Below are 105,568 nucleotides of genomic sequence, written 5' to 3'. Positions count from 1 at the left end.
TTACGCTTGTAAAAGATGTCAATCGTGCACAATTACAAGAAAAATGGGACAGAAATTAAATAAAACTAAGAGTATTGGGGCGCTCTAAAGGTAAAACAAACGATAAAACTAGTAAAAAAATTACTTCTGGTAAAAATATGTAGTCTTATTAAGCATTATTATGCGAAAAATAATGGAAATGATAAAAAAGCAAAAAGAAAAAAGGTGCGGGGAGTTCCCCGTGTACTGTACAGAGAGCTTTGTGTACGCTTTCACTGAGGATGCGTCGGATCCTCCGTTACAGTACGCAGACTACAGGAGTAGGCAAATGATATTCCTCCTCCGGGAAAATGAAGACATGTTGATGTAAAAAAAAAGATTTCCGGAGTTCACTAGTATATTGTTTTGTGGGTTTGGAGCATCATATATACAAGGTTCAGAAAAGCGAATCCAAGACAAAGGATAGTAAGAAGAGCTAACCTCAGTGAAATGTTTGCGAAGTTTCCAGACTCGATAAATTTGGGTTCAAAAGAAAACGACGACGGTGTCTTGAACAACTGGACCTTAGGTAAAACTGGTAACAGGTGGTCTGAAAACCGTAGTAACCGTAGCTTATGGATTAAACTTCTATTAGGTTTCGAGTGTGAAAAGTATTAACATCAACGGCAGTAAATCTCGAATTTGAAGTAGTACGGAAACATCAGGGAAACCGCTAAGTTCGGGTAAGGGCTCACTGCAACCAACGTGGCTCCACTCAACCATTCCTAGTTGTAAAAAAACGGCGTGGGAAATGACTTTCTTTCCTACGAGGTGAGTTGGAACGCACTATCCGGGTGAACGCACAGCGTACACAGGCGAGAATTTGTGATGAATGATGCCTCTTTAGGTACTACAGCCCAGCCTATTCAGGTAAAACCAATGGATAGGCTGCCGAGGGGACCAAAACGTGTACATAGAGGCGCGTTCTAACGTTTCTCGTAGGAACAAACACATTCCGTTCTTAACGACGATTACAGCAAATTGGGAAGCGCATTTCCCCAAAGTTCCCCGTAATCTACAATCCGAACTCCACGGATTCCCTGGGCTTTCTTTTTTTCCGTACTACGTTAATTTCGTGACACGCTGCCTTTCAAGGTAGGAAAGCGCCTCATATTTGTACTTTGCTTGACTCTGATCCCAGAAATCTGGACGCAGAGGTTCAGAAATCCAACCCACAGAAGCTGGACGTACGAGTTCCCCCACAATGTCCGCGCGTTTGCTTCTCGACCACTTCTCCCCTTTCCTGGGTGACACACGAGTACTGTAGTGGCAGGACAACACCAAAAACTTTCCTGTGAAAAAGAGCAAGTCACATTCGGCTCGCTTTTCAAACAAGGGACGAAGAAATCCAGCCCGCTACGGACTAACGGTACACCGAAACAAAAGCCATGTGCGAACTCGCAACGATCGTGAGCTGTGGTCCCGTATGGAAGTGGGATACGATCTCTTTGGTTTATCCCACTGTCATATTTTGTCCGGGCTCGTTTCCATTCCCTGCCTCTGGATTTGGCGTTGAGAAGTGCTTTCTGAAGATAGATATGAGCTCAGGTCCTTTTGGAGATCGCACTGAAGCGGAAGCTGCAAGCAGGGTGAGTGAAGTGAACGAACAATGCTTCCTTTTGTTTTTCCCATGTACGTATGTCTCTTTATTTCAGGAGCTGGAAAATTATTTATTTGAAGACGGTTTCGCCAATTCGCTCATCGAATTGCTGAAATTCCTCACTTCCATGCCACCAAATCTTCGTCCAGCACGGATCACTGAATTTCTGCTGAAGGTATGATTTATTCTTCTTGAGGCTGAATGGATATTAAGATGTTGTACGTTCCTTAAGTAAGCTGATAGTAATAATGAGTATACAGTATACATATACATGTGATGTGAGTGGCAGATTTATTTTTTAAAGTCTTTTCAGATTTATTTCATACTCTTTTTTTTGCTTAGTACTTCGATGGGCTAGTAGAAGGACCCGATGTTGAGATCGGTGAGGCCTCTTTCTGGGTAGTCTCAGTTCTAGAACATATATATATATATATATATATATATAACATTAAAACATTGCAAATTTTAAATTTGAGCGCAGTTTTTGTAAAACAAATGCTTGTATGAGCCACCAGAAGCAGTTTTAACTGAGTTCGACTTTTTTTGAGAACTTTCCACCGAATGATAAATGACATAATCGTTCTTAATTGCTTAATAACCCTGAGAATGACTCGACAATTAAAAAAATGAAAAGATCACACTGGTTTCCTCCAACTACTATTGTACCGTCTTTTAATGCAATATTAATGTCGAGTTTTCTTTTGTGTTTTCGGTTCTAGTGTTTCTTTCTTTTCATTTGCGCCCATACAAAAGCTACACAGGTCATGCTGCTTGAGGATACCAACTACATCTATTTCCCTTCGTTAAGATGACGAATACTGTACACATAGTTTTACGAGATGTTGGATTTTCAGTGTTTTTTTATGCCTGAGGAATTGTGAATAAATAAGCGTGATAAGAATGTCCTACCTATGATAATTAGTGACCGTACTGCGCAAATGACTTTAACGGTTCTGTTTTACACCTTTTATCTGCTTTATGAAATGCTCTAGAACCCCAAAAGAGATAATGATCGTAGTCGAGCCAATGTAAAGAGCTGTTATGATCGCAGCCAAATTAGTCTTCTTGAAACCAATCAGCTGTCTGTTTTCACTTTACGTAGGCAAGGTCAAAACGACTGGATGCATTCAAAAAATTTCCTGCTCGCTGGTAATCCACGGTTAACCTACGAATAATAATGTCATTATTTTTGATCACTTGCATGTGGTCAATTTGTATGTATATAAGATATTTTTGTAGGAGTTTGGTATTCTTGAACAGAACGGTAATGCTGATGCTATGCAAGATATTCTACATAAAGCGAGAACGGAGGTATGGTTTTACAGGATAACATTTTCTCTTCAAATTTACTTGTTTGACGAACTTGATAACTTCAGCTTGAGCAAGGTGTATTGGAGAATAGTAGGTTGAAAGTTCGTGTCCAAGAACTCTATGAAATGTGGCAGAAACACGATCAGACCGTAAACGCGGAAGGCGCGAATACGAAACATATTTGCAGTTACGATTCAGACGGTCGTGATTGTTTGTGAGATCTACTTTGTTCTTATTTGTTTTTTCTTCGAACATATGTACATAGTTTACGGTACATTTAATGGAAATATTACTTTAGTGTCAGCAATCTTCAGTAGGGTTTCTTTTCAATTATTTGACAGTTCTCCAAACGTTCAAAACTTCGATGGATTTGTTCTGTGTTTGTCTTTTTCGTCAATACTTTCGTACTTCTTTTTTGTTTATTCAAGAGCAGAAAACCCCTTTTTACTGCAACCATATAACATTTCTGCTTCTTAATCTCATCCTTTCGTGTGTAATCTTTCTCTTTTCTTTTTCGTAACATACAACATTTTTTGTTGTGTATATATTATGATCCTTTGCAACACAAATAAAACAGAAATATGGGAATGTTTAGGCTGAATTCAAATGTTACTCTGTTTCTTTGTGTCCATGCGGTGGTACCGTTTCCAGTTCTAAAAATCTCTAACTTCGTTTCAAGTTTCTCATCATAAATAAATGTAAGGCATACGCCATTTGTTTCTTGTGCAGTAGTTTTTGGATTTTTCCCCGAATATCACAAATTATTTTGGTGATTGAATTGAGAATAATTCTCCAGTGGCGGCAAAGATTATGTAAGCAGGCCGAGTTCATTGCTTCTCTTAATGTGATCTTTCGACATGGAAACTGAACAGCAGCCGAACGAGACTGATTGAGTTAGGTACCATGCGTTTGTGGTGGTGAGCAATTTTATGATATTTATGTTTTTTTTTTTAAATTTCTTTTTTAATTTTTGTAGAAACAGCGTAGCCATTAGCTTCGGTGCGAATAATTGAGCTCTGCCAATCCCTGTGCTTTTTCCTCTATTTGCCATGTGTCCTCCTACTGTTAGGGCTTCTAGGTCGGATCACGGATCGTTTAAGAAATAAAAATCACAAAGTATAAAGTCACTGGCGTATCAATCCACTTGGGATGCGCCAACGCGCTTTACTGGAATTCGTAATCGTTGAGGTTTTGGAACGCGTGCGGGCCTATACAATGACTTGCGGGGGCTAGCCGATGTGTCAAGTCAGTGTTTTTATCCTCTCAGAGAAGATTCTGATTCTGCCTTGAGTTGAGTCCGTTGGTTTGGGTCTTTGTGGCTGTACAATCGTTCGGAACCTGAAGTTTGTCGTATGTGTTCAGGAGCGGTTTTTAATCCCGAAACCATTTTTGAGATTGCTGTGTAGCACGATTGAATATTGCTCAAATTAAAATATAACTTTGTTTTTCTTGTGCGTCCAAGCCAAGTATCGTTGATTGTAACTGGTTCTGTTGAAGAAAACTATAGACGTCCTGGTAGATTGTTATGATAAATCCACCCAAAGTTAGTATTATATCAAATATGATGTAACTTGCAGCGACGAATTCTTCAATCCCATTTCTACAGATTCATCAGCTGTTTTTTTTTTTCTACAGACATCCATTCCATTTTATGTTTTTCACTCAGTGTTATTCTCTTAGGAATCTTGAGTTCTTGAAGTATCTTGAATTCAACTTCATCAGTTCAGTTTTCGACTAAGTTCTAGTGGAGGGACAACTATTGATGAATCCTTAATTTCCATGACTGCTACAACACTGCCAACATCGACGGTGATGTGTTTCACAGCTACTGATAAAACAACGGAATATCGTCGCCTTTTGCATCAAACATATTATCGATTACTTTTTTATTTCTGCAAATCCTTGAACCTTAATAAAAAGAGCAGGAAAGACGGAGTAGTAAGATATATAGTAAGATGTAGTAAGTATACAGTAAGATACATCAATTTATTATAATTGCATTTTTTCTTGATTTTCATCACGGTTCTCTTCTCCGATGGTGCCAAGATCCACTCCTTTGGTGTTGGGGAGAAATGCCAACGAAATAACAAATGCTGTTATTCCAATCGCTACGACAACCATATATGGAGCTGGTTGGTAGAACGTAGACAGGTATGCCATCTGAAAAATTCAGTTTTTTCTTGTTCACTCATGGTACTTGATTAAATACGTCTTTGCTTAGCCACTGAGTAGCAGTCAGAGAAGTCCGACTCTTAAAAAATCACTCCCCCTTGTTTTCCATGAACGAATTATGTAAAATGGCGTATAAGTGTCAGGCCCCCGCTTTTGTTCAAAGAATCAAGCGGAGAAGGAGAATCTCGTGCATGACATCATTTTCCTTCCGCCAGTTCCTAACCGTTAAAAACATCGAGCCTGAGAGCGGAGTTAAGCGGTGGGTTTATTGGAGAAAAACATACAAGGGGAAGAAAAGCACGTGGAATAAAAATTATTATCCTTTTTTGAATAATTTAGTTTGCCTTAGTAACCGTGATTCATTTATAGTGAAAATGTCTTGAGACATGGTGTGTTTGCATAGGCAATTGCGCTCGAAGTGGCACGGTAGAACTGTTGCTTATATCTGTAGTTCAATTGGAGCAAGCGAGAGTCCCACCTTCATTACAGCCACTTACGCAATTGCACTTCGCTTTCAGCCCGTTTCCACCCGACTGTGCGTTTGAGCAAAAGCCATAAAGTCTGGGAGAAGAGAGGGGTAAAAGCACGTGGTGTTCATCCGGAGAAGACTGGGAAGCACAACGGTGTGTCACCTATTAAATTTGTTATATACCACTCCTCGGACCTGTCATCCTAATCTGTACCACTTTTACTGCTTGAAGACATTGCATATCTGGAGTTTTCTTACTACCGAAACCCTGAAGTATTTATTACCCGTGATTTTTGAGCTCTAATTTCCTATTTTCCTGTACACACACCATCTGGGTTTTGTCGGAAAGTTTGAGTGAAAAATAGTCGGTAATTTTTTTGAAGGGCTGAATTGTTCTATTACTTCCTGGACAATCTATTATTTACCTGAGGCGCCACTAAGGCACCAATCCTTGCTGCAAGCGAACAAGTGCCCATACCGATCGTTCGAATGTACGTCGGGAAGCTTTCCACAGCGATTAGGTAACATGCATCCCATGTTAGTTCGATAAAAGACACACCGATAATATTGATGATTATAACTGAAATGACATTCTATTTTATCTGTAGGATATCAAAATTGAAAAGAACATACTTGCCCAATCTCTTGCGCTTTTCCCATCACAACTTGTGTCTGGCACAAAAATCTGTAGACACATAATCGTGGAGTAGCAAGCAATCACAAGTATCTATATAAATCTTGTTAAATTACTACTTCTGTGGTAATCTAGCGAACAGAAGAAGTTTTTTCTTCTGTAGTAGGAAAAAATAGTTTGTTTCAAATATTGGGATAAATTCACTCACTTGAGGAAGTTGGTGGAGCTTCCTCCTGTCAAATGATGTCCATTTAGTGTCAAGAATGAACACAAACTGAAATGATCGCTCAGACGCTAATCGCTTGAGGGGAATTTCTATTTAATTACAAAGTAATTACAGTGTGCTATTGAACTATTTTGACTCACAATTTTTGCGAATGCTGTGACAGCCGCGGAGGCTATTTGATTCACGTAGAAGTCACCAAGAAGATTCCCCGAATTCAAATCGCTTCCGAACGCTGACAAGCTAAGGTTCACTATTTTTTCTTCTTATTCTTGGAAGATAATTTTAAAAACCCTTCTTACCTTGTTGCGAACCAAAGACTGCAAAGTATGAACGTTTTTGTCGCCATCGTTCGGTTTTTCATCAGATCTTTCATAGTGTAAATCTTTTGAGAAGATGCCGTGTAAGTTTCAACAGCACGACTATCATCTTCTTTCCCACTTAGGTATTTAATCCTTGCTTTTGAGTTTTTGGCGTCAGCAAGCCGACCTTTGCTGAGGTACCTTAACTTCACTGGAATTCTTTTCCGATGTTCGTCCATTGAATTTCAATACAGTGAAACCTACCATTTAGGTGTTTCAGGTAGCAAAAAAGCGATTGCCAGTAGTGTTGGACTGGCTAGTAGTGACGTAGCGATTGCAGCGGATCGCCAATGATCACACAACATGCATACGACTGTAAATACTGCTCGAGCGTATCCCTGAATATAAAAAGGCTAGTCAAAACCTCGCTATATTCGAACTGAATTAGTTAGAAGAACGTTTAAAATTGGCAGAGGAAATTAATTGATGTGAAGTATCGACGAACATTTGAAAAATCTCTTAGCTGCTCACAGATTCTCTTGTTGAATTTTCGATTAGAATATCGTTTTGGTTATCTATTGCTTTCATCCTTTCTTTTGTCTCTCGCCTTTTTTTCTTTTTCTTGTTGTAACTTTGCTTCATCCTTTGCTTTTTGCCAATTCCATCTGCATCACTATGATTACAATTTTGATTCTACTGCTCATTTTGTCCACGAAATCCACTAAAATATGTAAACGTTTCGCGAAACTTGTCGTAGTCAACCCTTAGTCTGAAGGTGCTAAACCCTAGAGCCACAAAACCGGCGATAAATTTGGATTGAGAAGGTTCTATCAAAAGATGATGTTGTTCTGTTGAAGAATTACCGACATTCTTATCACTTTTCAAAATACGTTTCTAATAAAATAAATGAGATTTTTGGAATAATTTGGTGATTTCCAGTAGGAAATAGGGAAACACTTCGGCAACATTCTAACGTGAATCCATATCGATTCCGCCCTGGTTTACTTACCCAATTGAAAAAAGACCTCATAAATACGCGTTGTTCTGGTCGAATTAATTCCACAATGTAGGTATAGAAAACAACTAGTATACAGGCGATACTTGTACCGCAGACGAATCGTAGTGCAGCAAATACCTGCCAGGATGGTGCAAATCCTATAAAGTTGATGTTAGACTCCTTTCTCCTTAATTATTGATGACGAGAGAACTCACCACTGCTGATTCCAGCCACAATACCAACGAAAATCCCACAAAATGAAACAGGGCGTCGACCAAAATAATCGCCAAGGTGTCCATATGTTATGGCACCAAATAGAACGCCTAGAAATTGTATTGTTGATACCTGGAATTGAAATCTTTTCGAGTTTATCCGAGACTTTCTTTCTTCATTCCCTCAATAAAGCTGTTTCGGATTCACCAAGGTTGCGTAGTAGGCCTCGTCGCAGTACAAATCGAATTCCTCCACCATAGAATGAAAAGGTGGATCTTCTACCGTTATATTCGAGCAAGTTTTCAGCAATTCACATTGTTGTTCTGTTGAAAGATCACATAGGTGTTTAGTGAGGTTGACGTTGGTGTCAGCGCATTCACGTCGTGGCGTGTAGTTGTAGAATATCTGAACAGAAACATTCTAATTATAAGGAATTTTCTCTTTTCGATTTGATTTTGGCTGTTCTTGTAGATTTTCGTTTATACCTTTTTTCAAATTAATGTTTGCACGACTTTTTTCTCTTTTTTTTCCCTTTTTTTTCTGAAAGCATTCGCACGCCTTTGAGAATCACTGCCGAACTGTAAATTCACCCAATGGTGAACTTAAAGGCAGCATACCACGAATCTGAGGTGGTGCGGATTTCAGCTGGAGTATCCGTATAAGGGGTCGTAGATTAGTTCCGCTCATCTCTCCCTGCATTACTGCAAACAACCGCTTCCAGAATGCTGTTTTGTACGACGCCATCTATTGCAACGCTCCACCCCTTGCGCCGCCTCCGCTATGCGATTCGTCGAAAATCAATTCGGACTGCCCCGACAGGCAGTAAGGGACGCTACGCGTGCAAGGTTGGCGGCTGCAATAGAAGGCATCGTAAAAAACAACATCCAGAGGCCGGCTGCTTGCGGTGATTCAGGGAGAGATGAGTGGAACCTCCCCGGTCCCCATAATCCACGACCCCGTATGCGGATACTCCATTTGAAATCCGTACCTCCCCAGATTCGTGGTATGCTGCCTTTAACGGTTATGAAAATAAGAAGAGCTCATCAGTCAGGGACTTGCCTCCTCTAAAAGCAGAACATTTTGCTTTTAAAAATCAATTTCATGCTTACTTACATATTTGGTGGTTCCATTCATCTCTCCCTGTATCACTGTAAACAGACGGCTTTGGAATGCGGTTCCTTGCTACGTCCTCTATTCCAACGCGCCTCCTTTGCACCCTGCCCACGCTTGCGATTCGTCGAAGATCCATTCGGACGCCCCGATAGAGAATTCATTTCATTCCACGAATCGCATGCGGGGGTGCGAGGGTGGCGCGTTGCAGTAGAGGATGTCGTAAGGAACCGCATTCCAAAACTGTCTGTTTACAGTGATGCAGGGAGAGATGAGTGGAACCTCCCCTGTCCCCATAATCCACGACCCCGTTACGGATACTCCACCTGAAATCCGTACCACCCTAGATTCGTGGTGTGCTGCCTTTAAAGTTACTGTTTTTTTTTAGCACTGTTCTTTTTTACTGTAACTCCTTCTTTCATAGCCGGGTAAAATGTAGTTGGAGGGCCTGTCAGTGGGGGCCCTCAATCGAGGCTCTAAGGCCTAAACACAGTCTTAGAGAATCTATGACATGTAAACTAAAGTTACTAAGAGGAAAAAGTAGGTTAGAGCGCCGGAAAATAAGGGCGCGACAAAGTGCCCTCACCTACGTTTTCCCGTTCGTAGCCTAACGTTTCCTTTCATTTCTTTCCTTATTCAAAGGTCTCATTTCCGCGGATTTGTAGCGTTGCTGCGTCATATTCTGATTCAAAGCACTAGATTCCCCCTTAATCCGAAAAGCAATGGGCTATGGTAGCGGTTCTAACGGCGACTGAATTCATATAGCTGTGCTGCGTTGCGCACGTGGTTAGTGTGTTTTTGGACTGAAATCGGTTTTGTATTTCGATTGGTTCTATCCTTTAGACACTAAAACTACGAGGTTGCACTTTACGTGTCCAGTAAACTGATAAGCTGTTGGGAATATGTCTCAAACAAAATGCAATGCTTGGTTTTCCGGCACGATAGGGCGGCTGAACTAACAGAAGAAGGAAAAAGCGAGCAATTCGGGAAAATATGTGGTGGAAAATTGTATAAAAAGATAATCAACGAAAGTACTTGAGGGAAGAAAAAAATTAAGACTAAAAAGACTTGAACGAGAGACGTGGAAAAAGGGGACAATGAGAAACTATGATCACTCTTCTTTATGGGGAGCATGTTTGACACAAGCGAATAGAGCTGAGACCTACAATCCCCCCCCCCCCCCTGTAATTAGAGGTGTTTTTTTTACTACTTGCGACTGATCCATGCCCTTCAGAGCGCATTCTCTTATCGGTTTTGAGGAATTATTGGGTTAGGATCAGCTTGTAGTGAATTCGTTGCGCTCGATTGATGCAACACAAACGCAAGACGTACATATTTGTCGATATGTAATGCTGTTTCTTCTCCTTTTAATGCTGCTGTAACTACTAAAAATTACCGGAAAAATCTGTTGACAGCAATAGAACAGAGCAAATTGCCATAGAAGAAAACAGAAGCCGTGAAATCGATTGATATTCAACGGAGTTCCCATACTGGTCTGGATCTGTGGTCAGAGCCGTTATCTGAAAGAGAACGTTATCAACACCTGATTTCTAATCGAACAACTTCTGTTGTTCCTTGTGTGAGAAGGGCGCGACTGTACGAGGCTAAAGAATAGCACGAAAAGTGTGGCAATTACCTTCTAGTGCTGAATTTTTACTGAGATTTTCAGGAAATTTTGCGGAAATAAAGTGATATTTCGAGGTAGTGAAATTACAAGAAATTGGAAATGTATAACAAGGGGTTTTAGTCTCATATTTGCTAAATTCTTTACTTTAGTATGCCAAATTAGTGGCCCTTGGTAGAATAGCCTCAATGTTATCATTTGAGATATTTGAAGTGGAATTTTGTTGGAAATTATAATTAATCTCAAAATTCTGGAAGGTAGTTGGAATCGATGAGCAAAACTGATTGAAGACTGGAAACTAGATTGTTTGCCGCTAATTTTCTGATTTAATTGATATCCGAAAAGGGTGTGCACCAATCAATAATCAATGTCAGGGATAACTTTTAAATTACTCTTGTAATTAGAGGAGTTACAGGAATCTGGTTGGTTCAAGTTTATCTAGTATCGTTTCATGAAGTAAAAAGAGACTTTAAGGAAAAAATAAACAAGCAAACAGGCTTGCAAACTAGCTTCGCTATGTTTTTTTTCTTTTTCTGGATTAGCCTTTTAATAAAATATAACAGAAGTTATTTATTCCTTCTTTACATGCCAATCCAGTGTTTACGGAATGGAGTATAAAACGAACAAATAGCCTTAATAACACTATCAAAAAAATAGTGATGAGCAGCTAAATACGCTGGTGAACAGAGTAATTAGAGGTGAAAACACCTCTAATTACTTGTTTACTTAAAGGCATCACCGCACGAATCTGGTATGGTATGAATTTTCGTTGGAGTATACCTATATCAGGTCGTAGATTATGAGTCCAGGGGTGGTTCCGCTCGTCTCTCCTTGCGTCAGTGTAAACAGACGGCTTCGAAATGCGGTTCCATACGACGTCCTCTATTGCAACGCGCCACCGCTGCGCCCCGCCTCCGCCTGCGATTCGTCGAAGATCCATTCGGACGCTCCGATAGGCAATTCATCTCATTCGACGAATCGCAGGCGGGGGCGGGGCGCAAGGGCAGGCCCTTTTTACAGCTTTGTTAAATTTTAGCCAGGTTAGCGGAAATGGGTATCTTTTTTTGCACATAATTGAATCCAAGCCAGCTCTGTTAACGAAAAAATGTTGTCTCACTGAACAATTTAGGATATTAAAGGTAATCTTAAATGTAGAGTCACGTGTTATCGATTTTTTAAAAGAGAAGAAACTAGAGGTTTTCAGACTAGTGCAGCCTGCTCATTTCTCCCTAATTGTCGAAAAGAACGGCGAACGCCACTCTTGCACACGCGCCGCATCCACGAGCGAGCGGTCAAAAATTAATGAGGTCTCTTCATCTGCCCATTCAAGTAAAGTCAATGAATAGGTTGTTGAGGGGATCGGAACGTGTATATAGGGGCGCAATCTAACGGATTCTTGCGGAAACTAAAGTGGCTCAATTTCTGAGCAAAAATTAGAGAGATATGAGTTTATCCCGCAATCTATCGCAACCCCATCTCTAGTTTTTTTTTTTCGTGAGAACTCCCACACCACGTCAAATTCGTGGTATGTTGCCTTTAATCCTTGAGGGAATGGTGTCAAACAGCTCTATCGCACTACTTTTTACGATTTCGGTGTGGAATTGAAAAAAATATGGATCTTTTCGTCGTGCGTGTCTTAAATACAGTCATGACACATGAAAACAGAAAAAAAGGAAAAAAAATCAGGTGTTTTTAAAACAGATTAAATTTTATTATCAATTATTAATATTTATAGGGATTAGTAATTGGTGCCATTACTCTCTATCCACCTTATAAATATTGTTATAAACCGTAATGCTTCAGATATATCATGATCTAATTGCCATATAAGTTCTTAAAGCGAAATATTCTAGAAACAAGAAAAGAAACCTAGAAAAAGAAACAGGAAACAAGGAACGGAAAGAAAAAAAAACACTGAAAAAAAGAAAAAGAAGCATAGTACCCGTTAATGGTTTTTTTAAAATCAAAATAACCCCCTCTTTGCTCCTTGTCATTATCTTTTCTCCAATGGAAACAAGTTCTTTTGACTGATACCACTATATGGAAATGTTGGTTATTTCAGTGACGTTACAAAAAATGGTTCAATAGAAATCAGAGGAACAGGTTTCGATCCTTTATCCTCTTGTCAGTCGATTTTGTCATGCGCTGTCTCCTCCGTTTCAAGTTCTCCTCTGATACGATGTAAAAAAAAACTCGATTATTTACTCAATCCACCGAAGTGATAATTGAAAATTTAGAAAAAAAAACGTGCAAAGGAGACCAGCGTGTAGATCACCTCGTTTCGTGGCAACAGGTAGTGCGCGTGTGGAATTGATGGTACGGGGGGGGGGGGAATATTTTTTTACGGTATACGAGAATATCGCGAGGAATCATTGACTACTAAATGAGCTACCACATCTTCATATCGTCTTAATCTTATAAATAAATATATAATTTCTAGCTCCTTATAAATAATTTACAAGGAATTGTCATTAAATAGACCTGTGTATTTATGTAACTCCAATTTCTTTATTGATTCACACTCTATTCATGGATACGTTCATAGTTCATGGATACGGTAATAAAATGAATTGATCTACGCTCGCTCTTTCGATCCACAGCCATCAATCATTTACAATATTGTTTTAATTGACACTAAAACAGCAGATAAGTCGTTAAGCGCCATTAAAACAATCAGAGATACAGGGAACAGTGAACAGAGATCGTTACGGTAACAGATGGACAATGCGCTGAAAGGGAAATCACCATCACGGATTATTGCCATTATAATTGCACACGTTTACAGATATTGCGAACACAATAACAGGTAGAGGGCATCTATGAATTGTTTGGATTCAACGACTGTGATTATATCGGAATAATTGTGCGATCGTTACGGATTCGTTCTGCACATAGTTTCTGGAGATTTTTTTTCCTAATTTTTGAGAAGAGAACGAATATTTTCTTACGCTTTCTCGTAGTTTTTTTTCTCAACTATACTGCGCTTGAAGCTATTCAAAATAGCTACCGGTTCAAAATAATGTTTTTGTTTTTGTTGACATAATTTGTTTTTAAAAAAAGGATAAAGATAAAGTGCCAGGAACTAATCAATCCGCTTGGGATGTGCCGCCACGTTCACTTCAATCCAGAATCGTTTGAGGTTTACGGACATGTAACCAGCCTTGCGGTGGTTAGCCGATGTGTCAAGTCAGTGTTTTTATCCTCCCAGACAGGTCTGGCACCAATTTATCGACCCCGGAGGGATGAAGGGCTCGGTGAGCACTAGAGCGGATTCGAACGTTCGATCGATCGTGCAGGAAGCGGAACCTCTAGCCAACTGCGCTACTCCCGCCCTACAAATAATTTAATCGAGAAAAAATTCATTAAACAGGGACGGGTGTAGCGCCGTTGTTGACAGGTTTTGGTGTGGCTGCACGATCGATCGGTGGTTCGAATCCGCTCTAGTGCAAAACAAATATTTCATCCCTCGATAAATTGGTGCCAGACTTGTCTGGGAGGATAAAAACACTGATTTGGCACATTGGCCAGCCCCCGCAACTCATTGTAAGGCTGCACAAGCGCTCGTAAACCTTAAACGAAGCCCAACGTGAAGACGAACGCGTAGTCGGATTTCCTTAGGGATTGATCAACGCCGTGCACTTTGCCCTTTTTAATCGATTTTTTAATTGATTTGATTGCTCAGAATCCTTGATTATCCCTCATTTCAAAAATCAGAACGAAATGCTGTGAAGAATACCGCAAAGCTTGCTCAGCTTTGTTCCATTGAGTGCATAATTTCTTAGCAAAACTATTCCTGTCTGCCTGATATGATCCCTTCTTTTTACTGGATAGACCATAGAGTAAGTCTATTGGAAAGTACCTATTTAGTCTTTAACGGTCATCTCCTCTTAAAAAGTGAAGGCCTCGCTTTCTCTAGTCTTCAACCTTTAAGAAAAAGTGCTTTCAGAGTATAACGTACAAGTTTTTGCGAAAAGATTGCAACGTTTGGAAGTTCCTAGTTTTCTGGAAATTTAAGTATCACAAAAAAAACCCGAAATATATGAAAGGTTCTCAACTTAGGCACTTCCTTAAGGATAAATGTGAGTTTGGAGTACCGAGGTCAGTTATTAGCTGTCATTCTGTGAATGAAGCAATCGAAAACCATCCTCTTAGTGAATATTCTGGATAAAGTGTGGATAGAGTGTTCTACAGATACGTGGATGTGTTTATGTTTGGAGTTGTAGTTAGTGTTGAAAAAGCATCATAGATCGAAACACTAGAATATTCCCGAGACTAACATAGCAACGTCCAAAAGGTTTCATTGACGAGGATTTCAAATCCCATTGGCCCCTTCCTTTCTTTCCTAGCGTTTCCTCGTTTTCTTTTATAAGTAGGAGGTAAAGTCAAACTTTTGCTGCATTATTTATTGATTAATATGTTAATTGATTAATATTTATATAATTTTCTGCGAATATTCAATCCAATCGTAATTGTTTAATTGTCTATCCGGTTCTTCCCTTGCTTGATGTACCTTGATGTAAAAAAAAAGTGAAATAAAAAGGAATATGCTGGGAAAAGAGCAAGAAGATCATTGTAAAGTCCGGAAATTGAGGTGCTGAACAGAGAACATGAACATATCGCTTGAATAATGTAAGAAAAGTTTCTTTAAAAGTTAATGCGTGTGCTAATCGTGTTCTTTTTGTCTTAGGAACGAACTTTGAAACTTTTAATGTTTCAATAAGTTACTAATTTTAGTTTCATACGCTTAAAAATATCATCTAAGGTTAATCTTTAAGGTGGAAATTTTGAAAATTAGTTTATTCGTTGCGCATCAAGTCTTTCTGGAAGAAAAAAAAAAGATGCTGGAAAGATATCTGTAGAAGAACAATTGAACAGTAAGAATAAAATCGTATTCTTGATAATGATCTCGATAATACTTCCTCTTCCATAGAACATTCAAAAAAAAAAAATTCTCAGGAATGAGCCAATAGAATTGTAGTCTTGTTGTCACTGATCAGAACCTTTTGAGCTACTAACTCTAATGATTGCGTCTTCTCGTTATCTTATCTCGCACAACTAGAACACGTTTACGTCTGTGTTCTTTATGATCTTACCTGGTTTCTAGGCGTCATTATCCTCGATATCGGTTGTCCACTGTCCAATGGCGAATGTGTTCAACACTTTCAGCTTCAACAAATGGGCTGACTCGAAAAAAGAGGAAGAGATTGATAAGGAGAGCAAGAAACGAAGGACCGAGCAGGTTCATTTGTTGTCATTCCAGAGTTGTGTAATCTAAGGCAAAAATTTCATAAAGACACGAAAATGACGATGTTGGGATCTCCAGGGGCAAATATAAAAGGATAAAGGATAAAGTTTCTGGCGTTAGTCAATCTTGGGATTCTTGGGATTCGCCCCCACGTTCACTTCAATTCAGAATCGTTTGAGGTTTACGAACGTGTAACTGGCCCATACAATGACTTGCGGTGGCTAACCGATGTGTCAAGTCAGTGTTTTTACCCTCCCAGACAAGTCTGATACCAATTCATCTACCGCGGAGGGATGAGAGGCTTGGTGAGCACTAGGGCGGACTCGAACCTCCGATCGATCGTGCAGGAAGCGGAACCTCTAACCGCTACACTACACCCGCCCCAGGGGCAAATATAGAGCTCGGAATCTAGATTACAATTATGAACGTGGCTGCCCTCAATTCTTCTTAATCGTTCTGAAAAACGGCGTGGGAAAAGGCATTTGTTCCTACGAGATACGTGAAAACACGCCGCACTTGTGAGCGCGCCGCATCGGTCGAAAATCAATCTTCTTCTGTCTCTTCTGCAACCTATTCATGTAAAACCAATGAGACACCTGCTGAGGGAACCGGAGGGTGTACAAATATATGTTCGCGTTCTGAAGTAACTTGTAGGACCCAAAACAGTTTCCACGCCATCTTTCAAGGCGATTAGGGGGAATTGAGCGAGGTTACGGTTATCGTCGTAATCTGCACCTCGAACTCTATATTTGCTCGTAAAGACTCCAACATCGCCATTTTGGTGATACGTTGCCTTTGAAATAGTGGTAGAATCCGTCATGACCTTTTCATGGGTTTCTTTTTCAACGTTATACGCCATGTATCATGCTTTTTGCTTCAGGAATTTTACAAATGTTTAATTTTGACGCTTCCCCTTGCTTTTAGAAATAGTGGTCACTTTTAGGTTCCTAGGGTCTTAGTGCAGTTTTTTTTTTCTTAAAGCAAAGGTGTGAGATACTTCTAAAAGGTTCTAGAAAGAAAGGGATGCTATGATTTTAGGAAACAAAAAATCGCTATAGATTCCCTTTTACTTTTGCGAGGGTTGCTAGGTAGGTAAGTAAATCTAATAGAGATTTACGTATCCACAAAGTTGCTTCTCAGTCTGTAGCCGGTTTGAGGTAATGCACATCCGATTTTAGAGAAAGCACTTGGTGGGGGTTGTTGGTGACGGTTCCTTTTTGGGGAAGAATCTGAAATCCATACGGACATAGCGTTTCAAAAGGGATTTCAACAGTAATGCGCTCATACTGTATCAAATAATGTCTTCCTTTTTATACTAACAAAAGCGCTGTTGAAGCGGTATGGAGAGAATCACAAAAAGCATCTGCAAGGTTGAATTTTTCGTAAATTTTAACTTAGTTTTTAAGTTGATTTCATGTTTTTACATTTTTTAAAATTCCATTGATTTTTGAATGCGATTAAATTTCTCCATCTAGAACAAAGCAATAGGTTGAAGTTTGTCGGGGACTTTTGGTGTCTGCAGTACAGTCATTTTTGTAGCCTTTCTTTTCAAAACTCTAAATTTTTAAAATATTTTTATTGATGCCGCGCACCATTTTTGTAGATAAAACGACTAAAGGATCGCTTACGCAGAGAACGTGAACTTCGCGAAAATGGTGTTGGAAACGGTGATTTGGACCTGGAGGCTCTAATAGAGGCTTTGCAAAGAGGAGAGGAGATCAACGACGGTTCGTCGCCTTGTTCCAGAGTACTTCTTATCGTAGAACAAAAATAAAGTTAACTAGTACATCTGGGGACCACTTCTCGCAATGCAACAACTTAATTTTTTTTCTTGAGCTTCCAGATTTTCTCCATTCTTTGAAATTCACACCGTAACCAGTAGCGACAGTTATTTCATTTATTATAACGGAAATTAAGTATACTGCACTATATAGTTAACTACAGTTATATTTCAGCTGCCGTAGAGGAAGAGCAGCCGAGAACACATCATCCAACAAGCTATGGAGGTAGGTTTGCACTTTTTGTTTTTTTTTGTTCCCCGCGATCCAAATTCGGATATTAGAATTATCTAGTACATTTGTTCTAAAGTATTGTATTCTTCGATGAAATAAAAGTACAATGGCAAAATTATGTACCTCTTACATACCTGTACCTGTACCAGGAATTACAAATATACCCGGAAGCCACCAATACCAAGGTGTTAACGTTCCGTCTGTGGTTTTCTTGAACGTAGAGTCTAAACCTCAAACCAAACTTTTGGGTTGAAGTGGGCAGTAGAGAAAAATTATTCACTATCCGGGAAGACAGCAAAATCTCATACATCTTTGCGTTCGTAAGAAAAAGCTCCTAAGCTACCGTACACCTGACACGTAGCTGGCCATTGGGACAACTCCCTAAGTGAACCAATTGTCCTTTTCATCGTATGTACGCGTGCATGCACAGGATGTGGAATCTACATGAAACTGGCATTGCCGAGCGTCCGCTAGTTTCCGCGACCATCCATTTTAAAAGCTTTAAATTTGTTTAAGGGCGGGTGTAGCGCAGTCGGTTAGAGGTTCGCTGTAGCCGCACAGTTGATGGTTCAGAACCGCCGTAGTGCAAATCATGCCTTTTACCCTCCGAGGTCGATAAGTTATAGTTATTTTATAGTAAGTCGGTAGGTATCAGACTTGTCTGGGAGGAAAAAACACTGACTTGGCCCCCGCAAGTCATTGCATGGGCCAACACGCACTCCAAAAACCTCAGCGCTTACGAATCGCAGTGAAAACGCGTAGGCGCATCCCAAGCGGATTGATACGGCGGTAACTTTGTCCTTTCTAGTTTGTTTGAATGCTGAGATCCGCCGAGTTTCAGAAAAACCGGTAGGAATCCTATAGAGGAAGTCATCAATTATCGGAGTTAGCAAGTTTTCCCACCGGTTCCTAAGCGTCAGAGGCCATTTCCGTCAATTAGTTTTTTAAAATATGTCTAAGTCTATCATTCTCTGTTATCCTCAAACTTGTTAGCATTGCTGAGTTGTCTTTTTTAGTTCTCATTCTTTGTTGGAACCCTGAAAAGGATCCTGTTTAACTATATAATATGGATCTCTCAGTGTCCGGGCTTTCTTAAATGAACACCGAATTACAGTACTCGAATTACTAAATTATTAAAATTATTTTAAACGCATTTAAATTATTAAACGTTGAAAATATAGCGAAGGAAGCTTAGAATGTCATATCCGTCATCGATATTGCTCTGTGACGAGATTTTTGTTAGGGATATCGTGAATGAAGGCGGATGAATGAAAAGAAACACCGTGGGAGATAAAATTCCAACTTTTTCGATTCATTACTTAGGCTGAGCTGTTGAAGCTTACCATATTTTGAAAATTCAGAGAATTTATTTTTATATATCTGTTTTGTTGGTGATTCGAAAATGACTAGTTAGTTAATTCTGAGATTTTTGTTGTGTAGACATCAATTTTAGCTATGGACGATGAGGACATTCTGGAAGAAATTCGCATATTCCAGAAATATCATACAGAACCTTCAACAGCGCCGGCTCCAACTCAACCTGGTAAGAAAGTGCTTGAATTTTTTGCCTCTACAAGCCTCTCTGCCTTTTTCTTCTTGGTTGCTGTTTAAATATACCGATCCGGGATCCAAAAGCGTAAACATCAACGTATAACGGAATTTTCCTCATAGTTCAGTGAATAAGCGGTCAATCAATAATGAGGCTGTCAGTGCAGTTCTTGTTGTTTATGAGATTTATTTAGAAATTATTAAAACCCCAAGAAATAAGGGGAATCGTTTTGATTTTGCTGTTTTCCAATAAGAAATTTTGATCTCTAGAAATGATTTTTTCTGTCGAGAAAAGTGGACGAAAAGATTTGAAAATAATGTAATTTTTGCTGTTTCATGAAAGTTATAAGTAGTAAAAAAGGGTGGGTTCGTTGCTTGAAGCACCCAGTCTAATCCTTTGCCGGTAGGGTTTGATCTGTGCGATTTTCCCACGGACTCTTCATACTTTCTTTTTCAAATTTAGTTTTCACATGAATGAAAAATCAGAAACTTTCCTCTCATTCCAGAAATTCAATCATGGATTTACAATAGACGCCTAAACGAGGTGAGTACTTGACTTATTTTTATTTTCTTCACGTTTAGATGTTGGAATAGTGTTGTCTGCATTATGTACTAGATAAGTATAGTCGGATTAAAATGAGATGAAGCACGTGCGGTGCGGCGGAGCGTAGCGGTTAGAATCTGGGGGAGCAGTGGGACCTCTGCGACGTCATTCCTAGCTGTGGCTCGCGAAGGTCCCACCTCTATTCCACCGCTTCAAATGCAGACGCTTACGCAACTGCACTGTGCTTCGTGTCATTTGGCCCCGTACTGTAGTTACCATGTACTAGATAAAAAGCTCAAAATTAATATTTTATGTTCTTATTTCATTTCTACTTTTCTCTTTTCATCTTCCTTCCATGAAACATCGTTGTGATAACATAGATTGTCACTTCTTCTCTTTCAGGCATCTGTTAAGGATGATCAACGAGCAGGAACAGCAATGAACGACGCATCGTTCAAGTACAACCGCATTGTCACTAAGATGTCAAACTGAGGTACATCGTTTCATCTCCTTCCGTAACAAGCGAATTTTTAAAGGCATCACTCCACGAATCTGAGGTGGTGCAGATTTCAGGTGGAGTATTCGTATACGGGATGGGAGACTGTGGAGAGTGGGGTGATTCCGTCCATTTCTTCCTAATTGCCGTAAAAAACGGCCCGGAAGATACGGTTTCAGGCGTTCTGGCGCAGTATGTTCTACAGGGAGTTCGACTGGAGCGCGCCGGCCTTGTGCGGCGCCGCATCTTCCGGGCCGTTTTTACGGCAATCAGGAAGAAATGGACGGAATTACCCCCCTCTCCATACTCTCCCATCCCGTATACGAATACTCCACCTGAAATCTGCACCACCTCAAATTCGTGGGGTGATGCCTTTAATTAAAGTCAAAAAAAGTCACCGGCGTATCAATTCACTTGAGATTTACTAACGCGTTTTACTGTAATTCGTAGTAGTTGGGCTTTTGGAACGAGTGTTCGCCTATACAATGACTTAGGGAATGACAGCCGATGATCAAATCAGTGTTTTCTATTCTCCCAGACAGGTCTGGTACCAATTTATCAATCTCGGAGGGATGAAACGCTTGGTTTGCACTAGGGCGATTTCGAACCATCGACCGTGTGGCTACAACGGACCTCTAGCACACACCCGCACCAAAAATTTAATTAGCGGAAAAAACCCGACCAGATTCTGGGTGGAATTTGAATTTTGACATTTCTATTGCGCTAAGATCAATTGGGATCAGATTTCAAATCAGAGCAAATTTTAAAATGACTAGCTGTGAAACACTGGATGTGAGTTCGGGGCTTACCTACTTTTCAGAGGTTACATATACTTGCCGATTACCTACTTACAATCGGATACGCAGTACTAGTACTGCTTTCCTCAGCTCTCCATTTCTTCTCGTTGTTCTGCGTTGTAACAGCCTTGGAATGAAATATCCATATATTTGAGAATCAGAATGTGGGGAGAAGTTTGGAGATAGCATATTATTATTAGCTCACTAAGTTTTTTTTCATTTTGATCCAGTCGTTGCATTAAAATTTCAATGGAATTGCCACTCATTCTCCTTACTTCTAATCTATTTGAATAAATATCGTTAGAATTAATCTCCAAGTCCTCTCTTCTTGAACCCTCGGCATTTAGAAGTGTATTTATGTTTTCTTGTTATGCCAATGATTATGTTATCGTTAGAATTTGCATAGAAATAGAAAAACACTGAAAGCATTAAGCAGATACAGAAATTTTGCGCATCGGTGACTTTCAGCTTTATTTTCGTATCACGGAATTACAACTTGGTGATATGGTGTGTATTGGCGTCCTTTTAAATTAATGACTTTTACTTCTCTTCTTCATCTCCTCTTTAATTAACATTTTAACTGCATTCACACATTAAAACATGGATGTGTAAGTTTCTTTCTTCATAACTGTACTTTCTTTTTAGGTTCTTAATTCGAATTGGTCCAAAGATACTGGAAAGAGTGTTCCAAAAACTAACTATCACAAGCAAGGAGTCGGAATAAATAGAATAAGCGAATATATTCCCACATTGTAATGTGAATGTACATGTTTTGCAGCTTTATGTAATAAATATTCATATTGATGTTATTATTTCACGCTTTTTCTTTGCTAACATTTCATTTTCAATATCTACAGTATTTTCAAGCGTTTAACTGTCTCTGTTAGCTCAATTTGCATGTTCAGAGATACCGTTGTCCATTTATCGATTCATGGATGCGTTAAATGGGAATCGATTAGTTGATTCGCCCCTTTTGCATTTCTAAGCGCTTATGAGTACGACTTTGAGCAGTAGCTTATGAGTACGACTTTGCACGACTTGTCGATCGGAATTTACAGGGTGATTACAAATGATTCATGGGATTTTGACGAGACTTATAGCCTCAAATATATAATATCCACCTATTTGTAATACTAATAACTAGTAGAGAGGGCATACTTTAGTTTTATTTACAATATTGCAAGTTCCGTTTTGACTCACCAAATGGCAGTGAGATAACAATCTGCGACGAAAATGGCGACAAATCAACAGAAAGCATTTTGTGTCTTGAAATATGCGAAGACAGAATCCGTCACCACCATGCTGGGTGCATTTCGAAGACAGCACAACACACAGCCACCGACCCACCAAAGCATTCTGCGATAATATCGACACTTTGAGGAACCAGGCTGCCTATGTGAAGGAAAAAGCTCTGGGCGACCACCTGTCCCAGAGCGGCGCCTCTTACAGGCATCACCCCACGAATCTGACGTGGTACGGATTTCAAGTGGAGTATTCGTATACGGGATCGTAGATTATGGAGAGGTGGGTGATTCCGTCCATTTCTTCCTAACTGCAGTAAAAAAAAACGGCCCGGAAGATGCGGCGTGTGCACACGACTGGCGCGCTCCAATCGAACTCGTAAAAAGTAGCGCGCCGGAACGCTCGAAGCCGAATCTTCCGGGCCGTTGTTTTTTTACAGCAATTGGCAAGAAATGGACGGAATCACTCCCTCTCCTTAACCTACGCTCTCGTATACAAATACTCCTCCCGAAATCCGTACCACCTCAGATTCGTGGAGTGATGCCTTCAAGGTGCCCTCAAGGACCCCCGACCTTACAATTTTTGACTTTTTTCTTTGAGGATACGTGAAAGAAAATATGTTCGTACCATCTTTTCCCACAACATTGGATGAAACACGGAGGAAAAGTACATAGAAAATTTGTAATGATTTACAAAAAACTTGGAAATGTGTTCTTTCATACAATGTATCAATCACCATTTTTTTGCGAAATATTTTGTAAGATAAATTCATTAAAAATGTGATGAATCATTTGTAATCACTCTGTATTATAATATTTCGCCTAATTTCGTTACGTGTATCACATGTTGTTGATCCTGCAACGTAATAGGCGAGTAGTAATAATTTCTCTATTTCTTCATTTTCCATCCTACACTTGTTCAATGGCTCTGTCTTCTCATACACTTTTCTTAGTACACTTTCTCCTAGGAAGTGTCCGATGACAATGATTACACTCTCGCTTCCATCTTGCTATTTTAAGCATTTAATCCAGATGATAAGGCCTCTGAAACTGAAATACTGGTGCTGCTTATGGAGAAGTGTAGTGCTTGAAGACACCTCCTACTGTTTGTTCTCGCCCTTCAAAATATGGGAATATTCATAGTAATATTAAAAAATGGTGAATTATAGTACGGTCAGAACGATATGAAGCCGTGTACGCAATTGCGTACACGGCTTCATGGCTTCTCTCGAGGCGCATCGGTGGAGCGTAGCGGCCACGATCGTGGTGAAACCTTTGCTGGCACCATCCACCGCTGCAGTCTGCGACGGTCCCACATCGGTTCCAACTGCTGCCTTCATCGCGCCATTGCGAGCGGGTACGCAAATGCACCGCAACTGCACTCGTGATTAATGTCGTTTTGACTCGACTATATAGAGCGTGAAATCGTCAATTATATACATTTTCATTCATTTTTTCCATTTCATTTTTTATCTTTTCATTTTCACACGTTCAAGAATTTTGTCAATACCTTCTTTTGCGCATTTTTAAATTTGAGAACAAAACGGCCACACATTACTCTCACCCATCTCTTTAGCCTAGGCATTGTCCCACCTCGGTCCCAACTACCAGCCCCAGCACGCTTCGAGCCGCCTACGCAGCTGCGGCAACTTTCAGGTCCTATAAGATATTCTTAGCTGATTTTTTTTTTGTGACTTTGTGAATGCGCGGTCGACCTCGAAGAGCCGGAAGGGGATGATTTCGACAAGCCTGTCGATACCCGTCCATTTCACAGCGGTCGCATTTTCCGTCTGAGAGGACATATTGGTGTTGATATTGATGCTAGTTCATGATCACAGCGCCGTTATTGACAGTTAGAAGGAGTTACTTTTTGACGAGTACAGTATCCATTGATAGAACATATTCATTTTCCCAATAGAATAGTATGTAGTATAGAATATGTAGTACACACCTGTGAATCACGACTGATGTGCGTTATCGTAGGACAACTATTATAGAAGTTGCGAGTGATTCAGTGCGGTTTCGAGTATTTGGAACATTTGAGGACTGGCACATTGCCAACGCCGCCGCTTCGCAGCCGTGCACCGTGTCATTTCGTGATCGGTCTGTTCAAACATTTTCATTTACGGAACAATACCATTCGACAATAACAAAACAATGTATGCATAGGTGGTTCTTAATCACTCAAATGTGATTACCAGGGTCGCCCGGTCAAAACCCCACAGTCTCCGTGTTGTTTTACGTCGTGGATGGTATTTGTGAGACGTACAGTAAGACATTTTGTTAAATTTGCTCTCTGTGTCCAAGATTTCAGGAACGATGATAACAGGCTATGATAAGACCCGTTCTAAGTTGAAAAATCACAAAAAAAAGACTAAATACCGTCTAACTTCGTATAAAATTGCAAAAGTCACAACATGCTCGAAAAAAAAAACGCGTAACACATATGCAATTAAAAATTGAAACTTTTTGGCTGTACTTTGACAAAATGGCTGGCAAAAGGGCAGTGAATTAGGGCGTGGAATCAACCAGGTCATCTAGGGACCATTAAAAGCATAAAAAAACGCAGCCATAGCTGATTCACTTACCTTGCCCTGTCTTCTCACAGTCAACCATTCAAATAAATCATCACGAACCAATCAATATACCATTTCAACTTCTCATAAAGATCTTGTCGTATCATACTCTACGAACTCTTAGCCTACAAGGAAGAAAAACCTACTTTGGACAAAACGTAGTTGAAGGGGCGGCACTCAATCTGCTCCAATCGGACTTACTCCAACTGCAATTGGAGCGCAAAAAATCGTCCCCAGGGCACAAAGACCGTTCTTGATCGTCAAATCAAATGCGAAATGCGGGAAAGCCATCTTCTCACGCCATTTTCGGTATTGCTTTTTTCATTTTGATTAGTACATAATATAACTCATCTAATCAGTTCAAGGAAACCTGTTGTCATGGATCCTCGTCGATTAAGGTTTAGGTTTTAGGGAGCTATTCACGTTCAGTGATGAGCTGTCGATGATAGAAAGTGGGTGACTAGAGACTTAAAGGTTTTATCATCCTAATTGAACAGAACGAAACGGTGGTTCAGTGGAATGTATTTATTGTAAAGTAGGCAGAGAACGATGCAAGTAATATGAGCGGAGTAATGACGGAGCACAGCGTTGTCTGCCGCAATCTCGGACGGTACAAAACGTTATACCACGAGAATAACCATAACAGCGAACGGTACTTTATACCACGCCAGTTATCTGTCATCGGGATCGATGATGGATGAGATGAACTGTCTTCTCAAATGGAAAACCTTTTGAGAGTTCAGCACGGTTTTTTTTTTTCCTCCTTTCCTGTTCTAAGTACGCTTGGAGTCAGTTCGATTAGAGCAGTGTTGAGCGCCCCCCTCCCCACCCAATTATTTTTTTGCCCTTACGTTTTCTAAACTGGATTGTACAGAACTTCCGTCGTGTCCTCGTTGAAGGTTGAGGATGGGAGAGGGAAGAGGGGCGGGGGTTAATTCACTCCACACTTTAGTAGTTTAGCCTCTAAGAACAATGCTGCTCAGGTCTTTAGGGCACTGATCTTAATATCCTATCTAGCCCGCGCGGGCCCCACTTAGCAACCTTTGTCACCAGAGGATTAACCCCCTCCGCAGCCCTGAGGCACATTCCCCCCAACTTCGTGCCGCTGAGAACACCAGGGTTTCCGGACATTAAAAAAGAGAAATATAGTGTGAAAAAATCCCAAATTTCCTCGCTATTATTATTTCGAGTGAAATATTTCCAAATCACATCGCATATCTACCAGGAAACGACGAGGGAATGAATGGAAAGTGAGCGGATGCGGCGCGACACCGTCGCTGGGCTAAGTCGAAATTGGCGCGAAACGCAGCGCTGACGCATGTGCGGACGCCGTCTTTTTCATCGATTCATCGCTCTGCTGTTGCTCCAATTCGAATCTCATTTCTGATCTGTGGATTATCTTTGTTCAGAATTAGTGATCTCCATCTTCTCCTCATTAAATGTTGCTATTCTATCCCTTCTGGGACGTAATTCGAGGGTCTGCCGCGTCTAAACACCGGTCTCTAGTCCTCCTTTTATTATTTTCTTTTTTCCTTCATTGTTCTCTTTTCTTATTTCATTTCCTTCAAAGTATTATTAGTATTTCGTATTTCTCTATGTGTATTGTGAAGTTCCTCCTTAGCAATACTTTTCAGCACTTATCTTTTCGATTGTTTGCTTTTGATTTTGCCTAGGTTGCTTTTAAAAACTCATACGTTTGTTTCTCTTTTTCGGATATCATTTTCTTTTCTTTGTAAATCACATAAGTGTTTTTGACACTTCAGTTGTTTATTTCAGCATCTAATTAGACATTTAGTACCTACACGGAGGTTCTAAAATGTCTCGAACTGGGCACGCCAGGGAGGGTACGTTTTTCCTTGATTGCTCGGTTTTTTTTTCTCGCGTGAGAAATATCGTTCATTTATTATTCGGGTTTTTTCCTTGCAGAAGCTGAAGCTTATGCAAATGAACTAAATAGAAAGAGGATTCTTCAAACTGATAACGATCATGAGAACAACGAAAATGGATCTGATAAAATTGCATTTGGAGCCGCAGGACACTATGACACTGTAAGTTTGCTTGGCAATTTTTTAATTGTTTAGTTTGTAAATTATTCCTTCTATCCTGTTTTTATAACCTTTTCTTAGTCGTTTTTACTTTAAGCTACTTTGCAATGAACTGTTGAGAGCATTGAGTTCCAATAAGTCCAGCTCCTTTTTCTTTTTTTTATGTTTTGTTTTTCTGCTTTCAGGATGTATATGGAAGTGTTCGCGGTAATAGAAGTGGAAAATATCTCGATTCAATCAATACTGCAGAAGAAGATGACATAGATGAAGACACCATAGCGCCGATGCCCAAAAAAGCAGTTAATGCTCCAGCGAAGTTCATTCAAGAAGCGGCTCACACTGGTGGAGATGTACGTTTTAGCAGAATGATTAGTTCATTTTGAAACGAAAGAACTGACAAGGTGTTTTAATGGCTAAACGTTGTTATTTTCTTAAAAACCTTTTTTGATTAGGTGTTCTTTTGGTTGGAAGTGAGACTTTATTCAGCACTTACTTCTTCGCCTTTGCTCCTCATAACATACGAATGAGTCGTGAAGAAGTAATGGAAGTGAACTGGAGCAAATGCATAGATCATGAAATGAAAATGCGTGCATAGAAATAGACTTCAAAACATTCTGTTTTGTTAGTTAGCTTTTTTCCGTACCGGTTAATTCAGGAACCTGATCCGTTCGCAGAAACAAGAACGAAGACTATCATAGAACGCCAAGCTTCAAAGTATGCAGAACGTGCTCGACACAGAGCTATTTCTCCCGATAGAGTTGATGCTTTTAGTGAGTGCATTTTTTTCTCTATCTCATTGGTTCATCTCATCCATATTCCATTGTTTAGTTGATCAAACTCCTGACCAAAGGAATCGTGGATATGCGGAGATTATGAAGGAGCAGCAGTACAAAGAGGAAAAAGGGAAAGTGGGTGCTTATTTTGTTTCCTCCTGCTCATTTGTTCAAGTTCTTTAAAGAAGTGCTATGATTCTTTCTAAGGCTTTAATGAATGATTTAACGCAAGTGCATTCTTCCAATTAATGAGTTGTCGCATCATTGCATTAGTAAATCCTTGACCTAGTTGACGAGCATCGAATGAAATGAAATTATCAGTTTTTTTTTCGAGATTGATGCTGGGAAATAGAAAAAGGTCAAGGGAAAATCTTTCATTGTAAGTAAAGTTTTTTTTACTAAAGTAAAGTCTTCATGTAGTAAAGTTTTAGGCAAATTCTACTTGCATTTTTTTACAGAAATAGTAACCCTTCTCTCATTATAAGACTGGTCTTGAAACTTTGGTCTTCTTGCAGATATGTTTACTGTATCTGACTAGGTAAATTTTGTGTCAGAACACATCACGAATAAGGAATTTATGCTAATTGCAAATGTGCATTATGTGTAACCATAGGGAGACATGATTTATTATTGTTTCATTTTAGATGTGGAAGTGACTTCCTTTCTCATGATTGCCTAAAATCTGGGTAGAGAATTTGAATGAAATAGTCTTGCTGTTTTTTTTTAGGTCGAGAAAGAAATCGCTGATCGCATCAAATCCGGTGAACTGCAGTCTGTTGCCGCACCCGAGCGGAAGAAGGGTCGTTGGGATGAGACTCCCACTCATGAGGTTTTTTTTTTTGAAGCGTTATCCCTCTTCCTTATTATTTGCTTATAAATTTTGCTATAGGTCCTCGGAGCAGGATCTGCGACACCTTCCAATGCAACTCCTGGTGGTGCACCTCGTAAACGACTTGGAATTTCTAGTATTAGTGCAGATGTACGCCCGGTTTTTACTTTTGGTTAACTCTTAAATTTCTTTATAACTATTTTCACTTTGGGCTGTAGGCAGCTACTCCTCATGTTGCACGATGGGAGGAAACCCCAGCTCACGCAAACGCTACAGATGCGACACCTTCTATTAACAGGTCTGTTCTTAATCCTTTATTTGTGTCATAAAAAATTCATGGGCTCATTTCAGATTCGACTCGACTCCTTCTACTCAAACTCCACGCAGGAACCGTTGGGACGAGACTCCCCGTGAGAGTGTGCGTGATCCGGGAGCTATGACTCCTGGTTGGGGAGTAGACACGCCTGCTCGCGGAGCTACTGATGACGTAAAAGTCAGTCTTCGTGGTTTCTACTCACAGAGTTGTTGTTCTATTAAATGTTTTCTAAATTCTTTTGCTTTAGGTTGAGGACACACCATCAGCCTCAAAACGACGTTCACGATGGGACTTGACACCGTCACAAACCCCAGCTACCGGTTCTGCTACGCCACAACCTGGAGCAGCAACGCCATCGTTCACACCAAGCCATGGAAGCACTCCTGTAATTGATCAGTACACAATTGTCTTATAGTCGCTTCAACTACAGTGGATAATTTTCAGGCTGGAGCGCTGACTCCCGGAGGCGCTACTCCGCTAGGAACTCCAGCAATGGGTATGAAAACTCCGGCGGCACCAGTTGCAATGACACCGGAGCAAATGAAGAGTTTCTTGTGGGAAAAGGAACTTGATGACAGGAACCGCGCACTCAGCGATGAGGAATTGGACGCGCTTTTCCCTCCGGGATACAAGGTCTGTCTGTTGTCAAAATTGTTATTTACTTATTTAGTTAACTTATTAGTCATCTCTTGCTCTAACTCAAGAGAAAATATTTTTCACCTATTTGCAGATTCTACCGCCGCCTGCAGGCTACATGCCTTTGAGAACTCCCACTCGTAAACTCATGGCAACACCTACTCCACTAGGTGGTGTCGGTGGTGGAGGATTTTTTATGCAAGGAACTCCCGAGAGAGATGGGCTTGGTGACAAAGGTGGAGTGGTTTTATCCAAGTCTTTCAAATAATTCTTGGTTTTGTTCACGTAAAACATTATTGCATGATCATGTGCCAGTTACTGCTTTGGTAACGACTGAGTTTAGGTGTCGGTGGAATTCTGGATACTCAGCCAAAGAATCAAGACCTCCCGCCGTTGAAACCGGACGATATGCAATACTTCGACAAACTGTTGATGGACGTTGACGAAAGTGATTTTTTTGCTTTGTCCAATATTTTAACGGATTTGTTTGATCTCATGCAATGCAATCATTGTTAAGGTACACTAACCAAGGAAGAGTTGAATGAGCGTGAAATTATGACACATTTGTTGAAGATCAAGAACGGTTTGCCACCACAGAGAAAAAGCGGGCTGAGAAAGGTGGCTTTTTGTTTTGAAGCCTAGAATTTCTCTTATATTTTTATTCTTACATTTTGAATAGATTTGGTTAAGATTGAGGTATAATCACCTCTTTTATATCAATTATATTTCCTTGCGTTTAGATTACGGAAAATGCTAGGAAGTATGGTGCAGGACCGCTGTTTAACCAGATCCTCCCACTTCTTATGTCACCATCATTGGAAGATCAAGAGCGACATCTGATGGTTAAGGTGAGAGTTAACTTCAAATTCGTTACTTGAGTACAATGAAGTTTACTTATGAAGGGAGTTATTAAATAACAAGTTTATTGCCTAAGAAGTAAGTACTAGCGGGGCTCGGTTTGCAGTTTGCTGCTAAAAATGACCATGACATATTTTATGCGCACATTAGAAGCAGTCTTGTGAATAAGTGCCGAGCCCTGCGTTAGAGGAACTGCTCCATTTCATTAGTCACTAACCTGAACAATATTGAAAATTCCCTCTTTGCACGTGCGCTTTTAGAGTGACGCGCAGAGCAAGGGGAATCGTGGCCGCTGATTCTCACATGGTAAGTTTCGGTGAGTATTGCATAATTAAAAATGCGATTTTGGAAGCGACGATGAATCTACATGCAAATCCGTCTAATCCATTTTTATCGCCGTAGAATAGTGCTGATTTTCTTTGCTATTATTTGTTCGAACTGAAACAGATTCTTATACTATGTTACAGGTAATCGACCGTATTCTGTACAAGTTGGATGACTTGGTTCGTCCATATGTCCACAAAATTCTCGTAGTCATTGAACCACTTCTGATTGATGAGGATTATTACGCCCGAGTTGAAGGTAGAACTGTTTCCGAATTAGTTTCCCTTTGGCTATGATTCTGTATGATGTGCAACTCGACTTCATTCTTCTATACTTGTCCTACTGTAAAAATTTTGTATTTTCAACAAAGATTTTTTGCTCTCTTTGTCTATCAAAAAAAAAAAGCCTAATGTGATCTTGAAATTCAGTTCTTTTGAGGTTTGGACTTTCTCAGCAAACTTCGAGTGTTTACATAAGCTTTCCAAGCGTTTTGTTACTTTGCTTATTGTTTCTGACAGATGCAACTTTTGAATTAGAGCTGGGTTTGGGCTAGGGTCTTTTTGAGCTTAAGGCAGTACAGTATTAGTTGTGTTCACAAGTTCCGCATGCATTTTCAATTTCAAATTTTCAACGGCGGAAGTGATGTTGCATATATTTACCATGTAATAACATTTCATTTTCTTAACCACAGGACGTGAGATCATATCGAACTTGGCTAAGGCAGCCGGCTTGGCTACGATGATCTCTACTATGAGGCCTGATATTGACAACGTTGATGAGTGAGCTCTCATTTCCCTTTCTGTTTCCGTTTTAATTTCTTATCGTGTATTGTGAATAATGCATAACAAAAATGTCTACAGATATGTCCGAAACACGACTGCTCGTGCATTTGCGGTCGTGGCCTCTGCTCTCGGTATTCCGGCTCTGCTTCCCTTCCTTAAAGCTGTTTGTAAAAGTAGGAAGAGTTGGCAAGCGAGACATACAGGTAACACTTTAATCATTCAAATTTCACCTGGTTATTTGAGTTTTATTTTGATCAGGTTAGCTACGTTTAGGTATCAAAATTGTACAACAAATGGCCATTCTTATGGGATGCGCCGTACTCCCGCATCTTAAGGCTCTTGTTGAAATTGTAGAAGGTGGTCTGGAAGACGAACAGCAAAAAGTAGGTTGTTGAAGATCTTGTCACTGGAAACTTCTCAGATCCATACTTTTGTTCAAGGTGCGCACCATTACTGCCCTATGTTTGGCTGCCCTAGCTGAAGCTGCTACACCGTACGGTATCGAAGCGTTCGACTCCGTGCTAAAACCACTGTGGAAGGTGGGTTTCGCCGTACATTTTTTTTGAAACCCAATTATTTTTTAACTCTTTAGGGTATTCGAATGCATCGTGGTAAGGGTTTGGCTGCTTTCCTCAAAGCGATTGGATATCTCATCCCTCTTATGGACGCCGAGTATGCTTCTTATTATACTAAGGAAGTGATGCTTATTCTCATTAGGGAGTTTGCTTCACCTGATGAGGAAATGAAGAAGATTGTACTGAAGGTAGTTGTGTTTCACTAAATGTTCATTTGAATGGCACTTTCTGACAAGCCAAATTTTAATCCCATTCTTTTCTCAGGTCGTTAAGCAATGTTGCGCCACGGATGGTGTGGAAGCTCCTTATATTCGTGACGAGATTTTGCCCCACTTTTTCAAAGCGTTTTGGACACAGAGAATGGCTATGGATAGAAGGAATTACAGGTAAGATTTGTTGGGAAGTTTATTGCTCAAGCGTGCCTTCTTTTGCAATTCTTAAGAGCGATGTCTTAATTTTATGGGCCATTTCTTTACACGAAGGACATTATTTCAGACAGTTGGTAGATACTACTGTGGAAATGGCTCAGAAGGTGGGAAGTGCTGAAATGATTGCAAGAATTGTTGACGATTTGAAGGATGAGAATGAGCAGTACAGGTACTTATGAATATTGGTATTTTTAATATATCCATTAATGTATAATATTTCTTCCGGCTTATTGTTGTCCATAGTTGAAGATGAGTTTTTCTTCTCAGGAAAATGGTAATGGAGACAGTTGAAAACATTGTGGCTTTACAAGGTGCCAACGAGATCGATTCTCGCCTGGAGGAGCAGTTGATTGATGGTTAGTTCTTCGTTTTTCCGTCCGTTTCTGTCTTCTGAAGGCTGCTTTAGAAGACGATTTTTTTTAGTTTTAGTTTTCTTTCCCTTTTTTAGTTGGTATATTATTTGTCTTAAGGTATTTTGTATGCCTTCCAAGAACAAACACAAGAAGACGCCGTTATGCTTGATGGTTTCGGTACCGTATGTAAAGGTCTCGGAAGGTTCGACTTAGATGTTCTATTTTGTTGTCCTGCAATATCATTATTATCATTCTGTCTTTCTTAGTTCCTACTCTTGTGGTTTCCCCGTTCTTTTCTTAGTCTTCACATTTCAGGCGCACGAAACCGTACCTTCCACAGATCTGTGGTACCATTTTGTGGCGTTTGAACAACAAATCTGCAAAAGTTCGACAACAGGCCGCCGATCTTGTAGGTTTTCATACTTATTTTAGATTTTGTGCGTCATGTTCTTTTTCTTGTGATCCTGTGAGCTATGTTCTTTTTAATGTATTTGAAACTATGGGTACATTAATTTATTCCAGATTGCACGGGTTGCTCCTGTAATGCATATCTGTGAAGAAGAGAAACTTATGGGACATTTGGGTGTTGTACTGTATGAGTACCTTGGAGAAGAGTATCCAGAGGTTCGTAGATTTTCTTCTGTTCTACGTCTTTTTTTTTCTTCTAAAACGTCTACAAGATTCCTTGCAGGTGCTTGGTTCTATCCTGGGTGCCCTAAAATCGATTTGTAATGTGATTGGAATGACAAAGATGACTCCACCCATCAAAGATCTCTTGCCAAGGTGCGGTTTTCTACCTCTCATTAATTTTCGTCAGTTCACGATTGGTTTTGAGCTCTGTCTGAATTTTTGATGTGCAGGTTGACGCCAATCTTGAAAAATCGCCACGAAAAGGTGCAGGAGAATTGCATTGATCTTGTTGGTGCAATCGCCGATCGTGGATCAGAGTTCGTATCCGCTCGTGAGTGGATGCGTATCTGTTTCGAACTCCTTGAATTGCTCAAGGCACACAAGAAAAGCATCCGTCGAGCTGCCATTAATACGTTTGGATTTATTGCCAAGGTAAAGGCGACCGATATTTTTCCTGAACGCTAATCAACGAATAGCAACAACATTTCCAGGCTATTGGTCCACATGATGTTCTTGCGACGCTGTTGAACAACTTGAAGGTCCAAGAACGACAACTGCGTGTGTGTACCACCGTGGCTATAGCTATTGTGGCCGAGACATGTGCACCATTCACGGTCCTACCAGCTATCATGAATGAATATCGAGTGCCCGAAATGAATGTACAAAACGGAGTGCTGAAGGCGTTGTCGTTTATGTTTGAGGTAATTTGCTGCGTTGAAGTATTTTTCGATGATCTTATTTTTCATCAAGAAAGATGTAGGGGTTGCCAAAACTATCCTCTACTAACTAAACTAAAATGAGAGGATGCTGGGAATTTCTAAGCTCGGAGCTTCACATTTTTCCTCAAGTGTGCTAATTCATGCCAGCATCCTCTTATTCGAACTCGAATGAGTAGAAAGGAAATGGTGCCAAGAATGAAAGGAGGTCCGAGTGTTTTTATACGTTACGGGTGTTTTTTTTAACACTGCCAATTACAATACATGCGGTCTAACTCGGTAAACTCAAGTCTGAAGTCTGTTCATTAAGATTTCTAGTGTATGAAATAAAAATATGCTACCTGCTTTCTGGCTCCCTTATAGACCCAAGAAATTCCAGAGAAATCCAGTGGAATTTGTTTCATTTAAGACTGCTGCACAACTCGCTGGGAAATTTACTTTAAAAGTCTTCTTAGAAGTGGAGTTTTCGGTGTAAGGGATTGTTATTCTGCTGGTTTTTCTGTTATTTTTCTTTGTTTGCCGTAGAATGTCAACTCAAATATTTCTGGATGGGTTTATGAGCTACTTTCGATCCTAAAGAAAACTCTGCAGCGACGAAGACAAGGGAGAAAGTCGAGAAATACAACAAATATTTCCAGTACATTGGTGAGATGGCAAAGGATTACATCTATGCTGTTACGCCTCTTCTCGTCGATGCTATGATGGAACGAGACCAAGTACATCGACAAATTGCTATCGATGCTGTTGCTCATCTCTCTCTCGGTACGTTATCCTCCTTAATCCCTTTACTTTGGAAAGTCGAGAACTTGTTTATGTTGTTAAAATGAATTTATAGGGGTTTACGGATTTGGTTGTGAGGATGCTTTGCTGCATTTGTTGAATTATGTCTGGCCTAATATGCTCGAGAATTCTCCGCATCTCATACAACGTTATATATTTGCTTGTGAAGGAATGCGTGTCTCATTGGGACCTATTAAGGTTTGATGTTTTACTATTTCTTCCTTGTTGTCGTTCAAATTATATATAATGCATTACAGGTGTTACAATACTGTCTGCAAGCTCTCTGGCATCCTGCACGTAAGGTTAGGGAACCTGTATGGAAGGTTAGTTCCATTTTATAAAGCTTATCAGTTCAAAAGTTAGTAGATCATTTGGGGAGGGGGGAGGGGTCATTGAGACGTGGGGTAAATGGTTAATCTGCAGTCCAAGAAATGTAGCCGTACCTGTACATTAAGAATCTATACCAAAGCCATGAAATGAAGGCATCCTTTAGTTATGGATCCTTTTGCAGCCTCATTTATTTTGGCAGAGGAAGGAACTATAGGGTTGCGTTGTAACTTGCAAATAGTGTGGATAGATGTGATTATTGAATACACACAATAATATCTTCCTTCCTTCCTCGTTTTCTAGAAAAACAAGGTAACTGAAGACCAGCAGAACAGAACCCGTTATTCATTCTGCTGGGACGCCTCTGGTGCTCTTGTTTTTTTTTTTTTTAGTTGGAAAAATTAAGAATGCTTTTCTGCATGATTGATGTATGGAATATTATTCGTACAAAAAAGGTGGTTTCAGCAAGCATAAGAATACAAAGATCGAAGAGTTATTTTTTTTAAGTTGAAATTAGAATTAGAGTATGACATCTGCTCCTATCTGAGGGGCATTGCGGTCACCGGTTGAGCACTTCCGTGGCAGACTATTTTCCTGTAACAATGAAGAAGTTTGATAGGCGAAGCTTTCTAACTTTTGACCAGCACCCATTTAAATAACTTCTAATGAAACCTTCAAGAATTATGGTGGTTTATTCTGGTATTCTGGTAGTGCAGAAGTTGGATGAGTACCCTCTCAACCAACTTCTGCACTCGAAGTATATATACATAAGTGTATACGTACTAGAAAACAATATTTTGTGCCGCTGTTAATCTAAAATACACATCTTTAGAACATCAAAATCCTGTTTCATCCTTGTCCTGATTAAAGAACATTTTTAAATATCGACGATCTAACAATGATTATAGTGGTGTCCCCTCCAACTGATGTTTGCTAAAATTACTCCTTCCAGGTGTACAATAATCTCATCCTCGGATCACAGGACGCTCTTATCGCTGGCTACCCGCGTATTGAGGACACAGAGAAGAATACTTTCGTCCGATACGAGCTAGATTACACACTTTAAGAATGTAAATTTTGTTGTAGTTATGAAATATTGGTGGGCAGAGGTTTATTCAGTCGTATAAGGTCATCGTTATCCTTGTGTATTTTATTTTCTGAACAGATACTGAACTCCTTAGTGCGACTTACATTCTATTAAGATCATCTGGTTTCGAGGCTTCTCGAACGTGCACGTTGTGTATCTCTCGAGTATCCCACCTACCATGTATTTTATTTTCGTTCTCGTTGTTCACATTATTTGTGCGCGACAGTTTGTTGATGATTTCCTCCCCGATTTCCGACTTGATCAATCTAGAAGATGTTTTTTTTTTCCGCAGAAGCTATTGAGATATAATTCATGTTTTGAAAATAGCGTGATCAAGTGGAAAGTGTACTCTATTATACACCGTTGCTTTGTTGTTTTGTTGATGTTTAATTAATTTGATTTTGTAACCGGCAATTTCGTTGTATGATTTCATTCGCTTATGCGGGATGAAGTTTTCTTTATGTTACTTTTGTCAATTGTCAATGGTAGAATGACATCCGTGTTATGATACTTCGTAAATTAAGAAGTGTTGGGAAGTTGTGTAGTAAAGAGGAATGAAGAGGAGGAGGATAGAGGAGCGCTGGGTGGAGTGGGCCCCGTGTGTGTTTCAAATATTTAGGGAAGGGTACCATTTCTAAATCTAGGTATCTGGAGGGGTTGTGAATTTTCAGAAATATTGCATAGCTTCTCATGTCAGAGATATTTTTGTTATTGTCCAAGCCATTCTAGTTTACTTTTCTGTAGGACCAAGCCACATGTTTGGCTTTTATGTTTGACGGGAGTAGTTGACAATGGGAGTTCTTATTACCGTACTGCCTAGACGTGTGCAATCTGTTTGAGCTGATGATGTTTTCCCAGTGACCACCAAGGACGATGTGATGTGTTCAGCAGAAGCAGCACCAGAAAATGGAGAGGAAAATCGAACGTCAGTACGAGCAAGAGTTGATCTGCATACAACGGATCAGTGCCGTTGTATGCGTGAAGCATCGACGGTGAGTGATCTACTAATCAATATATATTTTTAATCCCCTTTCTGATATGAGAAGTTGTTGTAATACATGGTAAATCTACTAGTTATGGTGTGAATGAATTGAGCAGAATGAGTGGTCTGAAGCTTTGTCGTTCATTTACATCGCTATTTCGTTCATTTTCTCCAGAAAGAACGTAATGATCATCCTGTTCTTCTTTCTCATTTCTTGTTTAAGCAACTTAGTTTCTAAGGTTGTCGAGCTTCGAAAGATTTTTTTTACTTATCACCTATGATTGGAACTTACAAACATCTAGGTTTTATTTTTCTTAGTACACTTTTTCTATAGTGATCACATCCTTTCGTTTTAAGACTTCAGTCGTGAAACATTACGAGGTTTTTACAGCGTTAGAACTATTTTTTATTCTATGGAAAGAAAATCGTTAGCGTCGAAGTGTGCATATCAAAGACTCTAGTCTTTTTGATAATCTCTTACGTTGTTTTCTTCGCAGGGGAAGATAGAAGGGCAGTTCCGTGTCTTATTAACTTGAATATTTGCTCTAATGTTTCGTAGTTGAAGTTCTTGTTGAAGTTGAAGCTCTTATCTGTTCCAGAAGATAGCCAACGCTTGTTTGTATTAAGTTTTACAGTAATTATTTTGATCCTTTTCCACCCTGCTATGACTCACTTTAGACTATAAGACTTTAGACTCACCTTCTCTGATAAGAAGTTAATCATTTCAGAAGACGAAGGGACAGCCCTGTCTGAAAAATCATGGTGTGATCGTGGTGAGGGCCTTTTTTCTCTCATGCATTTTTCTGTGCTTTATCGTTTGTCGATTTTTTTTTCTAAAGAAAAAAGATTCCAGTTGTATGTTTTTATCACTTTACAGTACTGCATTCATACTGGATTATTCTCGAGAATTCTAGGTAGGGAACAATGAAATGGGTAAGTTATTCTCGCCGGGAACGTTCTTCAGCATCGAAACTAACGACAAGACCCGAATGCAAATCGTCATCAGAGTGGACGAATTTATTGAGAAAGAAAAAGGAGTCAGTGTTTTTTTTTTATTACTTTTTCTATATTTTTTTTCTGTATTAATCCTATTTTTGGTTTCAAGGATGTTGTGATATCAGTGGAACGTACTTATCTTGGAGAATCATTGTCGAAAACATTCACGTCGACAGGTGGTGTATTTGTGATTGCAGAGAAAAAGAAAATCGAAGAGGTTCTTTTCTCTTCTTCGTTGAAATTAGTGAAGTAATGTTCAGGAAAAAAAAGCTTTGGTTTTCAGGTCACGCTCGACAATATCCAACTTACCTTTAAGGAATTGTACATGAGTCGAGCTGACATGTGGCGTTACCGGTCAAGGCTAATAAATACGTGTGCCTACCTCGACAAGCAGGTATGGAAGCAGCATCTTTTTTCACGTGTGAAATTTCCCAATTTTGATTCTAGCTACATTTTACATCTGATGTTATTTCTTTTTTTTGTTACATGGTCTTCGGGAATAGTTTCATATTGTTGCGATCTAAAAGAGCTTGGATGCTCAGTGCTTGCCTAATTGCGAAAACTTGCATTGAGTAATCCCATTTTCTTTCATTCCTTCCTGTTTTCATATATCACTCCCCTCGTTGGATCGTGAGGATTTCATTATTATCAACACGTTATTTAGCTTTCAACCGCCTCACATTTTGAAATGTTCAGCTTTAGTTTATTTCTTAATTCTGAGGTATTTCATTATCCCTTTAATCTTATTCTATTGTACTTTGAAAGAACCTGCAACAAATTTCACTTTATTTATAATATTACTAATATTTAATACTGAGAGAAACTCTTTGAGTGGAAATCGAGAAAGGAGGGAGGGCGGAGGTTAATAAACTAACGTTTGTCTCAACAGATTCAGAAATGATGATTTCTGGCAGTTAATCAGTGATCATTGTTTATACAGTAAACATTAATCACTTACACTCCTTGTGTGAGCAAAAACATGTAATTAATCATTCCGTTTTTGCATATCTTAATCTCGAATGTTTTTTTTTTCAATGATGCACGCAGTTGTAGTAGCTATGGCAACATAATGAAGCACTTGAACTGATTTCCTGCTAACGAAGATAGCGATTCGCGAAAATGAAGAAATATATAGGTTTTTAACCATAAGATATCATGTCTAATCGGTGAGCAGCATACGCTCAGGTTTTCTTCTTGGTTTTTTTTTTGGATGGATATTTTTTGTTTCTTTTAAACCACTTTTGGCTCTCAAAGTGGTTTGAATGACTTTCTTTTTCCTTGTTTTCTTTTCGTTTTTAGTGCTGTTTGACAGTACGCTGAGCAGTTGGTGTTTCAATTTAGATGTTAGTTCGCTGAATATTAACATTCAACTTGAAACAACAGAATGCGCCACGATGATTTTCAAGTATTTCGCATATTTCTTCTTTTTTTGAATGTTCAGCAAAATTAGTTGAAGTCATTCATCATTTCTATGGAATACTATGCATAATCTACTAATCTAATGCTGTAATTCCTGGGATGATGAGAATAGTTGTTTTTTCAGCTACGTCACTTCAACATCAGTACGAAAGTGTCGGATATGTGGCAAAAGGGTAACATTGTGCGCAGTGGTTTTGTGTCGTCGGATACTCGAGTGGTGTTTCGTTCTAGTAGTAGCTCGGTGAGCTTGCCTTCACTCTAATGCAAAATCAGTACATTATTTGGACTGGTTTTTTTTTTTCGAAAATTTGAGAACATCGAAAAGAACACTTATACACTGTTTATTGTCCATAAATCTACGTGTTGATTTCTCTTGAATGAGGTAGTTTCTGAGAAACTTGTTGCATTTAGCATCACTTTTATGGGCTTAGTATTCTTATAGGTTTTGATTTACATTCAAATGAGTTCCGAGATGTGGCAGCTGGATCCACAAGGTGACCTTTACTTCGAGAAGTGCGTAAAAGGTACGTTTTCAGCTTGCACATTGTAATTTAATTCAGCAAATGTGTGTCCTTTAACTATATGAATTAATCTTTCTTACTCAGGTTTTATGTCGGAGCTGTTCGCGAAATGGCACGCAAACTCTAGCGCTCACTATGTGTCGATCATTCTCTGCTCTCGTTTTTATCTACTTGGAGAAACTGACAAAAATGTGGAGGATCAGCTCGGACCTAGCGCAAGAGATCATCGCGGACGATATTATCAGGTGCATACTTGCGGTATTCTTAAGACATCCAATTTATTAAATTTGTGAAGAATTACTGTATTTCTAGGATTTCTATCGTTTGCTGGTGCAAAATGAGCATTATGAGGACTGGAGCCATGTTTTATCTACAGTTAGTTTCTTTATAACTATTTCCCTTAGGACATTTAGGGATTCTTTAACGACTGATTCCAGAAATTGGCAAAACTTATTAGAATTTTGCCAATCACTGAAATTTCAGAGAGGTACAGAGAAAAGAAAGTTACTTTTTTAGATCAAGCTGTCATTTAACAAGTACCAGGATACCATCCAGGATGTTCTAGCTGCGAACTATCCTAATCTGAAGTGAGACAGTTTTTTTCCTTCGTCAGTGGAAATTTGAAAAAAAAAGACCACAAGTTCCTCTGAATACGTAGTATGCTGTAAAATTTGCTTACGCTTTAGAGGTCGATGGGAGATATCAACTGCGGCGGATGGTAATTTCTTACAAGTGCTGAATATGAGTATGAACTCATTTAGTGCCTATCACACGGACAGAAGATTTGAAACAACTGGGCAGCAGGTCGAAAGTTTTTTTGTACTTTTACAGCAACTAACAGCGACGTAAGGAAATGCCAATTTGAATTTACAGTAGCAGTTCTTCTAGCTGTTTTATTTATTCTTGTACAGCCCTCGTTGCTACTACTCTGTTCTCTTGTCCAACCGGATTGTTTGGAAGTTTATTGTTCTGCCTTTTAAAAATTTGGCAAGCTTTTCATTTTTACGAATTTTTGCGGCACGAGATGGGAACGAATGGAAAATATTCGGATGTCCTTTTCTTTCATGTTTCTTCAAGTCTCTTTTCAAGTTGTGTCCGAGAACGGTTCCTTTGACCATGTCAAGATTTTCCGTGCATTTCGCATTTCAGGGGAACTGCAAAGTCTTGCAAACAAATTTTTTTAATAGGCATTGCGGAATTTATTTCTCTTGGGCTATCTGCTTGTAGTGTAGTTTTTCCCTACTCATGTGTTCAAATTCAGCTTCGACCTTCCAAAAACTTCTCAGTCAACAGAGTGGCATCTTGATTACGATAATAATCACTTTCAGATTATTTTTGTGACGCCTGGAGGTGGTGTACTGAATGTGGATCGTGAAATGGTGAACATGACAAAACAGAGGATTATTGACATGGGAATCTCATTGGACATGGTACTTGACTATCACTTGTAAAAACAATTTTTCGGTCTTTCATTATATTTAGGTATGCCTAGGAGAGCAACCATTACATGCGGTCCCTCTATTTGTGTTTCACAACCGATGGAACTCGGCCCAACCGTTTGAAGACTACTTTATACCGCATTGGATGAATTACTCGTATTATCGGATGAGCAAGCGTAGTGCAATATCGATTAATTTCCGTCCTAGAATTAATTTACCGGACGCTATTTTGGTAATTGGTTTTTTTCAAAGCTTTGATTTTTTTTTTTTTGCTGAAATTTCATTGCTAATGGGTGTTTTAGTCGGCTCCGCGTACGTTGGTTATGGATGGCGAGACAATTCAGCACTGTGATATGCAAGCTTACGATGCGGAGGCGTTCTCGAAATTACTGACACAAACAAAGTACAGTTTTTTTGATGATCGGAAGCTGATTTAAATCGCGAAATACTCTTTTTAGATTTGGTGAAAGAGGAAAAGGACAAAGTACTATTGATGAGTTGCATAGGGAGTTAGGTTTACCATGTGTTCAGAATGAACCAGCTCCTACGTTGCCATATGAAAGGGTTGGTTACCTTGTAGCTCGTTGAATTCACTAAAGTTTTTAACTTCTAAAGTCGTTCCTTGCAGTCGCTCTCTGCTCGTGTTGGACCGAGCTCGTTAGATAATGCAGGAAGTGCTTTTGGCATACGGTGTCCAATGGAAAGCGGTTCGTTTGAGCAGAAACGGTATGTTGGAGGTGAGTATTTATATTAGCTATTCGAAGTGAACCCGTTCCTATACTGACTTAAGATAGAGTTGGTTAACTCATAGTTCTTCCGGATTCACCTGAGTTTCTTTTTTCCAATTTGGATAGTCCCTTTCTGCTCGCAGTGGATCAATCTAGTTAGGCGATGCAGCAGGTGCATTTGCTCCCTTTACTGCTGTAGAAAAAAAAAATACCCGCGTACAGTACATTTTGTTGTCAGAGGCCAATAATTGTATAGAACCTATAACATCATCTGGTTTGGTGGGATTTTTCGTTGCAGAATTCGTTTTCTCGTGACGAAACATTGTTGTTTTTTTTCTCAGTGATTCAATATGACCATCATAATTGTGATATGGTTGTTGTCGTGCGCTTTTATGAGCTATAGCTGAATTCGCATTCGTAACACATATGAAACGCCATGCTATATGAGCGGTTGCACAAACGTTGGCGGCTGAGCTGTACATATTTCTGGCATCTACAATTGAATTTCGTCTGTTGTTGCTGATTAAGCAGTGCTATGAATATTAATAAGATATCTCAGATACTTCAGAATTTAATTAGATATTAGTGGAAATGTTTTTTTTTTTTACCCATGCGAGTTGTTTTGAAGTCCTACCTTTAGTGGTTCGTTTCCATTTCTATGTTTTACATATATAATCTTGCGGGTTTTTCAACTTGTAGAAGGATGACGAGAAGGTGAGCGGGAGTACTGTGGTTCTGGCAGTTTTGCTAGTCCCTTCGTTGCCATATCTAAGAGTCATTCATTGTTAAAGCCCACGATTAACGCACGCGTGTCATCGCAGATTCTCCATTTTTCTTATTTTTCCATCTTTTCCCTAACTTTCAAAGAAGTATTTTTGGAATTTGTCTGGAAACCACAAATTTTTCTACTGCAGGATACACCTAATCCCCTTTGGTTTCCTTTTTAAATTTCTTGCACTTCATATAGTTATATATTTTAGATCTTGTCTATTACAAATACAAGTTCTGTCTTCATCATTATCGTTAGAATGTGCTCTTGTCTACATCTGGACGCGGTTGTTCAATGTCATAACGATCCTGGCGTATGTTTATGGGATGTAGTCAAACGGCAAGGGAAAATAGTGTGCAACCTACATATTTCAAAGTGTTTAAGTGTATAAAATCTTGTTTTCCGATCCCCTATTGGTTCAGTTATAGTCGTACTCAACATTCATTCCTTGTGCGGAAAAATTGCTACTTGCTATCACCTCAATTTTTGCTTCTTCATAAGTGTGCTGTAACGGACTCCTACCCAGATCATCTCTAAGCATTGTGACTTAGCCTTACTAATCTTTTCTCGGTTATCGATCTCACTTCATACAGTATCTTTTATGAATAACAGGTGACAGTTAAAAGAATGGAAGTTAGACACACAGCAGATGAGGAAAAAACCATTTAGGAGCCCATTCACTCCATGCACAGACGAGCAATAAACGTGGAGCGCCGATCGTAAGTCGTCGAGGAACAGCATCACATGTGGATGCTATTCCTCACCGTTCGCTCATAAATCCTTTCCGTCCGGACCAATTCTACGTACGAATCACAGCGAATCGTCGACGATGGATACACGTGTTCCCTGTTGATGAAATGGTACGTTCATAACGATGTTTCGGGGAATATTGAACTTTGAACCACACTAGGATTTTTTACTGACTGATTTTGTTTTGTTTAGGGTCGGTCAAAACTTGCACATCACTATGTAGATGGTACTTGTGCAGTGCGTATCAACATGGTTGATGAGGCTCCACCGGTAGAAAACGAGATCGACAAAAGTGCCAGGGAAAATGGTTAGTGGAACTTTTTTTTCAGTGCTACAATTCTCTCTTCTCTTTCATACACTCACGTTTTGCACTTCACTCAAAAATGTCGCTTTCTGGAAGCTGCGATTGATCCTTTTTCTGCAGTTGTGTCAGGATCACCGTCTCGATCACGTAGTGAACGACCAGAATCTCCGCAGGTCACGACTGCTCCACCGCAAGAAAGCACCACAAGTACAGCTACAGTAAATATGAAGGTGAGCGCTAAATACTCGTTCTTGTAGGTATTATGCAAAGAAAAACAACCTTATTCTTATAGAACGATGATTTTACACCTGTGAGACGTGTTGGTGAAGCGAAAAAAGAACAGACACGTGTATGGGCGTGGGGTTCTACTGGAGAAGAAAAGTGGAATCCTGACATGGAAATTGGTGTGGACTGGAAGTCGTTGGTTCGGTTGGTCTATTTTATTTGATTTTTTTCAAGGTAGATTTTAGAAGGTTGTTCTTTCTGTTTTACAGTTTTGCTTTTTGTTTGTGAGTTTCCTTGTTTTGCTTTTTTCCGCTCGATTTCTCCAGTTTTTCACTTCCTAGCAGTTTACCTATGGCTGCAAAGTTATTTGCTGCTTCGTATCTAGCGTGATAACTATATGATAACTTTGACTTGTAGAAATCCCAAATTTTTGCAGACATAACTAAGTCGATGAGGAGGGAACTTTTAAAATCTTGCGCAGTTCTGCATTTAAGGCTGAAAGTTTTAATGGTTGTTGATCCAATATCTGATGTCTAACTGTAGTGCGGGTGATCGCTTGTGTATTCAATGATAAAAGGGAATTTTTCGTCGTATTACAGAATACGGGCCCCTTTTAAACATTTTAATTTTGCATCAAAATAATGTACTTGTCTTCGATTCTGACGTTTTTGATATTTTGCAACAATGTAATTTAATAGTAGAACTCAGACATATTCTTAGCGATCGTTCAACTAAACCTAATAGAGTACTTGCAAGTTCTCTCATGTTGAAGAAATTGACCTCCATCTTTTTTTTTACTCCCGACGAAGAATATTTTTTGTAACGTTGTTAGCGTAAGTAGAAGTGCAGTGTTTTCAATTATTCCTACTTTTTTACTTGCTTTTTGTCTTTCGTTCTTTCTGAATCTCATTTCCTTGGGTTGCATGACGAAAATCACTTCTGCAATCTCATTCGTCTTATTGAGGGTTGCTTGAAATGTTCTTTATAGCCTCCGTTCCACTTAGTTTCACTTTTTCTCTCTTTGGGTTCGTAGTTGGTTCCTACTACTTCTCGTTCTAGTTCGGCTCTACTTCCAATTACCACCGACTATTTCCCTGATGGCTTAACTCTTCTCAAGGATTACCTCTACACTGAACACCAAATATCAGTGGTTAATGAGCACGTAAGTCTTTTAGACGTTCTTTTTTCTCTGTAATTATTGTGATTAACATAATTACTTTGAGTTCATAGTTTTTGTTCTAATTCGCAAGATCGACCATTGTAGGGATTGAGGGTAAAAATGGACATTAACCAGTTGTCGAGGCTGGTCTTTGACCAACTCATCTGTCAGCGCCTTCAGCGAGGATTTCAAATCATTTTGATGTCGAAGCCGTTGATTCACGTCAGTGATGTGTATTGTGCTTTATGCTTCTAAGGTTCATTTTCTTAATTTTTTAAAGGTTGCGATCAAACAAAGCTTGTTTACCCCAATAAACACGGAACAAACTGAATGCAGCATGTCATTTAACAAGGTGAGGTTGTAAATTAGTAATTTAATTCAAGTATTAGTGTTTGTTATCGCAAATCCATTGCAGATTGTTCATCGACTTGTTCTCGTTGGTTCCGACATCACAGTAACAGTGTTTTATCCGAAGCGAAATCGTGAAACAGAATCAACTCCACCGCCGTGCATGCAGCCATACTCGTACTTCTTCCAGGTACCCGTCTACCCGAACAGCCTCGTTCCGGGCCAGGTACAGTCCGACGTTCCACCCAGTCTTTTATCTAATTTCTTCTAAAAAAAAAGGGAGTAACGAGCGGAAAGAGACGAAGATTAAATGGTTTGATATTGACTGCTTAATAGTGGGTTTTGAGAGGTTAAATGGGAAAAAAGATAGAAAATTTCTCTATTTTTAGTTATGCGCATTTTTTTTCCCTGAGTGAGTATTCTCTTATGCTTTTTTTTGGCACTATATTCACTACTTTTCAAGATTGAGTTGGTTTTACTCTTTGTTGTACACAATGTAAAATTCCCGGTATAATATTAACAGCAGTCGCTAAAATTAGTTTTCCTTGCTTGGGCCATTTTCGGACCCTTTTTCCTATAAATGTTGCTCTTTATCTGTTTAAATAACCTTAGAAATTGGAAGGTACTGGGTGATTGGGATGGTATAATACTACATTTTATAGTAGACATGCTAACATTCTCCATACTTTTATCCACCATTCCGAACACTCTATATCTTTAAGATTGGGTGAAATGAATTGTTCTGTGCTAAATGTGGATGTGATTTTATGTTATAGTATCAGAATTGAGTTACTGAGTGGTTTCCACCTTTCGAGATCAGATTCCTCGTTGTAGGTACCGGACGCGCAGTGCTATGAGAGAAGCACTACCAGGTGAGCACCCTTACCTCAGTAGTTTATTTTTTTGTGCCAAACATGCAAGATTGATCCTAGTTATTTATGTTTATGTTTGCAGTTTCAAACCTCACAATTTGGACAAATTGAACTGGAGTTTGTTAGATTGTAATATCAAGTACAGGAATAATTCGCAGATGTTCAAGGATGAAATGAAAAGCTATTCTTCGAGGTGAGTATACGATTTTTTCTTCTTTTTCTCCCTAATGGGTGTTTTTTTTCCTTCCAAATGTTTGCGCGAAAGCCAGTTTTCGTTCTCCTAGCGACTTATTTTGATTTTTCTTATACCTTATGGAGTTGATTGTGATGCATTTATAACATTTATACTTGCAATATCCACAAATATTTATAAGAATTTGGCCATTGAGTAAAATATGTCCAGATTTCAGTTTTGGATTAGTTAAAGTGTATTTTGGGTGTTTTTTTATACAAAGGATACTTTCCATTTCTATTTATTATTGTTGCTTTCTCTCCCTTTTATATCTAGAAACTTGTTATATCTCTTAGCACTTGCTAGTCATAGTATTCTTCTGATGATATTGTTCTGTTAAATAATTCTTTTCTTCTTAGCCATAAAAAATTCGCATGTCAGTTCTGGACTAATTCTGAAAAACTAATCAATTTAAGAAGAGAAGTAACTCACAAATGTTTTTGATGAAATATCTATTTCTGGAAGTGTCAACTTTCAAGCGAAATGCGTAGACAATGATTCTGAATCTTGGTACGATTGCTGTGTTTTTGGAATTGTTTCCTGTTTATTCTTCCAGTTGCTAATATTAGATCCCTTTACATCAATATATCCAGAGCCGACAGTTACCTATTATTCTTGAAGTTACCTATTATTTGCGTAAAGCGACGCTGGTTAACACTGGATTGCGGTGAGAGAAACATTGTACGCAAATACACAGATGTTCTCCTTCCAATAAGCAATTTTATTGCTCGAATGTCACCAATCCTTTATTGAAAAATGGTGCACGAATATTCATTCAAGTAGAATTAGCTGTGAACGGTTTGCGATAACTGTCAATGGGAGCGGAAAGGTTGCAAAAAGCTGTTAGTTTGCGTCCGAATTAGTCTGTAATCCTGAAAATCCAGGTTTATGATGGTACCACAGCCGGAAACTCCGAACATTGTGCAACGAATGCTCAACGAACAGCTTCCCGGTGCATCATTTCGAGCCATCGAAGGAGCACCGAGGTCTCCGCTACTCTTTGACAGCATGATACGTGTACTACTCCAAATCAATCGTCTCGTTCGACCTCTTACCTCATCACCTGCGATTAACTCCGTTCAACGTGACTTACCGCCACGAACTGACCTCACCGTAGCAAACTATGATCAGGTGAAACTCATTCTGTTGTTGTGATGAAATCAGAATGCAGTGCATTGTTATTCAGATCCTGGCCCGCTTCAAACAAAGTGGTTTCGTTGGAATAACAAGTCAAAATCCAGCTACTATCTTTCCGCCTAACATGTTTCTGTCTTACGATTTTGTCAACTGGCTCACCGGTCATTTTTCTTGTTTTTTTTAAATTAAAACTTCGTCATGAAACCTGTTTTTACTGTTTTTTAGCTGGTAATGTCAAGGAATTGGTGACTCGTGAAAGTGCAATTAAGTTCGCAAATGACATGGTCGACCTTGAGACGATTGAAATTGTTCGAGCCAGTAAGTGTACATCAGACCTTAGGAGATTATTCTTTCATCTAATATGATCTCTCACTTCTTGTCATATAGCAGACATTGAGTACGATGAACTCGAATCCTGCATATCATCGGAGTCGGAAGCACGTCTGTTCCGTTATGGATTCCAACTTTGCGCATTGACCGATGTGGATCGTGATAGGGAAGCTGCACAGTCTTCCTACAGTCGGTATGTTTAGCTGTTCATTCTATTAATTCATCATTACCTACCATTTAAAGGGTTTCTTGAGATGATGCACTTTTTTTTAAACGGAGACAGCAAAGTTTTCTTGGTTTTAGTTAAACTAATCTTGTTTGATGTGATCGCCGGATGATCAAGAAACATTTTTTTCTATCGGCCTTTGCTGCAAGATTGATTATTCGGCACATTTCTCTCATTACCATCTCTTACATGTTGTTAGTTGAAAATTCAAGATTTTATAATCATTTCAGATGGATGCGTGTTGAATTCGTTCCCAGTTGTGCATCTTTTGGCCCACTTAGTGAATGTCGTTTCAAAAAAGCTTCAATCGATTTGGATTTTGCTCCCCGTGATCCATGTCCGCTAGGCGAATGGGGAAGGGTATGTCTCTTGACGTACTTTGTTTATTTCGCAGTTATCTCTAGTGAACAACAACCTTAATTTTTAGATAGTCTACGATAGATCCTTCTGTGAGTCCAAGACCTTTGAGCTAAGCATAAAGTGGTTTATGGCTACCGGACAGACAGTTGCTGACACAGTTTACACATGGCAAGCGAAGGTGAATTGGTATCGAACAAATCAGTAATATCCTGATGACTTTTTTCTTGTTGTGGTTCCGTATTGTTTTCCCGGTTCAGATATCAAAAGAGAAATTTTATCTGTTTCCTGTGCCAGAAGATCCGATAGCTCTACCAAAAGACGTAAATTCGAATCCTCTTCGTTGTCCAATACGAGTTCAAGTGAAGCAAAATCTTATTCCAGAACATATGGTAAGAAATTCCTTCGATTCTAATAGTTCTTCAGTTTTTTTTTTTCAATAAATTTTTAGTTGGAACAAACCCTGCGACATCTGCTTTGCTGTTTTGGATTTTGCGCAATGGAATGTCCGATAGAACATGCAACACTAAGGAGTTCATCGTTCACGAGTAAAGACAAAGAGTCTGCTTACGGAAAAATTACCCGTGAGTGTCGTTTTATGTCACATTTGCATAGTTTTGATCTTTTTTGTGATAGATGTCATTTTTATTGCGTCATTTCGTTTTTTTTTGCGATAGATGTTATTTTTATTGCGCCATTCCGTAATTTTTTTTTGTGATAAATGTCGTTTTTATTGCGTCATTCCGTAAATTACTTGGCACTCAAAGTTTCCTTTATTTCAGAGATTAAGACAAACAGAACTATACTTGACTCAAAATATGATCTCATTCATTTTCTGCAGTCTTCTTCCAGCGTTCTGTCAGACTTTGAATGGCTTTGTCCGCGACGCAAAATTGTCCTCTAGTGCCACTAAAAAAAGAAGTATTCCTTATTGAATCACCCAATATTTCTGCTCAGAGGTTTTATATGTTGAAAAAAAAACAGAGCTTAGGCGTTCAAACCTTTGATTTTTCCTAACCAGCCGCCTTAGACCTTAATCACCATTTAATTCCTTTTGTTCTATGGTCGAGAGACTTTTTTTTTAAATTTCGAAAGCGTATATCGTCTTCTGGCAGTTTCAATCCGAAATAACATTCACGTTTAATAGTAGGAGACGGAATATCACCATTTTTTTTTTGATTTTTCCTTTACTGTTCTATGCATTTTTTTATTCTGTTGTATCTGCCACTCTGTTGTTGACGTCGTTCTATTCCCTTATTATTCCCGTTCAGTTAACAAATCAGCATCTGCGTCATCGCTTTATATGCATCAGACAGGAGGCATGTTCGTCTCACTTGAAAGACCGACCGATAAACCTATTTTCTTCTTCTGGGCGTGGAACCACATGTTGACCAAGAAGTACAGGCAAGAGAGGTGAGTAATTGCTTTTTGGCAAGAAATGGGGCACTTTTCACTCAGTACAATTGCAATGAACAAGAAGTTTTGCCGTCTCACTCAAAAACATTTTTTTTCCAAAAGGACTCCTCTAAGATGAAATTCTTTCGATTGATGATGCGTATGATTTTCGTTTTGTTTCTAATATTGAACATCTTGAAATGTTTGAAAGTTTAAAATCATTGTAACTACGTTTTCAGTCAATGTTCGGAAGCGTTTCAAGACTACATGCTTCGGGAGTTCCGAAAATATTGTGGAAATATTGATAATAAGCTGTATGAATTTTACACTGCAATGCCCCAAACTATAATTTCAACCCCTCTTGCTAGTTTTTCGCAGATTGAGTTGATATAAAAAGTGCATAGGAGTAGATGTAGTGATTTTTTTTTATGTAGTAATTGTTTCCGTACTTGTTTTTAGCTGAAGTTCTTACCTACCGTAGTTAGCATTCTAGTTCGTCTTACTAATTCTTTGAAATCACTTTCACATAACTCATTTTTCAAACATATATTTTTCTACGTGTAAAAACTACAGTAATCTTGGGTCGATACAGCCATACGTGTTCTCGTTGATTGTTTTCCAACCAAATGTTCAACCTTGGTGTATTTCTTGCCTAGTCATCATTAATACTACTTCTGTACTAGTTCTTTTAGCTTTTTATAGTTTCGTCAGTAGTTTTCATATGAACTTGATTTTTGTACCGTCTCGAATGAAAATTTTATGGCCGATTTGTATGCCAAGTGCCTTCGCTGGGTAATGGCCGTACGCTAATTTTTCATTCTATGAATTGCTCGTTCAGCGTGTAGCGTGGCTTGAATGTGTTATTTTCAAGTAAAAAGCGAACATTGTTACAGTATTCATAGAAACTCAAGATGAAGTACGCTCAATTGGTAATGGGACCAGCCGGGAGTGGGAAGGTGAGTGAACTCTGCTCGCCCTCTTGTAGATATTATCGTTTTGTGAAACACTCATTAGCATTCACGTCCATGTTCATTTTTCAGTCAACGTATTGCTCCGTCATTTTTAACCATTGTCAGAGCATCAGTCGTCAAGTACACGTGGTTAATCTCGACCCTGCTGCTGAGTCATTTAACTACCCAGCTGCGGCAGGTAAAATTTTCCTCCTAGTACTTTTTCCACTTTCCTTATTTTAGCCATAAATTCTAGCTTTTTACCTCTTATCTCAGCTTATTTTTTAGCTTTTATTTTTTCCCGACAATTAGAGTTTGGCAGCAATAAATAGGCATGATTGGCTTGTTTTACGGTTGTAAGAATGCCAACAACTTTCTTCTAATCTAAGAACGGGTCAATCACGCTTGTTTGATGCAGCGCGCACTAAACAAAGATGAAATCTGATTCAACGCTAAGCGCTGATGCACTTCTTCCTTGATGAAATCTGTATAAGTTCATGATTTCATTCTTCGCAGAATGTTGTAGAAGCAGCGTCATCTCATATTGCCATTACTGGCGCAAATGACATTTTAGTTGACATCACTTTATGGTGTCTCATAGTTTGGCGGAGTCTCGTCAGGATGCAATTTTTGTGAAGAAAAAGGTTTCCAGTGGTTTTATAATGAGAAAGCTCGGCTTATCTGCGTATAGTGATACTGTAGCACCTTTTCAGAACACAGTGATATGAATTCGTTGAAATATGCTGTGTATCAGCGCTCCTTTTGTTGCATAAACAATTCTCTTTTCTCAAATAAGTACAGCTGAAAAAACATGATAAACCTCGTATTGTTACGGAACTCAGTTATGATTTTGTGTTTCTAGATGTACGTGCTTTGATTAGTGTTGATGATGTGATGGAAGATGAAGAACTGGCTCTCGGACCAAATGGAGCTCTTGTATTCTGTATGGAGTAAGTAGGTTATTAAGCAGTAGCATATTTTCTTCTAAACATGTGAACGTTAAGAGGAGTTCAGATATTTGGTTCAAAATCTGGAATGGCTCCATGATGAACTTTGTGAAGGTGAAGATGATTATTTCATTTTCGATTGTCCAGGTCAGATTGAATTGTACAGTCATTTGCCGATTATGCGACAGCTCGTTGACGCCTTCAGGTATCGTCTCCTACGTTCTTATCTTAAATATTTACAGTGTCTCCGTGAATGATTAGTTTTTAGGGCTTGGGACTTCAATGTTTGTTCAGTGTTTCTTATCGACACCCATTTTGTTTTGGAGGCTGAAAAGTGAACAATATTTTGTTGATGACATGGATGAAATTCTCAAATCAGATCTGTTAAGATTTATTGCTGGTGCATTAACGGCTTTGTCAGCAATGATAGCTATTGAGACTCCTTGCGTAAATGTGCTCACCAAGATGGATCTACTCTCAGAAAGGAATAAGGTCTTGGTGAGTTTGTATCAGTTTTGCCGACTTGGTTTTTTTTAAATTTGTTTATTATTCATTTTGTTTGTTGATTTGTCTTCTTTTTTTCCTGCTTTTTGATCCGAAATTGAAATTTGAAAAAACTTGAAATGATTTTGTAAGGATTGTCACATGCTCCTCGCTATTCCTCTTTCATTTATGGATACCTTTTGGATCTCAACAGTGTCTATATTCAGCGAAAAAAAAAACATTGTTTAAAATAATGAAAGAAATGATACATTATTCATTGTACCACCATATTCTTCTTAGTTACAACTTGAATCGCAGGCTCACGAATATGTTTCCTTGTCTCTTACACACATCACTGAATCCGAAGAATTAGAAGTGCATGACTCTCCTGTACTTTCAACTAATTGAGATGTCAAAGACGAGAAAATCTCATTAGTTCTGAAGAAGGCGCCTCTTCCTTCCTTCCTTCATCCTTCTTCATCGACTTTTTTTTTGCATTTAGAATATTGTTTTGTTCAATGAAACCTGTTTTTGTTCTGCTTGTCGCATGATATAGCGGCATTAGGAATCTCATATTTTTGTCCGGATTCCTTTTTTTCCTTACAAGAGAATTTTTTTTTTAAAAGAGCTGGAGACTTTATTAGGAAATGTTGACTGGATAACAAGTACTTTTTTTCTGGTTACTTGCATTCCTTGTGCGATACGCGACTCGAAATTAACTGCGTTGTTTGATTATAGGTTGAAGACTTTCTTGAGACGGACACCAGAAGTATTGTAGAACACGACACCACACATATATGGAATGAACGACATCGTCAGTTAACAAAAACTATTGCGCAGGTGCTTTTCTTTTCCGTAAGGGTATTTTGGTAGTGGTTTATCAAAGTTTCATTTGTATGATAGAATAGAAGTTGGTTTTTTTTTCTGACTTTTTTTCACGAATGAACCTTTTTAATCTCTTTACGTCACCCTGCATGTGTTGTTGATCTATGTTATTAGTTTATCCACGAAAAAGGCTCTCAGAAGTTGTTTGAAAAAGATTCGTTGTAAGAGAACACACTATCTTTTTTTCTTCTCTAGGTCCTCGAAGATTATTCAATCGTGAAATTTGTCCCGCTTAATTCTGACGACGAAGAAAGTATAGAACAACTTCTACTTGTTATCGACACTACTATTCAATACGGTGAAGATCTCGAAGTGAAGGACAGATTTCCGGAAGAGCAAGATCCAGAAGGGTGATGTGTTGTTTAAAGATTGTATTTTCTCGTTGAATTTCGAGTATGTGAGATCTCTATCACTTCTATTGTTGTTCGTTGTTCACTTCGCTGATGTATTGTTTTTTTTCTGGAGTTGTTGATCGAATTGTTATTTGTTTTTATTTTGCCGAAGATAAGTATGTGTATTAAAGAGTGCTATTAAAACGATACGTTATGTTTTGTTTTCTTTGGCAGATCCATCTTATACCTTTGTGTTAATTTGGCCGTTTTTATCGGCGATCATTAGCCACTTGTAGATAGTTTGATGATTAATTTAGGATTGAGCCTTTGAATTAACAAAGGATTTGCGTTGAGACGAACGCTAAATCTTCAGGAGCTCTAACCACCCTTTGCAAGTACCAGGAAGGCTCTTACATTCCTAACTTTCAACTCCAGATTCTTCAGATGCTATGGTAAAAGCTGGAGAACATGGAAGTTCTGGAAGGAGAAGAAGCTCTGGGTATGTTTCTGAGACACACTAGTCTATGATTCCAATTTTAAATGAGTTTAATTTAATCGTTTTTTTCGAATTTTCTCCAATTTTAATCAAGTTTAATTTTCTGAAGTTTGATTTTGATTTCGTTTCTTCCAGAGCATCGGAGAAATCCGAAGAGAATAAACAAGTTAAAGATGAAGAGGTTTGGATTATTACCTTTTTGGGAGTCGTTTTCGAAGATTTGTTTTGATTTTTTTTAAGGCCGACGGAAGCAAGACAGCATCACCTTCATTACCTTCATCAAGTGAGGTTATAAACGAACATGATGGAGCGGATGAGCAGGAACATGAAACCCCAACTGGATCAGTGCATAGTAGTAGAGGTAAAGTAGTATGAGCTTGGATAAAGTCCTCTTTAAGTCTTCGTAAAAAGTAAAAAAGTTCAGCGTCTTCACCACATGCTGTTTCCAATCAAAATGAAAGTGGCGGTAAGGATGGGAAGAGTTCCTACTCTCGACGAAAAAGGGCAAGCAGTCACATCGCATCAGTGATATGTCAATTTGTTGACACCTCTGGACGAGGGATTGTGGTGAGTTCATATGTATGTGTGGCGAAAACTAGATAGTTATTATAAGAAAAAATGCTGTTTTTTTTCTTCTTTAAAGTTTATTTATTCATTTATTTATTCCTTACATGGTTATCCATGTGTGAATAAATTACTATGAAATTCACTGAATTGTGATTAGTGCAACACAACTGACTTGGGCATTTACCATCTTGATTTTGGGGACGATGAGACGAGCTGATGCGATTATTACCGTGTAGATTTGAAACAGAGTATGATATGATTTAGGGACATAGTTTTATACGTTAAGCTTTAGTGCAGATAATAGAACTTTATATGGTTTTATTTGATTTTTTGTGTCCTTGTTTTTTTCGTGTTTCTAAAATTTTGAGCTATCTCTGGTTACGACACCGTTTCAGTGCAAACAACGAGCAATACTCGGCTATAAGTTTTGTATACGACACATATTGCTGGACCCTTCAGCGCCGTACAAACAATGCGAACACCATCGGAAACCAAAAAGTAAGGAAAAAAGTGTGATCTAAATAAATGTACTACTTCAGAATGGTTTTTCTCGGTTTTCTCTTTTTGCATTTACGAGGAGAAAGCAATTGCCGACTCTGCTTACCCAATACATTCACATATGAGCCCTTGAGTAATTGGAGAGTTTTAGGTAAGAAAGACATAGCAACTCGTTGTACGAATGCAATTAGAAAAGATAAGGAGGAGAATTTCTGCAGTACCCATTTGATCATGAACGGGATGAAGGTAAGCTGCTTACAGTTTTTCTTGGCTCTTCTCCTAGAACTTTTTCAATAAAAAGATTTTCTTCTTCAAGGAAGCGAAGAAGAAAGAGAAGAACGCAAGTGCAGCTAATAATGAAAGTGCTGAACCAACAGATACCGCTGAGACTACTCCGGCGTTAGCAGTAAGCAGTACTGCTGCACCGGTAACCGTCCCGGTGCCTTCTATTTCATCCCAACAGCAAATGTCGCTTGACTCTTCTCTTGGAACTCTCCCACCTCTTTCCACCAATGATGCTTTCCCATCATTGACAACAGCATGTGTTGATGTTTCCGCTATACCACCGCCTGTGTCGACCCCTCCTCGTCCAGCAACAATTCCTACGCCTATTCAAACTAGTATCATGTCCAGACAGCCAGTTATGGCACCGGTAACTTTAGCCGCGGCACTATCGTCAACACGGCAATCCCTATTGCCGAATGTTCCACCGCCTACAACAACATTGCGACAATATGTGCAAAGCGCTGCCGCACATCTTTCTGGGACCCAACTACGACAAACTGTCCCAAACACAAACGTCGCCACGGTACGACCACAACAAGCGCTATTTCCTGTCGCAATCGCTGGATCTGTTCGGGATACGCGTCAACCAGTTCTAGCTCAACTAAACATGGAAACAAAACGACACTATGGAGTTCCTCCCGGATTGGTATCATCATTAGAAGCTCAAGCTGCAGGCGGAAGTGCAGGTGAAGCTGATTTTACGCCTATACAAGTTTTTTTGTGTTTTAAATTGAAATTGGGATCTGGAATAGTGTGTGTACACACGCAGACAGTTTCGAGCGATCTAATTAATTAATGCCCAAAAAAATATTTCCTTTGAATACGCTGACTTAGAGATACGTTTACAGTATCCTTAATTTGATCTAAAAATTTGATCTTTTTGAGCAACTATTAGTAATAGTTCCGTCAACAGAAATGTTGTTGTGAATTTTGCCGAAAGTCTTAGTGATTGTACTGATTGGGAGTTAATTTCAATGCGCTTTCTTTTGAAAATCAGCTATCTAGAGTAATGGTGATGGCGTTTTCGTTTCGGGACGCTCTTTTGGCGCTGCACAGAGAGCGTAGTTCTAATAACCTTAATAATGTCAATGTTTGACGTTTATGGTTATAAAAATCGCTACCTACTTCTCCAAAATTTATCATTATCACGATTCAAGTTTAGCAGGATTTTTTTTATTTGAATTAAAACTGAAAATTGAGTCGAAAATTAAGAATTTGAACTTTAACTAAGGAAAATTTGAAGCGTTCTCTCAAACTCATAGGCTACATGAGAATTGACGCAAACATTTGCTTATACATATAAACACGCTACGTTTTGTTGGTAATTTAGCAAAGTTTTTCCTTTTCATTTATTCCTTCCTTATCGTTTTTGCCGTTTTTCATTTTCATTATCCTTACCAAGTTCCATTTGTTCCTCACTAGGGAGTTCTTGATGTTTCAGATGTGCCGAACAATATGACAACGGTGATTCCTCAGCAAGTTGCTGCCCTCCAAGAGAATCGAGTTCTCGTGCAACAACCACAAATGGCTCCATATCAAAATATGGAACAACAATGTATTCAAACAACTGTATGCCCATCTCCAATTGTGGACGCACAAATACCGGCACAACATATTCAAGTGCAACGGATTCCTATGTCTGTTCCCGGGCAACAAATAACGGTACAACAACAACAGCAACAACAACTGCAACAATTACAACAACTGCCACAACAACAAAGAGTGAATATCAATCAGGTACACGATTCACGGGCTCTTTTATGACGTTAACCTTATGTGTACAGTAATCATTTAAGCGGCAGCTACCTCCCGGTGCATTAGCTGCGTTACGCGCACAAGCACTCCGTAGTCGATCTCTGTCTGCAACATCCATCCAGAGGAACCATCCACAACTGGCAGCGAAGGTAAGTGTTATCCTCTAGATTTCTTTTTATTAACGAGCATTTTACTATGTGCTTTATTGTTGTGGTATTGCTTTTCTTGGTATTCGTCAAATTTTTGACTTAATTTTTTCTCTGTGGTTCTGTTGTCGTTAGATTATTCCATCCACTTAAGCTTCTGGAAGGTGGAGTGAGAGGTGCACGAAATTCGCGCTATGCCGCCGCTTTGGCAGCCGCGATTGCTCGCCAAAGTCAGCCTCTTCCTTGGAACGCTCCACCCATTGCTCGGCGAACCCCACCAACAAGTGATGAGGAAGACGTTAGCAAGAACAGCAGTGGAAATAAGGTACTTGTTTTGTTCCTCAGAGAATGATGTTGATTTGAAATTATCAAACCGCGTACCTTAGGTCATTCGCCTCCGTATGAAACGACAACGTAGGCGAATGGTTGGCGTATACCGTGCCATCCCCGAGATCGACTCTATGTGCCGCGCAGTGGAAGATGCGGACTATGACAAAACGGATTTGTTTCCGCTAGGTACGGCATTGAGTTTGAAACGAGAGTTAGTTGAACTTCTTCGTTAGAAATGGCTGTAACTATGGAAACTAGTGATGTTCCAGGTTTGGAACCATCGGATGATGAGGATTCAACATATCCTTCGTCATGTGTACTTCCAACTGCTAGCTTGGCTGTATCTAGTTACTCCGGTGATTTGTCCACTCAATTATACCTCATCAAGAAGCAGTTACGATTGGAAAGACATGCACTGTTAAAGCAGGTTCGCTAGCTAGAGTTCGCTCCTGTTTTCGTGCAATCCTAAGACGGCATTCTAGGCCCAATTGAACGCTCATATAATGTGTGCCTCAAGAAGACTACCGCTAAGTGTTGGCGCAGCTCTACGCCAACGATCGGATCCGTCTCCGCCACCGGTTCAGTTACCACCGGCGACATTACGAAGGTGTTGTCAGCTGGACAATACAAATAAACAACGGTTTGTCACTGTGTCTTGAGATTAAGAAGGTCTTTTTTCCGAAAAAAAATATCTTGTAGATGTGAACGTGCGTGCTTGCCGATGTCGAATCATTGTGCGCAACACGTTCTTTACAACGTTAATCAACGGTTGTTCTCGTTTTGTACTCAGTCGTTTTGTCGCCGACCTGTGAACTCCATTGATGCACTGCTTTGGGATGGAAAATGTTCAGTTCATAGGCAGTCTAGGGAAGATAGATATGGTATTTCCTAATTTTTTTAAATTATGGATTTCTTTGCATTCTTTTCTAGTTTGTTCTCGACACCTCATGATCTCTTTAGGACCTGCTCCACTGTATGAAACCAGTTCCTTTATGGGATCAGCGTCTTCAATTGGTTCACCATTAGGCGATGAATCGTCGGCGGCAAGTCCAATGCCTCATACTGATCCTCATCATGTTTTTCTTACCGACACCACTGCACCAATGGACTGCCAACTATCGCTAGATGTATCCCATTCATGGGATGATGTTACTGAATTTCTTATGTCGGAAGGGTTCCCGGTAGATTCGCCTAATCCTCAGGTTACACCATCTTAGCTAGTGTTTAGATTGTTTATGTGGGCCTCATCAGGTACTTGGCTGGTTTTTCCTTTGTTTCTTTCTATTTTTCATCTCTATCATTGATACCTGTTCAAAGTGCTCTAGCAGCTGATCCGCTTGACAGCTGTTTCTTACGTGTACAGTTTTGATACTGTTGACAGTGTTGTTCCAGACAGCCGTGTGTAACTTGTTGTCTTCTTTCTATTATTTTTTTTTTCTAAATATCATTCTTTGTTCGCAATCCCATATTGTAAATCATCAATCGTTATTAGAGTAGCTTAGATGTTACGATACGATAACATACAGCTACTATACTGCTTTATTTTGCATTACATAGCTCATGATTCTCATTTGACTTCAGTGTTTATTGTTTGTTTCTCACTTACAAAAATTTTTCATGTTCTTTATTGGGGTCTTCTTTACTGGTTCGAATTTCCAGTATAATTTGTTAGCAGATTGTCTTAAAGAAATCAGGTTTACAGCGTATGACATCAAATAATCGAGAATTCAAAGAGAAATGTTTTTTTTTTTTGGTTTTGATATTTGTTAGTGTTCATTGAAAGTGAATGTGAACGTGGTGTCAGACGTCTGTTCAAGTCTCGAATTTTGTACGAGTCCATATGTTCAAAGTATTAAAAATGACTAAGTGTTTTAATAAGCGTGTTTCCAACATACAAATTATATCAAATTGCTCTCCTTGTGAACAAGTATTGTTGTAATAGTTGAAAATAAATAATTAACAAATGAACAGGTTGTCATCCACACTGTAGTCACGTATTCACGATATATGAATACATCAAACCGCGAAAAGTCTGAATTGAACGCACGTACAACTGAAAAAGTACGAACAGAGCGTGATTATCCGTATAAGACAGTAGTAAATAACAAATATGACCAAAAGGAGAATGATCTTTCAACGTTGAGTCTTTCAAAGGACACTGTTCGGCTGCAGAAAATGCTCGCGGGCGCAGCGCGTGTGCGTAGGTGGCGCGTTCTAACGTACCTCGTAGGAATTAAGGCACGTTTCCACGCCATTTTTCAAGACGATTAAGGGAAATTGAACGTTGCCACTCTCGTACTTATAATCTATACCCTGAACTCTATACTGTGCACAAGAAATCCAAACATTAAAAATCCCTTTCTAGGCGGCCGTGTTTAAGAAAAATTTGCAAATACACCTGGACCTTCCCTAAATCTTAGACGTTTCGATCTCTGTCAGCGTGACCCCGCCTCCTGTGTAACTCCTATAGGCGAATTCCACTAAATTACATCAATCAAGAACAGATAATTAGTACTGTTAATTAAATGATCGCACAAATGCTACTTCTAAACGTTTTGTAACGTTACGTCGGCGCTTCATCGGGTCTCATGACGAAGGAGAAAGACAAAAGTGTTGTCAGTAGGGGAAAAAACTAGATTTCCCTGAACTTTTCCCGAACCGCCAAGTACTAAACATTTGTTTGTATGTGGGTAATGAAATAATACGATCAATACCAGCTGAGTACGTGCGAACACAGTATCCGTTGAGGAACCCTTAGGAACATTCTAGAAAATCACGTTAGATCAATGCAGGAACGCTCCGTGCCTTCGTTCAGTGACCATTGAGCCGATATTCTATATATTTTACCTCGAATTGGTTCACAGACGTGGTGGATATCAGCCAAACATGTGGCGACTTAACGTATTTCTACAAAAAATCCAAGGTACCCGGGTTTTTTTTTGTTGAAATCTACAGTGATTATCGCACCATTTTCCTTCTTCTTGTTTGTTGCCTCTCGATTTTTTGCTTTCAAGTAATATTTATTCTTATTTTAGCTAGTTATTTATTATTTTGAGACGTTTTTCTCGGGTTCTTATGCCATTGCCAATCTCTAAGTCAAGCAGTAGCTGTGTTAAGTTATGGATGTACAGTAGTACTACTACTGTCCTACTTTTAAGAGTTGTTCCTGAACAACTGGTACACGTAAATCTTTATTCGCATTTATTTTGAAATTGTTAGACTTCTAGAAATTACACGATCTTTCTAACATTGAACGAATATGCTCGTTAAGTTGCGTTGACCAAGGACTATCAAGGACAGTGAACAGAGCAATCGTACTTAATCGTGGAACGTTCCTGAAAAAAGATATTTAAAAGACATCTACATACAGTGTTGTCAAATGGGACCCAAAACATGGTGCATTTGCGTAAGCGTCTGCGCTCGAATTGGTGCGGTGGAGCGACCCTTGCTTGCACTACTCAGCGCTGTAGTTCGCGATGGTCCCACCATGATCCCAATCGCTAGCTCTACCGCGCCGCTTCGAGCGCACCCGCTTACGCAACTGCACCAAGCTTTATGTTGTTTTCACTCGACTATTGCGAAATCTTTTGAAATTTCTTGTTATCCTTTCTCGTTATCCTATTTATTTCCCGTATGAAAAGAACGTTGTATTCAAAACCATCAAATTTGTTTTGTTTATTGTTTCCCTAGTCCTTGTTCTACTTCTCAACCCCTTCTAGTGGTTCTACAACATAGTGTCGTGTTTCAGTTTCTGCTCGTCAACTCTATTCTCCGCCACGGATCGGCGATGGACGTTACCACACGGTAGCTGGTAGCTGGTTAATTGCACAAGAACCCCTTAGGGCGGATGAACCGAACAATGAGAACAACTGGAGGCCCCAGCATTCATGGTTTGTTACCGACGGTTCTGTATAGTTTCAGCAATCTCTCATTTGTATTTATTTAGAAAAAAGGGGAAGAAAATCGACTTGTTCTTCTTTTGTTATGAGTTCGATCGAATATATTAAAAAGGCCTGGAGCCTGGAATTGTTGCTTAAAGGGATCACCTCACGAATCTGTTGGTGGTACGGATTTCAGGCGGCAAAGCTTATGCGGGGTAGCGGATTGTGGAGAAGAGGGTGATTCCGTTCATCTCTTTGTCGAAAATCCATTCGGACGAATCGCATGCTGGTGCGGAGCGCAAGGGGTTGCGCATTCGAACAGAACCCGTCGTAAGAAACAGTATTCCGGGGTCGCTCGCTTACACGGAGAGATGAACGAAATCACCCTCTTCCCCACAATCTATGACCCCGTATAGGCATTGCCCGGCTGAAATCCGTACCACCCGAGATTCGTGGGTGATGCCTTTAAGCGGCCGTGTTGGAAGCGACGCGGTAGAATGAACGGCTGCGATCGAGGTGGGACCGCACTGTTTTGAGCGCAACCGCTCAAACAACTGGACCAAGCTAAAGGTAGTTTTGACGCGACCATACTGTGAATACTCACCCTAATCGCAGCATAAACAAACTTCTAATGCGAACGTGAGGATGTGCATCGTCCACTAACGGCTCTTTAATGAGTATGATAGCTGTGTCACTTCCAGTGACGTCCATAGTAACATCGCGATAGTTAGCTTTGATTTCCATCACGTATTGCCATCTGTAATCATTACAAAGATGAATGCATGTCGTTTTTTTTCTTTTTTTTGGAAAAAAATTCCAATTGAAATCATTAAACCTACGTTGCATTGGCTATGGTCCAAACACTAACGGCTACACCTAGCTGAGCCATTGACTCAGCGACAATCCACAGTCGTCCGTTGCGGTAGATTTGCTTCATCATCCGTGGTGCTTTCAGCGCTGCATAGATTTCTTGTCTTCCTCTCATTTCAAATGGGCAATTGATTGGTCGCGTATAGATCGTCTGCGATGAAAAAAAAAACTGTTTTAAAGGTGAGTTTACATTCAATCCTTGAAAATGTGGAGTATAAGCAGGCCAAGACAGCATTAAGCTCGTTCAGTTGCGTAAGCGGTTGCGTTCGTAGCGGCGCAGTGGAGCGTTGCGGTTACAGTCGGAGATGACCTTTGCCAGCATTGCTCATCGCTGCAGTCTCAACGAAGCTTGTTATGGTCCCGACCGCTCGCACTTCCGCGACGCTTCGAGAACACCCACTTACGCACCTGCATGGAGCTTCAGGTCGTTTTATGCCAACAGTAGTATACTAGGGTCAAAACTACATGAAGCACGGTGCAGTTCCGCAAGCGAATGCGTACGTAACGGCGAGGTGGGCGAAAATAACGGTTGTAATGGAGGTGGGACCATCGCAAACTGCAGCGATGATTGGTGTCAGCACGGGTCCTCCCTTGATTCTAGCCGCTACGCTCCACCACGACGTCTTGAGCGCAGCCACTTACGCAACTTCACCGTGCATTTTACTCTGCTACGGTTGAAACATCGAACAAACCTTTCTTGTTTCAATATCGATACTCAGTATTCTTCCAGTATATGCTAACCGTCCAAACACATTAGGTAAACGTTCAAATGCAGAAATAATGTTTCCTTCTTGCCAAGGTTGTGTGTAGGGCGCTAGTCCAAGTGTTTGAAAGTCATCCATCTCTGGAATTGAGAACCTCTTATATGTATGGGTGTTTCATTTCATGTCAGTTTTTTCTCTTTCTTATCGTCGCTTGTCGTTGCGTCATTGAACGTCTTTTTTGTGGGTGGAAATGTGCATTTCTGATGACATTTCTTTCATAAAGATAGGATGGACCCCTGTATCTAGTTTAGTGTGGTTTACTACTTCGGTACCTATGCATACAGCTGCTGAACGCTGACCAAGTCGTTACGCATGTATGGTAGTTGCCAAATGTGATCGATCGAGTACGTGATGTGGATTCGGTTGGCTCGGAGCAGAGTAAAGAGGTAGTGCGTGTCAACTGCGTATTGCACTAGAAGCTCCGCGCTCGCTCAGCCCTTTTGGCGTAAAACGACCTGATGTTCGGTGCAATCGGACTGCAGTGAGCAGCGATGAGGTGTGCTAACGAGGGTCCCAGCTTGATCGCAACCGCTACTCTCCACCGCACCGTTTTGTACGCATCCGCTCACACAACTGCACCGTCAGTTCATTTTCGCCCGACTATATAGTACATATCAAAGACCATTCCAAGCAATAATTGTTTCTAGAGATGGGCATGGGAATAAGTCTCATTCTTTACTACAATTCAAGGCCTTAATGGGGATTCAAATAAGGGATGTGGAAAGCTTACGATGGAGTTCCATGTAATTGGATACAGCTGATGTCAAATGATGGAAGCTTTTGAGGTAGAGGTACGCCATTGGTGCTTCCATCCAAACCGTGATTGCTTATTTTGCAGTAATGCAATGTTGACAGTGCTCTATGTTTTCTAATGCAGCAACCCTCGCTATTTTCGATATTTACACTTGATGATATGCAGAAACACTTTTGGTTGCGCTGGGGTAGTTCTGAATGTTCTAAATCGGATGAGCACGTCCCTGCTACTAATTCGTTTTCCCCTCACTCGTTTCTCGGATCTGCCCGAGTCGAAAGGCCATTGCGGGTCTGCACTCGATCCTAACCGTTATGCTCCATCGCGCCGCTTCGAGCGCAGCCGCTTGTGGAAGTGCACCGTGCTTCATCTCGTTTCGTTCCTTGATCACCTTGACTCTCGTTGATCTTCGAACTGGGCGGATATTCCCGTATAGTTTTTCTTACAAGATTAATGTACTTGCAAATTGATTTTACCTGAACACGTAATCTCGCCAGTGGTTTTGATTCCAAATATTCGAAGTTTTCTTGTTTCTTGATTCAGTTCCATGAGCACCATGCCGTTTTCATTCCTTAACGGAGGAGAATATCACACAGGCAAATTTAATATTTTAGAGGTTTTTTTTTTTGCTCAAATAAACTGGGAAACGTCGCACCGGGCACTGTTCCACGACCACGTCCTCTCTTCGTCTGAGCTAGTTTTTAGTGCCATCAATTCTTTCGTTACAATTAGTCGACGTGATTTATGGTCTATAAGTGCTTGGAATATCTGGAAGTTGCAGGTATTTCTTTTTTTTTTCTCGGAGCTAACACGTATAGATGAGTCAAAACAATATGAAGCACGGACAATTGCGTAAGCGGCTCCAATCCTGCGCAGGATCCTTACACGTAGCGGATGGGATCGTGTAAATATCCTCGCAGGATCCTTACACCATCCTAACCGCTACCGCCACCCATCTCTGCGGTTCACCTTAGTCCCACCTCGATTCCAACCGCTGTCTCTGACACACCGCTTCAAGCACAGTCGCTTACGCAACTGTCCGTGCTTCATTTCGTTTGGAACGGACAATTGTTCTTGCTATGGTTTACTGTAAGATCTTATTACTTGCGTAACGCTGTAGTCATCAATTCGTACTTGCAATAATTCTGCTATCGAGAAAGTCTCGGTGATGAATTTGCTTGATCGTATGGTCTCCACACCAACGAGGATATAGTCAAGTCCAAACCGAAATGAAGCTCGGTACAGCTGCGTAAACGGCTGCGCTCGAAGCGGCGAGATGGGATCATCGCGAAGTGCAGCGACAACTGGTGCTAGAAAGGGTCCCACCTCGATTCTAACCGCTACGTTTTACCGCATCGTTTCGAGCGCAGCCGCTTACGTAACTGCGCCAAGTTTCATGTCGTTAGGAATAGACAATAGGGGAGTTTCCAGCTCACATTGCGAGACTACAGCAAACGTCTTTGCGTTCTCGGGGAAGGCTTGCTATGAGCTCTGTTTTAAAGGCAGTATCGGACAAACTCCCGTGGTACGGACTTCAGGTAGAATTTCTTATACGTGGTTTCTAATGAGGGTTCTCTCCTTTCCCTGTATCTCTAAAAGAGCCCACGCCTGGATGCGTGTACGATTACTATTAGATCCTGGTGCGTAGCGTACTTTCTATCGAACATCCGAATAGATTTTCGTCGTTTCCAGGGCGGAGGCGGGTTTTATCGTTTGTTTTGCTTCTGCTGCACATTTAGGATCCAATTTTGTAGGGATTTAATTTCTATTTCATTTTTTTTTTTTTGTATAATTGTTCATTTTTCGATTCGTAATGCGGAAAAACCTTATTTTCGCTAGTTGAGAAGCTCTCTTAATTTCCGGGTATCTCCTCAAACACTTCAGTTTGGAAATTTTCAGAATTGAAAATCTCTTTTGTGTAATTGTTCGTGGTTAGCATTTTTCTAGAATGGATTTTGTGATTCTACTGTTATTAAGATCATGACAAATAATCAATAATCAGTAATCATACAAAAATGCAGAACAACGGGATAGAAATTGAAGACCTAAGAGGCATTATTTGAGCAAAGCAAACGTAAAACCAATGGAAATAAGCTTTGTCAAGACTTTCTAAGCTTATCCATGCATTATTACGTCGAAAAATTGTGGAAAATTATAAAAGAAAGCAAGAAGGAAAGAATTCCGGGGAGTTTTCCGCCTACTGTAGAGGGAGCTGTATGCACACCTTCAACGAGGACGCGTTGCGTCGTCACGTTTTAACACGTTTTACGGCGAGTATGGACGAGTCCGGATGTGGTCGATTACAGAAATTTACTGTATTTTTAGGCAGAAGTTCTGTTATTTGTTAACTAACTTTGTTATATGAGTAAAATTAGTTAAATTTAGTAACTTATACTTCGATTGACTTCAGTTCAGCGTTTCACACGATTTTCCGTTGCGAGCAGATCTCAGGAACAGCAATGAGTTAGGAATTCTACTAACGTCTAACGTCAAAGTTAACGCACCGTAATGCTTCTGTCGTCCCCAACACCAAGCAGTGTCACACCGTTAACGGACTCATAAAGCATATAGATAGACTCCAAATCTGGTGGAAGTGAGTATTTTCTGGAGAATTTCTAATTGGAAAAATTATAACGCTCATTTTCTCGAATTTTTTTGCTACAAAGATCTCACATGATAGTTCCTTTCCATGCGTCAATAACTCGCAACGTGTTCAGTTGATTGCCATTTGATAGAATTTCACAACCGACGTAGTATGTATATCGCATGGATTCACTAACGGAAAAATGGCAAGCTCTTCCGGGTATTGTTGCTGAAAACGTTTACATTAATTTTTGTTGTTTGCGTAGTTGCAACCGCTAAAATTCCTAGTAGATCCATAGTAGCAAAGCCAATGAACTAGGCCCTGGTGAGTTGAGATTGAATTTGAAATGAGTCTGTGCATTTTTTTTTCGCAGCCGTTCATACTGAGTCGGATACCGGGGAGCTCCGCTCCATCACTTTTTAGCTTGGTTTTTCAAGCGTTTTTTTTACTTTACATGTTATTACTATTATTTTATTTGTTATTATTTTAAACATATTATTTACATATGTTATTTTATACATATTTTCATGTATTCTACCTAACAGATTTGGGGTAAAATGTAGCTGGGGAAGGAGACTCTCAACCGAACGCATATTTCTGGAAGTAAATGAATAAGTTAGTCGGAGTCCTGAAAACTAAGCAGTAAGTTTAAGAGGATCTTTGACATATTGAAGCTGAAGCTACTAAGAGGAAAAAAAAGAAGGTAGAGCTTCTAGAAATAGAAGCTGTGTGCCTATCAGCTACATTTTCCCCTAGATTTTTTCCCGGCGGATGATCGACGACGCAGCTGTTCGAGCCGGCACGGGAAGCCTATTGATCATGAATAAATATAAATTTAAATATCAGATAGCAAATTGTCGCCGTAGCCGCTTTCTAGCGGTTGTTTCGATCCCCAACACAATGCCCCTACTAAGAATTGTGGATTTATAGCATTGTTAGGTGTAAATCTATGCAAATTTTTAGATCAGTCCCGTCATTCAGGGTTAATCCTTAAAGATTGGAGCTAATGTGGGATCATCTACGATCTAAGAAAGGTTTCGTTTTTTTTTAATTTCTTTCCAATTCATTTCCTAACATATCCCGTCAGGAACTAAGTCTTTGTGAGAAAAATTCGCTAAAATCCTGATGCACTTGAGTACTACAAGTTTTTTTTTTCCTTTTTTGAAAAGCTCCACCGACACTCCACATATTAGCCAGTACCAAAGCCGCGTATTACGGATACGGAACTGAATCGGCTTTAATTTTCTCAATTAAAAACGGATTTTTTTAGAAGAAATTAGTTTTTTGTAAACAATCAAATAACTTACTAGTTATATGAGGATCATTTCTAGCTTGCTATGGCGAAGACTACATCTAAGGGAATTTTTTGAAGGGACCACTTTTTTTTTTAGCACAAAAGGACTTACCGTCGCAATCTTCGGAAGTGTTCTCGTGATTTGTTAACGGATAGATTTGTCGAAGCCACATCTTATGCTTTCTGTCGTTGATAAACCCCTATCTGTAAAATGTGTTTGTCCATATTTATTAATTGATTTATTTACTAGTGGTGCACAAACAAAAAAACAATTTTCGTCTAAATTGTCATCAAAAAAAAGGATAGATGCTAAAATTGAAAAAGTGGATCGTTTTGCCTCTACCCAGCCGATCCACTTCAACAAGTCAGAACAATATTGGAAATTCAGCCAAGGTAGAGCAACGGATACATAAACAAATTTTTATTTATTTTTAAACTACTTTCAAGTTTTTTAAAAAATTAATTATTAATTTAATTTCAGAAGTAGAGGATATATAAAACCAATCAAGATCAGTTAAAGAAGCCAAGGAATAAAAGAATAAAGACAATAAAGGAATATAGCTGAGATTGAATGAGTTCTTAATCAATAAAAAAAAATTTCGATAAATCAGGTTTAAATGTGAAAGTCCAGGTACCGGAAAAAGACAGGACGTGGAGGTAAAGCGACCTTAGTTGTGTTGTGTTACTGGATAGGGGATTTCTCGTTTCCCAATGGCTAATTCTTGCAGGCTTCCGATCACCGGATGGGTTGTAAGAGTTACCCGCTGGTTACGTTGCGTTGCGGACTATCACTGTCGAAATGATGCCTTAATGACATGATTTCTTCTCACCTCTGTCTTCTCATCAGTGAATATTTGAGCGGATCTGAAATATTCACGGCTATCGTTCAATATAATATCGTTTAATATATAATATTATATAATATTATATTAATATCCGCATGTTCTTGTTCTTAGCCTGAAGAAATTCGGAAAAACGGAGATTTTGCTGAGATCGACAGGGAACTAGGGTAGATTTCACAGTAATTTTTGTTTGATTGAGATCAACAGAAAATCCCGACGTTGTGGATTTGCAAAGAATTTCTCTTTATATTTTTTTAGCGCCTTTTTCAAATGATGGAGCCCAGAAATTGAAATTGCATTTTTTTTTCGGAATTGCACAACGTACTTTAGTGAACGTACTTTACGTGGGCGTGTAAACTTGTAAGTTTACGTTTACCTAAATTTTTGGATTCGTCTCTTTTTTTTTATGTAACACTTCCATATGTTTCTTTCCATCTTTTATTTAGACATTTCCGGTGTTTTTTTTTTCTAAATAAGAAACAAAGATATTTTAATCGGAAATGTAGTCCTAGGTATTCTGCACTGAGCACCAGAGTACTGACTTCTACACATCGATCAGGCACATAATTAATTCTTCTTCCTCAAAACTCGCACGAATTAGATTAAAAATTGCTTGCTAAGTATTATTTTACCATAAATATCAAGATTAATTAGAAATAGTGGAACTAAAAAAGTTTACTATCTCATTTTTGAGGACGTTCTGATGACTAAAGGATTTTCCCTTGAAAAAAGCGTTTAATAATCTCCTATAAATGATTATGGGAAAGGGCAAGGTAAGGACTACAAGCTCTCCGGGGCAGCAGTAATATAGAGTCTTCAGTCTAATTGCTTGGATTTTTTCCCACTGTCATGAAGGACAACAATTCACCTCATTTTGTGCTTTTTTCCCCGGAATTTCGATATGATTTTGATATGCTAGCTTAGTGATTTGTGCATTTCACGTCAATGACTGTGATTTGGTCGTTGGGAAGCTAGTAATGAGGTAATCCTTGAGCACTCATCGAATAGGAAATATAACAATAAATAGCACCTATGCAAATTACTTTACAACTTTGGATTCAGGTTGTTATGGAGGTTTTTTCTGCTCCAAGAAGCCAGATGGTGACGGGGGATGTGATGATTCTGCCCTGGGGCACTATGGTGTTGGTGTAGTTTTGTCGCGTCCGACGCTTTTGAGTTCTTAGGCTAGAAGAGACTATCTGTCCATAATTGACGTGATTTGCGCTACCTTGCGATACGATTACAGTCATAAAGGATAGGGGATAAATTATCTGGCGTCAATCAATCCGCTTGGGACCCGCCACCACGTTCACTTCAATTCAGAATCGTTTGAGGTTTACGAACGTGTATCTGGCCTATACAATGACTTGCGGTGGCTAACCGATGTGTCAAGTTAGTGCTTTTATCCTCCCAGACAAGCCTGGCACCAATTTATCGACCCCGGAGGGATGAAAGACTTGGTGAGCACTGGGGCGGATTCGAACCCCCGATCGGTCGTGCAGCCACAGCGGAAACTCTTACTGACTGCGCTACGCTCGCCCTGATTACAGCCATAATATAGAAATTTCGAGAATTTCCAGGCAGCTACCAGAGATATCTAATGTTTTTGAATCAATCTTTTGAATGGCGTTCTATTCCATTAAGGAAACGGAAAGGAGCCGATGGGAGAACCGAAAAAACATTTGGAATCCTTAGTTTTTTTTCCATAAGAATTTCATAAACACTAGAAAATGAACGTGGCATAGTCCTCAATGAGAAATTTTGTTAAACTGACTGTGTCTACCTAGCGCTTTTATTGATGAACAAATAGTTTTTTTTTTCGAGTTTTCAGGAAAAAAAAGAGAAATTATGAGGCGCTCTGGGATCATTTTTCTCGGCGAATATAAAGCGGAGGACAAATGATGTTTGACTTTTTTCTTTCTTGGCAAGAACATTTTTTTTCCAATCTAGAACTGGCTATAGCTGGAGCTGGGAAAACATGTGCTTGGATGTCCAGCGCTTTATTAGGTCCCAGTGGACCTGAAAACCGCCTAATCCTACCGCCACTAATTTTAAAAATTTGTAGTCCATGGAAACACTCGGATAAAATTCCATTAAAAAATAATGAAATGGAAAATCCCAAAAATTGGGATGTGAGGGTCTCTAGGGTTGAAACAAGTTTTATTACGGTCAATCAATATTTATGAGTGCAATTACTTGTTACATTTTATGTTATTTATTGTCTATAATTACACAACCAATCATTTTACCGTACTGGTTAATACAAATAAATAAATAATAGAACATAAGTGATAATATAAGTAAATAATAAATACATAAATATAAATAAATGTGTAATGTTAATAGAAATGGTTAGTGTAAATAAATAATAATAAATAAATAAAATAAATGATAATAAATGAATTATGAATAATATAAATGATAATATAATATAAATAAGTAGTAAATATATAAATATAAATATATGTGTAATGTTAATATATATGTGGTTAGTACAAATAAATAATAAAATATATAAATTATAATATAATAGAAATAGGTACTAAACATATAAATATAAATATATGTGTATGAGAGAATGAATTAAATTTAGTCGTATTAAACTTTTCCAGTCAATGTTGGACACAAAAATATGCGAAGAAGATTTTTTTTTGAGCTCGAAGAAATCCATGCATCAATCCAATTTGGATACTTAATGTCAATGTCAGAAATGGTAAACATAAGCGATGTTTACGTCAAACAAATGTTCTTCCGGTTTCCGGTCTCCCCTCATCCGTAGGCATAGTTTGTAATACTGGTTTTGTCATCACTACTCAGCTTCGAATTGCTGTTTCGAATCACTTCGAATCTGCTTCGAATTATTTGTGGAATGAACGTATGTGCGAGTAGTGAGGAAAAAATCCAGAAATTTCTCCTGGGAAGCGATTTTCGCAGCATAACGGTAACAGTTACCAGTCATTTGGGGACCTAAATATTCATTGGAATACAGAATTAAGTAATGAGTCATGAACAAACAAAATCCAAATTATATATTAAAATCAAATTATGTACTGTTGAAAACTATATTACTAACATGAAAATTATACATTAGTAAAACTTCAAATTTTCTCAGATTAATTAAAATATCCTACATAGTTCGGGATTTGTGTGATTTTTGTGGAAAAGAATAGGAAATGTTTGGGAATTAGTGTGGGAAACCATTGGTAAAATTGAAATAAATGAATGAAAAATAGAAAATTCATTTTGCAAAGGAAAAATAGTGAAGAAATTAAGTTGTATTTTATATTTATTTGCTTATTTACGTATTTATATTAATCATTTATGTATTTTTTTGCCATCAATATTTTTAATTCTGTCATTACCTTTATATTTACATACTATTGTCATTATTTATTCTTATTTATTTGTTTTTTTTTCTAAACAAAACATAAGAAAGCTCATTTCTGTTTATCTCCGTAGACTCAACAGTCTGTGTCATAGTTTTATGTCATTTTCTCATCTCTCACAGTGTTGAGTCATTTTGTAGTTTGTGTTTTAAGGATTTAGGGACATAAAGCGTCAAGACATCTCGCCTAAGCAACGCTTTGCTCCCATTAGGAAGTAAGCGCTGCAGAAATTGCATGGCTGGTCTGTGCCGGCACAGAAAAAAACCTTGTCCTGGAATTGAATTTTACATTTGGCACGAGTGCGAACGGCAGATCTAGGTTAGAAAAAAGTTATGATACCTGTAAAAAAAAAAGTAGAATAAGGTGAGGAATGAAGAAGGAAGAAGAAAACATCGGAAATTTTTCTAAAAAAATTAAACAGAATTATGGTTGTGATTATTGCTTACGATATTTACCAAAGTGTACAAAGGAAAAAAAGAAAGAAAAAGAAAAACTTTTTTTTTCGTTAGAACTAGTGTTTTTTGGGTTTGCCTAGTGGACTTTGAAAATGTTCAAATATTCATATTCATCAAAAAATATTTTCGCAATTCAATACCGTTAAATATTTGCGAAAAAGTGGAAAAAAAACGGAAAAATAAAAGTTGTTTTTTTTTACCAAATAGACCAATTCTTATTTGGGAAAGGAAAACCTATATAAAATTCTTTTCTTTTCCTGATGTCGACAAAGTATTTGTAACTTTTTACGGAATAGATTTCCGTAAAAAGTAGAGGCGATTAGCGTTGTTTTAAGAAGGGCTATTCTGGTTTAAGCGCTGTAGGACTTAAATTGAACGGAACCGTTTTTTTTTCCTCCCCGGTTCAAGCCGCCACTAATCCTTGTGGACAGCCTCCGCTTTTCGTCGACACTTCATCGTTGCCTTTTTCGAAGCAGTCCACGAAGCTGTTGAAAAGGTCCTGTGGGATTGTTCTTTCTGGATCTATCCATATCTCCTGAATTTTTCCGGAGCCGGAGCTGCATTCCCCAGAGATGGAGAAGCTATTCATAAATCTTTCTATGCTGAGCATGTGCTATTAGGACGTCGCACCACCGCTGTACGGATTCGACTGCACGCCGAAACAAACGATGAGCACCACCACCACTTCCAGAAGTGGTGGGCTGTTGGAATTTTCGTCGAATATGTCGTCATGCTCCACATGGGGGTGGGTGTGTGCTCGTCGTGTGTTGGTGGTTCCTACCCGCCTTCCATAGCATCCATCCATCCATCCATCCATCCATCCATCCCCCGTCTTTGCTCCCCCACCCTATTGATTTCAATCCATCGGCACACGGCAGAGCAGAGCACCGCCGACCGACTGAGGGTCCTGGCTGCCGTGGACGCTGGCTGAACGTTTAGTTCAGTCGTCGTTTTCGCTTCAGCTGGCTTCGGCTACAGTGATTATTCGCATCACTGCCAGGCTGCGTCCGTATTTCAAACAGCTTCCTGATTTAGCACGGGGGCATGAAAAACATGCGATGCGGAGGTCAAATCGATTCGTGCTTCGTAAGGGGAGGACTATTCATCTTGTTGTCTTCCCAGGACAGCAGACCCTCCGTTCCGGATTTGCACTTTTTGTTTGAATCATCCTGAATTTGGTTGGTATTTCGCCAAGGCATCATCCGCGCCAAGTTACTCCGTTCGTTCACTGCCGTGCTTGGGTATTTTGGATCTTTTTTTTTTCAAAGGACTGTGTCCATGAAAATTTTCTGGAAGCCCTTTGAAAAATAAAATTGATATAGTGCAAAATAATTAGAAATAAATGATGCAATTGGTAAAATATTGTAATTAGCATTATACGCCAGTTACTTTATTCGTTCACTGCCGTGCTTGGGTATTTTAGTTTTTTTTTTTAGAAAAGGAATGTATCCTTGTGAAATTTGCTGGAAACTCTTTGAAAAATAACATTGAAATAGTACGAAATAATTGTGAGAATTTTTGAATGAATATAATATTTCTTTTTAATTTCAAAAATAATACAAATGTGTTTGTTTCGTACATATGGGACCTTATGCTCTCCGAACACCTAACTCAAATGGGACGTACGATCATAGAATCTAGGTTTTTTCCTGACTATAGTTGATTTGGGGCGAGTTTCGAGTAATCTAGTGGTGCGGGTGAAATCTAATTAGGGTTTTTCCTATTGACTGCCACAGAAGTGCCTCTGTCCCGGCCACGGAATGAATGAGAACTGGTCCTCTAGCGCGGGCGCCTCCTCCCCGAAAATATATGTTTACTCAGTACGGATGTTTTTCTTCATGTTTACAAACAACTTTTTCGGAGTCAACTGCGCTGATTACCGGAGTCGGATGCCAAAGTGCTGTTGTAGAAGTGTGAATAACAGATGGGGACTAGTTTTCGTATATGTGTTGCATTTTTTTTTCGGTCAGCTGAGTGTCAGCTACCGGATCTGGTGATGTCTATGAATACCTGAGTATGAATAATTTAATAATTCTATGCTGCTACCACATAGAAAACAAATGTTTCACCTGAAACTGGATGGTACACTACTACTAACTACTACTACTACTACCAATAATGATGTCCAGTAAATTACAGAGTGGATCAATGATCAATCAGATCACATTCTGCGCCATCGTCGGCGCTTATATGGTGGATTATTTTGCAAACTACAGTACTCACTGCGAGTAACTGATGTGAATTTGAGTCTCATGATGCGTTCGTAAACTCTGGAATCACTAAAATATTTCCATTGAATTTTTTTTTTCAACCGAAAATTTGGAAATTTCCCGTTCTCGGGCGGTTGCTTAGCTATCCTTTAAATATGTGGGGCTGGAAGCTGCTCTTTTTTTACCTGAAAATGATTTCCTCTGATTCAACTGCCTTCAATCTTTTTTGATTATTCTCAGATTGATAGCACAGGTAAATTCGTTGTTTTTTGTTGTTTTGTTTGTTTGTTTGTTCATTAGTTCCCATTCGTTCTTGTCAGCTTTTTCTTGTTTCTTTTCTTCTCTTTTGGTTCCACTACTCTCTACTTAACTTACTCATGGATTTATTTGCATATTTATTTCGTTATTTATTTACTTATTTGCCGTTTATTCGTTCTCATTCTGACTAATCCTTTAACAGTCAGAATATTGTCGCAACTTTGCAACGGAAAAGTGTGATTTATTTTCTTACCTGCGTTTTTTTAAAAAAAAAATTCTATTCGCCTTTTCCAAGCGTTCACTGAAGAGTTATAGCGACTACAACAGCACTCAGACTTTTCAAATAATGGTTTAAAGAAGAAAAACCCCGAAAAAAGTCGGCTTTTTCTTCCTTAAAGCATTATTTGGAAAAAAAAGTGACGGAATTTAGTGTCCGTTTATAGTCCTTAAGTATTAAATTCGAATTTTTCTTATTTAGATTATTATTTTAAAAGTCTTAGTGCTCAATTATGGCGAGCTTTTAGCCTTCTTTTTTTTTCGCGAATTTCGCTCTATCGCGTGCTCCAATAGTAATTGAATCCCAGTATTTTCGATTTTTAGTGTGGGATGTTTTCGAAGACATAAATGTTGACATACAACGATGGTGGTCTTTTGAAGAAAAAAAAACAGACTCTCTGCTTACTGGTCTTTTTTCAGTACTTTCAGTGCATTTTGAAGCCTCTGCTCATCATTTTGTTAGCAATTCATGAACTCATTGTTTGTTGACGAATGGACGAACATTCATGTCCAAAAGAAGTCCATTCTTCTGCGTTCTCGGCTCTTCTTTTTGTTTTTCACGATCGTTTATGAATTTGTTTATCATATGGTACGTATAAATTACGACGAACGATCCACCACAACGAATTGTTGGCAATTATCCGTGCTCTTGTCATGGATGGATGGATGTGATGTTTTTGTGTTAAGATACGGAAAAACGAACGAGAACACTGATTTCACGTGCTTTAATGGATTTAATGGTTTTAAAGCGTAGAAGCTTTTAAACGTTGCAATGGAAGCGCTAGCGTAGAACGCTTCTTTCCAGGGAATTCGTGCACATTTCAAAGTAAACAAGTTTCTGGAAATAGTGAGAGAGTTTCATTAGGTTGCTACGCTCAGTCGGCGGATAAAACACTCAAGGACAAGCAAAGCTGAAGATCCGAATCCTTCCGCAGCTTTTCTATTGTTCTAAGCCTCTCCCTAAAATTTTGATATTTATTTTTGTGGATTTCTGCTTTTAGCACTTTATAGAGGTTGGTTTTGAGGCACTAATGACCTAAATCATTGCTCATCTTCGGCTGTTTCGTGAATTTTTATTTACCAAGAATTTTGTTCTACAAAACATCTTTCAGAATTTTCCCGCACTCATGAATTCATGTTTTTTTTTTCTTTAGACTAGACTTGTGATCTAAAATTCATGGACTTTCAGCGACTCGTACGTGTCTATTCATTTATTATTTACTTATTTATATTATTCATTTATTATTTGTTATTTATTTACTTCGATCACTGTCCAGAAAATCTCCTTTGGTTTTTTCTTTAGATCAAACTTGTGACCTAAAATTCATGAACTTTCAGCGACTCGTATGTGTCTATTTACTTATTATTTACTTGTTTTTATTATTCAATTATTATTTGCTCATTTATTTACTTTGATCATTGTCCTGAAAGTCTCTTGGATGGATCACACGCAAACAAATTTTTCCTGCATTTAGTTTGTCAGATTTTCCCGAAATGCAGAAAAATATGTTAGCTTTTACGATTGTGGAAGCAATCCTAGAACCAAAATTCTACCATATTATAATAATATAAGTATTATTGACATTATTAAATGTTTACAAACATTATTGTTAATTATAATTCTTAAATAAAAAAAGTAAAGCGAAATAAACCCGTAATCGACGTCTGAGTTTCTAAAATTATTTGTACATACATGAATGATTAATGCTTTTCATCCAGAAAATCTTAGCCGAGAATTGAAAATGGGAAACGTGGCCACAGCGTTCGACAGCGGTGGAAGCAGTGTCCCACTTAAATTTTCGCGTCATAGAGAAAATTCTATGCTTTGTCTTACGTATTTTCTAAAAAAATTTTCCTCCAGAAAAAAAAAGAAAACGGCTGTTAGGCTCAGCGACGTAAAAAGGATGGATTGAGCACGTTGCTATGATGTCGATTTCCCTTTTGGCGTTTTTTTTTCACCCTCTCTAATGCTCAAGTCATTCGAAGCGAATAATTGCCGTTCCCGTTCCCGTTGCCGATTTTGTGAATGCGTTGCACGAAATCGGCATGTTTTGTTTATTTCTTGGTGTTGTTTTTTTTTTCTGCTCGAAGCTTGTCAGCGAACATTTCCCAGTGGAAGATGTCATTTGTCATTTATAGCATTTGCGCACGTCGATAGGAATTTTCTGATGGATTTCTGGGGGAAATTTCTTTTTTTCCTTTTTCCAGAATAGACATATGGTTGCGCTCACGGACTCTACCGTTTACATACGTACGAAATGTTCAGTGGAGGCTGTGAAAAAGTTGAATCTATGGTATGTTTGACCTCATCTCATCATATTTATCTTTTTTTTTAGATCTCTTTGTCTTTTTTATCCCTCTCAGTATAGTTCCAGTGTGTAGCTGGTTTCATTAACGCTTTCTTAATTAAAAACATTCGGAGACGTGTCTGATAGTGGGAAGGTTTTTCGAGAGACTAATTAAGTATGAATAACAATGTTACGAGGATCTGATGATTGATTGTTTCTCTCTTCCAGAACTTCATTTTTTTCATTAGGAATTTCCATTATCTCATACATATTTGGTTTTCATTATTATTAGTCGAGCGGGTGTAGCGAAGTCGCTAAGAGATCCGGTTGTGGCTGCACGATCGATCGCAGGTTCGAATCCGCCCAAGTGCCAACCAAGCCTTTCATCCCTCCCGAGTCGATAAATTGGTACCAAACTTGTCTGGGAGGGTAAAAACAGTGACTTGACACATCGGCTAGACCCCACTAGTCATTCGATAGGGCACAACTTCCAGTAAAACGCGTTGGCGCATCCGGAGCAGATTGATACGTCAGGCACTATTATCCTTTTTATTATTAGCCTACACAATGACATTATGACCTATATATTAACGTCAAAAAAAGTGATTGGTTAGCCAAGTATGTAGGTCAGTATCCGACAAAAAAAAAACAGGGATTTCCTCATAAATTAACTCAAGAGCAGGACTCTGAGGTTTCTGGGATTGGGCCTATGGCCGGAATCAAGTGATCTAAACATTTTTTCGTGGCTAATGAGAGTTTGATGACCCTTCATGGATCTAACACGCCAAAAATACACGGTTTTTATTGGATTTACACACAGATCCTGAAGATATATATAGAGTCAAAAAGAAAAACTGGGTTACTCCCCGAAATCTCCTTGTGTGCAGGACTCCTGTATACACATAGCATGTACGTATACGTACATATGTGTACGTATATGGACTATGTGTACGTACGCATACGTATACGTGTACGTATTATGATCTATATTTTAAGGTCAAAAGAAGTGATTAGTTAGCCACATAGATTTAGATGAAAGGGTTTGAAGAAAGAAAAATGAATTTTTTTCTGTCCTTGTCCTACTTCCGTTTCATGTCTTTTCTTTATTTCTTACTGACAAAAGATCAAAAAATGAAGTTTTTGCGTTCTTTTTCTTTGTTTTTTGATTTTTTTAGATCATAAGATATATATTTATATAAGTTTAGAATCTTATAGTATTCTTATTCTTCTTACTCTTGTTCTTAATTATTAATTTTTTGTTTCCGGTATTAGGTTAACCGTTTAATCGTCGCCAATCGCCTCATAAGAAAGAACAAGGAAGAGAACATCCAGTACGAATATTTTTTATTTTACATTATTTTAAATTTTCACTTCAAACCTGGCTTACTGTCTTTTCTTTCTTCAAATAGTTTCTTCTTTTACATGTATTTCTTTGGCTTTTTTTCGGGATTTTTCTTTTCTTCTCTAAAAATAGTTCTGGCTTAAAGAGTGTACTTTGACGAAATGCATGGAAAACAAATGTAAGGGCCGCCGTGGATGGATGAGTCACGGAGGCTGAAACAAGATTAATAACGCTATTTCGTACGAGCGTGGAAAACCGAGAAATGAGGATTTCCCCTGTTAGTTATAAGAAATAGCACTGCAATGAGCGACTTTAACATTTCTTATCTGGTTTTTTTTAAAAGAATATTTTTCAACAGACTGTGAAACGTTTAACCGAGACGAATCTAACCAAGTAAATAGTTGATGTTAGGCCTTTAATGATTTGAAGAAAAGGCGCTTTACTCCTTTTTTTTCTCCAACAAGTTGATTTTGTTTTCTTCTCATCGAAAATGAAACAGCTAAGACAAAAATGTTTTTAAAGTTCTGTTTTTTTTTTGTGTAAGAACTAAAACTGAACTAAGAATTTTTTTGGTGTTGCGAAAGAAGAAGAATTTTTTTTAGAGGATTTGGTTTGCATCTTAAAATGCAGGAAAAATTGACCTTATTATCTATTATTTTATTTTATTCAAGGGCAAAATTTTATTTCTTTATAATAATTATTTTTATCTGAATTTTCTTTGCATACTAAAGCTAAACGAGGAATATTTCGATGTTCGAAAAGAAGGGAAGGATTTTTCTTTTCAAATCTCGGTTGAAAAATAGAAAAGTGAAGGAGAAATTGACAAAGTTTAATCCCAATCGATGTTTTCTTAACAGATAGAACAAGAAAACATGCCTTTAAAAATGTAGAGAATTCTTTATGAACCGGCCATCCAACGGAGAGAATTTGTTTCATTTGAAAAACAGCGAATAGATGTATTTCTCTTGAATTCATTGGGTTTTCTTGGATCTTGGGTAGTGGAAAACGATCACTGTGCGTATTTTCATTGGAAATAAATATGAATACATACAATACCTAAATAATAATATAATAAATTAATAAATACTAACTATAAAATTAAAATAAATTAAAATTTTAAATTATAAAATTAAAATAAATTGCTGTCAGTAGTTCGATCGTTTTTCAAAGTTCTCGTTCTAGTCATATCCTGAGAATTTCAAACAAGACAAGGTCCTAAAAAAACAGGCCAGCGGACCCTTGGGATTAGGATTTGGCTGCGAATCGAAAGTAAGTGTTTGAATGGTGAAATCCGAGGGAGAATGAGTCAACGAAGGCTCGCCATCCAACGGTGCCGTCGTTTATAAGCGAAATAAGCTGAGTTGTCACTACGCGCTCTTGTGCTACGAGGAAAAGAAGCCAGGAAGCCAACTGGTGTCCGGAAAGCGAGATATTTTTGGGAAGAGATGAGGCAAACCTCGAATAGGTTGCTGGAATCTCAAGGAAATATTGATTCGGTATGGTCAGACATCGATCGGAAAGGTGTGGAATTAGTCTGAGAAGGCGAATGAAGTTGATAATCCTTGGTTCCGTTTTTCCATCTGCGGTTCTTCCGAGATTGAGTTCCTTCATGTTTCCTTTCGGGATTCATTCATGATTGAAGAAATGTGTTTCTATTCATCATTGCTCCTTTACATCGAATTTTTCCATTTCTTTTTACTTGTTTTCGAAGAAGGTGGAAATGGAAGTAGTCTGAAAAACCCATTGACTCGGAGCTGATAATTCGTGGTTCCTTTTTTTCCCATCTCTGCTCCTTCTGGGATTTAGTTCCGGCTTTTTGCCGAGTCCTTTCAGGATTCATTGGTGATAGAGGAAATGTGCTCTTATTCATTGCTGTTCCTCTAGATCGAAGAAATGTTCGTTTTCCTTGCAGTTCTATTCGAAGAAAAAGGGAACGACAAAGTCAATACTTCTGATATTTCCCGGAATGATGTCACGATCCCTTAAAAAACCACTCAGGATGAATTCCCTCTCCATTACAGAAGGGATTTATGGTGGGGGTAGGGCAGTTGTGGTGCCTTGATTAGCTTTATTATAATTACACTTCAGAGCCGAAGGGTTAAATTATCTAAAAAAAATTCAAATTAAATCTAATTTAATTGAATCCTCAAGGGTTTCTTCCTAATAGGTTAATAAAATATTGCGCTTCTAACTTAAGAAATTGTTAAATGAGGTGAGTAGTTAATCTAGTTTTATTAAAAAGAAAATAAGTTGAAAAAAGTAAAATCTGTCAAAATATTAAGGTGGATCGTATCGCTCGGCCCGATCTCTTTCCTCGTTCATTGCGTCACGATTTTAAATATTTGAGCTACCGTAGTCATGTAGAGAAGTTTCACAAGATAAACAACGTTTTTATGATGAAAATATCTCTTTCGTGCACCGTGTCTCTTCGTCTCTCGAAGAGGAGTCGAGCAGCGCCGCGGTCGATTCATCGCCGCTCTCTGGGGACACACGGCGCCGCGTCCTGTTGCACGCAACGCGGCGATTTCATCCGAGTAGCGATGTGCGGGCAAATAAATGACTTTGTACAACGAGGCCATGGATGAAGTATTGGAAATATAATGGAAGTACATATGTGGGGATGGTGATGGGACTTAGGATTACCGAGGAAAAAAAAAAGAGTTCGAAAGGGTGGGGGGGCTTGCGAGAATTGTTCCTCTAGGTTTCGCCAAATAATCGAGTTTAAATGAATTAATCGTAACTTCAAATACTTGAAAAGCAGAAATGATTTTGGTGCCTTTATCTCCCAAACAAAATAGGATATCAACTAAAATAATGGAGCGTTTTAAAGAGCACATGTTGAGTTTTTGTCAATTTTTCTAGTATTTCTTGAGCCAAATCTTAGATTTTTTTTAGATCTCAAAAATTTTTGGAAAATTGGCATTTATTTGCTTTTTTTGCTTAATCTCCATCCCTCGGTGTTTAATAACAAGATATTATTTTTACAACAACATTTAAATTGTATGCATGAATGGCGTATATCGAAAAGCTTTTTTTTTTACTGAAAGTAATTTTTACTCGTAATCAAGGGAAGAGTTAGTGGAAATTTTAATGGAGTAGACTTTAATCTAGTCTTAGTAGCTAATATCATATACCTTAAGGACTGAGAAGTGAATTGAAAAACAATTTGGGATCATTTTTTTGTATTTCTTCGTTGATAGCTGATAGACTACTAACTTTTACTTCATGCAGTTTTTTTTTTTCGAATGATTGGTCTTATAGATCTTTATAAATCTGCTTTTCTATATTTTTTGTTATTATTTATTGCTATTATATAATTATTCATTTTCACATTTTCACTATTTTGGTCTATTGAATTTTTGTTTGGTAAGATTACTTTTTGTTAGTGTTTTTGATGTTTTTCTACTGGAGAGTTCTGACAAAAAAATCCTACATTTTTTATATTTACACTGGGTAAACAACGCCTTCTAGGTGTCATTCCAAAGAAACGAGGAAGGCGAAATTGTGTACATCTACCGAATTTTCGCCTGGCGAGGTTATTTTTTGTTAGGGGGGTTTTGATGTTTTCCGCTGGAGAATCTTTAGAAAAAATCATGATTTCTTCAATTCTTTGAAATGACATCCAGAATGCATTGTTTACCCAGTGCAAGTATAAAAAATCTATGATCACAGAGATTTTTGCAAGAATGACCACGACCATGTTGGTGCAAACCGCCATAGTTCTTCTGTATGGGCCACATTAACCCTCCCCTCCGGACGCTGCCTAAACCGAATGCGTACCCCTACCGTATGAGTGGACATAGGTACCGTCGAGAACGGTTACAGTACGTTAAACAGTAAATGATCACATGTGGCTTTATATTTTTTTCGGGTTTCGGAAGTGGTTACAGTATCGGTTTACTTAACTGCGGCTTTGAGTGTTAGGAGTTTAGGTAATTAGATTAAAGTGCTTGTAACTCAGTTTACATAACTTTAATTTCCTTAATTTTTTAAAACTTTTTATTTTTTCCCATTTCCAGGGGCTGCGACATCGATGACATATCAATATGCGAACGAATGGTGAACATTGAGGTGTTATCATTGAGGTAAACTTCTAACCTTGGTTTCTGCTTGTGTTCTAGTTTTTTTTTAAAAAAAACATTCTTTTATGGTTCAGCGTTAATCGTGTCGAGACCTTACAACCGCTTAAAAACTGCACACGTCTCGTCGAGTTGTACTTGCGAAAGAATAACATTCAAAGTTTTACTGAGTTCGAATATTTGAGGGTTAGTTTCAATCCTTTAAAATTACCACAGCGGGTTTGTTTTAGAGTGTGTGTTTCTTTCTCACAGTTCGTTTCTAGGAATTACGGAATTTACGCGTATTATGGATAGACGAGAATCCATGCACGAAATCTGGCGACTATCGTCATCGGATTCTTCGAATACTGCCACAATTGACGAAGTTGGATGATCGACGTGGGTTTTTTGCTCTGTTGCCTCGAGGCTTATCATTTCGAATGGAAATAGTCTGTTTCATTTTTTGGATTCTTTGAGTTCGATTCCATTTCTTTCTGACGAGGACTGGTCTTTTACAAAGAGAAAAATTGTTGTTCCTAAGTCCATTGGACATATGAAAGAAACACGAACACCTTCGAAAATCCTTTGTTGTAAATAATCAAAGAGAGTTCTACAGCACAACAACTCCCCGGTTGTTTAGTTCAAAAAAAGGATACGTGACTTCTAATGCGAGGAATTAGTTGCAAAACTTTTAAAACGAAATGCTTTAGAATTCTAAGCAAAAAAAAATGCAAAAAAAAAGAGCCGGCATCAAAATATCCAGAGGGAAAAATATTTAAGTAACAGGCAGCAGTCATGATCAGAAGCAGTTCTTTTTGCTCACACCGAGTTTTAATTATGTACATCATGAAATGAAAAAAGTGCAGAAGGAGACGGGTCGGAACTTGCTGCTACTCGACTTTTCTAAGCTAAGCTTGAAATCTTGTGAAAATCCCCTTAAAAATCCTGAATATTTGAAAAATTGCTTAATTCCATCCGCTCTGGACACTATCGCAGGACAGAGGACAGACAGAGACTTACTTCCCCTTCCTCGCCCGTGTAACCGTTTGTTCTTGTAATCCAGATGTTGAAGCTAGTAACTACTAGTCTTCGATTTTTTTTACCGTAATCTCGGTATGATTTTTTTCATTCCTTCTTTTTTTGGTGCACCATTGGTGTATGTGAATAAATAAATAAATAAATGATTGACTTCTAATAAACCTCGAAACGATGATAATTTATTATATGTTCTCCTTGACATCAACCATGCATAGTTATTTTTCGGTTCTTGCTGACGTTTCCACGAAATTGTCGTTGAACACCTTGCGATGCTTGCGGCTTGCGCTAGAATTCCGATCCTAAAACGATGTAGCCAAGGCATCAACCAAAACTATAGAACGAATAAATAAGTAAAAGTACAAATACAAAAAAATAGCCAATAAAAATTTTGGCAGCCTCGAGAGTGGCTCAATGCGAGCAGAGTATGTACCAAATGTTGCAAGAATTTTTTCCCTTGGATTTTTTTGATCAAATTAATAAATCAAATTTTCTAACAAATTTCTCGTGGCAAAAATATCAATATTTTGTTGAAATGTCTTTTTCTGCTAAAATATATACATTCATGGAAAAAAATTTTGAGTTTTAATTTCTCTAGAGCCTTTTTTTTTGAGGTAAAATTAAATTTTTGTTGTTTGGTGCGTTTAAATTTTTCTTTCTTCGGAAAAGTGCTACGAAAACTCAAAGATATGACTGTGAAAATTAAAAGAAGATTGAGAAAATTGAAACATAAGAGAATGTCAGCAGTTATGAACTGATTACTATTGAACCATGCCATCGATCGATGGCTATCTCATCTTCGGCGGCCGATTTTTCTAATAGATTTGTGCTAAGCTAGAAGAAATTGAATAGAAATTGGGAGTTGATAGTGAACTAGTGAACTATGCTTTAACCTGCTATTTTCTTGCAACACTGCACACCGAAAATCCTCCATAAATAAAAATAAAAATAAATAAGAATAAAAAAAAATAAAATGGAAAATCACAAATGAAAATGATAGATAATAAAAATTTCAAAAAAATATAATGAATAAATAAATATATATAATATAATAGATATAATATGGTAATACAGTTTGTCATTTCATTCCCTTTGATAATATATCTCAGCTGTTCCTCAAATTCAGCTGTCACCCTGGATGATCACATGGAAGCACAGCAGGATGATTCCGCTCCGGAATGTGACATGCACGCGAGCATGATTAGCCTTCATAGTGCACGTAGCTCCAGAAGCAGCGTAACGGTACACGATGCCATGACACAGTCCCTATACGGTATTGTTTTTGTTTGTTTCCCATCAACACTAGCTATTTTTCCATTTATTCACTATTTCCCGCTAGCTTCCAGGAAGAGCCATTGTCGACACGGTAATGCAACCGCAGATGGTCAGCTACGGTGATGCGTCGGATGAGGAACGGCTACCACCGCCTCGAGATCCACATTCATTACGAGGATCCAGGCTCAGCATGATGAGTCAATCGATGCTCCCGTCAATAATGACGCAATCGATCTACGAACCTGCGCATGAGGAGCGTGGAGATGAAGATTGGGGTGATTTCAGGTCAGTTGAATAGGTTCTTCCGGGGAAAATCCGGGATTCTGAATTTTCTGTCGGTGGAAAGTATAAAAAGGCCTTTTTTAAAGGGATGCTCTGGCTGTAGGATCTCTATCCGACACTTTTTATCTTAACTTTATCTTCATCATCTTTGTCTTATCATCTTTTTTGATTCATCATCTTTTTTCTTTAATCTTTAGCCTCTTTCGTTGCTTTTATGATTCCACAGATTGTAGATTTTGCTCCGAAAATTTTGAATTTCCCGCCTTCTTTGTGTTCGATCTACAGGAAAGCTTTTCATATGTAATAACTAATAATTATCAATTATAACGGCAGGAAAAGGGATTAACTCGAAAATCTAAGCGAAATTTGCCGCACAGCTCAACTATGTACATAATTTAAAAGCAGCGTTTCCGCTCATCTTTCCCTAATCATCGTGAAAAATGGCGTGGGAACCGCTTTAATTCCTACGAAGTACATTAGAACGCGCTTTTATATGCACGTTTCTGTACCCTTAGCAGCCGCCTATTCATCGGTTTCAGTTGAACAGGGGAAGATATAATTGATCTTGGCGCGCTCGCTCGTGGTCGCGGCCCCCGTGCACAAGCGTGACGCGCTGCAACTGATTTCGTAGGAAAGAACGATGTCTTCCATTACCGAATTTTACGGCGGTTAGGGAAAGATGAGAAGAATACCGCAGGGTTCCACAATCTACCACAATCCTACGAACTCTACGTTTCCATTGTGGATTCCCACACACCACGTCAAAATCGTGATACGCTGCGTTTAAGGATCTGTCACAATTTCATCTTTTAAATCTGCCGCGCATTTGAAATGGGCGTGGTCTTCACCTCTTACTTATTTCATTATTTCGGTAAAGATTTTTTAAAAATTTCTTGGATAAATGCGTGTGTAGGTGTGTTCCAGTTTCTTACAAGTATATAAGGAATTATTTTTTTTTATTTTATATTAACTATTCTTTTTTAATACATATTTTTACTTTTTTACCCGGGAAAATTCAGTTGAAAAGTGCATAAATTCTTTTAAAAAATGGTCATAAGTATTGATTTCACTGCTTGATAAGTTTTTTTCAAGATGTTTGAGATTGGTTGATTGATTGATTCGTGCTAAAAGAATGCGTATTTTAGTCTGGAAGAGGAAACTCGTCCACTTTCCATGGACGCTATAGCGAATAGGATGTGCATGTCAATGCATGAGGCAAGACGAACACCCACAAGTTCTTCATATGGTCGAAGTGTTAGTGCGCCAAGGCGAAGAATTCATACGAGACGACAGTCACAGAGCCCGGCAAGAGTACGTTTTGTCTCGTGGTGACCGTTCGAGACTATCCCGGACGTACAGGAAAGAAAATTTCTTTCCAGGACGTACGAATCGGTAAGATCATGTCCGCCGTGTCGGTACTGTTGGACGAATTGGACGCGGACGGTTTACGAGCGGTGATCGAACAGGCTCAGGATCGTATGAAAAAACAATGGTAGCGATCTACCATCCGTCACCGTACTCCTGAATCTACCGTATCGTCGCATCCTTACCGCACCTTCTGACCACATGTGCGGTGATATTCCACTGTGACAGGATTTCCCAAAAAATTCTGAGTTGATCTTGAGTTTTTTTTTTCTCTGGAAGTCTCTTCATTCTTTGCTTTTTTTTTCGATTTTTGCCTATTTTCCTCTGAGGATATGCTACAAATGGTATAAGTCATTCTTTTCATTGGAATTTCAGCAAATTCTGCTCCTAGAAATCTGAAAATTTCCCGATGGTGCTACATTTGAACTGCGCATTTGCGTTTCTTTTTTCTTCAATTGTTTGGGCCTTATTATTTCACATGTTGTGAAAAATTGGGAACCTATTCTACCTCTGCATTTGTGAAGCGCTTGAAACGTTTCTTATCTGTTTCCTATCTGTTTCCTATTCTAAGGTGATTGTCCGCAAATACACAAAAACAGCTTTATTTGCGCTTTGGTTTATGATTTCTATCCCGTCATCGTTCAACTGGACCGTATTCGATCTCCGTCTGAGAATTTTCCTTAGAATTAACAAAATTAAATAGTGATTTCCACGTTTTTTTTGCAATTTGTCCAGGAACCTTTCATAATTAAATGTAAATTTTTCTCTAGCATACGGAAGGAAGACTGAAATTTCTTAGTAGACCTAATATGTAATCAATAACAATGTTGAAATTTTTCTCACCGAAATAGATTTGCAAAAATTCCCTGGAAATATTGCGAAGCAACGTTTTTATGCGTTTTAGAAGCGGTAGCGACTATAACGTGACGAATCCATCACTGTAAGCTTCCGCTGGTTTCGCGAAAAAAAAAAAATTGAGGTCGCCTGCAAATCGTCGGCTTTCCGGATGTTGCTTCGTAACTTGCATAGTCACGAAAGGTTCCGTTAGAATATGGAGAGAATTTCATGATGAAAAATTTCCAGATAACACATTCTTGAACATTTAAAGGGTCTGGAAAAATGTAGTTAGTGAAACATTTGTGATTTAGTGCGAAAAATCCGGAAGGGATCAATTTCTAGGGAAAGAAAAGATAAAAAAACTGGGAAAATTTGACTAAAATTTTGTATTGGAGTTCTCAGAACCAACTAGTTGCCATTTTCTTGGTTTTCTGTGTTTATTCCTGGTCCCTTGGAAAAATTATCACATCTTCACTGCATTGTTTACTACAATCTCAGTATTGTTTTCCAACAACGACGGTCAAGTACGAAGGTAAGAATTTCTATAACCATTTTCTCCCCCGCTCTCAGCGCTCTTCTAACTGTCTTATGCGTTTTTGCTCTCGTTTTGTTTATTGTGAGAATGCCCTGTTACTCTGTTAAGCCGGTGCCAAGTGTTTTGTTTTTCTCTCTCTCTCTCTCTCTCTCTCGTTTTTTTTTTCGTTTTGCTGATTTCTATCGCTGTTATATGTATCTCTTTTAAGTGTTTGTATAGCAGCAATTGATACAAAAATCATTCAAGTATATTGTTTTATTTTCGGTGGTACGGTAACGACGACGTTCGAACGTAACGTTTTCATATCGAAATATTGTTTGATCGAAAGTGCACATCGTATCCTTTATTTTGTTTTTTTTTTCTCATCACTTTAGAAAGAGTTCACACACAGACACATTCATCATCTTCCTCATCCTCATCCTCATCCTCGTCATCGTCGTCGTCATGCAAACAAATAATCGGTATGTTTCACACCGAGTGTATGAGATGACCTTCTGTCATGCTCCGCCCATTTATTTACGGTCCCACCTTAGCAGCAGTAGCACCACGACACGACACGACGACGAGCACGAGCGTGGCCGATTTCCTCCTCCTACAGCGGCGGCGCCTTTTAGAAAATGTTTGGCGGCGTTGGATTGATGATCTGGACGCTTGGATTCTTTGTGGCTAAGGTGAGCCTATGCTGTATGTACTTTGTGATGTTTTCTATTCGCTTTAATTAGGGGGTGATTTGGGGTAATTAGGGTCAACGCCTCAGCAGGACGGAAACTAGTGGTTTGGTTTTCTTTTCGCTTACTTAAGCGTCTACGACCCCGACGGACATTGGTGAAAAGATCATTTTACTCGCGCTTAACATGACTTCCTTAAAACTACTTCCTAGAAAGGAAGTGTGTTTAATTTCGTAGTTTTACTCAGATTTCGGGGGGAAATCTTCTTGAAAACAATATAGTAATATAATAGTATAATAATAATATATGAATATAAATGTAACTGATAGATTATTAAACAACACTGCTATATATTATATTTAATATATTATTGTTATATTATTTATACATGATATTGTGCTATATTATTTATTATTACTTTTGTAATATTATAAATACGCCCGTGTTCTTTGTTTGAAGAAATTCTAATATAGACTATTTATATTATGTTATATTTTAATATATTAAAATATATTATTTTAATATTATATGTTCTAAAAAAAATAACGTAAAATGGAATCTCTAAGGATAAAGAATGGAGCAGAATAAAGTCCGTAAGCACCATCGGTAGGTACGAGATTCTCCTTTCTGGAAAGAAAATTTTATTTTAAATAAAAGTGCATTTTTGAACTTCCAGAATTTTCCTGCTAGATTGTCATTTGTGTACTAGATTCGCTCGAATCATTAATCTTAACAAAATCGAAATAAATCGTAAAAGATCTGCGATAATGATAATAATTCGAAATGAGCGTCGAACGCCTACCTAGCACAGGGTCATCTTATCTTCTCCTCATAAATCATCTTTTCTTTTTTTTTCGAGAACATAATACCCAGAAAATGGGTTATTTCGAAGTTTTACTACAATTTATCGATTCATCTAATGGAACTAACAGATAACTGCTATGACAAAGTCAAAGATGTGGAAGGAATGTGAAGTTAGCTCGAAGGATCCGGACTGATTCAAAGAAATCAGTTAGCTGGTGAGGAAAATAACATTCTCGAAAAATTATTCTGATAAATAAGACCTCATCAGCTAACTGATTTCTTGGAATATGTCCAGATCCTTCAAAAAATTCCTTTAACTGCCACCTTTATCATGTCGTCTACAATTTCCGTTTTTTTCTTTTTCCTTTTTGCTAGAAAATCTAGAGGCCCGAGTGGATCAAAATTTAACATGCTGCCCTTTCCCCGCATTTCTCCTAGTTATTTTACGGTTTTATTGATTTTTATCCCGTAGTTAGATAGAACTAACTGTTATATTATTAATTAACCAATAAAAATTATTAAATTGGGTTTTAGCAGAAAAATTCAATGGAATATTTGGATTATTATTATTATTAAAATTATTATTACTATTATTTGCCATATTTGAATATCTGGAAAACGTCGTACTTATACCGCTGATCACTAAGTGAATTTAATAGTTACTTCCGTTTCAAATGGAATTAAAAAAAAATCTTCCGTGAAATTGTGTCTTAATGTGTGTGTGTGTGTTTGTCTCAAAATCTTCGATTTATTCTCACCTATTGTGATTCCTTGCGCGATCACGTGTCTAATTTTCCATTCATGACTATCACCAACCACCACCACCAACTGTTTTTTTCTATCTCTGCGAATGCAAACGTAACAAAGCATGCAATGTCTATGGAATTTTTTTTTCTTTGCTCATGAAAATCTACCGTATTGTTTAGCTACGAACGAACGGACAAACGAACGAAGTGTATCGTAGACGCTACGCAAGCCTTTTGACCTAAAAAGTTTTGTCGAGGCGGAAGTTGAACTCGGTGTTTGCGTACGACGATTTTGTTGTGTTAGGTCAAGTCCCCTTAGGGGACCGATGGCACGGTGTGACCACCATTCGCTCCGTTTATTTTCATATTTTTCGGCCCCGTAAAAACCGTGAACAATTCGTTTGCAAAATTGAAATGAAAGTTGGGAAAATCCCGTAGGAGCCTACGATATGCGTGATGCGGAAACGGTTCAACACTCTTTTCTTTTTTTCTTTTCTCTTTTTTTCCTCCTTCACGGTGGCATACCGGATGAGAATATCGCTTCCTTTTTTCCCTCGTATGTCGGAGTATAGAATCATGATATTCGTAAGCGCATTGAAGCTGATCCCAGATGTTCTAGGAAAAAAGTAGATAATAACATAAATAGGGACATGATAAAATAAGTAGATAAAAATAATAAAATAGACGAATAAGGGAAAGATAATAAATAAGTGGCGAGTGAGATAGGGGAAATACTTTATCATTATGATCTCCATAGGTCCGTTAAGGCTGACCTCAGATGTTCCGGAAAAAACGTAGGCAATAAGATAAATATGGATATAAGAAAAGTAAATAGAAATAATAAAGTAAACAAGAAGCGAAAATATAATAAGTAAAAGGTGAGGTGAGTTAAGAAAAGTTGGACGTAGCTTAGAAGACGCTTTCTTTCTCCTGGAAATTTCAGGAATTTCAATAATTTAGCCTTCTTTTCTTTTCAAGTTATCCATAATGCTCAAAAATCCATTTATTAATTGTCCGATTCTGTGAGTGGCGCTAGTTAAGATGGTTGTTGTATCTGCGATTGCGAGGTGGAGAAGAGGTTGCGTTGAGGTCATAACCTTGGCACAACCACTCTAAAGAGCGCATGCCAAGCATATTATTCACTAAGGATCGGCGATCAGCACTAAGCCAGCCATTTATGGAAAAAAAAAGAACAGGATGTTCTTCATGATGAATAATACAGGTGCTTAGCACTTAGTCGGGTGAGTCAGCGAATAGTTCGAAATGAGTTCACGGTTGAAGTGGGGAGAAAAATCGTGCCTTCTAGTAATTACGATCAGAAATTGCTTAATTACTCCGTTAGCATCCTGTTATATATCGCCTACGCTTATCGAATACATGGAGATCATGCTAACGTTCCAACTTCTAACAAACTGTCACTAAACGGAAAGCGTCAACATTGTCATTGCATACGTACTAGAATATCTTCACCTTCAGTCTATCAGGTCTATCTAAAATATCATTGTAAAGATATTCCAATACATACGTAGGTAATAATGACAATGTTGACGCTTTCCGTTTAGTGACACTAGTCCTAGTTGGAAATTTAGCACAGATTCCATCTTTTTGATAGACGTTTATCATATATAATAGGATATTTGGAGAATTTTGAATAAAATTAAAGTTATTTTGAATTTAATTGAATTAATTTTTAGATTAAACTTTTTATCACGTAATTATCTATCTATCTGTCCAATTAGAATATCTAGTTTTAAATCCTTCACTTAGTTGTTCGTTTACTTAGTTCACTTTTTTGTTCTTCGCCTCCGTTTCTCTCTTTTTCTTCTCTCTTTTCTTTCTGCGTGCCAACTTTTGCTTTTTTTTCTTGCTTTTATCATCCAGTCATCCACACTAAATCTGATTCTACCCGCGTTTTTTCCTCTTGTTCATCCTTTCCTAAGTCTTATACCTTTCACTTCATTCATGTTTCTCGCCAGTAAATCGATCAGCACAGCTACTTTCCACATTTTCCCTTTTCTCAGGTCCTCTTCTACGTTTCTCCCTCCCGCTCTCTCTCCCCTTTTTTCTTTTCATCCTTTCTTCGTGTGCAGCCCAGTCTTCTTCTAGAAACCAAAAATTTGGAATGAGAAATGGATAATCAGAATGATAATATGCAGCTGGAGTTTGAACAAAAAAAAAATGGCTACCGACAGGTCGTGAAAGTTTCAGATTCTGTTTTTTTTCTTGGAAAGAAAAGCTACAGCAAGTCGGTTGTGGGTCCCTAAACGAACAAAATAATGTTGCAACGGGTTAACTGCCGAAAGTATCTGTAAAGAGTTTCTGGAATGAGGGAAATTAATTCCACGGGAAATCTTTTTTCATTTCTAACTAGATGCGCCTTTGCAGTCATAACTTCGCCAGCAGGTTTTTCTGCAACTTTTTTGTTTAGCGTCATAAATTAGTGGATCATTCCCTGTAGAATTCGCTACATCTCATTCTAGAAGAGCTTATGATTAGCGTCCATGATCTTCATGTATATGTGATCACGTTTCCCCCGCATTTTCCTGCAGCAGGAATATGCGGAAGAACGGAGGAAAGTTCTCCAACATTGATGGAGGCCATGGAAAGCTCCGTAGATCTATGTATTAATGATTTTTATGGAAAAAGTTCGACGAGAAAAAGTGCGATGCGAAAAAAGTTTTTAATCGGAAGTCTTTGAGCAGCAAAGGCCGACGAAGGACAACGAACGAACGCGATTCCAGCGCGTGCTAACAAATAGCCAGCTATCAAGTTTAAGGACACAGCTGACTAACCTGCTACAGAATTTTCTCGGTGCTTACGGTAATAATCATAAAATTCTTATAGCTGCGCTGCAATAACTGTGACCGAAGAGAATGATTTTGCGGTCGAAACCTTGAGATTTTATGTTTTCTTGGTGTTTTTTTTTTTCGTGCCGCGATTGTTATTGAGAAGATTTCTTTAAGAAAACCAGAAAACGATCATGATCATGATGTCGTTTGTCTTGTTTTGTTTACAGGAGATAGACGTCGGTCTTATGTGATACAATTACACATTAGAGTCGAACGCGATTGAAAAAAAGAAAAATATAAGAAGAAATAGTTTAGGAAGGGGACGAGGGAAAGAGATGGGTTTTCACAACTTGAGGGACCTCACTGAATCAATTTCTATACGATTAAAAGCGACTTAAGCGGATTCTGCGTCATTTTCGCATGAATTTTTGCGGAAATCTCACGTTTTTTTTTTATTTCGATTTGATTTTCTGGCCTATATTCGCGTTCAGTTGATGCACTTTCTTTTTTTCTCGCCCTTAGTTCCGTTTGGTATCTGCAACAAAGTCACTTTGTGATTGATGTGTTTTAGGTTAGTAGGTTAGTTTTAAGGTTTCAACTTAGTAAAGCGAATTTCCGTCTTTTTAGATCTCTGTCCGAGGGAATTTTCCTTATTTTTTAGCACATGATTACCTCCTTTTGTTTTCATAATTTCTGTCAGTTCGATGTTTTAAGCTTTGATTTTTACCGTGAATAATGTGGGAATTTTCATTTGGTTGCAGTTTTTCCTTAGAACTTATTTATTTTCAGTTTTTATTATTATTAAGATTAATGCCAATATTTAGGACTTTATTATTAAGAATTTAGAAGATTTTATTATTAGGAATTTAGAACTTGAAGGCTAAGAAAACCAACCGCCCGGAAATCCGCGTTCGGAAATTAGTCCTAGAAATTCGGTCGGTGATCCGACGTGATGTTGCCTGCCACCGCCGCGTGACCTCAAACAACCGACCGAGGAATTGAATTCATTCATCGGCTGCTTATTAGTTCATCTCGTCCGCCGACGACGATCCTTTAGCCCCGAACTACATTGAATTCACAATGAAATGTAGCGTTTTTTTTTCGCGTATGCTCATCCTCGTTGCCGCACGACCTCCTCCGCAACGTAATTACCACCATAAACCACAAATTATAATTGTTTATCCGTTCTTGTCACTTTTTGCTGCCATGTGTTCGTCGGCTCCGAGGTATCCGAGTACGACCTTGAACTTAACCCGCTGCTCATCCCGTCACTCTATAGGGAGGAGGGATGCTATGATATAAATGACCTGACTCCCTGTTGTGAACAACAAACTTCTTATGAGGAGGTAAACCATGAAAGACGAATAAATACCGTAGCCGCATGCTGTAAATCACTTTTCGAGAGAGAACGCTCGACAACTATGTGAACCAGCCTCATATTCTAAAGAGCTAACTCCAATAAACTAAGAAGAAAAAAGGGGAGAAAAGAAAGAAAGACAGAAGTGGATCGAAACAAATGGAATAGTTTTTCTAGACTTTTCCTTCTTCTAAAATCAAATTCGTTGCAGATTTCCTTCGTCTGTGATGCGAAAAAGGTGGACAACAAGCTTATTGGTGAGTTAACCACTTTATCAATTGGATCATTGGGAATTTTGTGCAATTTCCGCTTAGTAGTAATAAAAAGCATTGCTAGAGTTGCTTGTTTCTGGAACAACCAAAAAAAACCTGTGGTTTTCATGTTGCTGCAACAAAAATCTGTGATTTTCATGAATTTTTTGAATAATCGAATCACTGTTATTCCATTATTCATCCTCAAATTGATTTTATTTTCTATTAATTAGGGATTTACATGCTGTCTTGGCAGCGAGCCCCTGGATATTTTTCAATTCCTTTCTCTAAAATCGAAAGATTTTTCCAAGTTTGGAATTTCTGTTGGTCATATAATAAAATAATATAATTTGAGCAGTAACGTAACGACAAATTCTTAGACGTTTCGAACTTTTGGTTCTAAGCAGGAAATTCAGAGATTTCAGGTTTTTGGAAGAAAGTGTCTTGGAATATCGCAACTTTTTTTCTTGTTCATCTTCTTCCATTAGTTCATTCATACTTTCATTTATTTCTCCATTTTTCTCTTCCATCCACAAAAACTTCAGTGGAGGAGCAATTTTTTTTTGCTTGAAAATTTCTGTTGCTCGGATTTCGGAGCAATATATTGTTCGAGGACAACTTTTTCAAGGTTGACGTGCTTGCTTGAACTCAAATTTATGATGCATTAGCATTTTAAATAGTTCTGAACTCTAAAAAGTTCCTTTAAGGATCACCGGAAGTAATATGCGGTCCAGACGCTATTCGAATAAGAGGAGAAAGTGAGGATATCTTCGAAGGACAGGTACATATGGGATGGTGGCATGCGCTGAGAAGCGGAATCTTCTCCGCATATCTTCACGTTTTAGGTTTTTGTAAAAAATCAGAGGCGCTCCCATGACTGCTTTGTCGTCTACTCGGCCGATGATAACTCGACCGCACCGGAATTCACACTGTCACTGAATCGAATATCCTCTTGTGGGATTGATATGCGGAGAAATGTAAGGAGATTTTCTGGGTGATATCCAACTGATTCTGTCGTGTAGTACTGCACAGCGTTGACTTTAGCCATCACGAGGCTTAGAACTGTTCGCTGTGTTTGTGTTCGCCTTCCATCCCTCGTTTGTAACCGCCGGGGATCGTGCCTTTGCCGTTCATTGCCTTTTCCAACAACAACAAATCACAATTTCGACACGATTCGACTTCATTAGGTTTGTTCTTGTTCTCTTCTTTTTTTTAAATTGTCCAATCGTGGTTCATCAAACATCGTGTACTTACAGTGACATCACTCCAAAAGCTGTAGTTGGTGCAACCTCTTCAGTACCCGCAGTAGAACTTGAAATTGTTCACGGACGAGTGCCAACCGAGAAGGAAGTAACTGATTCGGTGAGGGTCGGTGAACCACTGATGTTGATTTGGCATACGGAATCGAACTCTCGTGAGTGATTCTCAGTTTTTTTTTTCGATTTTCAACCGATATCGGGGACCCATAGGAAGTCAAATTTGGGACCAGAGGACTGCCTTTCACAGGATTTTGTATCACAGATGAAATTCATCGATTTCTGTGACACAAATTCCGGTGGAAGGTGAAAATCTGTAGGTATTCTGTAGGGTAGCCTGTGCTACTCGCATAGGTTACCTACAGAACAACACTGTTTTTTTTAAATGAGGGTTAGAGGGAAGAAAATAGGTGTAAGTTTAGTGTGAATGTAATTGTGTTCTATCCTTGAAGAACCGAATTGCACCCCAAAACTTCCAGAGTTCCCCGAAAAAGGGATAATATTGTGTGTTATCGAAGGTTTATTGCACAACGGACCATGTTCCTGAATTTCTTCCTGTTTTTTTTTGTTGTTGCGAAATGGATCCATAAGATATTCAGGTTGTTAAACGTTTTTAGGAACCAAACAAGCCCTAGACATTAGGTAGGGGTTGAGTTGTTCGTGAGGCTTTTCCTCATTTGATTGTTGTGCTTTTGTTAGTTTTGCTGGGATTCTTGGTACTATCTGCATACGGAGCGTACATTCCTAACCTAACGCTTGAAATTATCTATCCATCCTGAAATTTGGAAGATCCTGGAGCGAATAATAACCATGCAGTATGTAAATGCATTGCATACTGCCCTTCTTGTTGTCCACTCACTGTTGAGTGAATCGCTCCAGTCGTCGTCGTTGGTCACGAGTAATTTCACGTAGCGCGGTAACAATCGTACCCGATCCTCCGAACTCGACCTTGAATGTCCGAAACGCCGTTGTTCGACGACTACGTCAAGACAATGGTTTTGGCACCCCAAGTACTCTGGTACGTATATGACTTCTATCCTTGAGATGCCACGCGAAACACTATAAAGTTTTAAAGTGTTTGAAGAGTAGAGGAATTGGGTGAGATGGATTTTTCTCCCCTGTATCCGTCCACATCTTTTTATTTGTTGGGAAAATTCCCAGCATTTTTATCTCTTTAGACGAGAAAATGCCGTTCAACGTAAACAAGCCGACTCACTTGTGTGATATTTGAAAGTCCCTCCAAAAACGTATTTGTCTAGCTTAGTTTCCAAAGGATTTATCATGATTTATCCATTTTTTTTAAATGGGAATTTTTGAAATGAGTCTTTAAAATATTCCCGAAGGTAACATTAATCATTATGACACTAATAACTATAATTAAATCATTATAATTAAGTATAATTCATCATCATTATAATTATGATAATTAACATGTTTTCATAGATTTGCCATTTTTTTTAAAAATCAAGTTCAAGAATCAGAAGTCTCGAGGGCATTAGAGGTCTCAATTCTCCTAACTATTTACCAAAGTTCTGCGCTTGTCCACAAATTACGTTACAACTGGGAATTTAGTGAAAACTTCAAAAAAAATCTTTAAAAAATGAAGTAACCAGAAAAAAAAAAACTAATGTTAAATAGCTTGTGAGCATAAAAATTCACGAGACATGACCGTACTCTTATAACTTTTTCCATTACGAACTTCCAATTATTGTGATGGATGTAGTGCATTCAATTTTGCGTTCATCATTTACTGTAGAATTCACATTGGCGAATTCTATTAGGTTTGTGGGAAAGTAATTAATATTTTTTCGCTGCCTTGTCTTCAGGACAATTTTTTTTCCGTTTCCACTCATCTTTAATATTAGAACCCGGTTTGCTTTCCGTAGGTCACTTCGTTGAGGTTATTAGTGCTGAAGTGATTTTGAACGAGAATCAGTATATGGTCAGTACCAAGACTTGGAGGATAACATGACCAGGCAAAATTTCCACAAAATCGTCTTCTGCGAGTCCAACCTGGGCAGGTCTGTAGCAGAGACAGCTTGAAATTTTGAAATTCACTGTTTGTTTATTTATTTTTGTTAAATATTTTGTCTGTTTATTTTTTCATTTGTGTTATCATTTTTTTAAGTTTATTTTTTCCAAGCTTCTACCAACGCTGTTTGGGGCGAGGAAAGCACCGCCGAATCTACTGTACGGCGTTAGTTCTGAAGGTTTCGTTGTTTGCGATATGAACCTCGAAGATAATGAAGGTTACGACCGCCCTTCTGAAGTTGACGACTACTTGCTGAATACAATCATCGAAAATGATTCACTTAAAACAACATGAGATGTTGCCCAAGAACTAGGAAATGACCATTTAACAGTCGCCCGCCATTTGGAAGAAAATTGGAAAGGTGAAGAAGTTGAACTAGTGGGTGCCGCATGAACTGAGCGAATCCTAAGGAAACCGTCATTCTGAGATCAGTTTAACGCTTCCGTTATGCAACAAGAACGAGCGTATTGTTACGTGCGACAAGAAATGAATCCTTTACAACAACAGGAAGCGTCTTGCTCAATAGATTAGCAAAGGTGAAGCTCCCAAGCACTTTCCGAAGCCGAAAATGCACCCGGAGAAGGCCATGGTGACTGTGTTTTTGCACGCTACAAGTGTAGTCCACTGAAGCTACATGAAACCTGGCGAGATCACCGTAGAGAAGTGCTGCAAAGGACTGGAAGAAATGCGCAGAAAACTCCAACTTCCAAGACTCTTCGCCCATCGTTAGTGAAAAGAAAGGCCCCAATCCTCTCACACGACAATGCCCGAGCACACATTTCAAATGTGACGCTACTGAGTTGCTGAACGAGTTAGGTTACGAAACTCTGCCTCACCCATCACATTCGCCAGGCCTTTCACCAACCGACTATCACTTTTTCAAATGTGTGGGCAGCTGCCTAAGAGGTAGCATCTTCCAAAACCAAGTTTATGGCGAAAACGACTTCCCGAAGTTCGTGGACTCCAAAAGCTCGGACTTTTATACAGTGGGAATAGGGAAACTTGTGCCTCGTTAGCAAAGATGCGTGGACTGTAATGGTTCTTATTTCGATTGGTAAAGTTGATTTTGAGGCGAATTATAGCGTTTCGAAGTGAACGTTTGAAAACGCGGATTATTTTTGCAACAACGTAACACAGTAACTGATGAAAGCTGAAAATTTGACTTTCCCCATCTTCTTGTAAGAGAATCGTTATTTTGTTCCGCATGACTGGGTCATTAGTTGGCGCACTTTGCTTCTGTGCCGACGTCGTCTGATGACGCGTGAAAAATGTGGTGTTACCACCACTGGCACGCTCATTAATGGATTAGTCATAATGTGTCGGTAAAGTACTAAGACCAAGACACTAAACGTCCTAAGAATCCTGAGAAGTGTTTTTTTTTTGTAGATAGTTTAATGTAGGAACTTAACTGGCTCGTACACTTATGGTTCTCCAAAGAGAAAAAATTTGGAAATAAATAAGAAAATCTTAAGTGAGAACGAGTTAGAGGTTCAAAAATCCACTCAAATGTATTTATTACCTGTTTATTTATTTTCTTAAATTTGTTTTATCATATTTTTTTAAAATTTATTTTTGGACAATTATTTTTACTCGAAAATTTTTACCAATTGAGAACTTGCGTCCAACTCATTTTCATCGAAACACCTTATTCTTTATCTCTTTTTCTTTCAAATGGAATTTTACTGTTAATTTTGTGTGAAAATCCTGGTCTTTTGTTTTTCGACAGGGTTTCCCGTGTGGCTTTGCTCTGCCTTCCCTACATACTTCTACGCATCCAACCCCCTTGGGTTTCATCGGCTCCTGCTGAGAAATTTTAGAATGGCCCACATAATTTTCTCGAGAAATTTCAACTTTGAAAATAGTTCTTCTTAGTTACGGAAGATAAGTTTTAAGCACGATCGGTGCTACTTTTTCCTCGAAGCATGGAGTAAAGTAAAAGTTGCGCTGTGGAAAAAAAATGAAGGCAGTAGCCAGTTTCTATGTAGGAAAGACTGAGCGCGAGTACCTGTGCCTGTGCGAATAGCTGCTGAGTGTATCCTAATAATTTCACTATTTCACGAATGGTTTTTCCAGTTTTCTCTCTTTTTGCGAAGAGATTTGTCACATAAATATACTAGGTTGTCCCATAATTTTCTTCCCGCTCTTCTGATATTTTTGTTCTTTTTTTTAACCAAACAACAAAAATATTCCAATCGACAATAAAGTCTGCAGAATAATCAATACTCCTCGTCCATTGATTCTTTTGCCTTACGATTCAACTTCTTGTTAATTTAAAATGTTGACGACCGTGGAAAGAAACTTATGGGACAACCAAATGCTATTGCATTAAGGCTACACCTATACTTCTTAGTTAGGTTACGGTACTTATCCGCTACAAAAAAAAGAAGAAAACAATAATAAATAAATGTTAAATAGAAATAAAGTTTCAAATTTTTTAAAATTTCTGCGGAATTATGACGAATAAATCTAGTGATTTTTGGCTTGGCATCTTTTTTTTTCTTTTTGAAATTTCAAATAAGGCGAAAGAAGACGGTTTTAACTAAGTAAGAAATGTGAAGCAAAAAATGGATTCACCCTTATTCTTTGGAAAAAAAAAAATTGTGAAACAAGAGGAGAAAAAGAATAAAGTAAATTAAGGAGTTGTCTTTTCGAAAACTCTGATGATACTTTCTAATAATGTAATGTATAATTATATTAAGTTAATCTTTATTTTTTACTTTTAATTTTAATTAATTAATTTATTTGATTCCTATTTTCAATTTTTTTTTTGAAATTTCCTCATCCAATAAAATGACTTATCATTTCAGACCTTTATGGGGTACGAGTTCTTGACTGTACAGCTGAAACTCGTGACAGAAGAGGTATGGGAATTATTAGGGACGGTTGTAGCACGGACAACACCTTGATTTCTGACATTCGGTGAGCCCCTGATGATACAATTCGTGGGATCAATCGATAAAAATTCTATGGTTATAGATATGCGGATAATCATCAACGTGCTTTTGCCGATGCTACAGCGTTCAAATTTCCTGATCTTACTGAGGTTTGGTTCCGATGTGCTGTTCAGCTGTGTATAAGGAGGTTTGTGGAAGAACTTCAATTGTTTTATAAGAATTAATTAATTAATTTGAAATGTTTAAATTTCTTTTTAGGTTCGATCATTTGGTACTTACTGGGAAATCGGAGCAAGATCTCTGCAATAACAGCTATGTGAGTGATTTTCTTTCTTTTTTTTTTTTTTTTTTTTTTTGAAATCTCCGTATTTTAAACAAAAATTTGATTAACAAGCAATGTTTGACATGCAGTTCTCGTTATTAATTTATTAATTTATTCACATACACCAGTAATACACAAGAAAAACAAACCATATTATGTCCGAGTCATAACAAAATGGAAAAAAAAAATCCCGCACTTAGTTCTTTTTTTCTCCAAAGGAATTTGGCGCATTCTTTTTCGTGGGAAGTAAACAGATAACGAGATAATAGCATGGATTTTCGGAATTCCTCCTTATATAAATTGATTGTTGCCTATATTACCAGAGTTTTTCTGTTTTTCTAATGCATGCCACATTTAACCCTTTTTGGTACTTTTGAATCCAATTCGCTTAGTTATAAGTGAGGCCACAAGCACAAACACAAGGCCACAGCAGGCCAGTTGTGCTTCTCATATTTTTTGTCATTCCTGGCACTTAAAGGATAAAGTGGCGTTAATCAATCCGCTTGGGACCCGCCCCCACGTTCACTTCAATTCAGAATCGTTTGAGGTTTACGAACGTGTAACTGGCCTATACAATGACTTGCGGGACTCGGCCGATGTGTCAAGTCAGTGTTTTTATCCTCCCAGACAGGTCTGGTACCAATTTATCGACATCGGAAAGATGAAGGGCTTGGTGAGCACAAGAGCGGATTCGAACATCCGATCGATCGTGCAGAAAGCGGAACCTCTTACCGACCGCGCTACACTGGCCTTCCTAGTACCTACTTGACTTAATCGGTAGACTGATGTTTCTGCGTATTTTCTCCAAAAAGTGTCTTTCTTGAATGTAGCTGAACCGCCGTGTAGAATCTTGAGAAGAAAGCTTACTCGAAATTAATCCATTCGACATAGTTTTTAATTGATTTTCTTGAGCTGAGCTGAGGCCAAGATAGGTATTGATCGTCTTTGTTAGCCAACAGCTAACGTTTCGGCGTCATCGCCTCAAATCAATTAAAAACTACGTTTCAACATGCCGAGATTCGAAGACAGTCGAACATGGGCAGTATCCCATTCGGCATAACTTCATATTCGATGAGACATGACGTCTTACCTAAATCGCCTGTGATCCATATCCCACATCAAAAACGTCGTCAGGGAACCTGGATGAGCATCTCAAGGCAACTCGGAAAAAAAGATTAGATGGTATTAGTATGATGATGACCGTTTTTGCACACTTTGGGGTCAAGAACAAAATACTTCTCAATCATCGATGTACCATATCCAATTCTGGGGAATGTCACCTTGTTCCATGCAGGTAGGTTTGTCGTAGTGGTCAGCAACACCCATCAGTCAGCCTCAAAATCCTGTAGGTTAAACGAGGCAAAGAAAAACTTCTTGTTAGATCCTAGGATGCGTCAGGAGCAACTCTTAAAGAGAAAGGAACAGTAATCGCTTCTCTTCACCAGTCAGTGTAAACGAACGACCTCGGAACGCTGTTTCTTACGACCGCTTCCATGGCAATGCGCAGCCATTGCGCCCCGCCCCGCCTGCGATTCGTCCGAATGGGTTCTTGACGAATCGCAAGCGGGACGGCGCAAGGGTGGACGTTGGAGGAGGACATTGTAAGAAACAGCGTTCCGTGATGGCCCGTTCACATTGATTCAGGAACAAATGAACGGAATCACCTTCTTCCCCACAATCTACGACCCCGTGTAGGCATAACCCGGCTGAAACCCGTACCACCCCAGATTCGTGGGGTGATGCCTTTAAGTAAGGGGTAAAAATATAATAGTTAATCATTATTGTTATATTGTTAAGAAGTTTAAAAAAGTGTTCTTGAGGGTACTTCGAAGGAATAAGAATGCCCACTGTATTCTACACTCTGCAAATTACTGCAACACAAATATTCAAACTGGTAGAGGGTACAATTATATGCTAGTGAAATGAAAAAAAAATTATTCTAGTTCTTATAATTTTGTTGTTATTATTATTTTATCAAGAATTTATAGAATTTTATTGTTTGTGTATTCAACTCTGCTTGTAAAAACTAGTTTTTTTTTCTCGAAAAAACTAAGGAATAGAATAAATAAAAATATACTTTTAAAGTTGAAACAAACTTCTAAAATATGAAAAAAACCATGCATTTTCGTTTTAACGCATAGTTCTGGGAGCGAAAACTCGGAGAGCGAAAACGGTTTTCCTAACCGGCGATAACGTCTGCGGCGCTCGTGTAGAAAAAATTAAAATTTTGGTAATTCACAAAATCCCTTTACTATCTATTATTATTTATTACTTTCACAGAATTTCTTTTTCATTTTCTCCCAAATAGAGTGGATACATTTGGTTAAACGGATAACAAATGTGAATAACAATGATAAAAAAGAAATAAATTCAGAAATGCGGCACAAATCCTCGACAACGTCGACGAGTCGTTTCCGACGCTGATGACAACGTGATTGAAGTCACCGGAAGAGTTTTTGTGAATGACGACGAGTCGACCGTCTACACAAACTACGCTGCACAAGGTACGAATTGTGTTAAGAGTAGGCTTTTGGTAGTCAACAATTAACGGAAACCTTTTTAGCGTCAGCCGCTCCGAGCAAACCTTCCACTATGTGCATGACGAAGGACGTGATGGCGGTAGGTTCAGCCGTTTCAGCCACCGTCTGCGTTTCCAGTTTATTGACAATCGCTTCTTTCATCTACTCGAAGCTTAAGCTTAAACGTCCTGCCTTGTAAACGAATTGTGAAGTATTTTCGCCTGATTTTCACATTTCCCGAAGTGATCCTTGGTTTGTGCCTGACGACACAATTAGGTGTACGTATAATTGCTGACTTCTCGCGAACGCGAAAATCTGAGGATCATAGATCTCGTAGTCGAGCTATATCATTGTTTGTGTTGATTGTATATATTAGTTGTTGTTATTATTGATTTTCGACTTTCGTTTGTATTCGGACATTAGTTCTCGTTGGTTCTTCTGCTTTCTTCACAGGACCCCTGTCCTCATTATGTGCTAATGTCCGATGATTGTTTTGCCTGCTGATTATAAAGCTTTCAAGTTTTCTATCACCTACTTATTGCGTTCCGTTCCGCAGTGCGCAGCCATAGCGCGCTAACATGCGACGTAGGACGCGAAATTAGTGCAAGCGTGAAGCGTTCGCCTTCCTCTTGTACCGGTAAAATCCGTTTTAAAGGCATCACACCACGAATCTGAGGTGGTACGGATTTCAGGTGGAGTATTCGTATACGGGATCGGAGATTAAGGAGAGGGGGATGATACCGTCCATTTCTCCCTAATTGGCGTAAAAAAACGGCCCGGAAGATACGGCTCCGAGCGTTCCGCAGCGCTATTTTCTACAACGAGTTCGATTCGGCCTTGTGCACGCGCCTCATCTTCCGGGCCGTTTTTTACGGGAATTAGGAAAAA

General features: G+C 38.7%; 10 protein-coding genes across 17 annotated transcripts; 8 read left to right on the top strand and 2 right to left on the bottom strand.

Moving 5' to 3' along the window:
- Window positions 1-1,406: 1,406 nt before the first annotated feature.
- Window positions 1,407-3,246, top strand: RB195_012287 (uncharacterized protein; the record flags this gene model as incomplete). Of its 2 annotated transcripts, XM_064194077.1 has the most annotated exons (5): window positions 1,557-1,607; window positions 1,674-1,793; window positions 2,858-2,929; window positions 2,995-3,143; window positions 3,228-3,246. In XM_064194077.1, 5 exons carry the CDS (start codon window positions 1,557-1,559, stop codon window positions 3,244-3,246), a joined length of 411 nt encoding a protein of 136 aa, XP_064051659.1. The 2 variants fall into 2 exon arrangements, with proteins under 2 accessions (XP_064051660.1, XP_064051659.1); XM_064194076.1 differs by lacking the exon at window positions 3,228-3,246 and having other exon boundaries at window positions 1,407-1,607; window positions 2,995-3,147.
- A 1,672-nt stretch (window positions 3,247-4,918) lies between these two features.
- Window positions 4,919-9,073, bottom strand: RB195_012286 (uncharacterized protein; the record flags this gene model as incomplete). The annotated part of the gene is made up of 11 exons (XM_064194075.1): window positions 4,919-5,089; window positions 5,996-6,150; window positions 6,204-6,297; window positions 6,413-6,478; window positions 6,571-6,670; window positions 6,730-6,930; window positions 6,994-7,127; window positions 7,739-7,884; window positions 7,942-8,071; window positions 8,147-8,344; window positions 9,053-9,073. 11 exons carry the CDS (start codon window positions 9,071-9,073, stop codon window positions 4,919-4,921), a joined length of 1,416 nt encoding a protein of 471 aa, XP_064051658.1.
- A 5,406-nt stretch (window positions 9,074-14,479) lies between these two features.
- Window positions 14,480-20,514, top strand: RB195_012285 (uncharacterized protein; the record flags this gene model as incomplete). 2 transcript variants are annotated; one of them, XM_064194073.1, is made up of 7 exons in its annotated part: window positions 14,480-14,512; window positions 15,778-15,912; window positions 17,522-17,645; window positions 17,874-17,924; window positions 19,384-19,473; window positions 19,985-20,022; window positions 20,425-20,514. In XM_064194073.1, the coding sequence occupies 7 exons, from the start codon at window positions 14,480-14,482 to the stop codon at window positions 20,512-20,514; spliced, it is 561 nt and encodes a 186-aa protein (XP_064051656.1). The 2 variants fall into 2 exon arrangements, with proteins under 2 accessions (XP_064051656.1, XP_064051657.1); XM_064194074.1 differs by lacking the exon at window positions 14,480-14,512 and having other exon boundaries at window positions 15,814-15,912.
- Window positions 20,515-26,948: 6,434 nt separating this feature from the next.
- RB195_012284 (uncharacterized protein) lies at window positions 26,949-36,570 on the top strand (the record flags this gene model as incomplete). Its single annotated transcript, XM_064194072.1, has 34 exons — window positions 26,949-26,976; window positions 27,059-27,180; window positions 27,363-27,527; window positions 27,833-27,947; window positions 28,006-28,085; window positions 28,678-28,779; window positions 28,840-28,929; window positions 28,998-29,077; window positions 29,131-29,272; window positions 29,343-29,480; window positions 29,540-29,728; window positions 29,826-29,967; window positions 30,075-30,179; window positions 30,249-30,349; window positions 30,472-30,579; window positions 31,057-31,171; window positions 31,605-31,692; window positions 31,774-31,898; window positions 31,969-32,078; window positions 32,136-32,234; window positions 32,288-32,458; window positions 32,535-32,656; window positions 32,766-32,867; window positions 32,966-33,054; window positions 33,169-33,253; window positions 33,367-33,460; window positions 33,574-33,675; window positions 33,743-33,834; window positions 33,912-34,113; window positions 34,173-34,382; window positions 35,036-35,159; window positions 35,233-35,375; window positions 35,435-35,500; window positions 36,457-36,570. The coding sequence occupies 34 exons, from the start codon at window positions 26,949-26,951 to the stop codon at window positions 36,568-36,570; spliced, it is 3,960 nt and encodes a 1,319-aa protein (XP_064051655.1).
- Window positions 36,571-37,469: 899 nt separating this feature from the next.
- On the top strand, window positions 37,470-51,173 carry RB195_012283 (uncharacterized protein; the record flags this gene model as incomplete). Of its 4 annotated transcripts, none has more annotated exons than XM_064194068.1 (36): window positions 37,470-37,583; window positions 38,302-38,346; window positions 38,488-38,610; window positions 38,679-38,786; window positions 38,853-38,963; window positions 40,113-40,229; window positions 40,431-40,512; window positions 40,594-40,754; window positions 40,822-40,884; window positions 41,026-41,096; window positions 41,196-41,313; window positions 41,838-41,939; window positions 41,992-42,180; window positions 42,251-42,351; window positions 42,407-42,512; window positions 42,577-42,685; window positions 44,115-44,305; window positions 44,388-44,502; window positions 44,620-44,729; window positions 44,792-44,928; window positions 45,784-45,886; window positions 45,989-46,105; window positions 46,164-46,235; window positions 46,299-46,421; window positions 47,066-47,103; window positions 47,186-47,296; window positions 48,220-48,466; window positions 48,522-48,633; window positions 48,698-48,790; window positions 48,863-48,995; window positions 49,259-49,388; window positions 49,456-49,566; window positions 49,646-49,777; window positions 49,837-49,969; window positions 50,657-50,798; window positions 51,020-51,173. In XM_064194068.1, the coding sequence occupies 36 exons, from the start codon at window positions 37,470-37,472 to the stop codon at window positions 51,171-51,173; spliced, it is 4,224 nt and encodes a 1,407-aa protein (XP_064051651.1). The 4 variants fall into 4 exon arrangements, with proteins under 4 accessions (XP_064051651.1, XP_064051652.1, XP_064051653.1 ...); XM_064194069.1 differs by having other exon boundaries at window positions 48,860-48,995; XM_064194070.1 differs by having other exon boundaries at window positions 46,299-46,457.
- A 518-nt stretch (window positions 51,174-51,691) lies between these two features.
- RB195_012282 (uncharacterized protein) lies at window positions 51,692-54,399 on the top strand (the record flags this gene model as incomplete). Its single annotated transcript, XM_064194067.1, has 8 exons — window positions 51,692-51,736; window positions 51,821-51,929; window positions 52,593-52,680; window positions 52,745-52,882; window positions 52,946-53,011; window positions 53,067-53,175; window positions 53,899-54,000; window positions 54,241-54,399. The coding sequence occupies 8 exons, from the start codon at window positions 51,692-51,694 to the stop codon at window positions 54,397-54,399; spliced, it is 816 nt and encodes a 271-aa protein (XP_064051650.1).
- Window positions 54,400-54,826: 427 nt separating this feature from the next.
- RB195_012281 (uncharacterized protein) lies at window positions 54,827-62,369 on the top strand (the record flags this gene model as incomplete). 2 transcript variants are annotated; one of them, XM_064194066.1, is made up of 17 exons in its annotated part: window positions 54,827-54,876; window positions 55,009-55,054; window positions 55,114-55,234; window positions 55,298-55,440; window positions 55,836-55,938; window positions 56,090-56,184; window positions 56,255-56,909; window positions 57,665-57,960; window positions 58,020-58,127; window positions 58,279-58,449; window positions 58,511-58,640; window positions 58,724-58,881; window positions 58,937-59,094; window positions 59,154-59,335; window positions 59,415-59,628; window positions 61,247-61,377; window positions 62,203-62,369. In XM_064194066.1, the coding sequence occupies 17 exons, from the start codon at window positions 54,827-54,829 to the stop codon at window positions 62,367-62,369; spliced, it is 2,928 nt and encodes a 975-aa protein (XP_064051649.1). The 2 variants fall into 2 exon arrangements, with proteins under 2 accessions (XP_064051649.1, XP_013300599.2); XM_013445145.2 differs by lacking the exons at window positions 61,247-61,377; window positions 62,203-62,369 and having other exon boundaries at window positions 59,415-59,671.
- Window positions 61,678-67,488, bottom strand: RB195_012280 (uncharacterized protein; the record flags this gene model as incomplete). Its single annotated transcript, XM_064194065.1, has 8 exons — window positions 61,678-61,789; window positions 62,940-63,092; window positions 63,175-63,356; window positions 63,898-64,049; window positions 65,197-65,291; window positions 65,376-65,488; window positions 67,225-67,324; window positions 67,394-67,488. The coding sequence occupies 8 exons, from the start codon at window positions 67,486-67,488 to the stop codon at window positions 61,678-61,680; spliced, it is 1,002 nt and encodes a 333-aa protein (XP_064051648.1).
- A 9,006-nt stretch (window positions 67,489-76,494) lies between these two features.
- On the top strand, window positions 76,495-87,801 carry RB195_012279 (uncharacterized protein; the record flags this gene model as incomplete). 2 transcript variants are annotated; one of them, XM_064194063.1, is made up of 9 exons in its annotated part: window positions 76,495-76,614; window positions 78,234-78,319; window positions 83,675-83,740; window positions 83,812-83,920; window positions 83,998-84,112; window positions 85,875-86,021; window positions 86,095-86,308; window positions 87,451-87,616; window positions 87,685-87,801. In XM_064194063.1, 9 exons carry the CDS (start codon window positions 76,495-76,497, stop codon window positions 87,799-87,801), a joined length of 1,140 nt encoding a protein of 379 aa, XP_064051646.1. The 2 variants fall into 2 exon arrangements, with proteins under 2 accessions (XP_064051646.1, XP_064051647.1); XM_064194064.1 differs by lacking the exon at window positions 76,495-76,614 and having other exon boundaries at window positions 78,243-78,319.
- Window positions 87,802-89,659: 1,858 nt separating this feature from the next.
- Window positions 89,660-104,879, top strand: RB195_012278 (uncharacterized protein; the record flags this gene model as incomplete). The annotated part of the gene is made up of 11 exons (XM_064194062.1): window positions 89,660-89,713; window positions 95,618-95,663; window positions 96,365-96,438; window positions 96,503-96,634; window positions 96,702-96,844; window positions 96,914-97,071; window positions 101,753-101,864; window positions 101,922-102,026; window positions 102,098-102,155; window positions 104,536-104,665; window positions 104,725-104,879. 11 exons carry the CDS (start codon window positions 89,660-89,662, stop codon window positions 104,877-104,879), a joined length of 1,167 nt encoding a protein of 388 aa, XP_064051645.1.
- Window positions 104,880-105,568: the final 689 nt, after the last annotated feature.

Source organism: Necator americanus, chromosome III (genome assembly GCF_031761385.1).
Source record: "Necator americanus strain Aroian chromosome III, whole genome shotgun sequence".
Classification (NCBI taxonomy): domain Eukaryota; kingdom Metazoa; phylum Nematoda; class Chromadorea; order Rhabditida; family Ancylostomatidae; genus Necator; species Necator americanus.
This window is presented reverse-complemented; position numbering and strand designations above follow the sequence as displayed.